Here is a 143,786-nt window from a genome sequence, read left to right on the forward strand (position 1 = left end):
CTCCAAAATCTGGACCAGGGCATCACTGAGCTCCTGCACTGTTTGAGGTACCACCTGGCAGCGTCGGATGGACTGAAGCATAATGTCCAAAGTTGTTATATTGGATTTAGTTCAGGTGAGCGTGGAGGCCGGTCAAGGGTATCAATTCCTTCATCCTTAAGGAACTGCCGCATGCGGCCAGGAAGAACTAAGGACCCACTGCACCAACGCAGGGCCTGATAATACGTTTAAGGATTTCATTCTGGTACCTAATAGAGGTCAAGGTGCCTCGCCAGACCATCACTGATCCACCACCAAACTGGTCACACTGAACAATGCTACAGGCAGTTCAATAAGAAGAGATTGTTAGAAGGAATTGAACATGGTTTACAGAATTCAGTTTGCGGTTAAAGTCCCAGAGCCCGTCACAGCAGAATGGGAGTTGTGACATTCCCACCAACAGAGTCTAGATGCTGGTGGAGATAAAGATGGAGACTTGAATTGAGCCTGAGTGACGGGAGAGGGGGTGATGTAGAGAAGATTGGTTTCATCAAGGCATCTGCAAGGAAGAATTACAGATGCACAGTGAGATTTAAAGTACACGGCATGAAGGCTGATTGGCCCGAAGGAGGCCACCAGAAAGCTGATTGGACTAGACCAGTGATGTCACAATCAGCTCGAAACGTGGGAAAGTGGAAGGGATGTAAAGCTTAGATTAGCCGCCAACACCTGGGAAACAGACAGATGTGTGACTACAGATCTTCCTTATTGAAGTTACGTATCATGGAGAAGATCACAATGTTCTCCACAGCTTCTTCGGACCCATTCACGTCTGTCACATGTGCTCAGGACGAACCTGCTCTCATCTGTGAAAAGAATAGGGTACCAGTGATGGACCTGCAAATTCTGGTAACCTCTGCTGCAAGCCCAAATAGACTCCGGGATACTGGGCAGCGTATAGGGCCCACAAGGTGATGTCAGGCGCTCAGGCCAACCTCGTGAAGTCAGTTTTTGATTGACCGGTCAGAGACATTCACACCAGTGCCCTGCTGAAGCTTGTTTTGCAGGGCTCTGGTGCTTCTGAAACAGATATTGATCCTGGTGAGGACCTTAAGGACCTTCTGCTGCTCTGCTAATTTTTTTATAGACACGTTCCCAGTATTGATACATTGCAAAGAAATATAAACCATACAGGTTAAAAAGCTTCATTTTTGTTCAAAGAGAAAATGTGTTTACAGTAAAAAATCGAATGCATAAAACAACCTGAACTATCTGAAAGAAAACTCTAAAGGCTATTCATTATACTGCACATCCTCAGCTTTTAGCAGCCTACCTTCAACATAACTATAGGGTACCTGATAATAAGGGTCTTCCACTGGTTGCTTTCATAAACTGTGGCACAAGGAAAAAAAGTGATGGCCATAACATAAAATGCAATTTTGGCTAATAGTTTTGTAAGTGGAATTTTCAACCCCAGGATATGGACCTGCATTAAACACACTTCAAAATTATACAGCTCAGCACTCTAATGGGTAAAGGAGGGCAGAAGGCTTCGCTAAGGGTGCTCATGACAGAGATAGATGCTTAAGCATTAAAATGTGTGCTTGCGTTTGCCTAAATGTGATTTGCAACATGATCTCATGTGCGTCGGCGAGTCAATCAAAACCCAAACCATGAAACATTGTGTCCACTCAGCTGTTTGTTTAGCAGCTACTGGACCAGTTTCAGATGATACAGAGAGCAGAAAGCTATAAAAGGGGGACCAAAGCACAGTGGCTCAGTCTTGCAACCCTCTTTTATATATTAGGGCTGCTGAAATTCCATTAAACTTTTATGGAACATAATAATTCAATCCGCACTGGCAGAAGAACGCCAAAGCTGGTGCGAATCCATTACTCTTCAGGTTGCGGCCTTGTCCTAGACAGAGTGCAATAATTTTGTCTTAGACAACCTTTAGGCATTGAGTTTTAAGAATCCATTTTTTTTCTAACAGAAACGCTTTCTTTGATCAAAAGCGAGGCTGTTTTCTAAAACTTTCAAATATATTATCAATCAGTAAATTGATCCCATTCAAGAAGTCCTTGTGTGAGATTGATTTGCCGTGTCTTTGTAAACATTTGTCTTGTCATTGAAGTTCTGTTCTGGCCATGTTTCCAAGTTTAATCAGGCTTGTGTTTTTGTTTATGCCTGCACAGTTTGGCAAACGTTTCTGGCTAATATGATGTAGTTCCAACTATTTAGAAATTATAAACATCTGAACCCACTACTCAGGGGATCCAGGGGCTTATTTATGCAGGAAGTATTTTACTGGGATGGTTTCAGTCCACATATCCAATTAGAAGTAAGGGTCACTACCTATCTGCACAAAATTGTTCTGAATAATCAGCTTTATTTCACAATGAGGCTCTTCTATACAGATAAGAGTGGTTTGTCTAACAATACCTGTCTATAGGGCACGAGAGATCACTGAATGATTTGAGGTTTATAAAATTATGTGAATCATGTGCTACAACCCTCACAAACAGTCACCAAATCTCAGCCTAAATTGACACCTATGGAAGGTTTTCTACTGAGGTGTTAGTCAACAAAACACAGACAGATCGGGGAGCAGGTGATAGCCCAGCACCTTACTAAGACACCTTATTTACTGTTGCTGTGAACAGTGAAGTTTCCATAATATAGTACATATTTCCCAAATATAGCACGATAACTCAGGCACGGTGGTTAGCACTGTTGCTGCACAGCAAGGAGCAAGAAGTGTCACGGCCTGCGGGATCGGCAAGGCACTGATCAGCATCTCTCTCCCCCTTCCCTGTTTTGCCGGGGCGAAACTCATGGCGGGTTCACGCCCTCGGTCCACGCCCTCCCGGATCATGCACACCTGGGCCTCATCAGACCAGCTGGTATATCAGAAGGAGGAGATCAGCTGTTCAACGCTGGATTGTTGTGAAGACTCCTGTCAGTACACGTCGAGCCCTAGTTTCCCACTCTTCCGTCTCAGAAAGTTAACATTTGTCTCTCTGTTCTAGATTCCCCGGACCCGTCCCCGTGTTTCCCCGTGTGGAGTGTGTAAGAGGTGACTGGTCACTAGCGGAGAGAGGTTGGCGTGAGCGCGTGTGTGATTCCCTTGTTTTCCCTGGAGCCCTGGAACCCCGCCTCTCACATCTTGTATATAGCACTGTCCTCGCACTGTCTGTAAATACACTCGGTGAAGATTTTGTGAATAAACCGTCTCTGTTAAAACACAACTCCGGAGTCCTGCGAGTGGATCCTCAGAGCAACCCGTGACAAGAAGGTCCTGAGTTCAATTCCACCATCAGGTCAGGGTCTTTCTGTGTGGAGTTTGCATGTTCTCCCAGTGTTTGCTTGGGTTCCCTCCAGGTACTCCGGCTTCCTCCCACCGGAGGACATGCAGTTAGTGGGGAGTGCAGTTGCCCATAGGAGTAAATGCGAACACAAATGGTTGTCTGTCCCTGTGTGTTAGCCCTGCAACAGACTGGCGACCTGTCCAGGGTTACAGTTCTGTATTTTAAAGAAAGAGTAATTCAAAGAAAGATAGGAGACCATGTTGCACACAGGGGACAGGAGCTGTGAGACATAAATTAAACTGTTTCATCCATCGATTTCCCATGCTGTATGAAACTAGTGTGTTGTGCCTCTAGTCATTGCTTTCTTTCTGTAGTCTATCATTATAATGAATCTTCCACCCACTCTAATGTTACAGAAAAGCGAATACATCACGAGTCAAGCACAGCAACAGTCTTACTCACTGGGTATTGTCATACTGCTGGAGTGCCCTTGAAACGAAGCAAATTCGAGAACCGCACAGTGAAAAAAGGTCCAATTAACCAGCTGTGGAAGATTTAAAATGTATCAAGCCATTTTTGTGACACGTGCAAGACTGGAGGAGAGTGTTTTTATTAGTAAATGTTCCTCCATGGTTTGCCAGCTGTTGTTAAGTGTCAACACATTAAACAAAGAAAAAAGAATATAAAATAACATACTATTAAAAACGACCGTTGCGATGGAAAAGAAGGGCATTATGCAGCTACGACCGTGTTTATTTATTTATTTCTTTTTCATTTCACATGGAGTAAAGATATTGAGCCACCACAATCGATCACATTCAGGGGTCCCCTGTAATTACAAGGGGAAGAAAAATTTTTTATGTGCCCAAACAAAGACCTCTCTTTGATATACAGCCTCAAGCTGTTAAGTGAAAGGCCCCCAGCACAGACACCAAACTGTGGAGTCTGATTTGGTGCATTTTAAGGGAAAATAGCAGACCCCTGAAGAGGAGACAAGTGAGAGGCACTGCCCAGCCTTCAAATCTTAGGAATGCACTAGTTGTATGCTATGCTATATAATACAACACAAACCAGCCACTTTGTTAGGTACACCAGCTCGCATGTATATGATATGAAGCTCCCATTTCACCACATCCCAGGTGCTCTGTTGTTTTAAGATCTCATGACTGTGGAGGTGCTTTTATAAGAGTGAAACATGATTTTTGATCTGTTATCCTGCTGGGAGCACATCAGAAGATGGGTACGGTGTGGCAAAAAAGAGGGATGGACATGGTGAGCAACAATACTCAGGTAGGCTGTGGTGTTTAAATATCATTTCCTTGGGGATTAATAAAGTATTTTGATTCTAATTCTGATTAAAGAAATTGGTACAAAGCACAAATCAAGACTCATCTGACCAGGCAGCGTTTTTTCCAATTTGCTATTGTCTAGTTTTAATGACTTCCCTCAGTTTCCTGTTCTTAGTTGAAAGCTGATATGGTCTGGTGGTGCTGCTATAGCTGCTTACTAGTTTGATATGTTGTGCATTCAGTAATGCTTTGCATACCTTGATTGTAACAAGTGGTTATTTGAGTTCCTCTTGCCTTCCACTCAGCTCAAAAAAGCCTGGCCTTTCTCTTCTGACTTCTGACATCAACAAGACATTTTCACCGAGAACGCTGCTGCTCGTTTTCTCTTTCTCAGACTATTCTCTGTAAATCTTAGAGGAAAATCCGAGTAAATCAAACCTTTTTTGAAAAACTCTGTTGCCATCAACAACCATGTGCATCCAAAGCCACTTAAATCCCCCTTTTTCTCCATTGTGATGCTCAGTTTGAACTTCACAGGTCGTCTTTCCGATGTTTACGTTCTAAATGCACTGAGCTGCACAGGTGTACCTGATAATGTGGCCGGGAAACCAGGCTGAAATCAATCATGCTGCAGATTCTGCTCATTTCCTCATATTTTTTATGCATTCTGTTTGCAGGTCAGCAAAGGGTCTGGCTGATTAATTCTCCAACACTTCTTTCTTCACATTTTGATTCACCTCATCTTTCTTCTCCATCTGCTGCGGCCGCAATTTAAATCCGTAACTTCCTTGGACACCTTAACCACATTGCATTGCTTCATTCTAATGCTGCCACTGAGGGTGGGTGTATGTAGCAGATGTCACAGGATTGAGTGGACTCATAAACTGAGGAGGGACTCAATCCCTGGAGGAATGTTTTCTCTTACCAGGGAACCACTTGAAAAGTTAATTAGACCTGTCCCTTGTTCAGTCAGCGCCAAAAGTAATAGGATAATTTTAGAAACTGAAAAAAACATGGATCTCATTTTCATTTGTTCCCTAGGAAAAAAAGAAAACGTCTTCTACTCAGGTAAGTGATAAAACTTGAGGGATTAGGATAAAGGCACATTGGCACAAAGAGAGTAAAAATGAAGAAAAAGATGAATTGCTACTACTGAAAAACTGGTTTGGGGACTCAAGTTGATGCAAACTATAGTCATAAAGACTGAGACTTTTTTCAATTTAATGCACTAAAAACTCCAGCAATAAAAATTACACAACACGAGGCAGACTTTAAAATTGTAGCCTTTCCCCAAAGATTCCTTGTTCCAGTATTTTGTCACTACATTTAAACTGCTCACTGCATTATAATGGCCAGTATGGGTATATCAGTTTACTGCGCTTGAAATAAAATTCTTATATACAAGCTCTGTGATGTGAGGATCTATTTTATTTCATGTAACACCCATTCTATTAAACCTGGGGGTGTATCTCTGTAACTGTAATTACTATCAACAGTAAAATCAAACAAATGTACTTTATCTTTGTGTATTTACTACATGCAACATACACATTTAAGTCACGAACAAAACTAAGCGTACCCCATGCTTCACTTGTAGACCCACTTTTAATAGCAAGAAATTAAAGTTATTGCTTTCTGCACAACTTTATCAGTGTCTCACATCACGGTGGAGGAATTTGGCCCACTCTTCTTTATGATGTTGCTTCAGAGGCTTATGAGGATTTGTTTATGCACAGCTCTCTTAAAGCCCCACCCCAGCATTTCACTTGGATTGAGGGCCTTGACTGGACCACTGCATTTCTGTAAATGCTGATCCTGATTGCAATAAAGCAGACTTGACTTTTGGGTAGGCCTAACTTTTGCCTTTCACCACATGTGGTGCTTTGCCTTATTTCGCAACATCTCCTTTTGTTGTTTGTTCAGATGCAACTTGTAGATGCAAATCTAAGATGTGCTGCTATGGTTTTTCTAAAGTAGAGGCTTTCTCCTGACAATTCTTCCAAATAATCCCTGTTCCTCTATTTGTACTGTCATGAATGCTAACATTTGACATGCTAACTGAGGCCTGTAGAGTATAAACATTTGCTGGGACATCCACTCCTGGGAAGACTGTGGCAGTGTATTAACACACATCTTAATGCACCAGTAAACCTCTGCTTTCATAAAGGTGCTCACACTTGATGAAAATCATCTTTTTCACATGACCGTATGTTTAGTGGATCTAGAAGAAGACGAATGTAAGACAAAATATTATAGTGAAAGATTAACCTTAATTACAGTGTTAATGTACAAAGTTAATAAGAGATGACTGAAATATTTAAGCAAGCATCATGCTGTGATTCATTTAAATAACAGCTCTGAACCTATTCCATATTTGTCATATAGTATACAGCCCTCAGTTCACATCATGTTAAATGACATGATAACAGTGGACAGCGTATATAATTGATTTAATAGCATTGTTTTCTTCAAATGCGTTGACAAGTCATCAAAGGCTGTATAAAAGATGGTTGAAAAGCTCTAAAGGAATCAGGCTTAAACGGTACATCAAGTCACGGTCCACCATCAGAGACCTGAATCTCATGTAATAAGACTGGCAGTTGTCTGATGAAGACTCTAAAAGTATGATTTCTACAATGAATACAATGATTGCAGTGAGTTGTAAGATGGCATCTGCCCGGTTAAAAAGCGGCTCAGTACCATCAGCCTCAACCCGAGAAAAATAGAGTTTAGAGGGAATAAGGAGAACATGGCACAAATGACTTTATTTTTCTTCAGCCTTTACCACTATCTCCCCAGCATTTCCCAACGTGCAGTATTTACTTCAGTGGACAAAGACAAATCGTTCCTGTCAAAGCCGAGTACAGTCTTATCTCCAGAGTGCAGCTTCCTTCAATGGAGCTGCCGTTCCACACTGCCAACAACAACAGTCCAATGGAGGCTAATAAGGTTAAATGAAGCCAACATATAATGCAAAATGGGCAAAAAGTAAATTGTCAGCAAGAGCCAGGCAGCATGTTCATGGCTGACTAGAAAATCATGCAGGGTAGCTGCAGCCACTGTAATGGCGCCATGCCTGCCAGAGACATGGTAACCCAATCAACTATGATGCATGCGGTCTTTAATTTGATTCTAGACACCACCTGATTCCTGACCACATTTTCTTTCACTGCTTATATAAATGTACAATGCTTTGGTCTGTGCAAGTAACTAAATAAATAAATAAATGAAATAAGCAAACACACAAACAGACACACACACCCACACCCACATATACACTGGAATAAGCAGCAATCACTCCAGTAGATGCTGTAATTAAATCCCACTGTGTGACAGAGAAAACTGTGCAAGGCAATCAAAAGGTTAGAGATAAAAGCAAATCTGAATAGAAGATTATAGCTTTTGGCCAGACTGAAAAAACAGAAAAGAGTTTTAGCAAAAATACAAGTCAATCATAAGAAAATCTATCCTTTGTCAAATGCACTAATCACCACATATTAACTCATTCACTGCCAGCCATTGGCAGTGAATGAGTTAAACCCATTGACTCATTCACTGCAATTGACGGCTATAGACGTCAATGGCAGTGAATGAGTTAATAATATTAATATCAATGAAATAATTTAGCAGCTCTAATTTCTGTAAACACAACAGTTATTCTCTCTGGAAATACAGCAAGGTAAAAATAAATAATAATAATAATAATAATAATAATGATGATGATGATGATAATAATAATAATAATAAAACAGGTGCATATATACTGTGAAACTGACAAACAGCGCATCTTGCACATCCTGTCCATGAGGTCCACCTTGGAGTGTTAAGGTCATCATTGCTTAAAGTCTCCACTTTGTTTGTGCTGTTCCACGTCTCTCTGCTGTATTTGTAGTACAGTTAAACCAGGGTGAAACTGAATTAAAGCAGCAAAGTCAAAGGTTGCGGAACCAAAACAATGAGCGGAAACAGGTTTAAATTCAGAGAACTGAGCTGAACTGATGAATGGAAAATACTTTTCTGCTGGTTTGTCGCCTTTTTTATTTTACTTTTATAGCAGCAATTCCCAACAGCAGTTACCTCGAGGTATTTTACATTGTAAAGTAAAGAAAATACAACATGAAAAGAAACACCAAGCAAGCACTCAGCAACAGTGGGAAGGAAAAACTCCTGTTAAACCGGAAGAAACTGCTGGGTGAACCAAGTTCTGTGAGGGGCATCAATTTGCTCCGACCATTTGATGGATTAAAAGAAAAGAGGAGATGAAAAAGTTTAGCACTAGGAAACCAGGACAAATCATACAATATAGGAAAGACGAGGTGCAGTTTAATAACATGACATAGTGGTGGATAAGCACAGAGGGGGTGGAGAAGAAGTGCTCAGTGCATCATGGGAAGCCAAACAGCAGCCTGAGCCTACTGCGCCATAACTAAGGAATGGGAGTATCATAATGCTTGGCCAACAAACTAATAATTAACAAATGTGTAGCTGTGTCCCCTTCAGAACGGAGGGGGCACATTAGACAATAACAATAATACCAATAATGAAAAAATAAATGTGTTTAAAAAAACTGATTGCTCATAAACACAGAAGCAAAAAAGCCCAATAGTAGTAATAGATGTGCTCTTGTTGCTTCAATGTGATGAGCACAAGTTTGCTCAAGCTTTATCACAAACTCATTATGCATGCACTAAGCCTGTAGGCGAGTAGTTAATCATCCAGATGGTCCCATAAACTGTCTGCAGCAGTCACACTGAGCCGGGTCGTAGAAGAGCATCCTTTTATACACTAGGTGTCAGCATTTCCCCATTCTCTGTGCTTGTTACAGTGTACAAACACTACCCACACAAAAGCAGAGTCAAACAGACCTTCAGTATACTCAAATTCAGCAGCAATACAGACTTTATTTATTTATTGCTTTACGTCAATGATTTTATTACATTTCTTATAATTTTGTGAAGTTGCATTATAAAAATTAAGTGTTTTTGCACTTTTCTTTCTTTGCGATGCTTTATGCGAAGTTTGTAATTTTGTCACATATCAATAAGCTCCTTCATACTTGGTGGGTGGATGTACCACATTCACACATGACCGCCTTCTTTTCATACTGAAAGCCTTAAGTCAAACTTTCCACGTGTTGCAATGTACTACAATGTACTGTTCTAGCATGGGCTGTACAAGCTGAAAGGGAATCTGTTACGAACTATTGTTTGCATGCATACCAATGACACAATTACTCCATGCTGGCATACGCTGTCACGCTTGTCATGTTATTCAAATAGCACCATGCTTCCAGTAAGGCCCAGCAGGGTGTGTGCCCTGGCAGTGTTTCCTGCTATTCTACTCCATTACAGTAAAACTTCTGTGCAGAGTCTGGTATCAGCACTTTGGAAAAAGCTTCCTCCACTGAAGTCTATGCAAACACTTCTTATCATTTTTAACCCGACTCCTTTGCATGAACAACTTCCTTGCATTTTGCATGCACATTCAGAAAAAAAACATCACCGTACTAGACCGATGAGTTCAGGTTCACCTGATCCAGCAGTGTAATGGCAGTAACAAGTGCAATAAATGTTTAGTGCACTCAAATGACCCTACATAAATTTTCTCTTCCTGCTTTTTTTGGAGAATTACAGGGAAATGGGTCTGTTTTGAATTGGAAACTGTTGGCTTCAAGGTTGGGGTTAATCCTGGTCTATTTTACCCGGGCTTCTTTGGAGGGGAAAAAATTGTACTGGGGGTTTTCATTTGGATGATGTTAATTCCTGTGTCTTGTAAGAGAAAATAAAATCCTTTGTTTAGTGTTTCATGGAATGTCTTTTTGACCCATTTTTAATCTCTTCGTGTTGTGGCTGAACAAAGGCTCACATTATGGTCTCTTTGCTGTGTGCAGAGAGAACAGCGTCTCCCTCTGCAAACTGCTCTGAGTCACTTACTTTATGATAAATAAACAAACAATGGTGCAGTGTTTCCAAGAACTTATTTCTGTCCACTCATGTATAACATCTGTCCACTTCTCTGTCTGCTGAGTTCACTGTGGCTCAGCTGAGATGTGTGTTTGTTCCCATAGAAATGCTTCAGCAATAACATTCTGAAAAACATGCCTTTCAATCTGCCTGTTCCTTTGACCAGACGGTCCCACTGTAATTCCACAAAAAAGCCATTACAGCTCTTGCTCAAGCTTGCTGTACTGTTTTCAAAGATGAAGCAAAAGGCTAGCCAAAATCGGATGGACCAACATGAGCTCACTGCTAGTGTGCTGCCAACCCTATAGCCCTCCATACACACCAGAGTTCTATGGAAACCTTTCGCTCTCCTCGTTTCCTCTGTCTCTGCCATTCATCTTTAAATGTAACACCACAACCTGGAATTTGGATGTGATCACAGTTTTTGTTCAAGGGCAGTAGCCAGGTGTTAAAGCAATCATTTTTCCACCAGCTCTTACTTCATGTGTGCTCTTTATTTCTCTCTACTGATATTACATTCTCTTTTCCACTCTCCCTCTCTCTTCACATAAATCTGACCTGAGCCGTATAATTTGCTTGTTTTTTTTGGAGGGCTTTGTTCTGTCTGTTCTTTTGAGCATTTGAATGATATAGCTATCGGCAATTATTTCAGAGTGTGGTGCAGTCTGTCTAACAACTCTCTAAAAGTCCAATAGGTAAAGGTCAGAGTTCGGAGAAATTCCACTCACTCTCAGATCGCAGTGATCCCACAGATATTTGTTTAAAGTTAATGATTAATCAGCTGGCTTTCTGTTAAATTCATTTTTGACACGGTGGTAACTTGTCATGCGCTTATACTGAAACACCAGACCTGTTCTTGTCTGGTTACTGGGAAAGAGGAAGCAGTTGAGCTAATCTTTAATATTGTGTCACAGACAAAATTCCATGTTAGTTGGTCTTGTAAAGCAGAAATTCAGAATAAAATATGTAAAGTACAGCTGAAACTGTGCAGGCTTGTTGATCTTGAAATAAGCAGAAATGTGGTTGATAAAATGTCCGTTTAATATCAGTTCCCGATCAAAGGAGTTTCTGAGGAAGTTTTCAGAAAAGAGCATTGTTTATTTCTGCTACATCAGCCCCTGTTGACCGCAAACAGTGTCCAATGTTTAACTTAATAACAGTGTCATACATTATGTATATACCCAATATTATTCACGTAGGAATTTTGCAGGACGGGGGGTTAAGCTTACATTGTGGTAAAGATGCTCCTGTACTTTTAGCTATGCAAAATTGTTATAAAGTAGCTATTTAAACAGCTTGTATAGTGGTTACCTCCATTTAATTTAACCCAGATGTATTTTATTTTATTACAACAGCTAGTTGATAAAAAAAAAATGATTAATGTAAAAAAGAAATTGTTAAATACAACAAATAAATAACAGTTATTTTGAATAATTAGCATGATATAAAAGCTAACACACTACAGAGGATGACCAGAACTGAAAACACTTAAAGACTACCACAGCAGACTGTGGTCTTACACTTAAAGATGTAAAATGTTGCTGCATTGTCCCTTTTTCTCCTTTTGTATAACCAAATCTACAGTTTTTAAATAAAAACTGAGTGGTATGAATGGTATGAATGATTCTATATATAGCATTTAGAGTAGAAAAAGTATTTAACACCCTCCTGTGAGTTGATTAAAAATGGAACTGTCTCCTGCTTGCTTGTCTGGCTGTTACCTGATCCACTCGTGCAGCCTGGTAGCTGCACACTCGATGGCATTACCTCAGACCAGAGGATCTTGGATTTCTCTAGGCAGAGCAAATGGACTCTTGCCCAGTCACTTTGCAACAGCAGAGCTTTCTATCAACTGCATCCCCACACAGTAATTTTAATAACCTTCTACTAAAGAATAGTATGTGGCACTAATGAGACAGTTTTGTTTTTTTTAACTACAGGGTGGGCCATTTATATGGATACACCGTAATAAAATGGTAATGGTTGGTGATATTAAAGTCCTGTTTGTGGCACATTAGTATATGTGAGGGGGCAAACTCCTCAAGATGGGTGGTGACCATGGTGGCCATTTAGAAGTCGGCCATCTTGGATGCAACTTTTGTGTTTTCAATAGGAAGAGGGACATGTGACACATCAAACATATACCACACCAAACCATCACTTTTGTTGTTCCAACAGTCTTGGAGGGATCCATCCAATGTGGGTTAGCGTCAGACCAGTGGCGGTGGTTTTGTATGTTAACTTCACCATTCACATAAAAGTTTGCCTCATCACTGAACAAAATCTTCTGCGTGAACTGAGGGTCCTGTTCCAATTTTTGTTTTGCCCATTCTGCAAATTCTGTCTGGGTCATTCTCGTTGAGATGCTGCAGTAGCTGGAGTTTGTAAGGGTGGCATTTGTGAGTAGCTAATATCCGCCGGAGGGATGTTCGACTAATGCCACTCTCCAGTGACATGCGGCTCTTGCTGAATGAAGCTAGGACAGCCACTGATGTTTCTTCATTAGTGACAGTTTTCTTGCATCCACATTTTGGCAAATCCAACACTGAATCAGTTTCACGAAACTTAGCAAGCAGTTTGCTAACTGTAGCATGGGAGATGGGTGGTCTCGTAGGGTGTCTTGCATTGAAATCTGCTGCAATGACCCGGTTATTGCGTTCACCAGATATCAACACAATTTCGATCCGCTCCTCACGTGTTAACCTCTTCGACATGTCAATGGCTGTGAACAAAGAGAAACTTGTGAATAACTCAAAGTTACGTTGAAACCAAGCACACCATTGTTTTTCTTGTGACATTACCAATAAGTTTGATGTGTCACATGACCCTCTTCCTATTGAAAACACAAAAGTTGTATCCAAGATGGCCGACTTCTAAATGGCCACCATGGTCACCACCACCACCATCTTGAGGAGTTTGCCCCCTCACATATACTAATGTGCCACAAACAGGACTTTAATATCACCAACCATTCCCATGTTATCCATATAAATGGCCCACCCTGTACATACTGAAAAGTAGTGGAAAATTCTGGATGAGTTTTCAGGCAACTATCCAACACTTTGGTATCACACTTTCTCTTTTGTTGCCAAAAGGTGAGCAGGAATAAATAAAATAAAATCCTCTCATCATCCGCTGTGGAATTTACCTATTGTCACTGACCTCAGCCAGCAAGTTTCTGCAGCTACATTCTTAGTCTGCATGAAAGTCAATAGAGGTTTGTTTTTACAAAATAAAAAACCAGCCTGACTTATTTTGCGGGAAGAGGAAGCTGTCATCTCAAACAAGTAAAACTAAATTTTCACAGCCTGTTGCAATATTGGTCTTTTGAGTGCAAAAAACAAAACTTGAATAATTTCTCAAATGAATAATACTGCCTGCTGACCCACATATTACTCTCTGCAAGCTAACTCTGGCACAGATCTTTACTTTCACTGCCGGATGCAAAACTACTCTTCACTTCCAAATGTATCTGTGTGCGTAACGGCTGGTGTGCAAGAGTTTGCGTTAGTATAAAAATATATAGAGAGACATTTATAATTTTGCTTATTTCACTGAAAATTCTTAAATTACTCAATCTGGTCTTTAAGTCATCTCTAGGCCATCTCTAGGCCCAAACTCCGCTGCAGGTCCCAAAGTCAAACTGCAGCATTAATTAGAGTTGTAAAACTGTCTAAATTCTTTCATCTGTAATAAAATGATCAGCGTTCTGCTCTACAAGGTGTAACAATTAAGTTTAACATCCACGCATCCATGAAAACAGAATTTATTAAATTTAACGGAGTTAGAAGTTAGCAGGGAGTTAGCTCGCTAGTTTCCATCTAAATATAATATACCATGTTCTGAAACATGTTCTGTTTCTAAAACTAATTAAGACGTACAGCTCTGCTATCACTTCCGACATAAATGAAGACAGGAAAGTAAACAGCAGTGACGTTTGTAGGGTTACTGAAGTTGGGCTAGCTGGTATATAATGATGTGCTACGTGATTGCTAGCGACACAGCTATGTTAGCATAATATAAACAGTGAAGCTGGAGGGCGAACGCTAACTTTTTTCCACTCGATAAAAGTTAACGTGAGGATTCTCAATAGTTAGGGGCAAATGCAGTCGCATGGTAGGATGCTGTAAACTGGCCAAACTTCAATCAAGAGAACAACTGAGATAATCCATCCACAATACGAGGTTACTCATTAATATACTGCTGCGCGGGCTGGGTTGTAGTTACATCATAAGGTTTTAAAAGCTGAGCTTTAAAATGAATAGCGGTAATAAAAACTGAAAGAGGCCGACAGTGATCACTGACTGTTTTTAGGGGCTTGTTGAGATTAAACAGAGCAAGATACAATTCATTAAAACATCTCTAATAAATGCAGGGTAGTTTGCACCCGAAAGCAGGATTCGTCATGCCATCACTTAAAAACCAGATAACGCTTTCTGGGTGAAAGACACTTTCAACCAGCCAAGTAAAGAATTGTCATCGCTCATCTGTTTTGGTCATGTTTAGGGAGCTGCAGTCTCTATACCCTGTCAGGCTGCCTGACCACTTTGGGCCTATTTGCTCAGCAGATAATCCGCATGCCATGTCACCTGGTTGCTATGGCAACGGTGTGGCCATTCTTTCCTGTAAAGAGCGAAACAGCAGATCCATATCCTGCATTAGAAAAAACAAAAAAAGCCCTAGAGGGTTTGGCTGAGAATAATCTCTTGATGTGCTTTGTCTTCTTTGTCTGTTTTCTCTCGCAGTCGCAGTTTGTCTACCTTGTGCTTCTATTCTCCACATCTATTCATCTATTTTACTTTTATTTCTATGCAGTAATTTGACTACAAGCTGTCCTAACAGACTGAAGTGACAGTTTGCCAGTTGATCTTTTTGGTAGGTCTACACATGTGACATCTGTTTCCTGATGATCTTTATACCTCACACTTCTGTGAGGCTTACGTGGAAAAAGAAGAAAGTGTACCTTTTATGGAACTTTGAGATGCGCTATAAAGCTTTCACTCGTCTGCCGATAAGTGAAATGTACTTTTTTGTCTCTCTTTTAGACACTAGCATACTGATCATTTACTTCCTTATCAGAAAACTCATAGCCACCCTGTTTTGCTGCCTTATCATTTACCATGAAGTAATACTTTGAGCTCGAGAAAATAAACTTCAAAGGAACTGATAACAACTACGACTTCTCAGTAATAAGAGGTTCCTCATAACAGACAATCTCAAGTAAACAGTACTGGCCACTACACTCTATGTTCCACAGAAGATGAGATTTATGATAATGAAGTGAAAGCCAGTGCACACATGTAATGTTTGCGTGCATGAGCTTTTATATCACGAATACTGGCCAAATAACTTCTGAGCTGGGCTGGGCTAGCTGTCCTTAATTAGATGAAATCCTTCTGAAAAAAAGATATGTATTTATCTAAATCCAACCGTGCTGCCAGAGAATGACATACTAGTGCTTGTAATAAATTAAAAGGCAAATAGTCAACACATCACTTAATGCAAAATAAAATCCTCATGATAGCTTTGTAATGCACTGGCAGCTGCTTTTATATATTCCGTGTTATCACCATGTGACGTCACACTTCAGGCTAATGGAAACTTGCTATGATATGCAAACAGCCAAAGATGCTTCAGCTGTTTTATCATCATTCATCATATATCCTTCTCCTTCCCTAAGTTTTTCAGTTCTCTAATTTTCAAGACATTCAGCAAATTTAATTCTTTTTAAAGAATGCTCATGCTGTGCAGGTTTTCTTACAACACGAGTCCAGTCGTCATCTTGTGAGGGAATTTTCTGGCGCTTCTCCATAATTCATTACTCTAAAACAGGCAACTTGGATCTGTTCTCAATCAAGAACATTCAGAGGTAAATTTCCAAACAAGCTACAGACACGTGCACACTATAAATTTAATCTGGCCTCCCCTCACATTCATAAATCAAAGAGACAAATTTGCGCACAGGGGTGCAGATGTCTTGCTGCTGTGCTTTTGCAGATGTGCATGGATGCGCTCTCTAGACGTTTAGAAATGTACGACTGGAATGTGTTTATGCAGATAAAAGCGAGAACTCGCTGACCCCTGTGCGTTACGTAGCATTGGATAGCACCATTCCCACCTACATGATGCATCCACGATTCATATTCTAATGTGGGCGACGAATTAATCCGATGTACGGAAAAAACATAATAATAAAATATCAAATTTTAATTTTTGAAAAGGATGATCGAGTGAGAGATAAGTCAGTGACGGACAAACTGATGACAGGAACTAGTGAATGCAAGTACGCTCGTATCATGTGCAGTGGAGTATAATGAGGCATTTCCCTGCGTCATATCTGAGTTACTGTAATAAATGGACATTTGAATGGCACCTGTGTCATTTGGCTTCCAAATAAGGCCATCCATTTGATTTCCAGGAAGGCCACACAAGGAACATAAAATGTGGCCTAAAGTAATTTTAGGCTATTCAAATACAACAAATTAATTAGTCTATTTCCAGCAAAAAGAAACCTTTCTCTACAACTATTTTTTTTAAATCTGTGCCTTGTTTTTTTCATGAAAGGTAAGTCGTTTTGTGACATTGCAAACCTGTTTATGGGAAGCTTGTACTTTCTGGTTATCTGATGTGTAAAAGAAGAAAAAAAAGTTTTAGTTTTTTGTGATCGGCTCTTCCAGGAAGCAGGGACAGGGCTTCTTTGACAAAGCTCACCTGAGTCAGATTAGCATAAAGCTATGAGGTTTACACCTTTGATGTCCAAAGCCTCAAATGTTTCACTCTCACCTCCCACAATTTGCAGTGCACGGCAGTTTATCTTGCTGTATCTCTCCTGGCGTCTCCTTTGTGGCGTTTCACTCTTCTGTGCCTCCCTTTACCAAACAGGCACGCAAACACACACACACACCGGATGAAGAAGAAACGCGCATGAGAAAAGAGCAAGTGCTGTCTTTCTTTAATTAAAAGCAACAACAACAAAAGAGATTTAAAAAGAAATTCTAAATCCAGTCAAGCATGGGTTTTGTTCCAATGCAGATCATTTTCCTTTTAGGGTTCACAACACATGCATTGATGTCTCTTCATTGTTTATGCGTGACAGAATCCTTAACTGTGTAATACAGAACATCAGATTAGACACGATCACAAGAAAAGATTACAAATAAGGTGATGAGAAATGAAGCAAAATGTAGTGCTTCCAAAAAGGTTACCAATGTGTTGTCAGTACATATGCTTTTCTATATTTAGTGATGTAGTTAGTCATGGAAAGACTCTGTATTTATAACAAAAAAATCCAAAATTAGTCAAACTGTATCTGAGGGGGCTTCTTTTAAGCTCAGTTCCTGTGTTCATTAAACACCACCGGACTCATATATTCAGTTTGCCCACCCAGAAACCAAAGCAATGGAATCATTCACTCTGACTGGATATCACATTTAACTTTATCTGACTAAACACGACACTCGCACATTTGTGATAAAAGACACAGAGTTTAGAGGAAACAAATCATCTGGGAGTGGGCTTCATGTGTTATCATCACCGCAGCTGAAGCACGGGGGTCCCAGCAGTATCACTTCCTATCACTGCTGTGGGTAAAAAACAAAAAAAGCGAGCGGGGGAGGGCTCTTGGCCTGATGTCACATACCATGAGAGAGTGGGAGCAAAGCAAGGGTTTCACAGCATTTCAACACTGCTGTTTTATTAGAAATAGCCACATGTGTTAGGAATAACATTTGCCTAATTTTCAGAAAAGGAAAAAAAAACATGTAAATGCTGTAAAAGTTTTCTGGTGGGATTTACACAGACAAATCTGTCTTTTTTCTTTGCTGTTGTTTCAACTAATGTGCAGCCGGTAACTCGGCCCGACTGCTCTGTTTGCCCCTGTTATGGGAAGTGGGGAAGTTAACTCATCTGATGTGGCATGTGAAGTTTTGCTTCTGTTTCTGTGTTGCCACTTCCAATCACAAACGTGTCGATAACCTGCTTGAGGTTTTAGAGTAAAACTGCAGCGGGGGAGACTGCGCGGGGGCAGAAAGTGGGGGCTGCCCTACCCACGCACCTGGCCTGTGTGAGTTTTGAGAATGTGAAAGAGTTTTTTTCTTCTTTTTAAAGAGAACGAGAGAGGGGTTAAAAGGAGTGTGATCGCTTTGCATAAAGTGTGGTCACATTTGCTTAAGGCACACAGCTTATGACCAACATCTGAAGGGTTTCCTGATACGCAACAGGGTGAGTCATACTTCTCAGAGGCCGCAATCAATTCCTTGAATTGTTACTAAGAGAGCAACCCCCCCCCCCCTTCATCTTCCCTCCCTTTTCTCCTCCTATTCATCTGTTCCAGTCATTTTCTCATTCACATGAAGTGAATTAGACTGTTCTGATAAGGACTGACCATTCAAGGAAGAAAGAAAGTTTTCACAGGTTTCTAGTCCTTTCTGATTCATTCCTGTATTTAATATAAAATGAGCTCCAACAAGTTGGAGTGTGATAACGGCCATTATACCCTCATGAACTATGGTGTAATGCTGTGAGATTATAGTTATATAGATGCCATCATTCAAAGAATCACAATTCTCTAGAACAACACTGAGAAACACACATTACTTCACAAGAAATCATCTGAGAACCACACCATTCACATTGCCAAAATCACTCCATTTCATCAGAGTGGAAATGATGCACTGTAAGTTCATCATAACACAATTTGTCCGTTTCCAGTGTATTACAGCCACACAAGGCAGCGGGTGACCATTGTGGAATATTTTTGCCTTCTTTCACCACATCAACTGGAAAACAGATCCACTTCCTCTGTTGGGTGTCGAAAAGTTTCAAAAATGCCAAGTAAACCTCGCGGCCACACACGCGCGTTCAAACGCACGTTTAGTGATAACGAAGTTCCCAGAAATTTAAAAAAAAGACAACAGGCCCTGCTGCAGCTGCATTTCTCAGTACAGTATGCCAACAGCTGTTGAGCTCTCAACGTCACGAGCATCCTTTTTTAACGTTTTAACTGTACAATCAGCCGCTCACACATTTTTCATACATAATAAAGACACCTATACTTCCTCGTATGTAAATTGAGCAAGTGTATTTCTGGTTACATGTATTTTGAAAGTGTGTGCTGCACGTCATGGCGTCTTTCTGACGGGATAACTACTGCGACTGTGTGAAGCAATGTCTTTTTTTCTTTTTTTTTCCTTTTTCTGGCCAGTGTTACAGTTATTACATTATTTCCTGCCCTTCTGGAGTTGCATTTAGAAATAGATGGTTCTTGTAGCCAAAAGGCCTTTCTTAGAAATGATAAGAGACCGCGGTCGCTAGAGAACCACGAAGTTGCATTTGTGCATAGAGACAAACTAATTTGAAGAATCCTTTTGAGATTAAACATTTTTCTGCCAGGATGTGTGCCTATGGGTGTGTGTGTGTGTGTGTGTGTGTAAATGATGGGAAGAGTGATCAGTCACTGTGTGTACTTTGTGACTCAACCTGCAGGAACAGACTAATAATCAGCCTTGTTCACTCAATGCTTTTATGAGATATCTCAGCGCTCTGCTTTAGACTTTTCTCACACTGTGGTAGAAAATCACTTGGGCCAGATATACCCACAGATCTATTAAGAACCTCGATAAGGCATTCTTGTATGTTTACTTACTTAGCATACTCTACGTTGATTCCCAAGCTGCTGAAAGGCAAAAAAGCGATTTTGTTCTTTATCTTTGTGACCTACTTGTGCTGCAGTTCAACTGGAACAATCAACAAAGATCAGAAATACAATAACAGTAATTATTTAATTAGAAAGTCGTGTCGTAACTGCAGATGATCCGTGCGCTGAAAATGATGGTTGGAAAAAAAGAAACGATCAAGTGAGATATAGGGGAGGGGTGACTCCAGCTTTCCACCTCTCATGTATTAAACACATGAGTCAGCCCAGCAAAAATGAGCCAGCCTGGATGTTTCCTGTCCTCTTCTGACCCATTAGCTCATTTTTTCAAAAGTTACTTACCATCACAGATGTGGAAAGACCATTTAGCAAAGTTTAAATATTTGAAACATATCACTGAAGCGCATCTCAGTTTGTTACTTAGCAACATTTTGTACTTTTGCAGGACCCTGCCGTTTCCAAACCCGTGAGTCACTTCAGTTTAACTATGAATGCTGCTGTTTTGCAAGACGAGTCGGAGGAGGAGCATCCGCATCTAGACGTCGTCTTTGCTTTGTGAATACACACGGCATCGCTTACTAGGATATGTAGCAACTCAGGTTTTAGTAATTAAATTACAGGCCCAGTTTTTGGGAAGCCTGCTTTGCCATTAAGAACGCAGTAAATTCCTGAGAGCTTACAATCGATGTGGCTCCAAAATAGTTTTGCAAAAGCTTGCTCATCCTCACTCACAAATTTCATTTGAATAGCTCAGTGAAGCTGCAAATTGCCTGTTTTCCACCTCAGCCACAAGGTCAGGGTTAGGCCAGTGGCGAAGTAATCTGTGGTGCCATGGCTGCCCATCTGTTCACCTAACTCAAACAACAGCAAAGCCTGTTGGCAGACTACTGTGGCATTATATCTAGCAACTGTTAGCTTCTTAGCTGACTTTCTCTTTCTTTTTTTCCGAAACCACTTTTTGGTCCCATGTGAATAGATTTTAATAGCACAACTGCACCTGATTCATAAGCCCCAATGTCCACCCAAAGACCTAAGTAGTGAAACTATCACCTCTGCTCACAGCAGTAGTGTTGATTGCATGAGTTCGTAAGGGCTTGGAAGGATATGGACAGAAATGAGTCAGCACTTTTTCACATATCTTATTTCAGTACCTTGGTGATGCTAAAACATGTCTCTAATAGTATTGTGGGTTTGGCACTTTAAAAAAAAACAAACCTTAAGTAAGTTAAGGAACCAATAAGCTGACTTGATACATTATATTTCTTAAAAATATTCCCTTGTCTGTCTTCACAAACATATGAACTCGAGTGACATCCCATTCTTAATCCATAGGGTTTAATATGAAGTCAACCCACCCTTTACAGCTATAACAGCTTCAACTCTTGGGAGAAGGCTTTCCACAAGGTTAGGGAGTTTGTTTGTGGGAATTTTGGACGATTTGTGAGGTCGGATACCAATTTAAACGAGAAAGCCTGGCTCAAAGTCTCCGCTCCAGTTCATCACAAAGGGGCTCTATTGGATTCAGGTCAGCCCGTTCTCCCTTGCCAAATCCATTCATCCTTATCTTAATGGACCTTGCTTTGTGTACTGGCATGCCGTCATGTCGGAACAGGAAGGGCCCATCCCCAAACTGTTCTCACGAAGTTGGGAGCATGAAATTGTCCAAAATATCTTGGTATGCTGAAACATTAAGAGTTTCTTTCACTGGAACTAAGGGGCAGAGTCCAGCTCCTGAAAAACATCCTCACACCATAGCCCCCCCTCCACCAAACCTGACACCTTCAACACACACTTGGCGCAGTGCAGTCAGAGAAGTAAGCGGCGGTGGGAAGGAAAAACTCCCTTTATACAGGAAGAAACGTCAGGGAGGGGCAGCCATCTGTGCAAACGGTTAGGGATAAAGGAAGGAAGATGATAAAAGATACAGTAAGGAAAAGGAAACCGTCACATGCCTGAATTGTGGGCTATTTTCTCAGGCATGATGTGGAAGGTTTGCATAAAGAGCTCAAAGCATCTGCCAGAACAGTCTCATGTGCTTCATGGTTTGGGTGAGAGGCAGACCTTCACATGCCACACCTCAAGACTGGGCCTTAAAAAAACAAAACAAAAATCATATCATTATTTTTTTTTAAGTGAGAGTTGCATCAAAAGGCTTGTTACATATGTGTCATCGACTTCTGCAGTCGTGGCTGCTTACAGTGGGGCAAAAAAGTATTTAGTCAGCCACCGATTGTGCAAGTTCCCCCACTTAAAATGATGACAGAGGTCAGTAATTTGCACCAGAGGTACACTTCAACTGTGAGAGACAGAATGTGAAAAAAAAAATCCATGAATCCACATGGTAGGATTTGTAAAGAATTTATTCGTAAATCAGGGTGGAAAATAAGTATTTGGTCAATAATAAAAATACAACTCAATACTTTGTAACATAACCTTTGTTGGCAATAACAGAGGTCAAACGTTTACTATAGGTCTTTACCAGGTTTGCACACACAGTAGCTGGTATTTTGGCCCATTCCTCCATGCAGATCTTCTCGAGAGCAGTGATGTTTTGGGGCTGTCGCCGAGCAACACGGACTTTCAACTCCCGCCACAGATTTTCTATGGGGTTGAGGTCTGGAGACTGGCTAGGCCACTCCAGGACTTTCAAATGCTTCTTTGTTGCCCGGGCGGTGTGTTTTGGATCATTGTCATGTTGGAAGACCCAGCCGCATTTCATCTTCAAAGTTCTCACTGATGGAAGGAGGTTTTGGCTCAAAATCTCACGATACATGGCCCCATTCATTCTGTCCTTAACACGGATCAGTCGTCCTGTCCCCTTGGCAGAAAAACAGCCCCATAGCATGATGTTTCCACCCCCATGCTTCACAGTAGGTATGGTGTTCTTGGGATGCAACTCAGTATTCTTCTTCCTCCAAACACGACGAGTTGAGTTTATACCAAAAAGTTCTACTTTGGTTTCATCTGACCACATGACATTCTCCCAATCCTCTGCTGTATCATCCATGTGCTCTCTGGCAAACTTCAGACGGGCCTGGACATGCACTGGCTTCAGCAGCGGAACACGTCTGGCACTGCGGGATTTGATTCCCTGCCGTTGTAGTGTGTTACTGATGGTGACCTTTGTTACTTTGGTCCCAGCTCTCTGCAGGTCATTCACCAGGTCCCCCCGTGTGGTTCTGGGATCTTTGCTCACCGTTCTCATGATCATTTTGACCCCACGGGATGAGATCTTGCGTGGAGCCCCAGATCGAGGGAGATTATCAGTGGTCTTGTATGTCTTCCATTTTCTGATGATTGCTCCCACAGTTGATTTTTTCACACCAAGCTGCTTGCCTATTGTAGATTCACTCTTCCCAGTCTGGTGCAGGTCTACAATACTTTTCCTGGTGTCCTTCGAAAGCTCTTTGGTCTTGGCCACGGCGGAGTTTGGAGTCTGACTGTTTGAGGCTGTGGACAGGTGTCTTTTATACAGATGATGAGTTCAAACAGGTGCCATTCATACAGGTAACGAGTGGGGGACAGAAAAGCTTCTTACAGAAGACGTTACAGGTCTGTGAGAGCCAGAGATTTTCCTTGTTTGAGGTGACCAAATACTTATCTTCCACCCTCATTTACGAATAAATTCTTTACAAATCCTACCATGTGGATTCATGGATTTTTTTTTCACATTCTGTCTCTCACAGTTGAAGTGTACCTCTGGTGCAAATTACTGACCTCTGTCATCATTTTAAGTGGGGGAACTTGCACAATCGGTGGCTGACTAAATACTTTTTTGCCCCACTGTAAGTAAATGGAGGCCAATGGTAAGAGTGAGTGGACACACCCAGTCTCTCCACACTTGTAGAAATCGCTTTCCTTTGCCAGAGTTTTGTGCAATTTCAAAGTCAACTGGCACAAAAAAGAAAAAAAATAACAGATTACTTTACGGGTGGTGACATTGTGGCTATTTGCTGTCACTGTTTAATTAATCACAGCCAAATCTGGGTCATTCATAATCATTCATTTTTCATTTTTTTCTATATAGTTGACAGCACAAAAACACTTTCTGAAGCATTTCCCCTGAAAACTGAACCTGACACCTGCCGAGACTTTTCCTAGTGTTTGTGTTTATATCAAAGTGAGCCGTTGCATGTTGCAACAGATGCTAAATTCTACATTGCTGATCAAGTGTAACCATTCCTTTCACTTTTTGTTCTTCGGGTTAACAGAATAAAAGAAAAAAAACTACCCTTTGACCAACATTTAAAGTTAAAGAAGATCTAACATAATCTTGTACACATTTCCTGTCTTGCCAAAGGGAGGTTGTTTTACAAAGCGCTTCTAGCACAAGGTTTAATTAACCCCTGTCACTGTACTGCGCAAAACTCACGTCAGACTTAAATGTTCAAAGAAGCTTAGATGCACAATTTACTCGTAAAACTTAACTAAAAGCTGATTCTTCTTGGCCCCTCAATGTCAAACACACTGAATTAAAGTCACCAACAGCAACTATGAAACTCAAAAGACTCTGAGCACATTTACCGTTGATTTTTCCCGTAACCAAAACTGTAGAACCTAAAACATGGCCTGAAAAATTAACAGGTCAGTGAGATTGTTAATAGTGACTGTTATTGCCGTGACGTCCAAGGTTGCGTGGGGAGAGCCAGTAAACAAAAAAAGCTTCCTTTGAAGTTTGTGTGTGGGCTTTGGGAGGCCTGTGGAAAAGCCTCAAACAGCACAGCGATTAATTCTTCTAGGCTTGTTTTTGCTACTGCCATTTTCATGGAACTGCTAAGAGCCGTTTCTGGAGAATTTTCTGAGCAGTGTGTTGTTCTCTGATATGAAAGGTCTGTCTCAAGTCTATATGTCCATGACTGTACAAGTAGAGTGAATGGGGTTCTGTCAACACCCTGCCCCCCTCTTCTGTTGGATCTTCCAATAGAATTAGAAATCTAACACCACTGTATTTTTTCCCTTTTCTCTTCTATGAAATGGGGTTTCATGTGCAGATGTCTCTGATGTGACTTTTGGCTCACTTGTAATCCTGTCTCATAGTACGATGACCTATGGTGCTACAGACATTTTTGTGACTCAAAACACAAAAGAGAGTTTTGATTTGTAGCGTCAATGCTTCTTCAGAGAACTCCAGAGTTGCACAGAGTTTTGAAGAAAATATACAAGTTAGGACCTGCCATTAAACACATGACAGGGGATTGAAAGCAAAATTCATAATCCACACCCTATAAAGCAGCAGTCTGAAAATAAACCACACTCAGGCTCACTCAGGATGCATTTGCACAAAATCCTTTCTTTGTTGTTGTTGTTTTCTGGGGCGGGGGTGTATTTTTTTATTTTGTTTTTGTGTGTTCTCTTAGGCTTACTACATTTCAGTGCCGTTTAAAAGCTAACCACAGGCTAAAGCAGGGAATGAATCAGTTCTAACTAATGTCCTCCATGACACAGGATATCCATTGTTCCTTTTAATGGAACATGCTTGTTTTTTGACAGAAACACAGCTGTGAGAGTGCCCCCAAAAATAAAAAGCTTAATTTCAATAAAGCTTACACACACACATATGGATAGGCATATACTCAACAAGCTGGCAGCAGTTTTTGATGAAAAATACAAGTAGAAGCACTGCCAGAGAGGAGATATGGAGTTGGGTGTTGTTTGTTTTTTATCCGGGTGCTCTGTAGTGATCAGCAGTAGGCAGATGGAAATCAAAATCAGCTTTCCATTATAGTTGGAGAGATCACCTGGCTGGTTCAGATAAGATTGTCTAGCTTGCATTTGCAAAAGTCCTCAGGAAAGAACAAACAGATATCAAAGAGGCCCAATCTGGTAGAGAACAGCAGAACTATCCAGCCTTTAAGTACCATGAACTTGATATAACAACAGGATACCCAAAACCATAGCTTTCTAGGATAATGGCAAGCCATAGACTGCCATAATATAATGTCAGTGGCATCATTTGAATTGGAGTGCTGCGTGATAGTTTAAAAGTTGCAGGCATAGACTGTAGGTGAACTAATTTGTGTCTAATTCAAGACTTAGACACAATTTAGTTCAAAGTAAGATACAAATAAATTACAATAACTGACTTAACCAAACGGGAGCACAAACCACTAGTCAATAAATTGTGCGGCACTGGAATTTATTTATCATTAAATTTCAATCTTAAACCTCCTAGGACCTGGTGTCCACATATGTGGACATCACATTTTGGGTTATTTAGACCAAAATACTAAATTTTGCTCTACAAGGGCCTGATATCCACTTACGAGGACATTATACTGCTACTGTTCTACTGAATTTTTAAACGAATATCCTCATATGTTGCTCTCATTTTTCTTAGAAACAAAAATTAGGTAAAAAATAAAATAAAATCTGATAATTCTTTATTTTTACATTCATCAGGTCCCAATCAGCCCAAATATCAAAGAGAAATTAAAAATGCATGCCGTGGAAGAGTTTGGGTCTTAAAAAAGACGAGAAAAAAAGAAAGAAAAGAAAAGGCACAGTGGAGAGGCCCGATCTGGTGACTTGAATTAGGTGATGTGAAATATAGCAGACAGCTTCTGTGTACAACCATCAGGTGTAAGTCAAAGTGGTTACAGTTCCTGCTCAGACCACCCCATTTCCTCTCAGTAGTAAACACTGACGTACTAGATGAGGCACCAGCAGTAGTGAGGGAAAAAATACTGAGAAAAAAAAATACTGAGAAAAAAGCAGTGTGAGTGGCCCCCGCGTCGGAGACAATAACTGTTGGCCTGTTTGTTGTTCTGAAGAAGTGTGGGGGAGGGGGTGTTAGACAAAACTGTTAAATATCTGCATAACTTCAAAATGCTAACAGTTTGACACATGGTCATGGTCTTGTACAAGTACACACACACACATACACACCACAGTTACTACTAAGGCAGTTACTCAATTCTGCATTAGATGGTGTCCTATAAATACCTTGTGCTGCTTTTCAGTTAACAATCTGACAGGTGACTGTGTTAATCGGGGTAGATATGTGTAACTGAGGTTTCACAAATGTCAATGACCTGGATAAAGGTCTCTTTAACCAGTACACACAGGAGTATGACATCGCATGCTATATATCTATTGTGCCCCAGTCGCCTTCTTCAGGGAACAGAAGTTACAGACATAACATTTATTTTCATTCACTAAGTTTGGAGCTACGGTACACAGACAGTAATTAACAGTGCAGGAAGGTGGTTAGCACTTTTACCTCACATCATTGGGTTATTTTCTTTTATATCCACCCAGGATGATGAACACATCACTGCCAGCATGTCCCGTGTATGTTACTTTCAAGCACATTTCTCCTTTGCTCTTATAGGATTTATTATTGGCCAGTGTCAGGTGTCACGTCTGATTGGTGTCTGCTGCTCTGAACTGATGTCTTAGCTTCACAAACTACAACGCTTAGCTAAGAGCTTTCAATGGAAAAAAACACACGCATGTGGTCCACAGTATGTTCATGGTTTACCATTGTTCAATTCGTGAGGTTCCTTTTAGTTACAGTGTGCTATTTTACGCTATCTGTTCGACTCATGCACCATGCCTCGGTGATGGAAAGCAGCACACACTTGTTTAAATACTGAATAATAATTCTGATGATGATATATTTATAAATCGAAGCTTTGCTGCTGCATTTAAAATTAGCTGGTCCAGCACTGTTTCCCAGCACTGTGTGGGGTCATGCAGGGTCATCACCATTCCCCTGATAACATCTGTTACAGGAAAAACCTGCTGATTCCACCTGACTGAGCATTAGTGTTGGTTGTTTTTGTTCTGTTTTTATAAAAATATTGCCCATGTGTGCAGATTCAGAGTAAATAGTAGAACTTCCAGCTAATTTTTAACATATAATTAGCTGCTTTCAAAAAACTTTTTTTTTTTGTTGTTTTTTTAATGTTAACCGCTATAAACCGGAACAGTTCTTGCTGCCAAGGGTGGCACAACCAGTTATTACGTTTAGGGGGCATAATCTGAAACATGAGTGTAACAGATGAGCAAAAAATAAGACGTGAATACTTTTTCACAGGACTGTATTTAATACAATAGAACTTTACACTTACATAGAACTGTTACCCATTGTGTGATATTTGGGCGTGCCGGACAAAACGCCCTACTTTGTCAAAACATCCTACCATGGCGTAAATTTATAGTCATGTCTATCAATCCGTGTTACCTTATCAGAATGTACTACCTTACGTGGTTTATGCCTCCATCGTACATATCTATAGGTAGGACGTTCTGATGGCCAAATCACACTATCAAAACATGCCTCCAGCACACATTGTTTTTACACATTAGGTAAGACGCAACGCACATACAGTAAATAAAACGACCAATGTCAAGGTTAAACAACGTTATCGCTCAGTATGTATACACAAGTATGTAGAGCAATATTACTGTCTTCGACATAACAACAGAGCGTGGTGTCCACTAACTGCAGGAGGACTAAAATTAATTGACAAGGTTTACGCTGAATGCCAGTTTACAGAAGTTTAGAAGTACTAAATCAAGACTTGAAATATGACTTCAATTGAGACTCCAAATTGGAGTATTTTTGCACATAAAACAAAACACACGTTAGCTTGAAAAGTTAACAAATTGACAACAGCTTAACAAAAACAATTGTCAACTATAATAAAGAAGTAAAACATATAATACTAACCTTTTTTCATCGGGGTAGGATCAAATAATATGTACTATTAACACCGAAACCATGGCCTTTTTGAGTTGTGCGCATGCGCAGTAACAATAAGTAGGTTAGCTTGATAGGTAGGGTGTTTTGTCAGAACACCGGCCCACTTTTTAATGGTTTCCAAAATAATAATTATGAATTTTATTGCCATTTCAACGTCATTCATCACTTTAGTTCACGTTTAGCTTATCTCTCTGAACAACACATAAAATAAAACAAATTTTCAGTGACTTCAGACTGTCCGTTCAGAATTTGACAATGAGTTGGAAGACAAGGATGAGACTGACCATCAATCAGCTACAATTTTCTTGTGTAATTAATGGCGATCAGGAGATGTTTCTAATCTAAATTCTGTTCTACATCCAATAGCAAACAGAGGAAGAGCTGTGTGTGTCCAAAATGATCTGGAAGACACACTATACCTGCCTCGAGCACAATACATAGGAAACACACACAGCAAAACTGCTGTATAGGGCTGTGCAAATAGGCTATTTGTTCAGTGGGGCGAAGTTGTGCAAACATGGTAAATATCTGCTATTAACTATATATGTTTTCTGCATGGCTTGGAATCAGGATAACGTAAACATCTGTTGCGCATTTTTACATTAACTGTTATGAGTGTATTGATTTAATAACCCAATAATTCAATTTGACTACCAGACCTGCCAACGCTGGCTTCCTGTAAGACCATTGTTGTGCCAAAAGTGAAAGGTTCACATAGTTTTTAATTGAATGCAGAACTTAATTTTTAATGCTTGTGGCTTTTTGACGTGCCATTTACAGGGATAGAGGTAATTGTGCTATGACCTGCCAAGGAGAACTCAAGTCTTCAGTCCAGCTGGCAGCCTGAAAGCCTGCAGGCATCTGCTACATGTCTTAACTAAGGATTCGGTGCTGTGGTGAGCGAGTATTCACAGCAGCGGTACAGTGTGAGCGAGATTGACTTAAAATGTCATGCAGTGGCCTTGGTTTTCATATAAAAGTTACATGCTGCTGCAATCTAATTAAGAGCACAACAATACATAATATAGAGCATACAAAGCATGCAAGCAAGTAATAAAAGTAGAGTGGGTGTGTGAATGTGTGTGTCTGTGTGCATAAAAATTTATCTGTGCATCTGTTACGTGCCTCTATAAAAAGTCAAGCTCATAGGAAATTACTGAGAAACGACAAGCCGGGCCGCATTTGTGTTGTGTGTCTGCCAGCTGTTATTTTCTGTTTGATATGGTACACCACAGACAGACAGACAACTGTAGGTGTGTTAGATTCTCCTTCGAGGTGTCATGTATGGTGTTGTCATTTAGAGAGCATTGTTGGTATTTGAGTTTGTGTGTTCACTACACAAGAACCATCAGAGGAAATCCCTGGGATAATAATAATGGAAGTACTGAGTACTTCTCTGGAAAAGGGCTTGGCAGCTCTTGCAAAACTATACAATTTCACTAGAAGAAGGAAGTTGCTGAGTGTTCTTCTCTATTTGGCATGTAAATCTGCTGACTTGGGTGGCAGAGTGGTATTTTGGGAGCACACAATGTTTTTATCAGTGCAATTATGAGAACTAAACCAAGACGTCACTTTTGTCTTTGAATATTAAAGAAGCGGCGCTGTCAGAGCCAGATGAGCGTGAGCAGCATGTGTACTCTGTTTTTACTTTTACAGAGTACAGACTGTACTGTACAGTGTAAGTGTTCATCTCTCATGCGATGACAGCTTGTGCTGCATTTACCAGCTATGTCTCAGTATGCGAACAAATTTCCTGACGCAACAAAGACACACCCAGTTTCAGTAAAAGGTGATATTATGTCATACAGCAAAAGTTGTCGTGCCATGTGTACATTATTTATAGAACAAATGACTATTGTTAAAGGGTTTCTCAGTAAGAAAAGACTAAAAGCTTAGAGTGTCGCGAGAGTAGTGTACAGTACCAAACTTTTAGGTGACCTCACCACATTTTTCCATCTTACACACTCCATTAGGTGTTATTTGATTGCAGTTTGTGATGCTGTGTAAGTGTGCCTTGTGTTTTTCCATTCTGTAACTAATAAAGACTGTGTTTGCACAGTGTATGGAAGTGTCTTGTAAAGCACTGATATTCAACTTTGAGAGACACATCAGGCTTGTCACAGGGTGCTGCCTGGCCTGTCAGCACCCTCACTCGTAAAATTAAGGGGAAGGCTTTGTCTGCTGTTGGAACTCTTTCAGATGTAACCAAATCATTTTTCTTTTTAACTTCGGCTACTGGATGCTATAAAATAGGTCTGGTGTTGAGTTGTTGCGTGGTAACCATGGACAAGAAATATGTCATTTCATTCAGAGCCAGCTTACTGCTACAACAGAGCACAGATCTTTTCGTAGCAATGACTCAGAGGGTGTTTCCCAGCAGTGCAGGAGGACGTTTAAGGGATTTCTCTTCAGCTGACATTGTTTACATTCTGCACTCGCATGACAACATCAGCTAACTGTAACTTGGTACCTGGAAATAGAGAAAAGAAAGAAAAAGTATCGGTGATTTACCTGAACTGGAGGTGTTTCTGTAATTGATTGTGATCATTATTAAATGAAAGCAAAACCTCTTTTTATTCACACAGCATTCTCTCGGTCTCTCTCTGATTAGTTTTTATCACCCATAGAGTATCACATGAATTATGACCGGTGTGATTTGTCGTCTTATTGCCCACCACTGACAGCTCCCTGTGCAGGTGTGTGGTAGCATGCACAGGCATGGCTTAATTCTGGCTGCTGTGTGACTCAAGTTGTCATTTTCACGACAAAAAAAGGACAAAGTCTGTGACTCGAATTAAATTACCAAGGAAATGTAAGAATTTCAGAGTGGCTTGTTGTACTTGTATGACTGGTTTCCAGTAAAACTGTAGACAGATTCTCACACTACCTGTGGAGCTATATTAGGAGTGACACGTTGTTGAGTCAAAGCGCTTCTCTATAACTCCATTTTAAGCATGACCACTACAATCGAAAGAACCACGTGTAGTGGTGGCTCCTCCCGGGAGGTGAACAAAAACAAAATCCCCCTAGACAACCACCTGAGCTTGACTTCATGCGTAAACTAACGCTAAGCTCAATCATCACCTTAAGTAAAATCACAAAATCTATTGGTTAAAACTGTGAAACCTGAAGTAAATCAATATAACTGCTTAGTCATGAATTTTGAATCTAAAAAGGCAATAATAAAGAGCCAGCAAGAGGTTACTGATGGCTATGAAAATGACGAACATGCCATCACTACATAACACTAGCAGAATAGCTTAATAAAGCTATAACTCAAAGGTTTATTACTGTAACTAAACCCTCGCTTATGTACTGATTACATAAAATCCAGGGCATGTGTTAAGAATGAAATGACTGCAGCCCTCAGAGAATGCTCGTATGCAAACCAACCAAAGTCAGTGAATGGTTTATAATCAAGGTCTAATTGTGAAGAATATTCTCGTGGGCTTCTTCAGAATTCCTTCCTAGAATCAAAGCAAAACAGGGAAACCTAAACCTTAACCTGCTGAAGCGACAGAGAGTTCCAGTTCTAGTAAAACCTGAATATACAAGTGCAGATTTACAGTATTTGGCAGTGCAGTAAAGCACATGAGAGTGGAGTGCTAACAGTAAGTCCAGAGGTTTGACGGAAGAAAAGAGCCAGCATGCCAGGAGAAGAGACTCAGTGGGAGGGATTTGCGGGCTGCGATGAGTCATAGCTTCTCCCCGGTTGGTTTTGATACCTGGCATCTGGAGATCATTGGCAACAGCTCCATAGAAACGAGCAGTTATGGAATTGTAAACAGACTGAGAGAGTGGAGAGATGAGCGGGAAGCTAACTTTCACTGTTTCTCCACAGAGGCCTCCAGAGCTCAAGCTGAGCAGTCAGCTCGCTGTGTGTATGCGTGCTAAGGCCATGCAGGGAGGCAAAATGACAGCACAGATGCAGAATATAGTATTGAACCTCGAGCTGCACTCAGCAATCAGTGGGGGTATTGTTTTTATTTATTTGTTTCCTTTGTTTGTTTGTTTGTTTTTCATTTTTCTGCAAAATGTTCATTATTTTCTATTCTGTGTCAGCGAGACTGTGAAATCTGAACCTTTTTCTAGGTCTGCCTTGCTCAAGAGCAGAAGATAACTTTATCACAGGAAATGTACATTGTGTACTTTTTGATAGCAGTCTGAGTAGAACTCAGTGGCTTAACTTCTATAAACTCTCATTTGTTGCACAATCTGTACTTAGACAACTAGAGAACAATTCCCTGGGGAATAAGGTTTTTTTTATCACATTTATTTTCTTCCCCATGGGAACCCATAAATTATTTCAGTTCATGTCTCAACATCGCTTTGCTGGTCTCGAGTTCAGTGTGGATGTGTAAAAGCACATGAAGTCATTTTTGCTTCAGGAAAACATTAAGCTCCACTACATGTCTGCTTGATGGTTCATCACTTCACTAGTTAGTTGGTTGAATAATATGAGACCATAATACTCTTAATAAAAATGTGTACGTTTAGCCAGTTGGGTTTCAGGGTCCAAGTATGCGTCCTGCTGTCCTGCTGCTTTGTTGTATCTAATTGGCGACAGTCATGCTTTTCCTGCCATGACGAATCAAACCGTGTGAGGAGAAAAGGGACTGCTAAGTTAAATAGCTTAGCAGCTGTGCAACGCACTGAATATTTCAACCCCCCCCCCCCCCCCACTCATCTCAGTGAGGGGAAACACAGGTGTTGTTACTTATTTTGGCTGATTTGACTTCTTCTTAGAACCAGATGAATAGGCTGGGTGTGATTAGCATATATTTAACTGCAACGTTCATTTTGGACATCTTTATATTTGTTAGTATGTGAGGTTTGGTGACACAGATGGTTGACATTGCCTTACATTGCATTTCAAGTATTAAATTAAAGAATTAAAGCCAGAATATGTGTGCAGGGCCTGTGCTACAAAGAGTATAACCCTAACCTACTAGCTACCCATTTTGATCATTTTTATCACACTGAGGAAATGATTATATCAGATTAAAGCTATTTTTTTAGCATCTCAGCTTTAAAATGTGACAATATTTGGAATTCTATTAAGTAACAATAAAGTGTAAAGTAAGTTCAAAGTAAGCTTAATTTTCCATCCATTCACTTCTGCTTAAGATCTGTCATCCTTCTGTAGTATGGGATTAAAAAACCACAGCGCATGTATTCTGATTTATGCCATAAATGGCATTTTATATGTAACTATACACTACAACACAAATTTCAGTGAACACCAGGGGAATTTATTTAATTGATGTGGAAGTGTACACGTCACCTATAGCCCCCAGCTGAAGTACATACCTTCTTCAGACGATATGACATGTTGTCCCAGACAGTCCACAGTCGCTGATTTTTATCACTGGTTTAACAACAGAACACGTCATTCCTCTGTGATAACTCAGTCAGCATCAACATTGTGGACATTGTGTTCAGTGGAGTAGTTTTCTCAGGAACTAGTCTCATTTACCAGTGTACTACTTCAAATTAACATACTGTAAAGGTGGTGGCTGTGGCTCAGGAAACAGAACAGGTTTTCTACTAATTGGAAGGATGGTGGTTCGATCACTGGTTGTTCCAGTCTGTGTACCAAAGTATCCATGGACCTGATACTGAAACTCAAGTATTCACTGGAGTAGTGAATGGGAAAGCACTTCCACATAGCAAAAAAGTGCTTAGTTGACATGGTGTATAAGCGTTATATAAGAACCAGTCCATTTCCCACAATAGGGTAATACTAAAAAAGAATAATAAATAAGAACTATTTCCTGTTCAGTCGGATTATATTGTAATACATTTTATAAAAAGAGGATAAAACAGCTTGTTTAAGCAACACTAATGATGAATATGTTTCATTACATTATTTGTTAGTTTTAAGTTCCTCTTTATTGCACAAGATTTTTTTTTTTTTTTAAAGAAATGTTGTCTTCCCACTATCTGTTTTTCTAGCGTTTTGTGTCAACTGTATAACAGGTTTGAATACAACTACAGACGACATACGGGTACTTCCTGTGAAAAAAAAAAGTTAATGTGGGAGCTGTAATGGTTTCAGATTGGTGCTTCAGACACAGCAGTTGCCTGGGGGTGTTGCCACTATGACAAATTTACGACTGTGTAAGAGCTTCAGAGCTCGTTCTCTAGAATCACATGACCATCACTACCAGAGAATTTCTCCCGAGCAGCACGCCAAGCCAGCGTGCTTTTAATAGGACTCTACAGAAGGTCAGGCTGGTTTCAGCTGCCATTCAAGACTGAAATATGCCACGGTCTTTTTAGACAGAAATACATTTTAATGTGTTAACTGCAGTTGTAATTATCAGACAATCAATGGCACATACCAACATGGACCACGGGTTTACTTTGGAAATTATTGTCTCATTTGTTTGTTGCTAAATATATTCGTGGTGATGGCAAAGGTTATGTTCCACACTCTGTATTAACTGTGCTAAAATGAATAAAACCAGAAAATTCAAATATAACATCTACAAACATTCCTTTTGACTGTTTTTGAATATTTGAAGGATTAAAGCCGGTTTCTGAATATTTTACACTTTCCCAGTCTAGTCATGCAGTTTTCTCCGAGATATTAAATTGCATTTCTAAGCAGTGGATGAACAGTGACATGATATCACATCAGTATTATTATTAAAAGTAGTAGTAGTATTAAGAGAAAAACTAAAACAGGGTTCTGTACATATACCACAGAGCACACATCACCTCAGTCACCCTTCATCTCTCTGACATCTCTGCACTCAGCTCCAGAGGCAGCGAGAAAACAGCAAAGTGCTGTTGAAGCAAGCAAAGTAGGAGCTGTAATTATGCTGCACATTGAGGTTATTGCACATTCCTGGTCATTTATCAAGTAGCTGGCTGCAATTGTGTATGTGTTCCTTGCTGTAGTCGCTCTTGATATTATGTAGCAGTATACACTGTAAGAGATGGTGTGGCCGTTTTTTCGTGTGGGTGGAAAAAAGCATCTTTTATCTTGCAATACATTCAAATATTTTTTTCATAAACATTTATCCAAGCGGGGATGCGATGGGCCTCAACCCTATCCTGGCTGCAAGGTTCCCCGGTGCAGGACCCGGGTCACAAAGAGAACACAAAGAGAGGGGTAGACGACAACTGATGAATCCGAATCATCTGATGGGGATATATTTAAGTCTCACTTCCTCAATGTTGATGTTCCTACTGACTTTGTATGTGTGTTTTTTCCCCCCTTCTGATCTGATTAACTATGCATTAAAAAAATAGAGGTAGCAAAATACAGAACTGATCATAAATCATTGTTAATAATGCCAGGAAGGAAATAGATATGACTGTTGGTTACATAACAGCAATGCTTGTGTTTAGGCCCATTTAAATCCTTTGTCAGCCGAGACAGCCTTCCTTTCCAAAGGAAAGATGGCTCCGGAGCTCAGGATGTGTTGCGCTCGTAAATAACCAGCGCAAACAGAACTGCACAAGAAAGTCGATCTAATCTCTCGTGTTTGGGAGAATGGCTCACATCTTTCCTGTTTTGTTTTCAATCCTGCAGCCCTGTAGTACAGCTTGCTGACGCAAAACTGTTGTCTTAGAGCAGAAACGTTTCAGACACGCCGTGGTAAAACTTAAGAACTGACTGTTCTTAAGCGGGCTAGCGGCTTTCCACATTATTTCACGACTGACATCATATGAAACAGTGAATACGTCACCTCTCTGAATTTCTCTGTACTAAACTAAACCTCGCGTGTTGACTTATTTATACATTTGTGCGCAGGGTGTTGAGCATTTCTGAGAACCAGACAGAGAACACGAACACTCATCAGATCCATTCGTGTTATAAGCAGACTGCGGCATCATTATGTCTGTGCATGTGCGAGCGTGTTAAGTCACACCAACACCTACAAAGAATCCAGTGAGTCACGCAAGAATAAAGGACGCAGTCTGTACTTCTCTAGAAGACTAGATTGTTATACAGTTCTGGAGTATTTTGTGTGTGGCAGCTTCTCAGTTAGAGGAAGAAATACTCTTAGGAAATAACACTCAGAAATAACTTTTTTGTTTGAAGTTCAAACCAAGCATGCTGTCTTCTGGGGAAGCTAATCTTTTAAAAGAGAAAGTATAACGCCTTTTATATCTTTGTGTTTAATACATCAAAAAAGAAAAGAAAAAAATAGCGTCAGATATAGAGCTGTGGTTTCCCATCTCGGTTAAAGGTGGCGCTTGGTAAACTCTAAGTGGAAATCATGAGTAGAAATCTTGTGACCTGAATTATGTGGCAAGAAAACTAAACTACATGTGTATGTAACCCTAAGTTAAAGATCCAGGCGTGTCATGTCAGCTTTGTGTCCACCACAACTCCCCATCCACACACAGGCAAAGTAAAATAAAACAATGAGATGTCAGTTTTTAGAAAAAATATCACTCTTTATTATAAATTAGTGAAACGTTTGTACACATATAAATAAGTGCAAAGTTGTATCAGTCTGCTTGCTTCGTCAAACTTCTCAATTATCTTCAAGCATCCCCAGCAAGTGGTTGGGCTGGCAAAAATACATCTTTATGAAAGACGGCGCATACAAGCGCACACACACAAAAAAGATCAACCATTTCATTTTAGCTCATGGTTTTAAGGAAAATGATGTTGACATTCATTTGAATGCAGTAATGATCCTGCCTGTGCCACAAATACTAAGACACCGTTCAGCCAATAAAAGGGTGTCTTTGTATTTGCTTAACTTGGCAGTGGTGCTCCTTTCTCAAGTAAAATCTCTGAGGATTCAGTCTTGTTGACCTTCCAACAAACTGTGGTCTTGTTCTGGCAAAATTTGGCGTAAACATGTTCTATAAATCAAAAATATAAATGTCCACATTTTCCATTCTTTATACATCCCACACAAGCTGTTGCACAAATAAACCCAGAAAACCAATCAGTGTCCATTTATTTGTACTCTGGCTTTTTCCATTTATCGTCTGTGGATTTCCAGCGAACACTAGACCAGAAATCCCAGGATGCTAACACATCCAAGATTCTCATCCAGTAACAAAGCCAGTCCAGCTGTAATTGGTGGATCATTTTCCAAGGCTGATGTGTGAGCTAAACAGCCTCACAGTACACTGGTTAGCAGCAGCAGCGGTGGCAGAGGGAACCTATGTGTCACTGCACTGTAGACAGCTGGCTGTGAACCTCACTTCGGTTTTTACTAAGTTTCACGTCATCGGTGAGGCAGACGAAGATAGTGCCACCAGATCACAGCAGTGCTCTCGTTCTCTTGGCCCTCTTTGTGGATTGGTCCTCAATCCAGTGTCTTTTTAAATGTCTTTTTTGAGAACAACACACATCTTGTCAGTACACATGTGGTCCCCCTTCACAAGCTCAGTCCTGGGCTCGATTCTGTCGACTCTACTGCTTCATTACTCCTCAAATGCAGCTCCCGACTGTGTATAGGTGCTCTGAAACCAACCAGGTTTTTTCCATTACACTCTTAACACAGGGATCAGTCAAATGCCACTAGATAGGAGCGTCATACTCCTGGAGGAAGTCCTTCAAATTATGAGGAAGTTGGTCTCTTTTGGAAGAAATGTTCAAATGTCCATTGACGGTTTTCCTGCACAGGTGCTGCAAAGTGGACATGCAGCAGGAGAGAGGTCGGATGAGCTCCAGAGGGATCTTCTGCCCACTGCAGTAAATGTAGTAGATATTCCCACTTTGAATGTTCCCTTTATTCTGAGCCATGTAGAAATGAACCAGCTTGAGAACGCAGTCAAAGTGGGGAACAGACTGAACGTTCTTAGGGTCAGTTTGCAGGTAAAAAGAGTTTGAATCATATTGGATGCGAAGGTTCTTGGTGCCTGAGGCCGTTTTGACACTGAGGGTGAAAAGGTGTCGGTGGTCAGCGCTGTCACGGATCAGAAACGTGCCCACTTTCTCGGAGGCCAGCATGGCATTGGCCTCCTTGCCGGTGATGGTGCTCCAGTAGAAGCCACTCTCCTGGAGCTTTTGAAAAGTGGACAGGACCATCTGATACTGAGTTTTCGAGGTGAAAGTTTTGTAATGGTAAGACAGCCGCATTTTGGAGTCCAAGGGGCTGCTACTCATCGCGGAGTCAAACTTGCTGTGAGTTACCATGGCGCTATGCCCGCTTTCTTGGCAGCTTGAGGAGCACCGGGTGCCGCACAGACGAAAGAAGAGGTGAGGTGGAGAGGGTTGTTTGAGTAGGCAAGAAGCGGTCTGTTTTCAGCCTTTGCCTGAATGAAACACCTGAAGTAAAGAAAGAAGAGGCTTGGGTTAAAACTCAGTTTTGATCACACAGACATTAAAATTCTGATTTAAACTTTAACTACAAATTCAACTTGAATACTCTTAAAACTCCCAGAGGCACTACTGGAAACTTTTTTTTCCTTCCATAACTGTATGTCATGTTTAAAACTTTGGGGCTACCCAGCCTTACTCTGCTCTCCCTGTTTGACTAATATCCTTCAGCTAACTTCCAGCCGTTTCGGGGAAACTTTGTGTATGAGTGTGTATGTGCGTATGTGTGTGTGTAATCTGCCCTCGGGATTGAGGCACCACGGTCAGTTCCAGTAAAGACAGCATAATATTCATTGCGCAATTTACATGCCACGGTCGGCTTCTCTAAACTGTTTGCCTCAGTTAGTTAAACACCCTTGACATGAATTATACATTCTGGTTATATAATAAGGATTTTATGCTACAGAGAGAGAGTGCAAAAATGAGAAAAGAGACTGGTCCGTACCTGTGATGTTTCTCCAAAGTCGCTCTTTTAAGTTAAATCCAAAAGCTTGCTCAGATAGTGAGTTGTCCTGCCTCCTTTTGGGTGCTTGAGAAAAAACTTCAAAGTTTTTTTTTGTCTTGCCTTTTCTTTTTGGCAGGTTAGTAAAGAGCCTTCTCTGTGCGTAACAAGCTGAGTGCGCCTCTCAGAGAGCGGTGAACCTTTTTATACAGACGAGGCTGAGTCTTCAGACCCCGCCCCCTCACTTCCAGTAAAGCTGCTCTCCTGGCAGATTGACAGGAAGCGTGTGTTTATTTTTTTTAAAGGATTCCTGCTATGAGAAGCGCACTGCCCCCCTCCCCCCGCTGCTGTTCCTCCAAATGAAGTTAGTGAGGAGTTCCAAGCAGTCCTCCTGCACCTTTGTGTTTTTGTTCACACAAAACTTTTAACTTCATTGTAGATTTCGAGCCTCGATGCTTATTGACGCCGACCATAAATCTATATTTGGCTATGTAGTCATTTTTTTCCTATTAAAAGTTCCTCTTTTAGTGATTAGCGTGAGGTAATGATTCAGCTGCGACGCTTTGTGCAATCGGTTTCTGAGAAATTCATAGTAACAGAGGGTTGAATGCTCATCGCTGCCTTCCCATAGAGGGCGACAGATTTTGGCAAACTTGATTTTATTTCTCAACCGGCAACAGCTGGTTTCCAAGGGCAGCGGATTATTGTTTACTTCTTGTCGTCAGATGGTTTAACAGTTTTCCCGTTTGCGTTTGTGCACTTTTAATGAGCGCCCTGAGATATTTGAGCGCTCTCTTATAAACCTTGATATGCTTTAATGTGACGCGGTGATCATTTGTAAGGTATTTATTATGTCTTGAAGCTACACCTGCATAGTTTGTATAATATTGGACATCAAATAGAGCAGTTTAAGTCCTATGTTAAGCTCTTTATACACGTATTAATACCAGTTTCCATTTTGCTTCTCTACAGAGACTGTGCTGCTGTTTTTCAGGTGAAAAAGTGCCTTTGCAATTGTTTATTTGCCCCCTTTTTGGTGGGTACACATGAATAAAAACGGGTGTAAAGGCAGATTATAAAATAAATGTTTAAAATATGTTTTTAGAGACACTTTGAATGGGTGTTATAAGCCAGTTTGTAGAACTGTTAAACAAGGACTTTTTAAAAAAATTCATCAGAAGTCAGTTGTTCAGTTGTGGAAATGCCTATCTTTGGTAAATTGTGACTGATAGAGTGCTCACACTGTCCACCTCATCTTGTTCCCTGTTGACTCAGCTATGACCATCAGCTTCAGCTGGTTGTTCTGCTGTAGATTAACCCCAGGCTGTTTTTTCATGTCAGGATCTGTATACAGCTTACTCATTAATGCTGAGATCTATTAGGCAGGGCCATGGAATCGTACAGGAATTTGACATTTCTCAACACAAACTGGAATCCATAGAAATAAAGAGAGAAAAACCCAATTTTTTTTCTGTTTTTTTTAACAAACTTCAGGACAAGAGGGGGAGCTTGAGGGAAATAGAGTGACGCCAGAGTGCCTGATGGCCTTTGTTAAAGACCAGCTGTGTCCACAGAGGTGAGTCAGGTGCTGTCTAATACAGGCAAGCAGGATGGGAGAGGATCACTAGGATAGCCCTGTAACAGCGTGCTTGTTTCCAGAAAAACTATGGTGTCATCAATGTAAAGTATTAATTTGGTATTCAAAGGCTCCCCAGGGTCCATACTAGGAATGACTGGAACAAAAATGAACTAGTAAGCTGACTGAAGCTGGGAAAAAGAACCTGCCTTCCCAGTGCTCAACAGGAACAATTATGCACACTATTATGGGATGCTGACTTGGCTGTTTAATGTGTGTACTGTAATTTTACAGGTCGATTACAATAAACTGAGGCTGTGCATACATTTGTCAGTCAAGGTGGCAGGCGAACCAAGTGACCTGTAGCTGAGGCAGCTTTCTTCCCTGTTGCTGTAGCACACTGTGGGACTCCGGTTAAACATCTGTGGCTGGAAGGTTTGGCAATGACACATTTGGTTTTTTAGGCTAAGTGTGTGTGTGCATGTGTGTGTGCCATTCCCTGGCGTATATTTATAGTAGTCTTAGCGAATGAAAATACTACACCAAAAATGAGCATTTGTTCATATTTAAAGGTTCGAATGCATGAGCTACTGACAAACAAATACATCGACAACAACCAAATTTTCTGTGTAGTTCTTCTTAGAATTAGTTCTAAGTGGATTAGACAAGGCATCACATGGCAGCGGATGCTAGCTTTTAGCTATAAACCACTGGTTAGGGAGAAAAAAAGAGACAGCTGTTTAGGTTTTCCCAGACTGACTCGGAAATTTACCCTAGCTCGTGGTTCCCGTAAACCCACTGGGTATGAGGGCAAAATAGCAGACCTATCAACTGGAAAGGGCGGCGAAAAGCAAAAAAATATTATTCAACAAAATATTTTGGAGCTGCTTTTCTTTTTTTCTTTTTGTGTTTGCACAGCTGAATGCACTGATCCTGAATTCCAGTTGAGTCAACAATACTGGTAACAGCGTTTTTCTTTTGTTTTTTCCTTTTAAAATCCTATTATGCACAGAAGAGCCAGAATAAAATCGTTATTTCCTAATGCGCTAACTTACACAGACATTGTATTTCACGAAAGGAAGGACTGTAAAAGGAAATCTCAAAAGTTCCCGTAGAACTGCTAGACACTGATGAACTAAGGTAATCTGGTAGATTCCTGGTATGCCTGTCAGTCTAAAATGTGCTAGTCTTTATAATGAATGAACAATGGCACTTTGTGTCTCTACCTGCCTATTTCCCCTGTTTCTATTTGTCCACTTACCGCCATTTGGAACTAAATTACTGTAAAACTTCCTTTTTTTGATTGGGCAGGGCAACTTCTGTGTTATTACCAATCATTCAGTAATGATTTCCTGGTAACTTTTTCAGTGTCTTTCTTACAGTGTCGCTATCAATGTCGGTCTTTGTGCTTCTGTAAATTATGGGAAGTCTTATGCATGACCACCGCAGCTGAGAATGCCACAAAAACCCAGATGGCAACACTGTTTTTCACAAGCTACTCTTCTGCTTCTTCTTCTTCTTCTTCTTCTTCAAATTTATATGTCCTTGTATATGTTGATGAAAACATATCCATGTATTTTGTGTTTACTGTAACCATTGTGGAGTTGTCTTTCACGACATACGAGGTTAGTCCGGGAAACACTTGGGAATATTCTGTTCATGCGCACTACGAATACCATTCATCACTCTGATTGCGCAACTCTTCTGTTGCAGATGTGTTCCTGTATTTTGACAGAGACGAGTGCTTTCTTATTAATATTTACTCTTTCCTATTAATGAGAACTGACGACACTACATGAGAAGTAAAACGGTTTTTTTCAGGAAAAAGAAAGAAATTCAAAATAAAATTCCAAAACCGAAAACACACCCTCCATTCAAAGCTCACAGACAATCAGACTGTGCAGATTTTTTTCTCTTTTATTGAATATGCATACTGCCACATAGTTGACTGTATTTCTCTGTGCACGGGTGATTAAACGTGCAGGTTTTTTTTTTTTTATAAATGGTTGATTCCCACTTGATGATCTGTAAAGTTGTGAAAGCTGGCACTGACATTGGGTGTCACGTTTTGGCACAGGCAGCATTCCTCGCTTAGTATCACATGGTGTCTATTTATGAATGTCATAGCTGCCTTCTGGGAAGGGCTAAAAGCAGAACGTAGCGCTATTAATTTACTCTTCACACTAAAACTATCATTGCAATGTTTGACAGCACTACCATGGGAGATAAACACAACTCTTTAATCATGTTATGCACCCAGTGCATAGATTATTATCTCTGGACAAAGTGTTAATGTTAGGCTTATTAAATTGCTGGGAAAGCTTCATGAATAAATTATTTTCGATTAACGACTGCAAGCAAACGACCAGCAAACTTATCCAGTCCAAGCAGTGTTGCAATATTTACATTACAACACACTATGGTCCATTTCTGTATAAATGCCAATTATTCTTCTTCCTTCTAGATGAGGAAGTGGAAGTGGAATATACTTGCATTTGCATGTTCACTGTTGGCCTTGAGATCATTTTTCCAGACGCGGGTTTGTTTTCATATTTGCCATCATCATGAGACAAAGGGAGGAGTGCTGTTTTGATCAGTTCAATCTGAAATATGCAAATAGTCATTTTAGAAAATTTCCAGTAAGGATGGAGCTCCTACAAGATTCCTGACATCTTTAAATCATATAAGTCATACAAATCTTAGACCCCCTGGGATTAGTGGCTTTTTCTGACACTGACGTGCATAATAAGCGAAAATTGATTCAGGAAGAGTTGGCTCTGCGATTGTGTGATTCATTCACTCTGATTACTGTCAAAATTAAGGAGGAAAGGGAAAGAAAAGGAACAAATGGCATCAAGAGTTGTTGCCTAGATCCACATAATTTTCCACAGAAAGTGGCTTCGGGTTGGATGTTTTTTGTAGGTACAAGTGAAGCTTTCTCACAACTGATCCATACCAGTACATCCCATTCTTCACTTCAAACAATAACAGGCCAAACATGCCGAATCTAATGCAACTAAAATGCATTTATTGTTAAAGAATAGTTTCAATATTTTGGGAAATATCCTTATTTATTTCTGGCCAGGACTTAGTTTGCGTAGCAGGCCCTGAATATGCGGCTACATAATGAAATTCCTGGCTCTGTCCAAAAGTAACAAACTCTGTGTACCAATGCCTGTAAAGTTCACTAATGAACCCATTCTATTTTGTTTGCTTAATCCATCTAAAAACCAGAGTGTAACAAGAGCACTTTTCTTTTTAGTGGCCTAAAAGTCTGGCACACAACCACACCATGAAATGAAAAATTTGGGTTTTTAGATATCAGTTTTTGTCATTATGTTAAGTCAGGCGGTGGCAACATATTGAGTCGTATAAATCATCCAGCTCTCAGCTGCGGGAGAATATCTGTGTTTTCCACTGATTTCATTCAGATAACTTAATGCATGAGTGATGCACAGCTAATACACAACCTGAAAACAAAACAAAACAAAAACATCACATTGGGTTTCACAATCTGCACCTCCTTGATCACTGCATAAGTATGTTAGGGCATACAACCGTGCACAGACCATGAGCTGTCTCTGAAGAATGCACACGTGGCGCGTTCCTTGAAATGGCCGGTGTCCAGATGTGATGGGTTGCCTCAAAACATTCAGATCGGTGCAGATAATATGATTGATGTGACGCTGTCCGCCTATCTTGGCTCATCTGCCTCTGCCGCCACCATTCTTTTATCAGTATCGAATGCTTGGGGACAGAGGGAGCTAATGACATAATCGGGATCTTCAAAATGGACTTTGATTCCCACAAATCCCAGAAATAGCTGGCTGATGTCATTCAGGCAGCTGGTAATAAATCTGTCTGCGCCATAATAGCAGGTTTGCTGAGGGATACTGTTAACCGAGAACACCTTGTTTAAATGCACTCAACTGAGGGGACGTGCTGCCAAAACACGCATGATCGCCCTTGTGTTGCGAGGAACACACACACACGTGCATGCAGACATTTATTATATGCAGATGCTAGAATGATGTAGGGCTCATCCAAATGCACCAACATGCAAACACAGAAACGCAAACTTCCTCTATAACGCAGTAGTAGTAATTTGATCCCATGCTTTGCCAGTAAGCGCGATATTTCCGGAAGGATTTATTGTGTATATGTGCAACGCTCACACACAGGTTTTGCGGTTACTGTTGAGATAAAAGTGCTGATGGAGCCTTGTGATACGGACTAGGGACAGGACAGGGACATTTCAGTGGATCAGAGGGGGTTAACCTGGAAGATATTCTCAAACTGTAGATCAACCTCATCTCAAATGAGGATTTTGCATTTACTGACATCATTCTGGACAATCTAAAAGATCCGACTCAGATATGTGAGAATACGTCTCGGGATATATCAGTCACACGCGGGAAAGCTTTGATCGCAACTATTCTCTGTATCTGTAAACATTTCCGTATGTCTGTGAGACCTCATTGACCTTGCACGTGATCTCCGCGGATACAATGAAGTCATATCATGAGACTATAAATGGACTAAATGTCATTCGCTGGATTGAATGGAGCCTATTGTTCCTAGCGCAGGTGTGTTTCTGTCTGACTCTCTTTTAGTGTTAGAGGAACGTTCTTTCATCTTTTCCATCATCATCTGCTAGTGTTTGTTTCCTTGTGTGTCATAAATCAACAGCTCAGGACAGATGCATTTCTTCTCCTTTTGCAGTTCTGTTTTCTCGATAATCCTGTATTTTGCTGCCCTGCATCAGAGAAATGCAACTCCTACACTTTGAGGTTTGCGGCCTCCGAAAACAGCAGCTCAGTGTTTCCAAGAGGCCCTAACAGAGGGAGGCCCTGTCTGCATGGCCTTTCCTGCGTATTTCAGATATGTTTTGTGATTAATTATTTTACAAAGAAGGACTTTTTACGCTGGCTCCGTGCCTAAAATACAGCAACATTTGACTCATTAGCAAAGACATTAATCACAAAAAAGAACAAGTGTTAACCGGCCCTGAGTTAGAGTTCAGAAAAGTGCTTTGCAACTGCCAGACCTTTCCCGTTCTCTTTCTGCAAGGCATTTCCTTTTGTCCTCTTCTAGTCGGGCACTCCCTATAGACAGGAAATTCTTCTGGACTTGTTCCAAACCACCGCCTCCTTTCCCCTCATTTTCCTGTTCTTAACTAAAAATCTTGGAAGGAAGGTACAGCCTGTTCCAAAACATACGCTTGCATGTAAACAAACAATCTGGCGGTTCCAGAAATTACTCCAGCTTATCCCAGTTTCCTGAAGTTCTAATCTCAGGTTCTTCGAAGTCCTGTGGCTGCAAATTATACAATACGCTTCAATCGACATGAGGTAATCTACAGGACATTTCATTTGGACGTGAGATTAAACCACGCGAAACTCGTAGGGAAGAAAAACAATGTGCTTCTCTTTCTCGGTGCACGCACATACTTACTCACACAAATATTCAGTTTCCCAGAATTAGATCCACCCACAGCTCAACGAATGTGCAGAAAAATTCATAAATTCCTGTTTTCCCACTGAAACAAACAACCTTCTGTCTTTTTTTCCTCCTCTCCATTACTCCATTGCTGTGTGTTAGCAAGTTCTACTCCTACTCAGCTGAGCACTCAAAGCACCACTCTTAGCACTGGTTAACATTTGCACTCTGATATATGCACCGGGGTCAACTCATAGTTCTGTGCGTCGCCCAAGGATACTCCAGAATGAGAGCCTCTGAGCGTCAGCATGTTAGATGCCCTGCTCTATGGGTACAGTCCAAATACATGCATGTTAGGTTAACTGGCGATTCTAAACTGGCTGCTGATGTGAATGTTTCCAGGTGGGTAACAAACTGCTTGGTGCATGGATAATAATAATAACAGCAATCCAATTTCAACCATGAGCCCATGCCACCATTGTTAACTCATACTGAGTAAAACTTTATGCAGAGAGTTGCTAACGCTGCTTTGCTGCTCTCCTCTGCTCTCTGTTTTGCTCTGGAAGCATATATGAAAGTTTGCACTCAAAAAAGTCAATCACAAAATTAAAACCGACCCCTCCGTCACACAAGAATCGTTAGCCCACGCTAAGCCCACTGTCGTGTTGAGTCTCTGATGCGGCTTTGCTGCTCACCTCTGCTTTCTGTTTCAGTTTATGTGAAAATATGAAAGCTTTCAAGAAAAAAAAAAGAAACGAAACAGTCACAACCATTAGTCCGTGCTTGAACACTAAAGGATGCTGAATGGCTGTGATACGCTGCAGAAAGCCCACTGATGCAAAGGCCAAGCCCTTTGACAAGAGTCTGCTCTATAAACCGTCAGGCGAGGAGAGCAGCAAACCCCAGCGCAGAGCTGAAATGGAAAAAAATGGCCCCAGCGCAGGTTTTGCGTTCACTTTAACGCTCTGTATAATTATATCCAGAGCTACCAGTTACAAAGGAAAGAATTCACATGTAGATGAACTCGTTACCAAAACAGAAGTCAGAGAAGTTTTTGTTATGACACGAACAGAAGGAGTGTAACCTCAATTACTCCACTATATCACAACTGTGTGTACAGACAAGTGGCTGTCTCATTTCTCAGCTACAATGCCGGTAACTGCAATCAGCATACTTCCCTTACAGGTACTAATCAGTTACGCATCCTTTAGTGATCTTTACAACTAAATCATAAATCTACCAGTAGACATTGTCACCTTGTTGATTGTTAAGAGGAACCTGTTTGTGAGCACTTTTTATTTCCTCCAAGCTCTCACAACTGGGTCACTATGTCAGCGATAAAGAGGACGTCCTCAAAATGTATGGGAAAAACTATATTGTTCAGGGAAAGTAAGCAACTGTTAGGAAAGAAGAGGGTTTTTAAGCGAACATGTCTGCTGTTTTGATTTTATCAGAAAGGTTTTTTGTCACGTATCTTAAATAAAAGCTGGAACACAGATCTCCTTCAGTTGGTGTTAATTAGACGTTTTCTGAGATTTTTTGTGCAGGAAACTTTTCAAACGTACACAATTGCATGCTTGAGATAAAAAACACACGCACAAACACTTTGAAAGGAGATGAAGTGAACTTTTTGTTCCATGCAAGCTATGTTTTCCTGCTGTTGACCATCACAGTTTTAAACAGGGCTCCCAACAGCTAGCTTATGCACAACTCACTGCACAGTAAATATGCTGTTTGTATAGTTATAGGGGTATGTCAGGCAGAGTGAGATGTAAGGGGAGAGACAGTTGAGGGTGTGTGTGTGTGTGGGGGGGGGGGGGGGGGTTGTGTGGGGGGGGGGAGTCTTGTCTTTGTTGTCTCTTCCTTTTAACTCCCTTTCTCAGAAATCCTGCCCTGAGGTTATATTCATTGTCCTTTACCAGAGAGATTGCTAAAGTGATCTGAGCGGGATCTTTTCTTCCAGTAAACCACCGACACATGTGTCAGCACAGCACCTAAAGTGTACATGCACCTTGAACGCTGCACAATCCTGCATTTGAAAACATGCTTAATTGCCACCTGCAAAAGGCTCCAGCCTGTCTGTGTGTCGTGCTTTGTCTCTGTGTGTATTTGTGTTTGCTCAAGCATGATTCTTTTTTTTCTTTTTAGCCATTTGAGATCAGGTTCTTCCCATTGTAGAAGAGCAATGCTGCTTAACATGAATGATGACTTTTAGACTTACTAGATCAGCTTAAAAAATCCCAGACAAACAACACACTCCTGTTTTGGGTTGACTTGGTAATTTTATGCAAAACCGAGGCCCAAGAGAGCAGTCAGAGCAAACGCTGTGCAGCTGTGGATGGGTTTGGGTGAAAACATCCACAATGCTGTGTTGCATCTCTCTTTGCATGTCACAGTGTTTGTATGCGCATGCCTTTCTATGTGTAACATTCTTTGCTTGCATGAACCACTACGAGAGAAGGCCCATTTCATGCCAGCTGAGGTCAGGTCTGGACACCGTGGGGTGCACCCTTCTCCCACAGAGGTGGGCTGAGAGGCAGGGGGAGGATTCCAGTGCTTCTGGGAAATAGTCTGGGCCTAATTGGAGCCTTACTGGTCTCACATGTCTCCACTTACTTGAGAAGACGGAGGATCCTTCTCCCTGGCCTATAAGAGCTGCAGTAGGCCCAGACCTTCCCCCTCCTTCCTCAGCTTAACCACAGAGAAGTGAATCCACCAAGCAAGCCTAAAGTGACAGCACAGCCGAGTGGTGTGTGTTTCAGCGCACAAAGGTCGGCTATGTCATACTGAGCCATGCCATTTATACCGTGCCTTTGTTTTTTTTTTTAAGAATATTTGGCTTTGAATAATATTTGTGAATACAGTTTGTTCCCGGGATCTTCTTTCAGTACAGCCCGTCCACTCCTTTCTCCACTCCTAATGAAGAAAATATCACCTTTCCCTTTGTCACGCACACTCCAACGTCGAGTGAGACATGCGAGAAGCGAAGAAGAGTGCAGAAATGTAAAAAAAACAAAAAAACAAAGACTTCCCTGCTTCTGCCGCCGCTTCGCAACCACCACACGTTCAGTTTTTCACTTTTTTTTGTTCTTTCAGTGGCAGCGTGCCTCTCATTTCCCATCAGTCACGATCACCTCCTCGCTCTTGCTCTGCAATTCTCAAAAATCACCCTGTTTCACAGCACGGGTGCAAAATATTACTTGAATGCGGCTATGCAAAGATGATCAGGGGCCATTTACCAACCACTTTGATTATACAGTAATGCACTTAATAACAGAATGCATTGATGCAACGCAGGAATTCAGGGCTACAAATCTCTTGTCTTTGTCTTCAGTGCACATCTGGAACAAATTGTTGCATAATTTGTACCCATGTTTTCACAAAACACTGCAGGCAATGGCCCAGAGGAAAATATCAAACAAATAAGCAGAGTTTTATTTAGCCTTGATTTTAGACATCGCTTGTTTGAAAGGAAAAAAAAGCAACAAGGTTTTAATCTTCCACAGATCACAGAACTTCTGTTTTTTGAGGGTTTTTTGTGTTTTCAGTTCAGATAAACACGTTTCAACTTTAAAACATTTCGACTATCTACATTAATTAAAGCCCGAGAAGAAACAATATGTAACTTTATCAATCCATGTACTCAGAAACAGCTCGTATGCGCGAGGACAATTTAGCATTTCCTGCAAATATTTAGATGGGATTGATTTGTTTAACTTGTGTTTTTGCAGCTGAAATGTTTACCCAAACTACTTTGAAGGGTCTTGTGTGAAATTACACATGGACTGCTGAACATGATGGAAAGAATAGGGAAGAAATATGCAGACCATTCATCAAAGATGGTGTTTTTTCCCCCCACAGAAGCAGCAGGATTGTGACTTTTTTTTGCTTCCTATCATTTACTGCTTTACAAAGTCATTAATAATAAGAAACAATCACTTTTCAGCCAGTTCTTTCCCATGACACTATGACACACGGCATCAAAATGGAACACAAATCCAGCTGCATCTTAGCCTTTGTGACCCCAGATGTTCTCCCTTTGCACTGCATCCCAACAGTTACATCCTGCTGGTTCCTGCATGCCTGCTCCATTGAGAAAGTCATTTCTATTGATTTGCCTTTCCAGGCATCATTTAATATGATACATATTCACTTGTGAATATCGACCTTTCCCTGCTGTCCTGACATTTCTGCCATAAATACTTTGAAATCAAGCCCGTGAAAAGATATGAAATGTTATAAGGGTAAATAAGGCCTGGTTTTAAACAGTAACAGAAGGGGAGGGTGGATTTTATAAGGGCAAATGTTCTTTGGGACTTGTGTGTTCGTTCAGGACACAGAGGGCATGATTCAAATTCAAGGCTGCCCTCAAGTGGAAGTTATAGTCACAGCCATATATGTGGCTGACTGGCAACATTTAAACCATAATTTGATTTAGCCATCGATTTGGGGAAAGTGCATTAATTAGCAGCATAAAAGTGCACAATAAACCATTTGCAACGGAAAAAATAGCGCGCCTGTCTTTGCAGCACAATGGCCAGTGATCCTTATCACATACTGCCACCTGGTGGTGTCATGTTAAAACTATGATATGCTTCAGTGCTCTATTTAAACGAAACAGAATACAACAGTCAGCATTGTGACAATTCGGTCTTTATTACAGCTTGGTTAAATGGCATTGATAGAAACCTTAACTCAGTCATTCTAACAGAGTGCCAAAGGAAAATGGCAAAACAAATAAACAAAATTAGAAACACAATACCCACTATACATTTAAATATGTACAACTTTGATAAATAAACCAATACTGTCTAGAATTATGATTGTTTTGCATTTTTGCTTAATCCTCTAGGAGTAGTGCGCTGGGAAGAGCAGAGAGGAGAGGAGGAGACCAGGAAACAGGACGGCTGGGGGTGGGATTAGGGACAGCAGGCACAGATGAGATGAGAGACAACTGTGGAGCAGTCGAGACGATGGCTTGGTGTACAAATCAGACCCTATTTGTTTAACTGTACCCTCAAAACTAGTTTTTGCTTTTTTGGTGCCTCGCTAATCAGCCATTCTGCCCTCTCTCTCTCCATATATATATATATATTTTGGTTCACCACAGTACATTCTTCAGTATTGTTTCACCTGGCACACTGGATCCTGAGACAGGGACTAAGACAAGGATCGGACTGTTTCTATAATACAAACTTTTATTTCTGCTCCTTTAAAGCAATATTCATAAACTACAGTGTGTCTTAAACATAACGATGAATGAGGCTGTGCTGAAAATGTTGTTTAATTATAACAGTAAAAGCAAACCTCTAAAGAAGCGTGACAGGTGGGATGAGTGGAACAAAGGAAGAAAAATATATATCTAAATTACTTTTGCTAACCAGCAGCATTTCTCATCACATTTCATCTAGGGCACCAGGCACTGTGCAGCAGTAAAGTAAGTTTTCTGACATTTCAATGACTTTTGCATGATACAGGAATATAATGATTTGGTTTTAGAGTCGAAATGAGACAACGAGGGGGGAAAAAAATGGGCCGACTTTTTGCTTCTCCCCCCCCCCCCCCAAATCCTCAGACCTCAAAAGCCCAAAGCGATAGACAGGCCCATAATCCCTGGGATGCATCCCCTCCCAGACAAGCAGACGCCTTCTCTGCAGTTTCACATACAAACACAGCTCAGCCCGGGCCTCCGTCGTGCCTTTGAATGCATCTCTTGAGTTGTTTACATGATCCAAGTCAACCCACCCTGTAAAGTCTCTGAACATGGTAGCAATCTCCTGAGTGGCAACTTTTTTTTCTCCTTTTAAAAAAAAAAAAAAAAAAAAAGTTTGTTTTCTTTTTTCTATTAAAAAAAGAAAAAAAAAATCACTAACAGTTGGCAAATTATAACCCTCCCTCCCTCTCATAGCAGCCCCTTTACAGCTTCTATCTGAACATTTTATTCTACAAAAGCAAACAACAAAAGGCTCGAGAGGACTTGACAGTAAAAGCTGTAAAAATAGACACGTATTACCAAAACATATTAAAGCACGTCAGAAAAGATCTTTGCTTTTCTTCCACACAGTGAGGAATATTCTGGTTGGGGTGCCACACTCGGTCAGACCTGCTGAGTTAAAACAATGTGTGCGACGGGGGAGGACTCCATGAAAGTATGCTTGTTGTGATGTTGCGTATGTATGCAGTGTATATGAGAACTGTGTTGTTTTAACGTGTCTTCAAAAGGGACTCTGAGTTGCACAGTAACACTCCCTTCCGGTCTCATAGACAGAGCACATATAAAAGCTGAGAGAGAAAGCAACACATTCAGACAGGAGGTTAGAGGAGGCGCTCAGCCCAGACTCTTATCTAAAAACCCAGCATGCTTTCCTGTTTTTTGTTTTCTGGCCTGCAGAGTCCAAAAGTCAGACCTGTTGTGTATCCTAGAGAAAAGCCTTGGGGAGGTCAGAGGCAGACCTTGGTCATGACCTCTGCAATGGCCCAGGAAGGGCAAACAGACCCCGCGCCCCTTATTCTGTCAAATGCAACGTCCGGAGAGCCGAGTGCCCCTAATGTCTCTTCATGGATGACACCTTCTTCTTCCTGGCTGCCAGCATCTCGTAAAAGGGGTCCCTGCTGATGGCAGCTCTGTGGGTGCAGAAGCAGAGAAAAATGTCAGCAAAATTTCATAAAATGTGCAAACTGACGCACTCATAAAACACTAATGTTAGACACGGCTCAGCTGTGCAAGAAGGTCAAATTTTTCTCTTTTTTGTCTGGAAAAAAAACATTCTTAGGATGAGTCTAATTAAAGTCATTTGGAAGGCAAAATTCTTCTTCTGTTTAATTCATTCATTTAGGAGCTAGTCAGCATAATCAGACTCAATATACTGTTCTGTACTTTTGAAAGAGCGAGGACAAGAAATCAAAATCTGTTTAGAAAAATATGTGCCTCTGAAAACAAAATATTTTGGGAGAATTAAAAGAAACGTGAAAAACGGACAAAGATTTTACACAAATATGTTCAGATTTAGCAGCTTTAAAAGTCGTTTCATTGCTTTGCATGGCTTTCACAGATATCAGCAGAAAATAATCCACCCAGTAGCGGTTTTTGATATGGGCGACACGGGCGGTTGCCCGGGGCGGCATCACGGGCATCGGAAAAAATTTTTTTTTTAAATTTGCAAAATTAAAACCAAGAGGAGGAGAAACGAAAGATACAGGTAAGCAGATGTGTCATTGGATAATGGCGGGTTATGTATCCTGAAACAATCAGAATAATACTTTTTTAATCCCTAAGGAAATAATGTGGGTTACAGGTGCTCCAAGAAGAATTGGTAAAAATAGTAACAAACAATACATTATGTTACAGATTTTAATTACAGCCAAACAGGCTAGGACCGCCACTGAATCCACCAATAGTGTTTTTGTACATTTCAGGGCACCTTACAACTGAAAGGTAAAAACTGATTTGTTCTCACTCTGTGGTTGGGTCACTCTTCCACTCTTTAACACCTCTGGGTGTTAAACCCTTATTTCTATTTTCTGAAGAGAGCAGTTTCTGTCACATTTAAGGACTGCAGACTCCAGAACAAATGAGTTTCAATCAGAAGTTAGTGAGGGTGTTTTCTGCCTATACAGCTTACTAGGACTACTCTTGGAAAAACCCTAAACCTTTATTTATATAAACTGAGCTGTCAAAATGTATCATTCAGGAGATCAAATGTTGACTTTAATGGGAGAAAGAGTCAAAAACTCATGTTTTGACATGTGGTGACATTCACTGCCATCACTGAAATTAAGCTACCTCAAAAGAGGTAAAGTAATTAAAAACATATAAATTACTTGATGCTTTTCATCCAATCTTCTTTCTCCTCAGCTGTGGGGGCTGAGATGCGGTAGAAGGTGTGGTTGCCCTCCACGACCCGTCCGTCAGCCTCAGTTTTGCATGCCTTTATCACCTGGTCCTTGCTGTCAGGTATGAAAAGCTCAAAGCAGTTCTACAGAAGTGATGATGATTTAAGTTAGAAATGACAATGCCACAAAAATAACTATTTTAAAAATAACTGTTGATTAAAAATGCTATTTTGAGTCTCTAACTGTGGGTAATCCACAGATGAACCACTAGAGGGAGCTGTACGTACAGGCTTCTTGTCCTCCACCTCCTTGATACTCAGGTTCTCCAGTGGGATGATTCCTCTTGGCTCTTTGTCCTGCACAAATATAAAATGAGAGCACTGCACGAAGGAGCAACAACAGCAAAGGAGGGTACTCTAACAGAAAAACAACTGTACTCACTGTGGTGTACTCGAAGTAGTACAGACAGTTGTCTGTGAGAATGAACCACCTCCTCTTCCAAGTTTTAACTCGTCCCCCTGTTGAGCACACAGCAAGCATCAGAAATGCTCAGCAAGAGAAAGCGATATGGAAAGAGAAACGAGCACCAAAGCACCGTATCAAGCAGCAGACAGGCAGACAGATGTATGAGCAGACAGACAGATGACGGCTCCAGAGGACTCCCTTTACCTAAGGAACCCCACAATCCACGTCCATGCCATGTGCTCCCCATCACCACACCACTTGTAGCTATAATAACTATTTTATCATTTTGCTTGTATTTGTTGATTTATGGGCCTGATTGCTATTTTCCAGTCTGATATACTGTTCATATGATAAAGAAACTCCTTATAGGTGATAAATGCATATAAAAACTACCCAGAGTTTACATCTGGGGATTGAGTTGAAAGCTGTTTGCTACTTTTCAATCATATTTTGACATGACTGAAAAAAACTGGCATCTCCTCTCTTGGCTCAACACCATTTTACTCAGAGGGCTAGAGAGCCAGAATCAATAGGGAGCATACAGATCTATATGCTCTGCATTCACTAAGCTTGATGAACCACGTATGTTACTGGGCAACAGTTAAAAAGCTGCAAAATCCATATATAAGGGCTGAACATAGAAAGTGAGGAGGGACTGTGGATTAAGTTCTCTTCTTCATTTTAAAGTGCAGCAGGGGCTCATTACTTGACTCTGCTCTTGTTGATCTCTAGCTGAACTCTTACCCCCTTTGTCACCCTGCTTCCTGTGAGGGGAAACATGATCACAGTACCAGATGGCAGCCACACTCTGGGAGGATAGGATGCCAACGAAGAGAGAGGCAGGAAGCTCAGTGCCTGAAGTTATGCTTAGTCTCTCCACAGGCATTTCAATCTTAAATATCCTGTTTGGGCTTAGTTAAGCAATTTTGCATCTATATAGAAACAGTATTTAGTTATTGGGGAGGGGTCCTTCTAACGATGACAGTCATAAGCCTACTAAGCCAAGTCTAGACTAGGTTTTCCCACCACCAATGTTAGTAAAAAGCTGCATTTTGAAACCCATTTACCAAAAGCAAGGGTTTGAAGATGTTTCTATTGACATGTAGAACACACTTGTATTATCATATAGCAGCAGACACGCTGTATATGATATCCCATCATATTACAGACATCATGACAGGCACAACACTTCAGTCTACGTTTAGTAGCTACAGAAACTGTCGACACGCCTGAACTGGCACACGGAAATGGAGATATAGGGCTCTTCGCCGCACCTTGACTCGTCAGCATGTTGCAACAGCAAAAAAAAAAAAAAGAAAAAAAGACAAAAGCAGACCGACAGAGACCACAGACGCGATGGCAGAATCACACAGCTGACGGGCTTAAAAGTTGATTGGGTTGGCTAAAAGTAGCGATTGGTCTGATGGCCGTGTCAGTTCCTGTCACTCTGAGAAAAATAAAGAGTTCACTGCCTCCTGTGCAAGAATGTCTGGGACGAGGCGGGACGTCCCAGCAGATTGTTGCAGAGAGGTGTGTGGACGGTGCAAGGCCCGAGTGGGGCTGAGTGGAGTGAGTCACCCATGCAAGATGGGACTGTGAGAGGCTGGACGAGAGGAGGTTAAGAGGTGGTTGTTTATTTGAGGATGATTTTTCTCATTCTGGTCAATTAGCAATTGATGATTAACAAACCCCGAGTTGAATTTAGTTACCCCCTTTTTTGTAATTTAAAGAAAACATGCACCACTAACACCAATATATAAATTTATCATTAAAACAACGTCTGGCTCCTTTCAGCACACTCCTCTGTCCATGCCATCTTCCCACAGCTTGGTCCAGGCCAGGCCAGCACCACACCAACCTGAGCCACAACGTTAACCTTCAGATCCACGTGTAGGAATTATACAAGGAGATAAGGAAAGCTGCATTGATGAAAAGGTGCAGTATTCCCTTTCCATTCAATCAGAGAGCAAACAACAGCTTCCAATGTGTACACTGGTTCATGATCAATTTTTCAAAGCTAAGTCCTTTGTTGCGCTCGCTGTATGGAAAAAAGGTATAATGCAGCTTCCAAAAAACGGGAGATCAAAGAGAGTGACCACCACAGTGCAAAGAGAGAAAAAAAAAAGGCCAAATTGCTCAGTAGTGTGGTCACAAAGCAGTAGCTCCCCGAGTCGAGTCCACAGGGTGACAAATGCACCTGGCGACTGCCCGACAAAGATAAAAGAGCATGGACAAAACCACCAGCTCCATGAGAGACTGAACAGACAAACAAACATCTGAAGTTCAAATGAGTCAATGGGGAGACAAAAAAAAAAAAAAAAAATCTACACACAAAATAACTCTGTATGAATGTAATAAACGAGGAAGAGAACGAAAGCATGGCAGGCCACCGAAAGCACCTGAGAGCTGAGAGACGGACTAGCGTTGGGGAAGAGCAGGTGTACATACCTCCTGAGGAAAGACAACAGCCAAAATCATGGGAACAAACAAACAAACGAAGAGGAAAAGAAAACAAAAATAATCAAATTAAATGATAAAGAAATATACCACCACAGTCCTTTTAATCTGGTCGCAGTGAGGCTTCAATGCACTGCTTCACAGCTTTCGCCATCAGCAAACTTTCCCATCTGCTGATATCAAGCCAATCCACAAGAGGGCGATCTAGTCTATGTGGACTTAAGAAAGCTACTGTGAAGCACTACATGAAATATATCCCTCACTGGGTTCTCACCTTATTATATCAGGTAATTTTTTGACCTTCCACCCTGATTATTTTACTCAAATCTGCCATTTAGGAGTAATTGGAAAGAGATGATTTCTGACTCCCTTAGTACAGTCTGTTGTAAAGATTCACAGTGACTGAAGGTCTTCACTCTATACATTCATGCATTCTTTTGTGAATTTATACAACAGAGAGAGATATGTCAGAGGAAACAGAAGATGAAGAATTGGCATCCAGGAGTGATTTGAATGTGACCACTGAAAGGTTCGTTACCATCCTGTAAACATTTCTAATGATACAGGTTATGCCTTTGCTTATGTCAAACTATACAGTTGATTTACACATGAGGGACAAAAAGGCCATAGAAATGTCACTAACATTTTCAGATTGTCCCAATCTACACATCTCAAATATCAAATTCAGTTATAAAATGCACAGAAAATGAGAACAGCTTCCTGAAAATGTCTGAACTTCAGAGTGTGTTTTGTGTGTGTGTGTGTGTGTGTGTGTGTGTGTGTGTGTGTGTGTGTGTGTGTGTGTGTGTGTTGACTTGATTTACAAGTTTTGAAACGCAGTATTTGTGTGCATGTCAGGCGTGTCCATATGCATCATCGTAAATAATTCAAAGATCTCCACATGTGGTGGTCTGATCTCAAGACCACATTTATAATACATTAAAGCGGGGAGACGTGTCTCTAGCCATTCGCGTGTGTTCACAGTAACCTTTAACACACACCCACACGCACGCACTCAGAGGCGATTTACCTCGGGGGAGACACTGGTTATCGGGTTATGCAAAAATATGTGCAGCTTTAATGACACAACAAAGTCATCTATGGGAGCAGTCATGAGGGTGAAAATAGCCTCTCTATGTTCTCGTGTAGCTGTGTACACACTCACCCAGTTTTAGCAGCCAGCCCTCTCTGTCCGGGTTGAAGAAAGTGTGTGTGAGGTCATTGCCGTCGTCTTCTGGTATTTTGAAAGGCTCGTTCTTGATGCTCTCATACAAATTCTAAAACAAAGAGTAAAGAATGTGTGAGATTAAGGAAAGAAGGGTGATTTCAGGGAACAAAGTTTGGGAAGGGCTACCCACCCTGAGCAGATCTTCAGGCAAGTCACCTCCATCGTTTATGCCTCTGTTCATGGAGATAAACCGTTCCACGGTCGGCTTGTCCTTTACATTTGGATTGTGGAGGCTGGTGTTTAGCATGATGATGGCGAATGACAGAATGTAGCATGTGTCTGTAAGAAAAAAAACCCAAACAAAACAAAAGTGGGATCGCACTATGAGAGGGGGTGAGGTTCGAAAGGCAGTGAAAGGTTGCCGTTTACCATAAAAATGGTGTGGGTGTTTAATGTTGCGTTTAAATATGAATGTAAATTAGTCGAGCTGAAAGGACTGCACTTAGGGGACTGCAGTCAAACTGGGAGGAAAAAGGCAGATGTAGCTTCATTAGGGCGCAGAGTGGGCAGGAGAGGAGGACTGCATGTGGGCAACCAAGTATGCATGTGCTGTCTAATGTATGAGTGTGTATACATGCATAAGCTAAAAGACATTGAGGCGAAGCACATGGCTGAAACAGCAGCACTTTATAAAAACCTGTTAAGGCAGTCCCGTGCATTATTTACATCCACCAGCATCCATACTGGATGGAGTTGTCTGTCTGCTAGTGTCATTATTTCCCAAAAGCCAGACACTTCCTGACACAGTTCACCACAACAGACTTTGTGTCTGCTAAATGATCCAGCTTTTACATGACTTCCATTGACCTGTCACTGGATTGCAGCTCAACATGAAAAGGTATGAGTTTAAAGAGATACTACTGATTAATTGGGGTTGCTGTGGCTCAGGAGTAGTGCAAATCGTCTACTTATTGAAAGATGGATGGTTGGATCCCAGGCTGCTCTAGTCCACACGTCAAAGCATCCTTGTGCATGATGCTGAACCTCAAATTGCTCCTGTTTATCATACTGTGAATGTTAAATAGAAAGCCCTTATATGCAGAAATAAGTGAAAGTATGAATGAATGAGACACATTGCATAAAGTGCTTTGAGTGCTCAAGAAGAGTAGAAAGGTACTACATAAGAGCCAGTCCATTTAATCAGGGTAACATAGAAGACATTTGAGGAAATTTACATTCACCAACTCCGTTGGCAGATAATGATCTATTCAACAGGCCAAGTTTAACATCTAAATCTGTATTAAGATATTTTATTAGGAGAAAGTATGAAGTGAAGTCATTTTGTTCTGTTTCACTGCTCTAACATTTATGGTTATTTCTGTTTTTATGACAGCACTAAAAGCTGGGCTAGAAGACACGACGGCTATACCTGTAGACTGGAAAACACCAGGGTTGCAATGGCAGTAGCGCTGAGCAAAGGTTTCCATCATGCGGTCGATCTTCTGGGCTTCTCCCGGCAACCGAAAGCTCCATAGGAACTGTCTGTCAAGGGACACAACTCTGCAGTGAGCAACAGACTTCCTTCAAGTGTCAAAGAATTTATTTATTTATTTCCTTTTCTTTTCCTCCTCGAGACTGAAACTGGCAGCTGCATCCTTACAAACTGCAAATGAGGCTGTTCGTGAAAACTGATGTTAGTGCAGGTGATTTACATAAACCTGCAAGGAAGCAACAGTATGAGGAGTCAGCCGGGTGGCTAACAGATGTTAGGAGGATATCTTACCTTAACGCCTGAACCAGGTTGAGGTCTGTGAACTCATGAAGCTCCACAAAGGCTTGGAGTACTTTGATATTGAAATCATCTCTAAGGTAGATAAAAAAGGGTAAATTGTCCTGTCAGTGAAAATGTCCATATTATATTCTGCTAATAAGTCTTAAAATAATAAAATGGTAGTATGCGTTTGATAAAATTTAGCACTAAATGGGGGGGGGGGGGGGGGGGGGGGGTGTTAATCTGATAAGCAAGAGGTTGTGACGATACAATGGATGCTCCCAGCAAACCCCACATAACGGACCACACACACTTCCCAGCCCTCTTCACTTATCTAAACTAGAGCATGACATCATCCCCGACCTTTATGCCCTTCACAGAAAACAATCTGCCCTCTGGGATCACAGCAAGGCTTTAAAGAGCTCAGAGTCATATCCACTCAACACCATCTCAAGTGGACAAATGACCAATCGTGTCTTAAGACTAGCATGCTGCCACAGCCCCTCCTTACAGAACCAGATAGCTTGATAACAACCAAAAAGCATACGTCAACAGCACTCCAGTCCCTGCTATGGCCTTACAGACCACACCCTGCCTGTAACACTGCCATCCCTACAGTCCCCGAGCAGTGCATACCGTACATTAAGCCCATCAATATTTCCTGTATTATGTGTTCACTCTAACACGGATGATCTCTTCACTCGAGTGAAATCTTTAATTGCTTTCAAACACACACATTCCAAAATTGTGAGTCTATTGACCAAGTTACTTGTGAGTAAGATAATCAAGCACAGATGTTGGCTTTAGAGTAACGATCATTGTCTTGAGAGGAAGGTCTAAATGTGGAACCAATAACCTGTGTTTGGGAAAGGATGGGCGTGAGCTTGACCAAGAGGAAATACAGCAATAAGGAAACTATGTGTTCTCTATTTGATACTTTTATCAACCACGTGTATGGTTGCTGACTAATGGGCCAGCATGAATGGAAGACAGTTAGAGAGAGAGTGGATAAAATCTTCTTTCTGACCTCTCTCCGAGATAATCTCCGATGGCTGTTTTGTTGAGGCCCTCTCCTTTGTAGAGGAACTGAGCAATGTCGTCGCTGGTATTCTTCAGTAAGTCATTCTCAATCAGAAACTGGATCCCCTGAGAAAGAAAGTGAACCCCAGGTTATATCCTGATTACGAAAACCACAACAAACAAATCATATTTCTAATTGAGCCACGGTATCTTTTTTACCTACCTTTTTGGGGTCCATGTTAAACTTCTTACGGCCCATGGCCACCTGTTTATTCCTCTGCATATTTTTCCTTTAAAAGAGAGAGTTTGTGTTGTTATTTATACTAACATGAACATAATGCAGAATAGTTATACTATGATAACCTGGTGACACAATGACAATGATGGACATAACAGATATTACTTCATTATCAGTTATTTGGTAATTATTTACTGATCAATCAACAGTCTTGTATGCAAAAACAACAATCAACTGATCTGAGGAGAATCAGGCAGAGCTTAAATGAGTAAATCATGACTACAAAATAAATTAGATTTAAATTGCATTGTAATATGTTAATAAGGACCCAGAGCTGCACATATCAAATGTTAAGGAAATCTCTACGTTTTGTATGTTTGAAAGAATAAAATACATATATTGAATTTATACATCAGTTAATATCAGTATCTGTCAGGCTCTATCACCTATATTAGAAAATGGTGAAAAATGCTTGATCAATAAATAATAATCAACTAAAGCAGTATTTTTCAGATCTAGTATATATGAAGCAGTGACAAGAATTTGAAGCTCAGAGTTTTAGATAAACTGAAACACACTCAATTTACTGCTCAATTCACCTATCTCAGTGTCTGTCTCTTTTTAAAAAGGTCTGTCAGGAGCTTTCCCATACTCCGTCTCAACTGTGATGACAAGGTGTTGGTCAGACACAGTTGTTAAAGGTTAGCATGGATATGGGAATGTGTGGTTTCTCAGGCTTTGAGTAATTTCAGGGTCAAAGTGCAATCCTAGAGTCCGCAGTCACCATGGTTACATTTCCATCTCTCCCCACCGATTCAGTCACACTAGCATTCCTTTGGCTTTTGTCAGCAAAAGTCCAGCACTCATGTGAAGAGCAATAACACACACTAACTACTATGTACCATCTCCAATCAATGGATCACAGAAATATCTGATCATAAGCACCCCTAATGGGGTTTTAGGTACCACTGAGAGCGTTTCAGAGATTTCCAGCAGCTGATGGAATCCCTATCCACTAGAGTAGACCAAACCCAAGCACTCCCTCCCCTGAGACCACCTATTGTCTGCTTCTGCCCGAACACCCACTGCATTATTCAATGAGGCCTCCCATCATGAGGGTGTGCCTGATGAAACATTTAAACGGCTTTAAAAGCATAGCCAATTTGGTGAGATGGGAGGCCCAACTTAGCCATCAAACATGAATAATTGACAGCTTCATTTGCTAAGTTAATAGAAAGCAAGCAACTTAGACACAACAGAGAAAGAAATGTGTTTGCAGGGGAGGAAAGTCACTCCAGTTCTCTTACCTCTCCTCAGTGGAACCCAGGTTCTCAATTTCACTAGTAACTTCTGCTATCTCATTCTTCAGCCGCTGCAAAGGAAAAATATATATATATTAGCCTTGTTGGGAGTCAGGAATAGGTTAAACATATGTCCATCAACTTCCCTCGAAGAGGCGTGGAAAGGGATAACCGATGCAAATAACATGCAAAGCATTTGTATTTACAACCCCCCCCCCCCTGTCTGTAAGTCAGGTGGCCTTTTGTTGCATAAATACTTACATCAGAGCAAACAGTTTAACAAAGAGAGAAAAGTCACTTTTTGGCCTCTTCAGATAATGCTGCACATGCAACACTGTGTATGCTCCTTAAACTATAAAGTGATAGCAGCTCCTATTTCACAGAAAGTCTGCTAGGATGTGTCTGAGCCAAACAATCCTCTCAATCTGAATTTCACTGGGCGGAAAACATTAGGGGATAACCTCAATACAAATGGAGTAAGTAAGCATGGAAAAGGATTATATTTTGTGTGGTATTTTACCGATTAATGGTCTCAGAGGCAGATTTAGTTGCCAGACCTGCTGGTGCCAGACTGGCACAGTAAAGGCAGAGGATGCAGAGGATGAGATCAGCTTGATCAAAGCATGGGAGAACAGACAGTAGCATAAGAGAAGTCAAATATAGATCTCGTTTGCCTACTAACAGTAATCATCAAGCCTCTTCCTTTACCATGCGTGACAATGCAATATTTCTTGTACACAATGCCAACTTACCAACTGTGAAACCACAAAGACAACATCTGTCCATTCAAGGCCTGCGCAATCACAACGCATTCCTCAGATGCTTATCTGCACAAACAAAGGCTGTGCTCATACAGAAAGTAGAGTGGGTGTGGTGCTGAGGCCTTCACATGCGGGGCCAGCAGAGGAGAGTGTGGGAGCCAGTGAGGAGGAGAGGGGTCAGTGTGCAGAGCACCGAGAAAGAGACGAGGACAGGATAGAGGCAGCGGCGGCAGCCATAGAGGGGGAAGGGCAGTGATGGTGGCCTAAGCTCATAAAAGAAAGGGTGACAGATCACACCTCAAACATCCACTGGGGTCAGCAGAAGCCAATTTGCCCACTGGGAATTCAGGACACCATCATAATTCATTTCAGGGCATGACAGTCTCTCACCTTTGTTGCGAGCTATTTGCTTATTATCGCTGCTTACTGAGTGAGAGGACTGACCTACAGATAGAGCTAGACTCACGAGCTATGCCCTGGTCTCAAGTTTGAAGCCAACAAACATCATCGTGGGCCATGGACAGGAATCAAATAAACCACTTTATGGAAATTCAGCAGAGCTGCTTTGAATCCTGGCTCTGCTTGTAAATCAGGAGGGATATGCTACTAGCTTCCTGCAAACGTGCAGTCATAAGAACATAATCACCTTTTATCTGTGTGTGGAGCCGTTTTTGTCAGATTGAGATTAAGATAACTTTATTTATCCCCAAGAAGGGAAGCTTACCCACTCAACCTAGTCACACAACATACAGTCTTTAAGCTGTGGTCACAAACACTGTTGCACTGTTAGCACAGATCAACAAACAATCAGGATAAAAATAAATAAATAAAAAGAATAAAAAGGACAAGTCTAAAAACGAACAACGCCAGAAAATAATGAAACTAAAATAAACCCTGTTCAGGTTTGATGATCTAATAACTGAGGGAATGAAGGATCCATTTGTTCTACACTCGGGGTATAAGGTAGTGACGAGCAGAAAACAACTTCCTGAACTCAGATGACAGCACATGGTCAGGATGGTTGATGTTTTTTGCCTTCCTTGTCACCTGATTTCCCCAGAGTGAACGCAAATCTCTCTGTTTGAATACCAAGGTTTTCAAGCATGAGTTAAGAATGCTGCTGAAGGAGTTTCTATCCTTGAAAGATAAAACACTAAACTGGCAGATAAAAGAAAATGTTAAAATGTTAACACTTTCAATAAATGAACAATAAAAACGACATCCAATTTCCTTACTAACATTAAAAGAGTCTCTTTTGACGCTGCCTACATATCCTCCTCTAGGATTACCTGAATGTCCTCCAGCAGTTCTTGCTTACGCCGGCGGATATTCTCCAGCTCCTGCTGCTCCTCTGGAGTGAGGTCGTCCGGCACTAGAGACACAAGAGAAAGAAGATGAAGGGTTAGAATAACCAGTGAAATACTGTCCCAGTGTGTGAGGGCTGGTAATGATCCACTAGGGTTAAAGTAACAGCAAAGTCATGATCCAAGTGTGTACATAAGGCTGTACGCAGACAGAGGCATACCATGCAGACGTGCCTGCACAGACACAATACAAGTGCCCTGAATGTGCATCAGTCCTCCACAAGGAAAAGAAACAATACAATAATGGCAAGTTGTCAGCATGCATAGATGACCATGTGCACGTCCACTATGTAGCACAATCCCTGCCATTTTCTATAAATAAATGTCCCTGAAGCATTTCTTCAACATTCCAAAAAGTGATTACACACATAGCAAGGAATGTGGAAGATGGTACGAGGAACAATGAAAACCAGCGGTGATTTATGAGAAGACATTTTCAACTGCAGGGGCTACCGTAAGTCGTAAGACAATACAGTGAAAGTCCTTCTTTGTTAAAGTGTTAGTGATGGCTCAAATAAGCCTTTGCATTACAAACACTAAAGAGTTCAAAACGCCTACACCAACAGAGTGACCTAATCAGCAGCGGTCACATGCGGATCAAACAGGAAATCAGCTATTGTGGAACTACAATTTTTTAAAAAAAATGTCTGGTCAGCCAATCAGCACTGAGCATCAGTGCATAAGAAGCACAAATGTGACAGGTATCAAAGTGCTGACAGTCCTCCTGTCACTCACACCTTAGTTATTATTAGCCTGTTTGATGGACAACGTGCCTGCTTGTCCACTTGAGCGAAAACTAGATGCGTGGACACAGAGCACTGTAAGCACAGCAGCACTCCAAACAGTGCGTTTCATTTGCTTTACATTTGAACAAGAAAGTTTACATTTTCTCTTTAAAAAACAGTGACAGTTTCTTAATAAAGCAATCAGGCTATTCTGTCAGCAGCCCTATTAAGACCAAGCATAACTTTAAAAATATGCTAATAATGACTTAGCTGCATCTTGTGTGTTTGTGTAATTTATATATTTAACATAGTCAATTTCTAAAAACAAGTATTGATTAACTGGTTTACTTGATAAACAAAATGTATGCTATACCATGTAAAATAACAAAAACTAATGGTATGGAGTAAGGGAAGTAGTCACAAAGTGTAGTAGTAGTAGTAAATGTCATTAATCTGCATTGTTCGTAAGGTGGATTCCCGATGGGAAACAACACATAATGACATTTCAATATAAAACAAATAAGACATTGATGTTGACGTTGCTATTCAAATTGTTTCAGTGGCTTCTCTAATAATTAAAATTTTTTCCAAGAAAAAGGTGTGTGCCCAAAACTGTCTGCTCTGCTGTAAAGTGTTGCTTGATAATCAGCTGCCTTTAAATACTTGCATTAAAAAGACAGAAGATACATTATTTGGCATGCGAGGCCATTTCTCCAGTTCCTGCAGTGGCTCAGCACAAGATCTGTTCTGTAACCTCCTCGTTTCATTTCCTCAGCAGAGTTTAAAGGTTAAAGGGGGTCAAAGGTTGGATGACTCTATGGATCTCAGTGAGTCTTCAGCAGTTAACAAAGTAACAGATATAAAGAGACGAAAGCTGAGGACAGAGGACTCAACATAACTGTAGAGGTAAAATTCTTGATTCAATGGGACTGGGTAACACACAGTGTACCACATGTAGAGCTGGGCGATATGAGATTTTTTCATATCACGATATGTTTTTTTCATTTCAGGCGATAACGATATCTATCATGATATAAGCCAAATAACTATATTTGTAAGATTTAAATGTGCCGTTGCTCATAAGTAAAATGTGAAATAATCAGCAGCTTGTTTTTATTTAAATATTTATTTCCCATAATAAGTTCAACAGGGTAGATGTACTTAAGGAACATGAGACTTTTTCAGATAAATAAAGGCAAATATTGCAAACTACACAAAAGGCAGCCGCTAAAGCGTTTAAGTTTCAAAATAGAACAAACAAAACAGACTAAATTGTCAATTCCACTTAGAAACAAAATATTAATTCTAAAAATAAATCTTAGTTTGTTTTACAGAAGAACAGACAAAACTGACTAACTTTTGTCAATATCAAATAAACTGAGAACTAAAAGGAAATTCTCAATCTCTCCTTGTTGTATAGCTGAGCTTTTCAAACAGTTTTAACAGTTACTTTAGTCTGACAAAAGCCGAATGACGAATTAGCGCTTCCAGTCAGAGACTGAGGCTACGTCCACACGTACACGGGTATTTTTGAAAACGGAGATTTTCCGTTTTCGTTTTAAAAAATAATCCCGTCCACACATAAAGGCAGAAATGAAGGAAAACGCTGCTATGAACATGCCAAAGCAGCAGGTGGTGCTAGATTCCTAACCGTGCAGAAATGTTGGCCAATCAGAAGTCTAGAAGCCTCGGTGGGGAAAAAGTAAACAAAGCTGGGGCATAGAAGCAGAACAGCGTCGTAAGTGTGGAGGGACAGTAACTGTGTGTATATGTAAGCATTTAAACACTGCAGAGAGTAGAATTAACAGTAACAGTATTGTAGAAATTCATTTCACCGAAACAATAACGTGGCGCACAGTGTGACGCATGCACCAGTTTATTGTATTTCCAGACTTGCTTTCGGCACAATTTACAGTGCACGCTACTCTGTTTTTTGTCAGACTTGAAATAGCCGAAATACCTTCACCCTACGGAACTTCTATGGCTCTTCCGTTTGACAATCTCTCCGGCATTGGAACCATCATCTGTTTTCTCTTCGGTCACGCTCGGTTGATTTTTCTAGTCGGCACACTCATGTCCTCCATTACCCGCTGGCTGCTTCCCAAACAAACACACGTGCGGCTTGGCACTTGTGCTGTACCTAACAAGTCACGCGACGTGACGCTGCGGCTGTGATTGGTTCGGCTCTGCGCTACTTAATTTGGATTGGCTGACCTTTTTTTTTTGAGGACAAGAGCGGCGAGGTCTATCGCGATAGCTTAATTTCTCTATCGAGTAAAAGTTATATCGCGATACATATCGTTATCGTTCTATCGCCCAGCTCTAACCACATGTAAAAGTGTTAGTGGAATGATGATGGTTTTATATTTATAAAAAAAAAAAAAAAAAAAAAAAAGAGAAGCAAGCAATCGAAGGATACAACTGACATTCAGAAATTATCCTAAGCACGTCACTCATAAATGACGAGACAAACATACAAAAAGCAAAAAAAGAAGAAAAAAAAAATCCAACTTTAAATATATAACCAGCAGAAAGAAATCTGTATAACTGAGGATGCTTATTTTAATAAAAGAAGCAAGTAAACCTAAAGACATTGGGGTAAATAACTATGGCATTTCCCAGAATTTCTGATAATATTTAACACAGGGATGATAGACGATGAAAGTTAAAAAACAGGGACTGCTTTAGAGCAGACTGAAGGAGCACCAAAACAATGCCATGCTGTCTTCCTGTTTTGCTTTCAGACAGCTGGGGGAGAATGGGAGTCCACATGAAGCTGACCTTTCACACATCAAACCTCGACACCTTAAGTAATTCTGGCATACCGGACATATACATACCGAGCATTCTGCTATTTAAAGTCACAGTGGGGTCTGAATAAATTTTGTTTATAAGCGGGAGCTGACAGGATGATACTGAGCAAAGACAAACCCAAATATATATGTGCATTTTTTTAAAAATCTGGTCACAATTCCTCCTCGCAGATGCACAAGAAGGCACCACCTAACACACAAACAAAGTGGTGATAGGTCTGAGAATATATGGCCCTCCTTGCATTTAATGACCTTATCTCCTGATTGCCTGGATGAGTTAGTGTCACAATGATGAAATCCAGAGCAGGGGCTTGTGTTCAACAGCCTAAAAAAATAACAACAGGGAGGATGATCTCAAAGACGAAAATTCAATTGTCTTTCTAGAAACACGATGTCAAGTAGGGGGCCTGGCAGACCCTAAAAAAAATGAACAGGACACAGCACAGGACAGCAGGTCCCAATATGAAACAGCCACATTGCTCCAGGCCTTAGAGGAGGACTGACATTAGAGAAGAGCTGCATACAGGACTGTAATTTCACTCCAAGGAGAAAACTGAAAAAATTAGCAAACTAATAATTTTAAGGAAGGAAACTGTTTATACACTTTCCTCTTTTGAGAGCACATAAAAATAGTTTGTGCAAAATCCATATGACAGATGCACGATGGCACCCAGATCCTGCAATCAAAACGTACACTGCATCCCGACATGTCATCTGAATCCGCATAATCACGGAGCAACGTGGTTGAAACCATCGATGCTTTCCTTGCTCCACCCAAAATAACCATAACCACAGCACAGCAGGGAAAGGCCCTAAACATGCTTGCTTCAGAGGTGGGCACCAAGTGGGTGTAATTTCCCAGAAACCAGCAGATGAAGAGGGAGTTCATCAACGTAAGAAAATGCTTGGAGCACTGCTTGGCTCGCATTCAGCAAACCTCTGCACTGACACAGCCGATGAAATGTGGCTGTCATCAGAAATAGGCAGGACGTTAAAAAGAGAGTCAGAGAGGGTAGAGGAAGAATGAAGGGACTATTTGTTTTTGGAACAATGAAAATAAATGGTCTTATTAAAAGATACTTTGTGATAACCACCTACTATCCATATTTTATTGTTGGCATTACAATATTATAGAAAAGGGATAAATTAGGCATTTCCTTCCACGCACACCACGCCTCCTCATCTGTCTGAATTCTTACTCTCTCACATGCAAAAAGGGCAGGGTCGAACCTGTGATGACCACAGGCTCCACAGACTGTTTCACAAGTAAAACACATGACGCCCACATCTCACTGCTTTCGGAATTGCAATGCGTGAAAAATAAGTCATCTAGGGGAATTACATGCAAACGCACATGGGGGCGTGTTTGCACATAGTGCCGTCATGCAGAGAGACCAGGGACAAGTAACATGGACTTGCACACCCACATATAAACTAATGATCAGCACTCTTGCAACTTGCTTTTTGTTTCATTTTACAGCACTAACACCATCTGACTGTCATTTCCAGCACATCATTACGAAACTGTCACTCCCAAAGTGTGTTCACCTCTATTCAGAGGTCAGTATTACAAAGTACTAAATTTATTTTTATTTTAAACCAAAGATAATGCGTTCCATTTATATACCTTGCTGAAAAAGATGACAGTGTGAAGCAATTGGTTAATGGTACTGACATAAGTGCTCTTTTGCTAAATCTGGCATATTACAATCAGAGCTCTGTCCTGCAGTGGCCTGGCCCTCATTACTCCTGGGTGCAGTTCAACCCAAATGCATGACTTGAAACACTCAATGCACTCTGCAAGAATAATCATGGCACTTACTCCTGAACTGGTACATCCCACTTCTTGTCAAATACATTCTGTACTTTAGGTAAAGTGCTTAAGAAGTTTTTTTTTTAGTTTCCCCAAAGCTTCATTTGAGCCCTAAATCAGGTATAAGAATAATACCTTGTCTCGGTGCACCCTTACTTTTTTAATCTAAGAGTGCAGACTTCCTAGATGGGTGAAGCATTTTTTTTTAGTGAAGGCTGGGTCAGCAGAGCGCACCAGGGAGGTGGCATCAAGAGAGATACCAATTATAGATCACTCTCCCAGGGCAGCAGAAGCCACTAATACTCATCCTGATTGCCATCCTGGCAAAAGAAGCAGACGTCTCATTTCCACCCAGATCACTGAAGAACTCTCCTTGGAAAATACGGAAATTAGAATTCCGAGTGCTCGTAAGATCTTTTAGCTCCCCCTCCCTGCTGATGTGACCCAATTTAGGGAGCTCCTCCAAGCACACAAGGACCAAGAGAAAAAAATTATTAACTAGGTAATTTCCTTACTCAGGCTGCTCCAGCAACACAGATACTAGACATACGTACGTATTGCATGTAAGGAAGAAACTAATGCTGAGCGATCTTTATAGTAAAATGACAGTTTAGTAGACAGATGTGTATTGGTGTTTTACAGCAGCAGATGAAGACGTCAGGAATATATTTACACCTACAATTTGCTGAGTGAGGGAATATGCGAAGACACACAGATCACTGTTTTTATTTTGATGAAGTGCACACAGTGATGGAGGTAAACAAATGACACTGTCAGCAGCAATCATTCTTTGCACAAGGTTTTGTTGTTGTTTGTGTCTGCAGGTTTTCTCCTTCATGCACCATCCTTCTGGTCTGACCAACTCCTATCTAGGCTTTGCACTCCCTTCTTATTCCAGCCGATCTCATTTGAACTGAGAACATCAGTTTTCTCGAGTCAACATCTACCTGCTCCTCTCCCCCCATTCCATCAGGTTTCTGTTGCTGCTGTTCAACATTTGACCTTATATTTACACTGACATTCCTCCCTTTAAAACCTGGCCACTGGCCTCAAGAGCCACGTAGGCTCCAATCAATTGACCCCTAGCCAATACCAATAAGACCAATGGTCAAAAGAAGCAGTCCACTTCTTGATAAGGTTTAATTAATTCAGCACAGGACACACACAATCGATTATGGTGCTGATTTTCAGTCTAATAAATAACTCTAAGCTTTCTGATTCTTGCTGTGGTCTGCTTAAACAGAAAGTGATTTAAAATGTGACTATCTCATCCACATATCTCAGACTGAATCTCATTACTTTAGCAAATCCCACGGGTACCCTCTCTCATTTATATCTAAAAGCGCACACACACACACACACACACACACACACACACACACACACGAATAGACATTCTATAACAAAGCAGATCAAAGGCAACAAAGCTAAGGCTGTTTTGAATGTGGTCACCAAAAGGAGAAAAAAAATCATTCATCTCTGACCTCCTCCTCTAGAGCACACAAAGAAACAGAATCCACACACCGGACTGAAAAGGACCACCAGTTATGGATTAATAAGAAGAAAAAGGCCCAAATCCATTCATTCTGACCTGTTGGTATGAAATGTGAAGGGGGACTGGCAGAGGAGAGACAACAGGAGAAGAAGCCCTGTGTTTAGCCAGGGAAGCGTGGGACAGCAAATGGCAGAAGAACACAGAAACTGTGAGAAGAGAGGTGGGATGATCACAGCTCTCTCTTTGTGTCGACAAGTAGCTTCATTCCTTAACAAGGCCCAAACACATGGGCTGATGATAAGGAATCGCCTTTACTTTTACCAGCTTGATCCTTGTCAATTTTGTTGAATGGACCTATCCCATGTGCGCCATACAGACCCCTGATGATGTGGTGTTTAAGTCCAACTTCTACATACATCCGTCATCAAAAGGGCTTCATTCATACCAACAAACTCACCACTGCTGACATCACTCTGTTACCCAGTTTTGGGGCTCCAGCTCTGGTATACAGTCAACACAACAGGCCAGCCAGGAGATTTAAAACACATAAATATTCATATATATGAATCATCTCCCAGCAGTTTATTTATAAAGCATGCATTTTTTCCAGCTTCATTGATTTTACCCTCAAAACTGTCAAAGGGCAACTGCAGGCACAGACTCAATGAAACCTGACCAAAGTCCCACATGACAGCAACATGACAGCAAGCAACAGAAAACAGCCTTGCAATTAATTAATCAGCTAAACACAGAAGCATCATCAAGATTTGGTGCTAACCTGAACAAGAAAATCTCCCAAGTGTTACTTTTCTGGGTTTCTGAAGAACTCCACTTCTTCACTCCACCTTGTTGTACACAAACAGGCTCACCAGCCCTGGCTCCTGTCAGATTCTACCGCTTAATTCTGGCGATTCAAAACATCCACACGTCAAGTAACAGAAGGAAGAGTCCTGCTCCTCCTGACAGGGAGAGAGACACTGCCTGATTTCCTCAGCACAACTATCAGCTGCCAGCCGGCTCAAGGCACACAGCCACTGATACAGTCCATTTGGGAAGGAGCCTTACTCACTAGCTCACCACCTCCTCGCCCTCCCTCTTTCTCTCTCTCTCTCTCTCTCTCCACATGCTTTCCTGTCTCCACGACAAACATGGTGGCTCCACCCGGTGGTCATTCCTTTAGCTGCTGCCCCTTCTCCCAAAAATATGCTGCATACACACCTGTAGGCATACGTTCAACCCATGCTTATAACTCAACATGCTGAGTCCTAGTTAGAGGATGAAATACTTTTCAGGTAGTAATCCAATTACTCCCCCCCCCTCCATTTCAGATTTTTTAAGTGTGGAAATTTGCCCTATTTGTATCAGGAATAATGAAATTAAAAAGCCCAGAACCATAAGACTGAAAAAAAAAAAAAAAATCCAGCCTCTCTTATGTTCGTAATGATGATTAATAGTTAAATTACCAAATAACTACATGATGATTGGTTCCTCCTCTGCCGTCATCTCCCACAGAGACAGCGATGATATATTCTACTATGAGCTGGTGTTGTGAGTAAGCAATTCAAGCCAGTTCTTCATTCTCCTGACCAGTCATGCAGCCAAAATTACCACCTCCAAACTCCACTTTAACAACGGACTCTGTGCTGGAGGCGAGTATGTGTTTATTGTTAAGTCTAGGCCATGAGTATTATCCTGAGTCTAATGATCTTTTAAGAGAATGGTTCTCAGCACTGCTCCTCACTGTGTGTGTTTTTACAGTATGAGTGTACACTTGCCCCGGGTACGTCTGCAGCACAGAGCAGACATGAGCGCTTGTCTGGTGTCTGTATAAAGACGAATGAGTCATCCTGGAGCCCTCTGCCGTGCTGAGTGCACTCTGCAGCCTCGAAGTGACTGAGCTTCTTCTGATAGCTGTCAGGATGGGATCCATGTGCTGGTGAAGTTACACCCATTTTTCACATAATCCCATCTTAGACAAGAATGGAATAGCAACAGTAAATTCACTTGTAGCATGCCTCAGGATTACAATGATCTATGTTGGAGAGTCAAAGGTGTTATTCTCCTAATGAATGTTCCAATAAAACATAATGCAATACAAATGTAAAGTGATTTGAGAAAGCAATAAGACTGACAGATCCCTTTCTTCTGCTTGTGCCATCAGTGCCAATCTCATTATTATTATTATTAAATTCCTAAAAACATCAGTATTGATTTTAAATAAAATTCTAAATTTGAGGGGCTTCAGATGTCACCTACTGGTCACTGAAGTCCTGTGGTGAAGCCAATGGAAACTTGACAAAAGTCTGCCCTGAAGCATATGCTGCTTTATCAACATTCTTGACATTAATGGGGAAATAATTTAATACATACACACCATATTGTACTAATATACTTGAAAATAGTGACTGTGCCCATAAATACACGAGGAAAGGGCTTAATTAGGTCACAGACAGTGATCTGAGGAAACATCATCTCATGGACTTCTCTGCATCTGGGGTTTGTTTTGCAATCAGAGGACACCCTGACGTTTATTAGAAGGAATGCCACTTTAAGGAGGAGCACTAGTTTCACTTTTCAGTGGATTTTTCCCCTCTCATGTAGTCCAACTTGGTTGTCTTCCAGAGCTCTCAACAGGTGAAAGTGCAAAGCATTTTGTGTTTGTGTGAGTTTTTGTGTTAAGAGAAGATGTTTTACACCCTTTAAAAAGGCACATTAAAAAGTCAATGCCATCGCAAAAGAAGACTGGTCAAACAGAAACGACCCCGTCACTCCCCTGACAGCCCAGACATAGTTCACAGTGGGTTGGCTAGCTTTGTTGACGCTGCTGTGCAGGAATGTAGAGACCCAAGGATGTGAGGGGGTGGGAACTGAGCCTGAAGAATGTATAGGAAGGCCTGCCACCCTACACACTGTGTCAGCGTCAGATTCAGTGTAAAGCAAACATGCAGAGTGCCCAACAGCAGCATAGCAGCTGCATGCACATACATAGACATAATCCACGGTAGCAAACACAAAAGATGAGCTTTTTTTTTTACATAATCCCTGCTCTGTTTTATTGACATTAACTTGTTTTTAGAAGCAACCGAGGAGGCAACTCTGTGTTTTCCCTCAAAAGCGGAAGTGCTATTTCTTCCCACAATACATGCCTTTGTCCTCTGATGCCGTTAGCCTTGATTCTAATCAGGGCTTTCCCACTAACAACATCCTGCCTTCCCAGTATAACACACACGTTCTGAAAAACATGTGGTGGAAAAGCTGGAAGAGCCAAAAATCTTTATCTTTTAGCACCTTTATTTTTGCCTCAGTGTTGCTTTTTCTGCTGTAGAAGAGTGAAAAAATGGACCCATCACACAAATTGTAGGATGCCTCTTCCTGCCAAGCATATCATCAAACCCTTAGTTTCCTGTTTGGGAGCTGCTCTAACAGATCGGCGGAGGAGTGAAAACTGCGGCGAAACCCTCCCATCCTGTTGGGAAGGGAATAAAATAGGCATTGGTTCATTGTGCTCTGAACAGTGGAGAAACACCAGGAGTAGACCAAGTATGCACAGCTCAAATCCTGAGCTGCTGCACAGCTGCTTGATTGGCAAATCAGCATACTCCTTTAAAAAGGCATCTATCAAGAAGTTCCTCCCAGCCGCCATTTTGGATTCTTTCACATTACCAGCAGAAGTCAGACTTTTTTTTCCTCCCCTTCCCGTAATAAGACAGCAACTCCAGGCATGTCTCTACCTGTTGCAGACGAAGCTGAGTGTCACTAAAAGTCAGTAACTTTGAGAGAGGTGAGGAATAACAAACTGCTAAGCTTTGAGATTGCAGTGTGATTTCCACTCCTAGAGAAAGAAGAAAGGAAAAAAAAAAAGAGAACTTGACACATTTCTTTCTGAGAAACCGAGAAGGAAGTGAAAACAGCAGTTCAAGTCTTGCTACACCCTTATCTGCACTCTCAGCAGATAAAGGTTTCGTGACAAGATGTCACGAAATGTGGACAAGAACACAATACTTTTCTTGATTAATCTGCGAAATTTTTAAAAGGAGCTCAATTTATGATTAATAAATGTAAACTACGATAGCTGAAATGCTTGGCCAGAAAGACTTGGACTTCATTTATCTGGGATTATAATAATGACCTGACCGCAAGACATGACAGACTTCCCCAACTAATCATAGCTCGCCATCGTGACGTTACGAAATCATGATGTGCGTCACATGATGTCACATGAAGACCAAGCCCAGTACCAAATAGAAAGTCAGTTGTAGTTGACCATAATAACAATGCAGGTAAATGACAATCCAAAACAAACTCCCCCCCCCTTGCCTTGACTAATTAGAAAGAAAAAAAAATGTTTGTTCAGCACAGACTCTCATGAAACCATTGCAATATTAATGTGACAGGTCATAGTTTTAAATCTGCACACCCTTCATTTTCTCTCCTCTTTCAGTTGCGAGATCACTATCAACATCAGCGAAAACAGCCAACCAAGTGCTGCTGAGCTACCAAACAGACTTTCAACAACACCTCACTAGTGCTCTCTGCTCTAAACACATTTTCCATTTCAGCACCAACAACGCAGAGTGAACGATGGTCTGAGTGGAAAGGAGCGCTGCAACTGATGCAGAAAGAGAGCTAAAATATGATTATGGCGAGATGATGACGATTATCAAACCACGGGGGCATTAGTGCCAGGGAGGGTACACTGTACCAGAGGCCCCATTAGAGCTCTCAGCGCCACTCATTAGGGAACCATTAGTGACAACTACTTTAATTTCCCAGACCACCCACCGCTAAGTGGCAGAGACAAATGGACTCAAAAGGAATCGAATGGACCTCTCGCTCACCTCGCTGCCTCCAAAAAACAATGCAGCTGTGTGTGCCAGCCAGGTTCAGCCAAGGCTATGGAAGGAAAAGAGAGAGGGGGGCAAAGTGTGCAAGTTCCCAAGAACAATAAAGGAGCAGCAGCATATAACAGGATCAGCCACTGTTCTCTAACAGGATTATTAGTGACGCAAGGCAAAGTTCCTGATTAATGCTGCCAGGCTAACCAAGTCAAAGAGAAAAGATGAAAGAATGATGCTCAGCAACAAAGGCTTTCTGTCTCACACCAAAGGCTGCACACTGGCTCATTATGACTGCACATCATCAAACTGATGTAAAGGAATTACAGCCACAAATGTAATTTGCAACAGTTAGCAAGGCTTCTCTGGCATAATTTCAACTAAAGGTGGCCCATCCAAAGGCTGGAATGATGAAGTATGACTCATGTAAAGCTTGCTGGAGGAGTGCGCGGTCTGCTCTCACACCTGTTGCTGAGTATTCAGTGAAAAATGACACCGACGATATTTACTCTGACCGTGTTAGAGTCTGCATTAAGTCTACAGAGTGTTACTACTAAAGTGCTTGATAATGTTGACACCAGCACTGCTCAAAACTAAATGTGAAAATACAGCCAGCTCTTTGATTTAGTGTACAAATATGTGGTAATGTGCTGAATTTTGTAGACAAGGATCAGTCAATATGATATGGATAAACAAAAATAGACTTTAAAAAAAACCCAAATGATTGTGTATACATATTTTTTATTTGCTATATAAGGCTCAGAAAAGTGCCGCGCTTACACAAGCAGCAAAGCAACAATAGGAGAATAAACAATGTCGCCAAGGACAGTTACAGTCCACTGAGATTTTCCATTTTCATACCGTCAAGTTATTATCTCTGATATATATATGTATATTTTAAAGGCCATGTGGTGCCATTTAAATTACTTTCACACGAAGTAAAACGTCTCTCCCTGAGTAGCTCACTCACCTACGCCGTCTTCCGACTTTAACACCATGATGTCTGTGCCTCAAGGTTTCGAGTCCGAAAAGTTTCTAGAAGATTTCCGAGAGTCAAACCTTTCGCCGAATACAATTAACGACAGCTTTATTGGCTTTTCAACTCTCAATTGGCGAGTTAAAAGTTACTCCGAGGATTGACTTCTAGCCTAAAACAAGACTGTTTCGGTCCACGACTCAAGGGAGTGGTTTGAAGTGACGGACTTTGACCAACCAGCTTTTGCTCCTGAGAGCGAGAAAGTAGCAAGAGGAGCAGGCTTGGCACAGAGGAGCGCTTCCGGTTGTGCCTTTCAAATTAAAACACGTTTTAAAGAATGTTTACAAAAAACTTTATTTGGATTACACAGTTACAAATTTTTGTTGTTTCGACTCTTTCTGTGATTTGGTATTCATAAAGGCACCATTAGCCAAACCAGTTATCTTCAGGACAGTACAAAAATTAATATAAATTCAAGAAAACACTACTCTTAAATTACAAGAACTTTATATTGATTTGAATATTGAGGTGTATAATGAGACTGACTCAAGACATTGTGGCACCCAAACAAGCATTCAACTGGCTAAATCCCCGTCATCCTCACATCCAAATAATTTCAAAGAATAACTGTCAGTTATTAGTTTGGAATTGCCCTGCAGCATTGCCACATAAACTTGGAGAGGTATACCAATTTACAGAGCTCAAAACTCCTGTTTGCATATGTGTTGGTGCTGGTATAATCAGACCATAACTTTCAGCACATAACTTTCTTCTTTTTTTTTTTTCAAATTAGGCTTATCCTGCAGGATCCTACAGGTTTATGTTTTATACAACAGTTTTGATTTGTGTCTTTACGATGCCAGTGAGTAGATGAGAAAAAATAAACAAATATATAAATATATACATGTGCATATAAATATATAATGTACATATTACATTTTTAAATGATTCAGTTCTTCAGCATAAACGACTTCCCGTTTGGATTACTGCATTGGTCTTTTTACTTGTTTTAACAAATTAGCTTTGCATAGTCTTCAGACTTAGTTTTAACCTTTAGGGCCCTACATGGTCAAGCTCCCCAGTATATATCTGACCTGCTGAAACCACATTCATCTTTCCAAGCTCTAAGGTCATCAGCTCAGAGACTGCTGGTGGCCCCACGCGCTGGATTTAAAACTCATGGAGATCGGGCCTTTCTAACCCTGAAGACTAGATTTCAACTAATTTATTGTTTTATGTTGTATTTTACTGTTTTACATTGTTATTTGCTGTATTTCCATTCTTTTTCATTTTCTTTCTCTTTATTGTGAAGCACTGTGTGATTTTTATGTGTGAAAAGTGCTATATAAATAAATTTTACTTACTTACAAAAAGTAAGGTAGGTGTCAGTAGTTCATATACTGGACTTTGTAATTGTAAGTGAGACTCTTATTTTGAAAGGAATTCGTTGCCTATCTCCGTCTCCTGATTATGCAAACTGATTAGAGCGCAGCGAACGTGCCCTATGACGCGTCTGCCCCACTGTGTTGCCACCCTGTTGCCTTCGGCTCTCTCCCACACACGCACACACACACATGTGTTGGGGTTTGAGTGGGGGCAGGGAGTGAGTTAGACTCACCGAGGCAGAGCAGTTTACTGCTGCTGATCTTGCTCTTTTTAAGGCTTTTGATTCACCACATCCGCCGAGAGTAGACGTGTGTGTGCAGTCAAACGTTTACCTCAGAAACAAATGTTAAACCGTTCTTTTAAAAAATAGCAACAACACCTGCACAGACAAACACTTGTGAACACCTGTTGGATATTCAAACTCGCTGCACAGCCTATTCTCACATGATATTATTGCAATAAATAAACAAATAAATCAAAATGTTTCAGTCTAGTGCTTTAATGGCTCTGGATTTATTTCCCACATTATCCTGTATAATCTTTTGTTGTTGTTGTTGTTGTTGGGGATGATTGAGTGATTCTGAAAAACAGCTGATTTTCATTGCACTCTTATGATTACACCACAACAATGCAGGGGCCTACCAGTAACGATGAAACAGGTTTGGCTACATCTTGGTGATACTCACCAGAATGTTTGTGCCTAATGCAGCTTTACAGTTTTGATGTCATGACCTTCACCTTTTCCCCCCGTGATCAAAGGCTGATCAAAGGTTTGTTGAAAGGTCGTTTTTTCCTAGTAGAGAGATATTTCTTGGCGGCATTTTTTAAGGAAACTATGAGGGATTTACAGCCCCCTGTTGAAAGTGAGTAAATTAGTCTTCTGTTTGTGTAACACCTGCACAGCCATACTGCTGTCAGATAGCAGAGGATTGAGCCTGTCCTTGCCTGTTGATGAATACCTGAGAGCCAAGAGGAATGCTCCACTCACAGCCAATGACAGAGGCCAGGTAAGGGGAGAAAACAGCTCATCTGTTTTGTTTATCTGACGTACGGTAGAAAAATGTGTATGAGCTGTCCAGCTGCATTTTAAAAAGATTCTGAGCACCGACCCAGGAATCAGGACACAGCTACTAAGAAGACTACGGTAAAGTGCTACAGTCTGCACTGAATCTTCATTTAGGGGGGATCTCAACTTCATTCTGTGACCCATGAATGCTTCAGCTGTGTCGCGCAAACTCAACAGCTGACAATGCAGCCTGTGTGTAGCGACCCCCGTACACACAAAGTTTCAACTCATTGTTAGAAGTGCATCCATTCCCCCAAGCAATGCTGTAAATCTGTGCTCAAGGACCCAGAACAAGAGCACACAGGCAGCTGCCTGACCTTTAAATGAAAAGATTATGAGATGACATAGACACATGAAGATTACAGTTATCCACAGCTTCCTGAACGAGCTAAAGTAGAACGGATCAGCAGATAAATGGAGGATTTATGCAAACTTTAAATCAAGACCAAAAAAAGAATAAAGACTGTGCTAAAAGGTGCAGCAGATTTTGAGTTTCAAAGGAAAAGAGAAATTCCTCAAATAGACAAAGGTCTGCTCGTCTTAGAATCTGTAGGACGTTAGTTCTTTTTTTCAGTTTTAAAATTAAAATACCATTACCGCAAAACCTTTAACTATGACCTATAAAAGTCTCAACTATGAGGTCAGCCACAACCAAATGGGGAAACTAGGTTTACCTGTGTAACGCAATATTATTTTCCAGTAAATGCAATAAGATTTATATGAATTGGTGTTGATGATATGACACATTTACTGAGGATATCTTTTTATTACAATTTTATTCATATATTATTTAGAGCATGTATGTATGAAGACCACAAGACAATATTAATTTGTCTTCATGTCAGTAAGTTTGTGTGAAGTTGTTGGCTTTGTCCAAGAAACTGCATGGTGTCTGTAACAGTGCTGCTACAGCAAAGGTAAACATTTACTTTAACACTGCTTAATTATTTATAACTTCTAGATATCCCACGCATGCGTTATTGCTGCAGGCATAAGATTACATTTTATGCAGCATTTTGCAAGATGTACATGCAGGACACATTATATATAAATCAGGCTGTGTTGGATTTGTAGCAAAGCTTTTTCTGACAGCTTTCTGGTATCACCCTCTAAGTCTACATAAGGTGACTGTAGCTCTCTAGCCTCTAGGAATGTTCTGACCTCACACAAGTCTGGCTCGTATTGTGAAATAGCTGTTGTTCAGTCTTACGGTGCTATGCTAAGAATGTGGATTTCAGGTGTGATTGCAAGTGCGAGTCTCAAAAAAGCTTGTGGTTTTAAAAGGTGCCCTCAGCTGAGTGTAATGAACACATGATTGAATGTTTTGACTTCGATCATTAGCACTCATTACTGATGTGCAGGTCACTACCAGGTTTTTAGTATTCAGCGACACCATATAAAGTTTCGTAAGTAGTGATTTCAAAATATGAATCAAGGTTGCAGGATGTGAAAGAAAACGATTGTCAAGATAATTCCAACAGAGGGGCGAATTTTATTTTATGTCTGACCGAGCTCCAAAACACTCCACTTCACAAAAACTACAATTTGCGACTCCCTGGAAGAGGCCCAAAACCAAAGTCCTAGTTTATAAGGCAGGCTTGCCATAAAAATATAGCCTCCTAATCCAAGAAACACTGATGCAATACGTTTTCAAACATCAAAAAAAGTCTTCAAAAACACAGAAGTTGGAAAGCAAAATAATGTTTTGCTTTTTGTGTTTCTGTGTGTGTATATATGTGTAAAATCGGTTGTGGGTGTGCCGGGGCTATTATAAGTGAAACCACAGAGTCAAAACAATATCCTGGCAGCTCCTGAACTAAAAATACATCTTTATTTTAGGCTTTAAATTGCCTGAATTAGATGGAAAATTGCTGCGTGAGAGAAAATAATCCCCATCATTAAGACAAAAGGTACCAAGAGTGACTCCTGCTGATCATTTGTATTAATTACAGCTGCAGGAGGGGAGAAAGAAACCCACAAAGGAAAATTTTAGAGAAATTTATCTTTACTATCAAACAGCAATGATTTCAACCAAAAGCATTTCAAAATTAACAACACTGCATCATACTGAAGTTGGGTCACTGTACAGAGTCATGTTGCTTTTTTCTAACTTACAAAACATGTAAACAGGAGGTTTATTGAGAAACAGGAGGTTAATATCCACAGACGAGCTCGAAACAAGGCATGAAAAATGGTTCTGCCACCACGACAATTACAAACCTGCACGGCAAATATTCTTTGGCATTAGACATGGCTCTGCTGATCTGCTGCTCGACGCATGAGTCACTGCACAAGTTGACTTTGAAACCACTGCTTTCCTTTTACAGGTGCAATCACAGGTAATGAGACCTTTGGTTCTATGCACTCTGTAATTTTCTGGGTTAGACGGAATTCAGGACTGAACGATTAATTACTGACATGAGTCATGTGCAAAAAAAAAAAAAAAAAAAAAGCAGAATACATCTAACTCTGGTGCTATTTTTCTGATGTTTGCATGTCAGAAAGAACTCTGTGGGCGGCCAATCAATTTGCAATTAAAATAGAGAACTCTACACAGCTTACAGCAGGACCCACCTACACGCAGTAATACTGCTGCCAGAAACTGTTTCAGGAGGAGCATGCAAAATTTCCAGAGCTTCTGATAAAACATGACAGTTGAGAACCTGTTTGCATAAGAAAACGTACTCATCTCATGCTAGTCGTGCAGCGTTCTGCACCGCACAAAGTTTTGACATTTACATGGTGACCCCAACAAGAGATGGCACACGGTGACAAAGCGACTGCTTATCTTTGCTGAAAAATTCATGAGTTTGACTAATAAGCACTCCAGAGAAATAACTAAATATACATTTTGCTCTTTATAAACAGGATTCTATCTGAGTCATAAAAACTAAAAGATCGAGGGCAGCAGGTGCATGCTGCTAAGCAGTTAGCGTTAAAGGTGAAAACTGACGGTCATGTCAGATATAGCCAAAATAGCACAATTATGAACATCAATTCTTTACTGTCCTATCCGTTGCTTGTTCTTTCCTAGAGCATTTATCAAGACATAAAAAATATCTTGAGACATATCCTCCCATAACACCAAAAGGAACCCACTTAGTTAGGTTTTGTGAGTCTCTCTATGTTTTCATACACTCTTCCCTGAAGGAACTTCCTGTCAGACTTCTCACTGTCAAACTCATTCAGCATAAACACTCACAGGACACTTTATTGGGTACTCTGTGCAACCCATGCTTTTGCTTCCAGAAATGCCTTATTTCTTTTTCACACAGATTTAACAAACACTGGAAACACTCCTCACAGATATTAATCCATATAGATATGATAGCATCACGCGGTTGCTGCACATTTGTCGGCTGAGAATATCCTGTCCACCACATCCTCCGGGTGCTCTATTAGACTGAGATCTGGTGACTGTGGATGCCATTTGAGTGCAGTGAACTGTACATGATGTGAATTTTGTGACATTGCGCGTTATCCTATTGGAAGCAGCCATCAGAAGGTGGGTACACTGGGGTCATAAAGGGATGGACATGGATGGACAGCATTACTTGTGTTTCTAGGCTGTGGTATTTAAAAGATGCTCAACTGGTACTAAGTCCTCCAACGCGTACCAAGAACATTTTGCACCATTACACTGCTGCCTGCCTGAAACAGGGCCTATATGCACCGAGTGGCTGCCATGTGATTGGCTGATTAGATATTTGTGTTAACAAACAGCTGAATAGGTGTACCTAATGAAGTGGCTGATGACAGCATTTATAGCTCTAGCTCAAAAAGAGCTCAACCTGTAGTGGTTCTGGATGTTGTTCATTGTACCTTTTTTTTCCGTCAAAAAAACTATTGATTTTATCTGACTTGTGAAATATCTCATTATTTTAATAATCAATAATAAACTGATATAAAAGCTGTTAAAATAGATAACAGTACAGTGTAAGGCTCCCAAACCAAAAAAGGCTGGTAACTGCTGCCATCACTACAGTCTCATATATAACAAGCTGATAGGGCAAATATTCTCAAACACACGCTGTTGCTGACGGCCTTGTTGTGCTTTCGCACAGATCAGTGTGTCCTCAGCTGTCCCTGGAGCCCACGAGAGTAATTTCCGCGTCAGAGAGCCTCGGCAAATCCGGGGCACACCTGGCTCTCTGCACAGATGACTGATGGAGCTGTGCTGATATCACTCGGAGAAAATTTCTATCATGTCTTCTATAAACAACACAGTACTTGGGATCGCTGTCATTCTGTGGGCTATGATGATTATTTAAGCATGCCGACTCACAGTGACTGTCACTGTGAGCGTTTGGTTAACAATAACAATTACATTGTGAAAGGTGCAAAACAGTGTGCGTGTGACTCAGTAATTTAGATGCAAAAGGGAACTGAAGAAAATAAATGATAAAATAAAAGTCTGTATTTACTTTGGAGTCTGATGTTACTACATGAGAACAGACTAAGAAGGAAGTAATTTCTTTTTACTTCTTCAAAAGACAAGACTAGTTTAATTTCAATATACATTCTCCTCTTAAATAAAAGCATTAAGTATTATTAACATGTCTTATTAGAAAAATCTGATGTAAACAGTTATTGTGGGCAGAATACACTCATTAACCACTTTCTTAGATACACCTGTTAGATACACAGCCATTTGTCGAGTGGCAGTTCTCTGGGTCAAAATGCCTTGCTGATGTCAGAGGTCAGAGGAGAATGGACTGATTCAAGCCACAACAACAGAAGACCACACCAGGTGATATTCCTTTCAGTTAAAAAAAAAGAAAACTGTGGCTACAATTTGCATGGGCAGCATGTTTGGAAAACAGAAGACTGGAAAAATGTTGCTTGGTCTAATGAGTCTCCATTTTCACTGCAACCTTTGAATGGTGCGGTCAGGAGTTAGAGTAAACAACATGAAAACATGGATCCATCCTGCCTTCTTTCAGGCAGGTAGTAGTAGCTCCATCAACCGGGGTTTAATGGTCCGGGAAATATTTTCTTGGCACACTTTGGACCACTTGGTACCAACAAAGCATCATCTAAACACCATCTACCTGAGTGTTGTTGCTGCTGACCGTGTCCATCCCTTTATGACCGCAGTGTACCATTTTCTGATGGCGGCTTCGTGTCACAAAACTCAAATCATCTTAAACATGACATTGAGTTCACTGTATTCAAATGAACTCCACAATCACCAGATCTCATTCCAATACAGCACCTTTGGGATGCAGTGGAATGGCAGATGCGCATCATGGATGTGCAGCTGATAAATCTACATCAACTTTGTGATGCCGTGATTTCAATGTGGACCAAAACTCTGAGGAATGTTCCAAGCAACTTGTTGAACTGTGAAGGTAAAAGGAGTGTAACCCAGTACTAGAAAGGTTTAACTGACAATGTGACCAGTGAGTCAGTAGATAAATTATAGTTTCCGTCAAGCAGTTTTTAAGAGCTTTATATGTTGTGTGTGCAAGAGAGTAAAGCCACCAGATAAAAGTACACCATTTCCTACTGAGATGTCATAACAGCGAAATGTGATGCAATTTGTACGCAAGTACAGAAATCAAATAATTCCCCAACTTATTTCAGGAGTGGTTTACAGTGATAGCTTAGATGACACAACGTGAACTTGCCTAACAACAGTTGGATGAGCCACACATGAGTCATTCGTGATTCACCATTAAAAGCAGAAATACCAACACTAACAGTATCAGCCAATGTCATTACATCACAAGTGGCCCAAACTCTTAACGGTTGCCATCACAACACAAACTTCGTTTTATTGCCGTTTAATCAAAAAACGTGACACAAGGCAGGCAGTTGGCAGCTTTGGTAATACGCTGCCCACAAATTGCAGGGAAGGCTGAATGTACAAATGCAAGCCAGTGTTTTATCTAAGTGACTAGAAACACCCAACATGCCATTCAGTTCTGTTGGCCTGACAAAAAATAAAATAAAATGAGCAAAAGTCTGCTGTCATCACATTTAGTACCAGAACAATCCAGATTACTTCCTCGTTGAATATCCAAATCGACAGGCAGAGCCCTGGTGCTGATGTGGATATTTTGAAATGACTGAGGCAGCAACGCTTCCACATGCTTCGCACAAAGTCAGCTGATTCACTGCCACCCAACAAAGCTTTTTAAGTCATGTCAACAGCAGTTTAAACACCCCCAATGGGAACCTGCACACCATCCTGCAGTGCAATGTCATCGCGGCGCTTAGCAACCAATCCAAAACAACAAACACGCACACATCAGCTCCATCGCTGTCCAGATGGTGAGTAGCAAACTTCTAAAGAAACCAACATCTTAATCTGTGTCTCTCTGTGTGTAATTAAACCGAGAAACACAGAAAATTCATTTTACCCAGCTTTAGGAGGCGATCACCAGTAAGCACAACACTGCCAGTCCTCTTTGTTAAAGGACGGAAACACAAGTCTTTGGCAGAGCTGAGAAAGTCTGGCTCGCAAGCTGAGATTTCACATGTTGTCGGCCAACATAAGGATTTTATGTACATGTGTGAAAAAGGAATGTGAAGTCATCAAGAAGGAGGCAGCCCTGCTGCAGATTCGATCAGCTGAGTGAGTAATAACATTAGCTCACGCTCTATTAGAGTGCGTGCACGCACAGGGCAGAGGTTTAAGCTGTGCTAAATGAGAGCCTCCCTGAGCCTCGAGAAGCTCCTTCTATTTCTGTCCGACTGTTTGTTTTCATCTCTGGTTTAGTCATGTGTTCGTGCCAGTGGTCACAGAAGCACACATGACCACGCTCACAGGTTGAAAACACATTCAAAAAACAAATGCTCGTGATAGTTTCAACACTGTAGGTTTATAGTAATGATGCCAAAAGCCAGCAAAATGAAAAATGATCTTCCTGAAAACAACTTTTACTTTACCTGGAGCTTCCTCGAGTGGCTTCACAGCAGGGCACAAGAAGGTCTGAAAACTGGACACACATAGTTCACCGACTGTCCCCATAGCTCCGGCGTGTTAATCTCCGTATCTGAGTGTATGTCTCAGACTGCAGCTGTGTATCGTCCTGAGTTCCTCTCTCCTTATGACTGTGATGTGAAAGAAAAGTTGTGAAGATCCCAGTCTCCCCAGTGCACCTGTCACTCCTTGCTCCCAGCTGTTCCCTCCATGGAAGGATTCCAACTGTAAGATCCTGCACTGTGTCACTTTGCTTCACCTAATCCCCCCCCACCCCAAGTTGGATGACGCTCCTCGGCCAATGTCTTACACTAACCTACTTTCTCTTCCCCTTTGTTGAGAATGTGCAACTTGCTATCGGATGCTAAAATCACTTCTGCTTTCTCCCCCGTTCCCCTTTTCCGTTGGTATCTGAGCCTCGCTCTTATCCTCCTCTGCTCCCTCTCTCTCCCTTTCTCTTTCTCTCCCACTAGCTACCTCACATACTAATTCTTGACAGGCTGCACACAAAATATATTAACGTATCTGCGACTGCTGCAGCAACCGCGTACGACTGGTCCAATCTGAAAAGTCGCTTGAAGAAGGGATGGAGTTCTGTTGTTTTCATGGAAATTATGGCAAAAATAAATAAATAGATGAAAGTCAGCAGTATGCTTTTTTTTTGTCCACTCCAGATTTTTATTTCCATCTCCACCCTCTGCTGCTTTTAGCTTTTAGTCACTCTTGGTTTTTGGCTTGAAAAGCATTTAAAAAAGAGACAAGATTTCATTGTTGCTTGGCAACAGGATAGAAGAAATAACTAGCTCCTGGGCCAAACACTGTGAGCCATTTGTTTTGATTAGATTATTCTCACACTCGGTGAGGGTTATTCGCAGTGACACGATCGCATTTTGGGGCTGTATAACGCACATGGGTTTCACAACAACAACAACAGCAACGAAAATGTGCTCGTCAACGATCTGTTTCAGATTCTCGCTTCCTCTCGTGGAACAAAATGCAAACGATTAGCTTCCCTCTTAAACTCGTGTCACCTGCCACTCTGCATTACCCCACTTGTCAGTCACTCCTTAATTACTCCTTCTCTGCGAGTCATTCATTAATCCTTCAACTCCGCCCTCTCTGTCAATCATGTTTCCATTGAAAAGCAATATAGGGGTGACTCGATAAGGAATGCAATAAAGTAAGACGTGCTTCGTGGTTATGGAAATCATTATGATCTAACAAGCACTGCCTAGTTCATTATCTGAGGGCACAGTGCTTCAACTTGACCTCTGTATGAACTGCAAAGTCAGTTCTGGGTACTTTAAATGCTGCAGCTGCACATCACCTAGACAGAACAGCTCTGTCACCAGAGGAACGGCACACAGTGAAGTCAGCACAAATCTTCCGCCTCTTTTTTTTTTTTTTCTAAATGCATATTCCTCCCCCCTCGCTCGACAGCACAACACAAACACACTGAAAATGTTTAAATCTGTGTATTCCACTGAACTTTTATGGAGCTATTCTAGTCCACAGAGCAAACTTTAAGTGCTCTAATGAAACTCATAAAAGCCAATTAGCCAAATCGACAACAGTTCATTTGAATTAATTATTTTTGCACTGCAGTTTATTATGGACTAACGAGGACGTCAAGTGCAACACGCAATTAAGCTGCAAATGCAGTCATTCAAAGAGAGATCCCCAAGATGCCCAAACTGTCACAGTTTAAATGCTAATACTGATTTGTTATATAACACACTTTAGATTGCTTTAGTCAAAAAGGCACATGGTAAGTCACTGATTGATTCCTCATGAACCCCAAATGGGAGAAAACATCTAATGACCCTCAAATATGTGAGTAAACTAAAAATCTACAGCAATGCATTGATTACAAAGTAAACTGCACTTTTTCTGCAATATGTAGGATGGCATCGCAAAAGAATTCCCTAAACAAATCAAAAGAGTTTAAATTATACAAATAATTTAATGCATCCATTCCTAAGTGATTAAACCACTAGGAGGCTAACGACTATACTCTGTCACACCCGATCCAACCCCTACTTGTCTTATAGTGACGGTGCAAGAGTCTGGGTGTTGTCAAGGCTTAATTGCTTATTGTGTTCATCCAACAAAGTATGGATGCCACTTCTTGGCCTCATGCTCTCTGGGCTGTCATTTTTAGCTGAAGTCAATCAAAATAATACCAAATAAAACCAGATCTGGTGTCAGTCTCCACTTTATGTTGTGCTATTGAGCCAGTTCGTAACAGCTGAAGCAGTTTGCTTTGATATGTAAGTCTTGCCACGTACAGCATGAAGGCCTTTTGCGTTTAACTGGCCCCAGATGAACCACTTCCTTGAGCATGGCATGCCATCATGTGGACACTGCATGCAACAACAACTCTTATTTTCACCTCCCCAAGCAGGCTACAAGTCTTCTGGAGTTAGCAGACCCAGATTTAATCTAACTATGAAATCTATGTGGGCTGAGTGCAACAGTCATGAGTAAAAATTGCAATAAGAAAACCGATAACTTCCCCAGAAGATTACACGATTCTGATGTGAATCAGTCATCAGTAAACGAGTAGACAGCTACGGAGGTGAACGTGTTTTCTTTTTCGATACAATCATTTCCCAGGTGGAAGATAAAATCTACAGGAAGCTTCCTGATCTGTGTTGGTGGAACTCCTACATGGCAGCCTAATGATAGCATCACCTCTGGTGACTAACAACTGGCTGAGTGGGGGCAGAGCCAGTGTCTCTGCTGATACAACCAGAGTGAATATGAAGGCTAGAGCTTCTACACCTGAACAGGCTGAATGAGCTTCACAATATCTCCACAATAGCAACATGCAGCACTCGTTGCTCAGCTTTGAGCACTTCTCTTCATCTGCGTCTCTTTTTGATCGGTGCAAATGTAATCCCATTAAACAAACCATTAAATTCATTTCGCTTCTTATTTCTGGAGTTATTACACGATCAAGAAAGTAGAACAGCTGTAGCATCTTTGGTGTGATTTTTATGTAACTACTTATTTCTTGTTATTAAGAACAAGTTGTGTCTGCATAAGCCCGCTGAGAGTTTGCTGCTTCCGTGACAGTGTCAGTATGCTTTGAACATGAGAGGAGCTTAGAGCTGGAGTAAATGTGTCACATGGCTGAAGAGTGACAGTTTAAGGGAAAAAAACTACAAAGAGAAAACAAGAAAAAATACACACACACACGCAGCATTAAGACCAGCAGAAGCATCTCTATTTCTCAGACGAAATCACTCAGATAAAGAGGAGAGGTCAAACTGACAGAGAGAAAGATGACACCCATAACCACAGAAACCACATATACCTGTCACCCTAGAGCACCAGCGCACCACACCTATGAGCAGTTGCACTGTTTCCTTTGTGCACATTTTATTATGCAAAGAGAAACCGAACTGCGCTGACAGGTGCAAGTAGATGGGAGGGGGTGCACACAAAAGAAAAAAAACATTTTGACACCCTGCAGCTCAAAGCCTTTTAAGTAAGTCTTGAAACCCAGCCACGCCTCGTGAATCCCCAGGTAGTTGATTTAGGGCGCCAGCACCTAGCAACATCACTGGAACACAGTTCAGAAACCTGTTTCAATGATAATCCTGCTGTAAATGTAAGAAGGCAGCTACGCAGGTGAAGCCACGACGCAATAAATTATACAAATTACATTAGAAATATAGGCAGCCTCCAGACGAATGTTGTGTTTTGTTATATAAGTCCAGACTAATAATAAACTGCAGTGGGGGGAAAAAAATTGTGCCAAAATAAAACGACATCTCCACTTTTACTTCCATCTGCTTCCCGTCTTCTTGCTCACAGAGGAGATGATATGCTTTGCACTTCTTCATTCAGATTCTCAAGCTGTCGATTTGACTAAGAAGGTGTCGGGGACAGCGAGAGTGTTATCTGAATGCGCTGGGTGCTTCAGCGTGTCTCTTTTCTTATGCCTCACACTTCAGCAGATAATTACATAATCACCAACTGATTCTTTCAGCTCCTTTGCAAATAGGAAGTCGCTGACGGCATATCATTATCCTGTTCTGGGGCTGACAGGAAAACACCCTGCACGGGCTACCCAAAGTCACCACCTATGGACTCTTTATAGCAATTGCTCCTTTGTTAGGAGCTGTGATACTTCCATTAGACTAAAACTTCCCCTCATTTTTGGAAAAGAGATGAGAAGCATCATCCCCCTCCTTCTCCCTTCAGCAGAGCATCAGTAGAATTTTTTGCAATGAGGCCATTGCTGGAGGTTCTATTTTGAGATGCATTAAGCTCACTAAAAAAAAAAAAAAAAAACTAAACTACTAAATAATTGAGACGAAGGCTCTATCATATTCTAAGCTGAGCCACCAGCTAGCTCATCCCGGTCTGACATCATCAGGGATGTCACCATACACTTGATGACATGATGCTGAATTTCCAGTAAATATGGCTCACATTTTTTTCAACACAAGTAGTTGTATAAGAAGGCATTCTGTAAAAAAAAGAAAAAAGAAAAGAAAAACTATGTCAGCCTCAAAATAGATCCCAGCCTGATATCCTATAAATAAATCAGTCCGGATCATGTAAACTCCCAAAAGAGCAGGAACTTTTCTGTTTCTCCCTGCTGTTGTTTTTGAGTGTAAAAATCCGATTTATTATTATTATTATTGTTTTCACAGCTGTCACCCTGCTGTCATAGCTGCAGTGAGATGCTAAATCATTAATTGCGTCGACCTTTTTATATGTGTGCATACCACAGAGACCACCTGTTTTAAAGCTGGCTTTAGATTGCATCCTTCTTCCTGTTCCTGTGTATGCGCTTAGACTACATAAACACGGGCAAGTGTAGGATGAAAACAACACGGCATACAGGCCTGCTGCGGACTAGGACTTACTTTGAAGTGTGACACGTTGTCATTTTTTAACACTTTCACCAAACAGACAGACAGTAGTGTGGACATAGCTCAGTGGGCTGCATTTTTTTTTTTAAATCTCTTGGCACAGCAGGAACACGGACACGCTACGGCAGTGCTGAAAAGCATGCGCTCATGCAGTGTCAGGCTTTGGATCAAAGCGTCTGCTACATGCGTGAAACAGTGCGATGAGGACAAACCGTAATTCTCCCCCTCCATCCCGGTGGTGCTGATGCTGCTGCTGCTTCTGCGGCTGATGAAGGCGTCTCTGTCCGGGGATGTCTCTCTCGAAGCGCCCGCAGCAACTCCGTTACCTGCCGCCCTCCTTCCCTCCCTTTCTCGTCTCTTCTCTGGCTTCGCCTCACCTCCCAGCTCTCAACTTGAAAGCAGGCGTAAGCTTACTTTTTTTTTGTTTTCTTAGCTTGTTGCTTTTCTGTTTGTCCCTTTCTTTTTGCCGTTTCAGAGGTGTGTGCTGCCGATGCCTGGCTGCTCCGCTGTTATGTAGCTCTCCAGAAAAGCCGGTGCACATGCTGGCCCCTCCCATCCCAGATGTGATGTCACGCTCTAACTTAGCTTCAAGTTTACTAAATGTCCTGCTGCTAGGTTTTATAACTTGCTGCTTATTTGACGGGCCCTGTAACGTGTGCATACAACTATTCATATAATCCATTAAATACAACATCCAGTGAAAATATGAGAAAATTACTAAATGTAATGCGAGAAGCAAAACAGATTTAGGTGATCCTCTGTTTATTGGAGCGTTATTCAGTCTCTTTTAGCTCCCAGACGTAAATAAATCTTCCTTTTGAGCTAATGAATAGACTTCAGTTGCTCACCAGAGCAACTTCATCCCTGTTTTCCAAGAGAAAAACACAGATGGAGTAGAACAAACTCAGTGGCCGCTGCTAACGATAGTCCTTTGTGGCATAAAGTGAACACGGTGCAGAAGTGGCACCTGGTGTGGTCTTCTGCTGCTGTAGTCCATCTGCTAACATGCTCTACATGTTGCGCAATTAAAGATGCTCCTCTGGAGCTAATGAGTGGTTATTTGAATTACTGTTGCCTTCCTATCAGCTTGAAGCAGTCCTTTTCCTCTTACTTCTTCCACTCATAAATATTTGCTGTTTTTCTGACCGTTCTCTGTGAACCTTGGACCCCTGGTCTGACCCCAACATGCCATGTTCGAAATGACTTAAATCACATTTCAATAAGGAGAGAGCTAAACATGATTTACTGAGATAAAGAAATTAGCGTATTGGGCGATTAGACACCAAATGACCCATCATGGCAGAACAGAATCCCAGCAGTGATAGGATTTAAGACAGGACCTCCACAAATGGTGGTAAAGATGAAGACTGAGGCTTGAATAGAGCTGTGGCTGAGGTAACTGAAGTGGAGATGGGGAGGAGGTGGGTTGCATGAAAGAGAATCTGAAAGGGAGAATGGCAGGGAGCACAGATTTAAACCATGCAAAGCCGAGGCTTTTGGCTCAAAGAAGGCAGGCGAGAATTGATTGGACTAGAGTAATGATGTCAGAAATGAGATTGACAGCATGGGAAAGCAGTAGTCCTGTAAACAACAGAAAAGCAGCTGAATACACAGGAAAACAGACAGATGAGTGACTACAGATACCTCCTTATTGAACTTACACTTAAGCTTAATTTCTGCCTCATTCTGATGCTTACCTTGTTTCTCAGCAGGTGATCTTGACCATCTCTACATGGCTAAATGCATTGGGTTACTGCTATGTGATTATATGATGTTGGCATTAAGAAGCTGCTGAACCACTCAAAACACTCTATACTGCAGCAACATTACCTTTGCCACACATATTCACACAGCACTTTATTCTGTACTTGCATGCTTCATCTACCTTGCATTTACACCTGCAGCCAACTGAGAATCACCAGTTGACATATTTTTGTAATTCAGGAGGAAACCAGAGTAATTGGACAAATCCCACCCAAGCACAGGAAGAGTATGCAAAGTCTGCTCAGGAAGCCCTAGAAATCTGGAAGGGATTGGGCATCCATAAATCCAACTGGTATCTCTCATACATCATAGCCACAGACTGGAGGTAAAAGATGGGTTGGTCTGAAATGTCAAATAAAAAAAACAAACCAAAAACTCCCCAACTTAGTTGGTCAGCAGCATCTCCCCCTATTACAAAAATAAGTGATTATACAAAAGTGAATGAGAGACTTGATCTATCACCCACAGTAAACGTCCTGCTAATGAGATCTGGTTTCCATCTGTAGTTTTAGGACTTGTTAGGTTGTTCATCCTGTAGATTAGAGTCCTTTTCAGACAGAAAAAAGACAAGAAAGCAGTGTATACTTTAGAGCTTTGCCTGTGGGTTACAAGTTTTTGGTTTCCCAGTCAGAGCTCACCCTAATTCGTCAGATCTGTTTAAATCAAAATTTGAACATCATGCACAATTTCTTGCAATTGCATTGAGCACCATGTTTCCTTGAAATGGTACACAAATGGTTTTGAGGTCCATTTTAAATGTAACCCAACCAGCAGCATGCTGTATTAACAAGAAAGTGCAGTAAGTGGTTCAGCTTCCATAGATAAAGGCAATACAACATACATGCACCTCTTTTGGTAAGTCAGACTTTCTTAAAGAAAGAACCCTTCTTAAACAGTGATGCTGACCCTATTTGTGCTGTTTACCCACATACCATTTGTATATTTGGAAAAAGCAGAGGAAGACAAAGAGAAAAAAAAACCCCACAATCAGCTCACAAAAGTCACAACTTTATTGCACCTTTTCAGTTAGCTATTACGAGGTAAGAGCTACTTTCATTATGAAAGCTCTCTTCTCTGGTCAGAAAAGGTGGTGCAAAATATGGAACCATCAATGCAAACATGTGGACTGTCCATTCACGCCAGTAAATGTTCATCTGCCAGTCCACTTCACAGCTATCCTTTGGAAATGACACTGCCCCTCTTGTACTGTACACATTACAGTGACATAAGGAAGGACTTGCATGAAAAACAAATGTCTCTCTTACACACAACTGAACAAACACACTTGTAGATAAATTCTCAACACCCACCGACTACTCTGAGTATTTAGTAGCACAGTAAAGATCTTCTTTAAATTACATATTTATAACATTAAAACCTATGCTTTTTATAGCCAATTCAAGGCAACATCTCTAGAATGAAAAGAAATGCGTGGGTAAATCTTTACAGCGTTGTCGGGGTGGGGGAAACACTGGTAGCACAAGATGGACTGTACAATCTACACTGGCAAAGCATTTGTTTATTTAACTTTAGTTTCTCTACACATCTGTGCCCAAACTGGTGCAAGATGATTAGATGGATTCCACACCTGATATATTTTGTATAAAACAGTTGTTTATAGGATGTACAGGATGCAACGAGGCGGCTTAGGTCCAGGGATGACTCCTACATGAAATGGGGTCTGATCAAGGGTGGAGATGGGAATACAGGAGGTTCTGGGTTCCTGAGTCTCAGCCCAGTTTCTAGACGGCGAGCATGACTGTCAGAAAAATTGCATAGAGGTATAAGATACAAGGGGACAAGAAGATCTCATCATGTAGTTATCGCATCATAACACAGTGCCAGAAGTATAAAATGTAACCCTTTAATTGCAGTATAGTGGTGAAGGAGTTTTTTTCCTTCTTTACAGAAAACAAAAACATGTTTCCAAACTGAGCTTCTCTAAATGAAGAACTGATGAGATGAGCTACATAGTTGGATAGCTGCACAGTAGAAAATTAACTGCGCCAACGAGAGTTCCTCCAGAAACGCCGGCCTCTACGACGCACACAACAATTGCACCGAGCTGTAAGAAAACAATAACTCATGAATAAAAAATAAAACTAACAGCATCCGATGCGTTTCCTCCATATCGATGACACCGAGCATTCCTTTGTATTATTAATGTATTAACATTAAAGCTGAACTTGGTAAGGAAGGGAAAAATCACGTGTGTAACAAGAACTGCGCAACTACAAACGACCCTTCATTTAAAATGGGTTTTGAACCAGTTTAGGCATGCGTAATGAGGAAACAGTGGCTATTTTAAACCTCAATTTTACCAACAATATGCAGGCAAAACTCGGTCCTTAAAAAGAAGCAGTGTGGTACAGACACTAGAGTACAAAATAAAATCCCAACTTATGAGAAAAAAATAATAATAACATAAAAATATTTAAGAAATCTAAAACAAGAATAATGAATGAGTCCAGCTTTGTTATTTGACATAGAATAATTTCATTTTTTGTTAAAAAAGTCACTTTTTTTGCTCAGATTGCGTTTTCAGCGCAGTTTTCAGCGAGGCCAATGAGTCACAGCCTACCTTTCACAATTACGGTAAAGCTTTTTGTATTTCAAGGTAGCACATTTTCAGGGAAATAATCGGGGCTCAAAGGACACAAATCTAGCGCGATATTGACGTGATGTTCGTGATGTAAGGATTTTCAATTAAATACTGAATGCATAGAAAACTTTAAGCTGCTCATGGCGGCATCTAAAGGGGAGATAGTGAAATTCAGCTGTCTGCTGAAAACAATATTTCACATTGATTAGTTTAAAAGTTGTGTTGGCAGACTGCTGATACAGTAATGTGTACTGCTTTTGGCACATATCTTATTCTTGAATATGGGGGATTAAACAAACAAAAGACAAAAGAAAAAAGAGAGAGAGAGAGAGGGAGAGAGAGAGGGAGAGAGAGAGATTGGGTAAATGAGTTTGGTAAGAAAAGTATTTTCTGTCTCAATTTCAAGTCAGCAAGACTTCAGCAGCAATCTGGACTCTCAGCGTCGGACTCCAAAAACTCTCTTCCCTCCGGGTGTTACAGACCACTTGTTCCGCCTGTCCTGAATCTTCTGGAACATGCTGCTGGCCCCTCTCCACTTCTCTCTTTTATACTGCTTTACTTTCTTCACCTGTTAATAAGAGGAAAAGGGGACAAAATTAAAATTAAATAATTGCATATCGTCTCGGAGAAGTATTTTAGTTGTTAATAATCAAAATACTAAACAGGAAAGCAGGGTAAAAACTGGCCATCATAGAGAGAAATAGGGGCGCTGTGTTGTTTAATAACAGAGATTACAACAACACATTTTTAGACAATCTTTCCAGGGATCGTACTTGATTGCACAATATACATGCAAAGTGTCACAAGTAACTGTTTAGGTCCCAAGAGCAACAACGTGTCTGAATCAGAATCAGAATACTTTATTGATCCCTGGGGGAAATTATTTTTTGTTACAGTGCTCCATTTTAAACCAACATTAAGACAAGACAGACAATACGCTAACTAAGAATAGTACAATAAAAAGTCTGGTTAGTGGCACTAAATTTGCCTGTGAAATGACAAATGTAACTTTGACCTCATGCACATTTTGAGTAAAGACCCATTAGGTGATCACTGTGTGCAAGTTTCACTGAAATCTAACTAATTCTAATGCAGCAGTACAGATTCTTGTGAACTGAACAGACAGACAATGACTTTTTTCATGTTGCATTTCACCCCTCACCTTTCCCCTGTCGAAGTCTTCATCCCACTCGTCGATCACAGTGTCACACCTGGCATCGCGGGCATCTTCAATGGCATCTCTGCTGACAGCAGAGACCTCACCATCCCAACTGAGGACTAGTGAAGACAAGACACTGACACCCTTTAGGGTCTTTAAAAACACATTTTCTTTAAAATTGCATTTAAAAACACAAATATGACTCTGCATCTCACCATTGGCTCCGTAGGCTTTATCCGACGCGTTCCTGAGCAGCTCTTCTACCACACTACTCGTCTTTTTCCCATCCCAAGCTACGGGTGCGGCGCGGGTCGAGCCATCCGATGTACTTCCATCAGCCGCTGGTGCCACGCTGCGCTTGTAGCCGTCCTTCACTTGGCTGTCCCACACTACCACTGTGGCTGGGAATTGAGAAAAAACAAAACAAAATCACAGAACTGTGATTAAATCTGACATTCTCAAAATGCAATGAGTCACACTCTGCACAAAAGTAGAATGACTGGTCACTCCACAGAAAGGCTGAAAGGCTGCAGAGGTGCAAAGTGATTTTGTCAAATGGCTCCAATCAAAATTTTACATTGACACTCCACAGGTAATCGATGTAATGTTAAGTTCTCGCTCACACACCTGTGCTTTCTTTGTTTATTCTGTCCTTCTCCATCGTTTTCTTTTTGTACGGGGGCTCCGATGCTTCAGTCTCAGCATCAGGACAATGCTTGCTCTCCTCCCACTGCTGCATCTCTTCTTTTAGCCTCTTCTTCACTTTTAATTTCTTTTTTACTTTTAATAAATCTCCTGTATCTTTCTGGCTCCCTGTGGGCTTCATCTCAGAACTGCTTCTGGGGAAAAAGCAGATGAGAGATCGAGGTAATGAAAGGCATATAGCAGAAGCAACTACTTTGTCTCACTCTTAACCCTTAAGGGTGAGAAGATCAAATATTTAATGAAAAAGAATCTTATTTCAAGTCCTTTATGAGAGTTATGAATAATGATAACACATTTAGAGAAGTTCTTGATTCCTAGAGTCAAGCCAGTAATGTAGACTTTCTGAGAGCTTTACACACGAACTCAACTTCAGGTGAAGAACAAACATAACCAGACTCGAACCAACCTTTCTGTTGTAGAGCGTGCAGACACTGTATCCTGCAGAGCGTCTCCTGACTGACCCACATTGTCTTTCTTTTTCTTCTTTTTCTTCTTCTTCAACACACAATCCGTTTCCTGCTTTTTCCGGTTTGACTCACACTGCGATGGAGTTGTAGCGGATAACTGAGGCTTTTTCTTAGACTCTTCTGCACTGGACTGAGGGGTCAGGCTCCACATGCCACTCTGACACCAGTCCTCCTCCTGGCTTGACGTGTCCAAATGAGACGAGACACACGCCCGCTCCTTCGCCTTCTCTCCGTCTTCGTCCAGCCGCTTTCGCTTCTTCTTTTTCCTCTTGCACCTCTTCTCGCCATCGGACTCTGCTGCAGTGCACTGTGTCTGTGGAGCTGGGGATGTGACTGGCTCTGGGACGCTCTCCACCTCAGAATGCCGCCGCTTCTTCTTCTTCTTTTTGTGTTTGACATTTTGAGCGGGAGGGTCGTCAAGGTCTGGTTCTTGAACCACTGAGTTGAGCTTGTTGGAAGACTTGGGACTCTTTGGGCCTGGACAGTGAAGACCGTTTGTTTTAGGAGGAAGGCTCACGCTTGGCTTTTGCAGTGTGGAGAAAAGGGACTGTTTCTGAGGACTCTGCAGTTTGAAGGATCCAGTTGAATGGGCTAAAGGTGATGATTGGACTTTACATGAATGGAATGGATCAGCTCTGGAAAAGAAATAAGGATCGTCTTTGTTTTTGGGTGTCAAAATTTGAATGGATACACTCACATTAAGAGTATACTGACCCCCTAAGTGGCAGAGGACTGTACAACTCAACCATGCCTAGTGTGAGTATTCGCAATACGAAACAGGTTTCCATATACATACCTGTGAGTGGGAGTGGGTGAGGCAAGGGTGAGGGAGTTAAGTTGATTTTGATGCATGGGGTCACTGGACGGCAAACGGGGCAGAACATCAATGCTGTTCGGACTCCGGCTGCGAGCCTGCAGTTATCGACATAAATAAAAACTTGGTGGTCTAAAGAAAATAGCCATGAGTGTGACAAAAATAAGGAAGAGAGTAAATAAAGGAAAAAAACAGGGTGATTAAAAGGATGATTGGGGGGGGGTGGAGAGAGGAAAACAAAGTAGAAAGGGTATGGCAGAGAAGAATTAGAAATGATTAGGAAAAAAGAACAAACTAAAGGAAAAGAAGACAAACTTTAAACAAGTGCTAACATGTGGTTGATTAGACGGTACACTGGAGAAATAAGACATTACATAAAAGGCATAAAACGTAACACAACACCACTCTTTAACTTGCCTGAATAAAAAAGACTAATTGAAATCAACGGTGCAATTTGTGACAGCAGGTGTGGCGTTACACGACAGGAAGCAGAATTATTATGAGTTTGTAGTAAGACAGGAAGTGAGGCAACTGCTGTGGATGGGGATGACGTTCACCTTCTTGGCCGACAGGGCAAGCTTCTTGGCAGGTGGAGGTGACATGGTGCTGGTGGCTTCAGATGTGATGTTGCCGAGAGCCGGGGGTTTAATTTTTGCCGTCTTCTGCTCCTCTGTGCTCTGAGAGCGCTCCACGCTCCTTGCTGGAGACGCCAGGCCGCTGGAGCCTTTCCGAGGAGTGGAGGGAGTCTCTCCTACTGGTGCACTTTTGGGACCAACGGAGTCCTGGTCCAGAGAGAGAAAACCACAGGTGGCGGTTATGCTTTTGTGAAGCTGCAGATCTGATCTTTTACATCAAACATGGCTTCTGAAATGTGAGAGAATCCTTGTTTTCATGCTACTGTAGACTGAATCTCTGTAGGAAAGCATGTTTCCCTAAAGAAATGCCACTGCTTTTCACAGCACTCAAATATTTTGAGTATTTTTTATTACCTGATGATCAAAATTAAAAATCCCTGTCAAGATTTCACCCTTAATGTAACATTTGTATTCATGCTTGTTGACTTTATACCGTACCTTTGACTCAGTGGTGTCAGCAGAGGAGGAGTCAGACAAAGACTTAAATGAGGTAGACGCTGCCATGCCTCTGCCTTCTCCACCTTGTTTTTTATCTCCCTCCGTTCTGCTGACCCCGTTGTTGGAAGGGGTCGGAGTGCTGCTGCGGGATGGCAGCTGGCTCTGCGAAGAGGGCTTCTTCACCTTCTTGAAAGGTTCCTCTATAACTGCGGGTCCACCCGGCAGCTTTGGCAGACCGTTGGAAGAGGATGTCCAGTTGGACAGTCGGGGCTGTGGCTGAGTGCTCACACCGTTCCTGGAAATGGGCAAACCCAAACCACCGTCCATCGACTGGATCTTGCGCAGCTGGGCTGGCTCAAGTTTCTATCAAGAAAACGAGGACTTTTCTTACATTTTTTATCCAGAATGTTAAAAGCTAGAAAGTTTAACACATACATTTACTATTTTACAAAAAGCCAAATATTTCTTATACCTTTTTCACCTGTGGGGAAGAGAGAGGCCCGTTCAAGTTGGACCTCTTTATCTGTTCCGATGGTGCCGTATTCTTCCCGGAATACAACATCCCCTGCTTGGTGGTCTGCCCATCTGCATTTTTCTTGGTTTCAGGTATCCTTTAACACACAAACACAGACCCTAGTTTGTTGGACTGCACATCCAGGAGGTACAGACATCTTTTTTGATCTCTTGCATCATTCGCTACCGTCTCACCTCAAGTAGAAAAGCACATAAGCCTGCTGGTTCAAGACCACTTTGATGTTACTTGAGTGCACCATTGAATCATTCATTTGGTACCATTGTCCATTGCTTGCCTGTGAGGATAAAAGAGGGAAGAAACATAAAATAAAGCCATTTTCCCTGTAAAGATAACTAAAGCTCTCAAATCTTAATCACTAGTTTAGCTGTGAAAGGGATTTGTTAACTTTTAGCTTTTAAAAAGGAACTGAGAGAAACCAATGTGACCCTGACTTTTGGTGAAGATCGATATTTGGCAAAAACTGGCAGCTATCTGTGTAAATGTGTTGTACTGGTATATTCGATGGATACAGCTTGTTATCCAGGTCTGCTATGGTAAGCTATTAACAATCCACTCTCTTGTCCACATATAGTCACTTCTGACTCCACAAAACTGACGTATTAATGGGAAAGTTTCACAACAAGCTTTCACAAACAGTGTAGAAAAGGAACTTTAAATTCAGATCGCTGACACCTAATTTGTCACCTTTCCCGATCGGAATCCACAAGACGGAGTGGAAGGATTTTTAAAGCCAATTTTCCTTCACGTTCCTGTCACACGCACACTAAAAAGATTGTTTATCTATACCGTCTTACCTTCACATAGCAGTAGTAGTGTCCAGCATGACAACTGTAGCCTGAATGCACCAGAACAGCATAGAGGCCGTACATGACAGGATCGCCTGAGCTCTGAGACATGTAAGGGCGGATGTTTAGAAATTCTGGGTAACCAACATCCTGAAAAAGAAGAAGAAAATGACAGAAAGGTGTGAGATATATAGAGGAATGAGGCAGTTTTGCTAAAAATCAGTCCGTGTCGTGAAAATTCTTTAACCTTTGTTATTTTTCCACCGCTGAAGTTTGCAAACCTCTTCAGTGAAAGGGTGAGTACGTTGGATGTTCGATGCACTGTGAAGCGCTTGGTGGCCGGCACTTTCTTTTTGCACCTGAAGAGGACGAAAAATAAAAATTATGACGACACTCTTTAATCTTTTTTTAATTTTAAGACCTTTTCCCCAAAAATTTTAAGATTTACACTCACCACTGACTTTGTTAGATACACTTGTTCAACTGCTTAATGTAAACATCTAGTCAGCCATTCACATGGTAACGACTAAATGCATTTAGGTACGTACACATGGTCACAACGACCTGCTGAAGTTGAAACTGTGCATCAGAATGGAGAAGAAAGGTGATTTAAATTACTTTGAACGTGGTTTGGCCCGTCTGCCATCAACAACCAGTCTATTTCGGAAACTACTGAGCTACTGCAGTTATACTGATCTGCATCACGGATGTGCTACCAACAAATCTGCAGCTGTGTGATGCCATCATGTCAATATGGCCCAAGAGGCACCTTGCTGAATACGTGCCACAAAGAATCAAAGCAGCTCTGAAGCCAAAATGGGGTCCAACCCAGTACTAACAAGGTGTACCTAATGAAGTGTCTGGTGAAAGTATTTTGAATCATTTCTGACTACATGAGAGGGGAACTTACTTGGCACACATGTAGGCATTCTCTCCACTTAAAACATCTGGTTTAACAAACAGTTCCAAGGCTCGCACTATGTTTGCTGCTTGCTAAAACAACACAACAGAAATTACGTTACCAAACTTTCCAAAGACAGAAACATGAACATTTCCATGAAAATAAACGTTATACAATAAGGAGATATCGTGCAACATACCCGAATCTCAACGGCGATATCCAGGTAAGGATCGTACGTATCTGAGACACTTTTACAAATAGAGCATTTTACTGAAAGGCAAAAAAAAACAAGTCTCACTCTTCTGACAGTACTTGTAAGTAAAATCTGTTGAAGCTGCAGCAACCTCAGTTCAATTTCCTGTAAACATGAAACTGTCAGGCACCTCAAACAACCTCATCTGACTATTAGAGCAAACTTTAAGGGGAAATTCCTTTTACATTTTAACTCGTTTCTATTTTTCCATTATAGAACAAGCGAAACTCTGTTCCTTAACCTCTCACTTTCAATATGAAAGTTAATCATAATGAATGTCTCTTTTAATAAGATTTAAATTCAATTTAAATTAGAATATTTGAGCAGTGGGTTCTTAAGTAAAACACAGAGATTGAATAGTTAAATAAATTTTGACAATGTAGTGTCTTTTTCTAAAAAAATAAATAAAATAATTACACAGGATACCTGCATCTTAAGCCAAGGTAAGATACACACATATGACACCTCTCTGTTTTCCATGCATGACTAAAAAGATTATATTAGCCTAATTTAGTATATTGAGTATTAACCTGCATCAAACCATTAAGACTTAATCTGAGCTGTGTGTTTATTCATCAGTCAATACCTCTTGACCTGAGGTAACCTCCAAAGATCTGGTGAACCAGTGTTGTGGCCTGGGTCTGCCTGTCAAGCCTAAAAACACAAAGACAAAAGTTATTCATGTAATGACTAATGACTAAACAAATATCATAAGAAGCATAAATCCTTACTTCGGATAGCCATTGAGACAGGCTTTCTGCATGGCATCGATGGTGTACCGCAAAAATTCATGGGCGTCCTCTTGACTACCAAAGCGAAAATGTCTTGCAATTTCTGTGGACGACAAAGAGCCTGTCAGATTTCATGCTTTACCAGAGTTACATTTTTCCTCTAGCCTCGCACTTACTGAGACAGGGAGGCTCAGAGAAAGGCGTCTCTCACTTTCCAACTTGTCAATAATGTTCCTTGTATTTGATAAAATGTTGATGAACTGCAATGACCCACAGGCTCATTAAAGAAATAGATCAACCACTGACTACCCAGATTATCTGACTGAGGTCACAGACATTTGTTACATATCGTGATTTCTGACAATAAGTGAAAGCAAAGCAAGAAACTGTAGAGGTTCATTAAAAATAAAAAAACCTAACAAAAAATTCATTTCTTATTTATAGCATGACAGCTTATCACTTATGGCCTGATAGACACCAAAGTAAACCATTAAAGGTCACAAATTGAAGTAATATTTTCATTATTAAATAACAGAAAAGTTATTGTTTTCCATAATTTTCTACAGAAATGTTTTTATTTATACACAAACAAAATGTAAAAACTGAATTTTGCTGTTAATTCAAAGATTTTTTTCTATTATTTTTTTATTTTTGTTGTTGTTTTAATTACACGTCAAAGATCAGGGGCCCGTTCTTCGTACCTCGCTAAGCAAGTTAGCCGGATTTGACTGTTGACGATTTCGCGTGATCTTGGATCGTTCGGTTCTTCGAAGCCCATCCGGGACTTGCTGTCATAGCAACAGAGCCGTAAGCGTAAACCTGCTCGGGAGCAGGTTTACTTTATGTAAACAGGATTAGATCGCGGCCACTCAGGTATTTCCGCTTCATGTATACGAAAGCAACAGCGATATTTTACCACTGTTGTACCATAAATAAATAACATCAATGTAACTAAAGATAATGCAGCACTTGATCCTTTTATTGATGTCACACAGATACATACAGGTCATTTCCTAAAAAAGGGAAATGTACTATTAACATTCTATTACATGTATGTGATTATTACAGATGTAATTCAGATTTCAGAGTAGTAATTGCAATTTACTTCGTGTAATCAAGATGGGAGACCACGGCTATAAAAGCGAAGGTGGATTTGGGAAGCCTGTTGCAGCCATGTCCTGTCCGTATACGCGAGCCACCCATTGCAGAAGGTGCAAGATTGATAAGGAGAGTTTTCAGAATTCAGCGTATATTGCGGGACAGACAGGATCCTTTAGCTCAGCGCGACAGTGTGCTCATAGAGAGATATCGATTTTCCCGTGAGGGTATTATTTACTTAACCAACTTGTTGACGAGGGGGTGCAGGACCACCACCTGTCTTTTTTTGCGCTGCCCCTTTTCTTGGTTGCTGTTATAAACAAACAAACAGATTATTTCAGGGTCTCTTTCCAAGAGACGAAAAGCAATATAAGTGATAAATATTACCATTCTGTAGAATATTCTTATATTTCCCTTTTACTTGTTCCCATGTTCTAGTGGGTCCTGTTGTGGCGCTAATGTGAAAGGGGATATAATATAACATAATGTAATATAATATAATGTAATATAATATTGGATAATATAGTGTGATATGATAAATCTACCCTACCACCTACTGGTGTTGGCCAGAGGGGCCGATGGCGCGATATGGCAGCCTGGCTTCTGTCCCAGGGCAGCTGTGACAGCTACCAGTGTGTGAATGTGAGAGTGACTGAATAGTGGCATTGTAAAACGCTTTGGGTGCCTTGAAGAGCGCTATATAGATCCACTCCATTATTATTGTTATTATTAAATTACTTACGAGTTTGATTTGTCAGCAACTTTCTGCCAGCCCTCTCTCCTTGCTTTTGCAGCCTTTGCAGTGTTCCCTTGCGTTTTAATTAGACTCTGAAACTCCTAAAATCCCTCACTCAAGAGTTCTTGCTCTGCTGCCGAAGAATACCGAGCGCGCTCCTTCGACATTTTCGCCGACCAATCAAAGGGTTGCCGATCAATGTTTCTACTATCGATGCGTAGCCCCTGTTGGGCCACCCAGTGATCTCACATTACTTCATCCAGCTATACTAATCGTCAACAACAGGTGTGTTCGGGGAACCGGAATAGCGAGCTCAGAGTTAGCGCGATGATTTGATCTTGGATGTGTCATTTGATCTTGGATGTAGTAAGCGACGTACGAAGAACGGGCCCCAGGAAGGAGTTACAAGTGCTTTTAATGTTTACAACTTTATTTCTTATAGACAAAGTCTAACAGCAATGCTTTTTACTTTCATTTACTACAGCAGCATTTCTTTACAATGCAGAAACATGAAGACTTAAGGAGAACACATCAGGTTTTTTTAAATGGTCATTAGGTGATTAACCGATTTGTCTGACCCACTGAGATTTAACTGAACTGGCCCACAACGTAAAATTAGGTTCTCTCTATAGTCTTCATAACAAGAATAACTGATTATAGTCATTTAACTATTAAAATATGACACGGCACATGTGCACACTTATAAAGTGAATGGCTAATACAGATAGTAGTGATGTACAACAATCAGTGAGCCGATTCATCGGCTCTCTCTCGGCACTCAAAGGAAATACATGCATGTCGAGGTAATATGATAAATACCACTCCTTTTATAGGCTGGCACTATACTCTTCCTACACTGGCAAACTGGACAGTACAAAACTCTAGCAGTCCTTTGTTTCTTCCTTTAGAAACTAGCACCTCCTGTCCTTTGTGTCCAGTCTCTTTAGCTACACTCCAGCCATCCAAGTTGTCATTTTCCCCAGGTTAACAGTCACACTTTTTTGTAACTATTATAGAAACAGGTTAGGTCAGCACATTCATTTCAAACAGTGGGCTGGCTGTTTCACTGTAACTACATAAAGGTCCTTTATCAGGAAATACAGTACACCCTGCAGCCAATCAAACTAGAGCTTTCACCCAGACCATGGCATAATGACCCAATAAACATGTTATGGTTACAGAGCGGCGTCTAATCTGCAGTAAGAGTCTCATAGTAGAGATAATGTACCCTACTGTTATTTCCTAATGGAAAACTGGATGAGCTATTAGAATGTGGTCATCAACATATTCCCAGCATAGCACCCCTGCACATTCACAACAATGAGTCACCCGAGAGTGGGGAAAAAGGAATATAATACATCAAGCACTAATGATCTATTCCAGGCACTTCCAGGAGAGGAGAGAGGCAACATCTTGAAGACATTAAAGCTGTGGGCATTAATACTGGTGTGTCGTGTTTTTATTTTGTTTGTGAAACCTCAGCTGTGAGATCTGGTGGCAGTTCAGGAATCGGCAGCAGTAAGCTCTTTTGTTTTTGTGCAGTGATATGGCACTGTATTAATGGGCTTTAGAGTTGGACTAGAAATACCGAGGTTGATATTTCAATGTGTGCATTTAAACTGTTCCAGCATTAGCGGCACATTTTAAGCTACAGAGGAGGCCACTAGCTAAATCAATGTATAAAAAACCTGAACACACATACAGCGCATCCTGAGCTCTGATGGGGGGGAGAAAGCAGGTGGCCTGTACATTTTTGTGCTAAAGCCCGCAGTCACAAGGAGACAGAAAGGGCATTGGGAAAGGAGGGAGGCAGAGAAAATGAGGCACAGGAGGTGGAGACATGATTGCAGCATCACATAAGGAGGAAGCAGCCAGGTAGGGAGGGGACTAGGGTGCAATGAAACTACAGCACAGTAACTCGCCGTGTCAGGGCACTACTCACACCTCATCGCTACTGTCTACGTGGGATTCATTCACTAACTGCAGTCTCACTGCTCCACTTCTATACTGCAGTTACTGCCCATTGTTGTCATACGGGACACTGTTGCAACACATTACCCTTGAGAGTAGCCAACCAATAAATGTGACGTCTGAGATAAACCTAGAAGGCATAAACTGCTCAGGCACTGTTAAAGGAGGGCGATCTTACTTTTTAAGTCTCTGATGAAGGAGACGGGCTTAATGGCGTTGCCTGTGTTGGCGAAGGCTTGGATGATATGGTTCTGCATTACACAGATCATACAGAAGCCTGACTGGTGACCTGAACAACAAAGAGGAAGAGGAGTTACAAATAACATAAAAGTATAAGCAGGTGTTAGCATTAAATACAAAAACAATACCTTTAACTCAAATTTAAGGGGTTAAAAGGCATTCCACAAACCAGCTGCTGATATTACAATATGTTAATCTTTTATATAGAGTCTGTTTGAATGAGATGATCAAAACGAGTAAAAAAAAAACAAAAAAAAAAAAAACGCTCCAAATAATAAATGTCTTGATGCATGCACAATCATCCAGGTAAGGAAATCCCTGGATGATTGGGAGCTCAAAATAAACTAGCTGAACCAAATGAAGCTACACTTCTTGTTTTTCCTTCTTCAGGCACACACAGGGATATAGGCCAGGTAAAAGTAATTCCCCAAACTGTGTGAGAAACTGTTAGTGTTTAAAATAAAAAAAAAAAGTAAATAGGATAGTAAATCTACTCACAGACACGGCTGTGCTCCTTTGAGAGTAAGTAGTTGGCAAGTGGCGGCGTGTAGGTGAGACACTGCACTGTGGAATTGAGGAAGCAGGTGTTTCCAAGGTTATGGAGGCCGGCTCCCACCCTGTACACACGCTCCCACTTAAGGGTGATCTTGTTCCCCGGAAAGAGCATCTTCTGCGGAGCAGGGATCCCATCGCTCTGGCCCCCGACCACATTCTCTAAGACTAAAGAAGGGGTACAGGCAATTTTGTGACATTAGCCGAGGACAGAACGCCAGAACTGAGCTTTCAGGGTAAGCATCAAAGAACAAAAGGTCAAACATGGAAAATGTCAGGCCATCAAATTCTGCTCAATTTTCAGTTCATTTTGAGAGCTTACCTTGCCTCTTAATTTGAGCAGGCTCTGCAGCTTTCTGTGCTGTAGCACCCTCAGTCCTAGGATTGAGGATCACATACTTGTTCTTTAGGCTGTCGAGCTGATAGGAGAACCCCTTGGTGGCAGGCTCAAACTCTATTTTCTGCAAAAGGACCTTCTTGGCAGAAGAGGCCAATAGCTTGTTGAGGTCACCCTCATCGCCTGTGTCCTTTCGGCCAGGTTTTAAAGCCTCCTTGAGTTTATCCACTATCGGCATTGTTGGAACATCACTGTGGGGACAAACAGATTGAGTGTCAGCATCACTTCTCAAGACTGCACAAAAAAATAAAAATAAAAATGTACCATTTCAATGATATCAATGACATGCCATCCTTTTTTTTTTTTATATCTGCAAAAAATGCTCACACAAAATTACTTTGTTTCAGAGTTAAACATGAGCAAAATTAAACCTGCAAATACAAGTTAAATTGCTCTCATAGCTAATAAATTAAGCCCGTTTGTTTGCCCTCCAGTGGGCACCTCTCTAGGCACATTTTCTGACATCACCTTACAAGAGAGATAAGGACTGAGTGCTTCCAGCTGGGTCTTGGCAGCTGTCCCTGCAGTTATGCAAGGCATCAGATGTAACATAGGGTGGGGGAGTGTATGGGATAGGAGAGGGAGAGCATTTATGCTTACACATAAGGTGTGAGCAGCTGTAGTTAACTGCCAAATTACATTTATACAAGTCACATTTTGACCTAATCAAATTTTTTGTCATCCTCTCGACTCCAGTGAGTGCATAATCAGCAAAGCTGTAGCTCCTTAAATTTTGTCACAACAGTTAGAGATCTACAGTAACAAGTAATAACAGTAAACCTAAAAGTGTTTTCCATGTACTGTTTCTACACATAAAAAGCAGCTTAATGTACACAAAGACCATTTTAGTGTTGAGAACTGCTGCTTTACACCAGGCAGCTGTAAAGGAGCTCTGATTCAGGCTGCTAAACTAAACAGCTGATGAAGGGTGTTAGTCGATCAAGTTGACTGGCCGGCTGACTGCAGCGGGAAGAAATGAGGAGATCAAAGTCCAAAGGAAAGAGTGACACATTGTTTACACAGCTGATCATTGCAGTTAACAGAGAGCAACTCCAAACTACGGGAGCATTAGAGGGTCGGAGAGTAGGTGACCTGCAATCCCTCGAGTAACACATTCAACTATCAATCGCTGAACCTGTGACTTACTTTTTAAACTTACGAGTAAGCTATTATTACACAGCATAGCAACGCCATATTTTGATGGTGAGTGTGTAAAACATTCAATCTTCTCTCAGTTTACCCATACAAATGATACCGTCCCCCCCAGATAAAGACAACAAAACATCTAAGGAAAAAAAAACAAACAAACAGAAGCGAAGGCTACATCATAGAGACAATACAGCACTACGACTTACTCATCAGAGTAGGCAGTGACGTCATGAAGAGGGAAGGAGGGCCGAACATGCATTGTATGCACAAGGGCATGCTGACCTTCACGTGCTGCTGATACTGATACAACTAAGAAGCACAGAGCCCACAGGGAGAGGGAGCTAACTGCAGTGATGCAACCGTCCAAACAGGCAGCTCTGCTGATGCGCTGACCAAAACACGGATGTTTAATCCGATTGTGTCACATTACTGATAACACAGAAACTTTCTGACTGCTGTTTGGGATATGCTGGTTGCATAACTAACAAATGATGCTATTTAAGACACGGGTCATTTTAAGGTGAGTGAAGGTTTTCACAAACAGTGATAATCTGGGAATAATTACTTACACCGATGCTTAATTTGAGAAAAAAAAGAAAATCGATTAAATCCAAAAATAAAACAAATACAATTCCTCGTCTTGTCAACTCAAGCTTACATCAAGCATAAAATTACACTGGTAAAGCTTTTTAATGTTAAGAGTACTTCAGATATCTTAAAGCCAACTTTAATAAGTTTTCACTTTATGTGGTAATTTATGTTAGCATGGCTTTGTTTTCTGTTCCACTTTCCATCAATGCCCTTTGCCTTTTTCGTTGTACATGTACCATGACAATAAAGGGCTATTCCATTCAATGAAGGAAGGGATGTACACAGGCAGACAGTCATTAAGCGTAAGGTCTTGTTAAGCCATTTTGCCTATGTAATCAATATGTAGTGCAATGTCAAACTAAACAATACGACTTAAAGCCTATTTACAGGGGTTTAAAAACTTATAACCTGGTTGTTTCCGATTTTAAAAGGTAATCCTCACACTGATATGAAAATATTTCATTCAATTTGTAGGAACACAACTGATATTGAACTTAAATTTAGATGTTTAGAAAACTGACTCGTAAAGGATAGATTGACTCCATATTGCACAGTGAAAGTTCGGAGAACCTCAGTTTGATCCTGAGAGTTCCTTCTGGGATTGCATCACGAAGGGCATCCTGTGTAAACATGCGGCGCGATCCTTTCCGAATAAGTGAGCAACCAAAACTAGCTTTTACTTTTGTAGGATAGATTGCAGCTGAATTAGTTTATTAAGTGCTTTTATGGACAGTCAATAGCAAATTATGTTAGCTACTAATATTTAAACAAAGAATAAAAAAAATAAAAAAAATGTAGAGACAGTGGGATTACTTTCAAGTACCCTCCAGTGAATACTTGCATTACCCAATACTGACTCTTTATTTGCATTTCGTAAACTATGCATACATAGATCGTGCACATATCCTGCCTAAACTACTGCTGGATGCAGGTGACTTCAAGGGCTACCAAAAATGTTGAATTATGACACAAAACAAACTATGAGAACATTTTAAAAAAATGATTCTTTTTGAATATATAGGAGGCATATATATATATATATATATATATATATATATATATATATATATATATATATATATATATATATATATATATATGAGGCAATATATCATTAAAAAAGGGCATTTATTTACAAGGGGTCACCACAGCGGGTAGCTTTACATGTTTTATTTATTTATTGTCTTGTTGAGCCACAGAAGCTTTGGATAATTAACATTACTTACTCAGCATAATTTATCCCTGAAATAATTCATTCTCAACTACTACTCAAACGACAGAGGAAAAAAAAATCCATAAACTATTAAAACAAAACACCAGAATATGAAAACATGCATTCAGCCCTCACCTTCTCCCATATCTAAGTCACCCACCACCACTAGAGGAGCATTGGGCCATCCTATATGTTTTTAAAACTGAGGGTTCAGATCACTCTTAAAGAACTTGCTGCAAAGGTTTGTCTAATGACACCAAAAAAAACCCCAAAACTGGACTACTCCAGGTTTAATATATAGATCTACAAAAAGCTACTCACTCGCTTCAACACACTCCCACAAGCACACTCAAAGTGTAGAGATTTCACTTCTTAAATCCCACAGCTTATTGTTTTGACCTGCTTATAAATCTACCTGGACGCATAATTTAAGCTAGTTTGAGGTCTTGTTTTTTCTAAAGGTCGTTAAGAGCTCCATGAAGTAGCCGGTGTAGCTGCTCACCTACTGGTCCCACCACTATGGGCCAATCACCAAAGCTTGAATGCTAGTTTGCTTATCTACAGCCGCAGCTAATCTCGCCCTGAACCGTTTAAAATTTATACAGGAAGCGTCGCTAAATATCGCAACTGCTCGATATTTAATCGTTTATCTGTCCCTGCTGTCGACTGATTCGTGTTCTGCTATTCAATCGTTTAACAGTGGAGCAACGCGGTTAGCAGCCAAGCTAGCTTAACGTGGCGAAAGCCAGCCAGCCTCCCTCAGTGCTGCAATGTGGTTAGCATCCCAGCACCCAGGTAGCTAACAAACCTCCCTAACCGCCACATCTCGCCTCTTAGCCCAACGACAGCACCACGTAAACAAGCAGCGAACAGATATTACACGAATACGCCTTTCCGTTCACTTACCTTTCACTCAACGGGACAAAATAATTTAAACTAGAAGCCTCTGCTTCCTCAGATGAAGCTCTTCAATCTAGTATTTTCGCCCATGCTGCATTATGAGAGGGCGATAGAAAAAAAAAATGACTGACAGGAATCACGGACCAATCAGAGCACAGGTCACGCTGTAGCCGAAAGGTTCAGCCAATCGGCGCTTAACGTGACGTCGATCTGTCGGGAGAGGGCTACACGTGACTTCCAGCCAACGCTGTTTACCATTGATGCGCGATACCTGATTATGTTTTTATATAACAACAAAAACGCGCGGAAACATGGCAGGGCCTGAATCACACCGCTACTCATGCTCATGAAAATTCCCAGAGGAGGGCAACCCCCCCCCCCCCCATTTTACATTTTTAATGATGCTTTTTCATTTGCTTTTCTTTCTAAGATTGCATTTCATTCGATTGTCATTGCAAAGACCAGCAGTGTTATCCTAAGAGTAGGACATTTTAATGTTAGAATAGTAACGCATTTAAAATCTACAGTGAAAAAGGATTGCATGCTGTGAAATGCTGAATGGACTCATGTTTGCTTGATCTGGGCACATGGATTGGCTCGTGAATGTCACGTTGCTGTTGTCTCCAGTAGGCGGCAGTAGATTGCCTCAAACGAGTCTCTAAATTACAGATTTAGTAAGCTAAAATGATGCATGATGATCTGCACTAAATGCACATTCCTAGGCATTTAGATTTAGCAGCAAAGTGTGCTTGCTGCATGTACTGGTATGAAAATACTGAGCACACCGAAAGAGGTTTATGAATTTAATTGTAAGGGTCAAATGTACAGTAATGTTTCAGATGGCTATGCATACAAAAGTCATCTTATCTTTAAAAAAAAGTCCCATGTGAAACCAGCACATCATACTTGACTACAGTTTCAAATGACGAATCTTTTTACACTCTCATATTAATTATTCATGTCACATTTGCGCCACACTGACGGCAACCTTAGTACCGTCAGTGCGAGAAAAATGATTGGTTACAATCTGTTATTCCCAACAAAAATGTATTTTACTAATGTTAAGAAAATATATAGTGTTCTTTATTTAAATATACTGCAACAAAAATTAAGGGAACAATTCAAAGATCTTGTTGTTTTCCACTGACCAAGCCGATGGGGCCATTAAATTTTTTTCCCACAGTATATACATACACTTACATTTACATATTTTATTTATCAAAAAAAGAGAATTTAGGTGTTTTCCCAATAATTATTATATGTAGTACCTTAAATAAAATATGTGCTCACACGTACTAAAGTATAACAGTGCCTAGAGCTGTGATCTATATATGCAGAAACAAAACAAACAAAACAACAAACCATGGAGGATTTGATCCTCTTTTAATTCCACCATGTTTTTTTCATTACAGACAATATGAATGTTGCGATATAATTATGTTCAAAGTGCCTTCTTGTCTATTCAGGATTATAGTATAAGAAAAGCAGCGACTGTGGTTAAAGAGTCGTGCTTTAACACAAATCAGTTGCCACACATTTAAAAAGCATGCTCCTGTTCCCTGTGATAGCTCTGCCAGGATGATTGTTTCCTGGTGTTATTTATCAAAGCAGATTCACAGAACTTTGATCAGTAGGTACATGTTATTTTAATTATAGAACCCTTTAAAACTTGAATAAAGAATTACAGATTAATAGCTCAGGAAGAAATTGTATCATTGAATTATGGTGTTTTCCCCCCTTTGTTCCAGCTGGAGGAGAAGTGGTTTATGAGGATGTGCTTCAGATTCAGGGGCCGGTGTGGCAAAAAGCGCTGAGCTCATAGGAATGATAAGTGAAAACATGAGATCTGCAATTAAAACCTTTTTTTTTTCCTTTTTTAAAAATCCACTCTACAGCTTTTTTGATAATTAAAAGAAGGGGAATTTGATGAGTTTTTTATTTTTGTTTTTGATATTTCTATGGTGGCATATTTAAACTGCAGACATGTGCACAGTGGTAAAGTTAAGGGTCTTCGATGTCCATGAAATCCTTTTTGGGCGCTGCAGAGCCTTTGTACCAGGCACAAGAGTTATCACTCCTCTTGATGCATGCATAGTGTTTAGCTTGTCTTCCATTTTCAGTCTTCTCCATCAACCAGTCCAACCAAAGGCACTCGGATGGGCTGTTGATCATGCAGGGGATGGAGCTGCAGGAGGTGATCTGAGGATCAGAAAAAGCACAGTGATCGTTACAACATCGTGCATCTAGCGGTGATTTGTTTTATGCAACTGGGAAGTGATCATCTGGTAAATGTAAACTTTAACTACTCCCTTAGACTTTTAATCATCAATTTTCCATACCCTGCATTCGCAGCCCATTTGATAGCGCTCAGTCAGACCCATCTTCTGAGTGGTAGTCAGGTTGTCCCAGGGTTCAAATAAGCCACACAGAGTGACGTGCATTGTCCCATCAGCCTCCAGCATTCCTACAGTGGAAGGAGAGCAAAGTGTAAATCTAGAGGATATATAAGAATCTATATGAAGCCACATTAAAGAACATGTTTGTTATATTACACAACATGTGCCTTACACTGCACTGAAAGTCATACCTGTGATTAGATACTCTTTCCTGCCGTCAGTCTCCAGAGACACTCCACACATCGCAGAAGAGCGAGCTGTGTAGAAGGCATCGATAGCGTTGCTGGGACCTTTGAACATCTGGGAATTCAAGCAAAAACATTTAGATTCCACTGAAGTTTTTACACATGGAAGAAAAATGATAAATGCAATAGCTTTGTCCTAAATACCTTGATCTGTTTAATGTCGTACTTAAGCCGTTTGATGGAATCCCCATAGACGTCATTGCCAACATCCACCTCTTGCTTTCCGACTACCTTTGCCCTGATAACTGGATAAAGACAAGAAAAAAAGAGAAAAAACAAATTGCATTAACATTCATTTTGTGTGAATGCCAGCTTTGTAACTGGAACGCTGCTTTGTTATGTTAAAACTGAAATGAATCCGCATCTATCTGTATCTGATCTGAGCCCTGCCCAGGTTTGGCATGCTGGAGTTGGCCGCAGCACATTGCTGTGGCTTGAATCTGAGAAGTTTGCATGTGCCAGGTCCTGGGAAGACAGAGGCGCATGAGTGTTTCATCAGCTGCAATCAGAGGGAGGAATGCATGCTGCCTGTTCCCAGGTTCCTGGGCCGACACAGGAGGAAGCCAGTCAGCAGTCTTTGAAAAAGCTGAACTAGAGTGCCCCCCGCCCCCAGGCCTCTCAGCCAGCCTGCCTTTCTGTCTGGAGAGAGGTGCTGACATGCAAATCAACCTCCTCCTTTCACATGTAGCCTCCTCCTTTTCTCTCTTGCACTCTGAAGCTGGAAGAAAAGAGCTCATGTGGAAAAAAAACAGGCTTTAATGGAAAATTACTATTAGAGCCATACAAATGAGCCGTTGAGCTAAAATCCCGAGTAGTCAAAAAACAAAAACAAAAAAAACCCAAATCAACTTGTGTTTTTCAAAGTTGCTGCTCTTTCCATGTGTGTTCAAAATGTGGAAGTGCAGTACAGTATGATCACATGTCAGCTGCAACCAGACACCCGGCAGTTACTGTATATTCACAGGACTGCAAGGAAGCAAGCGACAGAGCTAACACTAACCAGATGTTCTCTCTCAAGTTCCACTTCAGTCCTTGCTTTCCCAAGGTGGCAGCTACTGACTGTCTCTGATCGCTCCTTGCCAAATAATATCAAGCCCTTTCATTTGCCTTTTTTATATGAAGCTATGAAGATGTGAGCCATATGTGCCCTCATTCATGAGGCTTAGAGAACATCTCCTTTTAAGGGTCTAAAGCATCAATCCCAGACAAAAGGAAGCAAGAGAAAAAAGGAGAATGTGCGCACACATGGAGTGATGGAGTGATGGGTCCTGAAGCAAGCACGGGAAGGCAGTCACATTGCTGAAGTATTCTTAGTGTAACAATGTGCTGTGTATACAAGGAGAAGACGGCCCTTTAAAGTCAAGAGGGATACAAAAGAAAAGCTGTGTTAGGGATAATCTACACCAGTCACCGGATTTCTCTTTTTCTTTTTCGTTGTTTACATATCACAAACTCCCTCCCTCCCTCCCTCCCTCGCTTTGATGCAGAGTGAGGTAGCCGTGCCGAGAAACTCTCCAACTTCTCAGCAGAGTGTATTAGCGGTAATCCCCCTTTGCTCCAATGTGTCGAATCAAACAGAGACCTCTTCTTCTACGCCTAAAAGCAGGAATTAGAGCAGGTGGGAATAACCACAGGATGTTAAAGAGGCATAAAGTGAAAAATACTGAAAATGGGGTCTTATGTGCATACTGATATATAATCTTAGCATGTTTTAGAATTAGGTGTAGCTCTTGAGTTACATGTACATGAGAAAATAAGGCAAGTTATCGGGGAAAAAAGGATCTTTAAGCTAATTAATGTGATATTCCTTTGACATGCCACCTATTTGATTTGATGGATTTTTCCTCCACAAACTGTTCGAGCGGTTTAGAAGTACAACTTTATTCTCTGTGCTGGTATATAGTGTGTACGCAAGTTCTTGCCAGAGCCTGGATGTTTACTGGAACAGGCTGACAAAGCCCTTTAAAAATCATAAGTTTCACAGAACTGGAAACCGAAGGAACCATCTAATTTTCTAGTTACTCAAACAATAAACACAATATTTTGCATGCAGTATTGTGGTCATGGGAGGGTTTTAAAAACAAAGAACAAAAAAGCAAATGCATGTCATGTAATTGAAGAGCATGTGCCCTCGTCTTCCTCTCCGAGGAGCCACAAAGCGGTCAGAGTGCGAAAAAGTCAAGTACAAATTCAAACTGACTATCCTGCTGATCCTGTGCAAAGAGATACAGACTAATCTGAGGTAATCCTTTGTTTTCCTTTTAAAAACGGACAATTGTAGAGTTTAAATACTCATCATCTCATTGGTGTGCGTGTGGTAAGCAAAAGGTCCCCGGTACGATTCCAGCCAGGGATACAAATCGCCTTCAGGGAAGAGCATCCGATGTAAAATGCAAACACATGAAGCTATGGACGAAGATAACTTTAAAATCTCATCATCTACATTAGCCGTTAGTTTTGTTATGCCTTGCATAAAAAAATGTAGCGTTTTTAGCGTTTTCTCCTGTTTTTTTTTACAGTCTGCATGTGACTGAGGCCATGGACATAACGTTCACATGCAGTTTCCTAAAGGGGAGTTGCAAGTGTCGCACTGCACGGATCAATCCAGCGCGCTATTGCAAGTGGTGCTGGAGCTTAAGGCAGCTGCTGTGGTTATTTGCACAAATTCTGTCCAGCTCAAAGGACGGAAATCTGGTTTTAATATCAGCTGTGTTTGCACAGCTTGCAATTTATGGGCTGCTTTTGTCCCAGAAGTCGTACCCACTACTTTCTGTTCAGGAACCAATATGACTCATTTTCTTTCTTCACAAAAAGCAGCACAGATAGTTTTTAAATTTAAAAAGAAAAAGAAAAGTAAAGAATAATGAGTGTGGTTTATGAATACCCAACATTCCTCTGCCTCCGCCAAGGAACCAGAAGATAGATTTCCATTTATGAGGAAAGATTGCTCTGACTGTTTTGACAGTGGAACTGTTTACAACAAAACTTGATCCTAGGCGTGCACTACAAACCAGGCTCTACAAAGCCAGACTTACTTTGCTGGATAAAACCATATACACCAATCAGTGGCAGTTACCTTTTTCTCCTAATCACATTTTCTCTATCAGCCTCTGTGCTGACTCCCAGTTAAGGGGGGTTCTGACAAGACATTAGACTCTTCTTCTGCACAAAGTTGACCAACAGCTGACTTCAGTAAATAGGAACATAATGGCAGATGGCTGCCCCTCCCTGGTTCTGGTTTTGCCCGAGGTTTCCTACTGTTGTGATTTGGTCCTGTAGACATAAAACTGAATTGAATTGAAAATCATTGTTGTTCCAGATACAAGGATAAAAGAAGTCTCTGATTTTATGTGTGTGTGTGCTTTTTTTGTTCCTGTAGCACCCAGGAGTTGCAATAGATACTAAAAGGTGCTACTTATCCTTAACTATCACTGCTCACTGACATCAAACCAACCCATCTCCATGTTTATCCAAATCTCTGAAAATAAGCTGGTTAAGTCTGCACCATAAGTTACCATGGCGATCAACTGAGGTTAAAAAAAAAGAGAACGACTGTTATGAGATTAAAAACTCTGGCTCAAGGCTTAAGCCTCCATTAATCTTAGTATCAAACTTGCATCTGGAATTTTCATTTTATATCGACTTTCAGGTTATACGAAGGCCCACCTTTAAAAATGACATCACAAGTGGTGTAATGATCTTCCTGCACTGTGGAAATGAACTGCTCTTCAGTAAGTATCTGTAATCTCCAAAAACCAAAACCAGCACTAGCTATGTGAAACTTTAGCAATACTTCCAAGTCAGTTAGCTGTCTGGCACTTATTAAGATAGTATCTTGACTTATTTTAATCTACATAGGAATGCTGTATTTAATACACACACATCATTTATTATAACACAAGTGGCCCATGGTTCAAAGAAAAACATGATTCACCTTCATTTTAAGCCCAAGAAGAATAAGAATTTTGAATGAGCTTGCTTAATGCAAAATTTCATCAACCCACTGAGGTAGCAGTCAGTTCATGGGCTGGTGAAGTGGAATGCCAACGATTTCGTAAATTCCCGAAACTTCTCTCTGACGTTTAAATAAGTTGTGCAAGTGTGCAACAGTTGACTGCCCTCTCTGTGACCCAGCAACTTGGTGAAGTTTTGCTGGCGCTTTTCTTCTCCAACTAGCTTGAGCCCACTCTTAAACTTTGCCTAAACCCCCGAAGACACGAACTCAAGAATATTTGGTCAAGAAACAGATTCCCCGAGACTCTATGGTGGTTTATGTTTATGTGAGGGTCTATCCATGGTGCTGAAGCAGGAGCGGAGGGTCAAGGTCATGTTAGAAACTGACTTAAGAGATGGAAATGAGGTGAATCAGCTGTGAGGCTGAGATGACTGCCAGCATCTTCGTTTTTCTAGAGTTCTGCACAATCTGCCTAATCAAAAAACAGAACTTATTTTAATAGGTTCACTTTGTAAAGCCTAAAGCACCAAAATAGGGTAAAAAGAAAGAAAAATTGTCTTCCCTTTTAGTGCGGTATCTGACTTTCCATTTGTGTACATTCTCAGGTAGCATAATAAAGTTTATTCATCCTCTTGAGCAATGGAATCCAGTGAGTAAAAATCTTTGAATAAGTCACCTTCTGTCCACATGCCACACACTCAGCCATCTCAGAAGCAAGAAAAAAGACCCGGAGCTGGACAGGCTGGTCACTGTTAACAGTCCTGTTAGCTTAAGGTCTGTGTTGAAGGCAGCAACAAGTACTTTTTTGTAACAGGCGAAATTAAAGGGAAATTATCCTCAGGAGCGTTTGAGTAGGATTAAATGAATTTGCCTTTCAGTAAACTATATGATCACTGAGGTGATACTGGTGAAAGAAAATGAAGTTATATTCATGTTGTCATAAACAAGCACAAACACAAATGATTTTGTTTAAAGTCTCCTTAGCAACAACAAGGAATAATGTGGTTTACTGTAGATTTAAAAAAAGCCTAAAATGGTATTGAAGAAGACAAAACTCCAGACAGTATATTGATGTGTCTATGAAAGAGCATTGAAGCTATCAACAGAAGATTAGAGAAAAAGAGGAGGGCAGTGGAAAGAAAGACTGGGGGACAGAAAATTCCATCCTCCTCCCACTGCAACTGTAAACACGGGAGCTGGGCAGTCTCCCTCTCAGAATACGATGGTTTCCTTGTGGGGGGGAAACCCAAACCAATTTATCCTAGACATTGCTAACTAATACATTAATGGCAAAAACACAACTTGATGTGTTGATTGTTAGTCTAAAAATCAACTTACCGACGTCTGAGTTGCAGAACACCTGCTGGGGATGCCTCGGGGAGCAGCTGCAGGCTTCTGCCAGTTGTTGCACTCGCCAAAGACACAGGATGGCCAGAGTGACAAAACATCTCTTCATCGTCCAGGTCATCTCTGAAAACTACGCTTTCTAACTGAAACTGGAAAAGTGAGTGAGGGTATAGATATAGACCTGCCTGTCGGGTTTAAAGGAAACGAGTCGCTGTCCTTGGCTAGAAGTCGACGCACGACGGTGCTGTGCATAAAATGATGCACAGGGCACGAGAGAAAGTGTAATCCTGCTAAAGACTGCACACCAAGTCTGTTTTCCACTACCCTCAGCAGCAGCAGCCACGTTTTATTAGCAGGCAGCAGCAGCAAACTCCTCCCCCCCCTCCGGTGGCCAGAGAGCGCAAGAGCGCGACAGAGGTCAGGAGCTGCCGACTTTACACACGCACCCCTTAAACTACGTAAATCTCAGGCTGATGCATGAGGAGGCGGATAATTGTTTTTAGGAAACGACGGTGATAACAAACAGCATCACCCTGTGACACACGTATTTTGGGACTTGTGACTTTTCCCCCTTTTTTTTTTCGTAAGTTTTACGCGAAGTGTTTCCTCACTCTTGCACGCCACTCCATAAAAGTACAAGTCTTGCAGTGAGAGTATGTAGGTATTACCATGAAATAAACAATTTCTCAGTGGATTATATATAAATGCCTACAAAAGGCATCAAAGAGCTTGGAACCTGAACATCTGGATTCAACTCCAGAGGTAAGAAAGCGTCAGACTAAATCTTACTGACGTTTACAACTATGCTACTAACTTAAAATACAACTTTGGAATGAAAAGCCTTTCTAGATGGACGTGTGTGTGTGTGTGTGTGTGTGTGTGTGTGTGTGTGTGTGTGTGTGTGTGTGTGTGTGTGTGTGTGTGTGTGTGTGTGTTGCTCATTTAAATTGTTAGATAAGGACAGGAGCTTTGTTTGTTTTAATGATAATAAATATGACGTATTACAATGCATTACTATTGTTAATACATGATATTCATTATAGTCTCTGTACTGGACACCATGAGGCAATGGCTCAGCACACCAGAATAGTCTTGTGACTACATTTCTCCACTAACAGGAGACCAAAAGGAGCAAATACTGTGGAAGTTTTAAAAAAGTCTGTATAGTCTCATTAAATGAAGTGGTTCAATTATCACATCCTGAGAGAAATCCCCAGTACAGCAACAACTATATAAGCCATTTGTTGCCGTACCTTTTAAAAACACATTCAGCAATCATGGAGCAACACTGATATTTAGTGTCTTTTAGCCCAGTTTTTTGCATTAACAAACTCCTGGAGGAAATCTCTGTCTTGGCATAAATAATTCTTCTATCATGCTAAAAAACTATCCTATAAAATCAATGAGACTCCTGTGAGGGCAAAACCATTTGGCAAAGCTGTGGCTTGGACAGACAAACAATTTACTAAAAATTGCTATAAATCTCACTTAAGCTGTGGGTAGCGGGAAATTCAGGCCACAGTCCCCTGCAGGTTCATCGCTCAACTCCTTTCCCGTTGCCAGGTCTTGTCACGGCAACATTTGATTCACTGTCACAAAAATATTGATTTTAGATGCTTTAAACATTTGCACACATGATAATTCGCCTATGAGTAAATCCTAACGTGGGTCAGGCTGAGTAATCCGTAGCCCACGCTGCGCAGTTATCTGAGGTTGGAATTTAGCGAGAGTGTTTATGTATCTTATAGTCACTTTCAGGAACTCCTAAAACACTGTCTGACAGAAGGAGGTGTGGCACGGTGGAGAGAAGTGACATCATGCCCTTAAAGTTAATGAGCTCAGTCTGGCAGCAATTCAGCAGCTCCCACCCCCAGCCTGCCGAGAAAGAAACATTATGCTATAGTCGAATTCCTGAGTCGTTCCTCATCCCGTATTCATGTACAGAAATAAATGGAAAGTTTACCGCTGCTTCTGGAAACTGAGGATCTTAAGAGTTTTAGGGTTGCGGCCTCTTGTGTTGATTCTGGCACAGGAGGGCGAGATCACAGCGAGGACATGATGTACAGTATTCAGCGATTAGAGCTGATGATGAATGAAGAAGAATGCCAGAGAGGGGACTGGATCTGCTGTGGCTGCCTCGCTCCCTGACATCATATTTGGCCACTGACTGTGAGTCCTCTGGCCACTCCGGCAAATATTTCCACTGTTTTTCATGGCTGAACAATTTTTGCATGTTTTTCTTTTCCACAGGTCTTTTACTTGATGTCTGTGTTAAAGAAAATTTTTTTAAAAAACACAGGCGGGAGAGGAAGAAAGCAAAATGGTACAACCAAATTGGTGTCATCTGCGTAACTCATTGCCTTTGTTAAATTCAGACATTTATTTTACCGTTGTATTTACATGTACCTTTGGAGTGAGATCACCACCAATGAGATAAGAAAAATTCCCAAACTGTTTGAACTCTGGTAAGTCGTTATGACTCGTAAACAGAGTGCAGTTTACCAGAAACAATAGAGCTTAGAGGGACAATACCACAGAAGATGGGTGTGAGAAAAATCAAGACAAACATACAAAAGGAAGTGACACATCTGAGACAGAGTTGCCAGAAATATGCTTCTGTTTAATACAACTTTACCAGGGGCACTGGGGGAACACCAGATGCCTTCTTTAAGGCAAGGCCTGCTGCCTCCTGTCCAAACAGTCTGCTTCCTTTACACTCATATGCTGACTGATGTGATGGGCTCTGCTCACATATCACACCCTTGTCCTGAGCTCCTGGGTATATTCTGAGCGATTTCCCGCACTACGACTCTCTCTTTAGAACAGAGTTTTATCCACCAGTCGAGATCTGGATGATTGTATCAACATTTGGTTTTAATTCGTTGAAAGAGGGCGGATTTGTCAAAGAAGTGCAATGTAAGCAGCCCCCTCTGTGTACATTACCAGCTACAAATGCCAAAAGGGGCTTAAAAATGGCCTGAACCTCCATTCCCTAAATTACAGACTTGCAAGGCCAGGAATACTCTCAAAAGGAAGTGCCCAGTAAGGCATAAAAAAGAGGTTTTCATTGTGGGTACTGGTGGGTGCTGTGGCACTGACCCACATCCTCTGACTCCCAAACAGACCCCTCGCCTGTTATCTGCACACATTGCACATGACCTGACCGCCACGCAAATTTCCAACTGTCCAGCCCCTCTTTGCACCCCCAGCCACAACCCACGGGGTATTTCCAATAACTTTCCATCCATCATTGCAGCTATTCGCAATTCACCGGTGACAATGGAAGACAGTGAATCAGCATTAGGAAACTGCTTCAGGGACACCGATGTGGAAGAAAACATCTGTTTGAAGTTCCACGCACTCTGAGGTCAAATGTCCACATCCACAGATGTTAGCAACTGAGATGTTAGTCACCGTGAGTCTGCTGATAATATCCAAAAAGCTTTCTTAGTCTCTTCAGTGCATTTTAATAAGTGGTGCCTCTCTGGGTAACTACGGTGAGTGTGTTTACAGGAACTTTCACTTTTACCTAACAGGCACAGACTTGTAAAATATCAAGTTTGTACAAAATGTACAGTCATTTCCTCTGCAGACAATAGCACTACCATTTCGTGACTTTGGTACTGTGAGCAGCTCCTTAAATGATGAGCAACTTAAAGAGGGGAATAGATGTTGTGCAATTTGTTTATCCTGCTAATTCCCACAGAAATCCAAATCCACTAGAAAGCTGTTTCCTCTTACACATGGGAATTGGGACATGGGACTGGTTTGAATATAGTGACTACACCTTTCTATCTAACATTCAAACACATTCATACTGTGAGGAACACATCAGAGACTGGAGCAGCCAAGTATCAAACTACCAACCTTCTCATTAGTAAATGAGCTGCTATGTTCTGAGCTACATCCAACAGACTCAGAGGAAATCAGAAATGTGTTTTCAGTATTCCAGTAGTTGTTAGCATAGTTCTTTTTTTTCTTAAAAAGTCACGTGAAACATCTAAAACGCTAAGAACACCTTCACTGCTACCCTTTATTCCATAGAAATGAAAAGGGTCAGTAGCAGTCAGGTGCTGCTAATAAAATATACTCGATTAACTGAGCATCAGCTAAGTGTGAGCACTCCTTGAAAAGCAGAAGATTTTGAACTTTGTTGGTCTGGGGCATTTAGCTATGTGTTAATATAATGTCGCAATCTTCCAGGAAATTCACCCTAAGGTCAGACTATCCTCGGACAAATTGTGTAAAACCCGAGAGCTACACCTTAGGATCTACAGGCCTCGGTTAGCAGGTTAAATTTTAAAGTTCGTGACAGAACAATTAGAAAAAGACTGAAGAAATGTTGGTTGTGAGGGTTGCCAGGAGAAAGTGTCTTCTTTCACGCAGCTTGCGTTTGTAAAGTTGCATCTGAACAAACCACGAGACTTCTGGAACAAAGTGGAGATGTTTGGCCACATTTGGTGAAATCAAACAGCGTATTAGCACAAATACCTCAAACCAGCTTGAGCTCCTCTGTATACCTCTGTGCCTCCATGTGCCACCTCTGTGCCTTTGTCCTATCATCTCTTTTAGCTCTGTCACCTTGTGTTTGCCACTTCCCTGCTCCCGTTCTGTGACATTTTGAACTTCCTGTATTTCTGTTAGCATTAACGCCGTTTTGATCTCCTCACTCCTGCATTTGGATGCGCAATCTTCTACACAGCTGAACCTTCACATTTGCAAAGAAAAGTGGGGCAAAAACCCTCCGCGATGCTGTGAGACTGAGACCCTTTGCTGCGGAACATTTCAGTATTAATGTGATGCTTAATTCTCGGCATGTTTGCAACTTGGTTTGTTATGTTGTTGTGCACTTTTGCCATAACGACACACTTAGTTGCATCTGACATCGGTGGAAATTGGGAAATTCTGGAGGATGTTCAGATGATGAAGATTACATAGTAAGAAGAACATTGTTCATAAAAGCCATGTGGAATTTCAAAATTCTGGGGCTGACCAAACAAACAGAATATGTCATGACATGCGGGGTTAATTTTTTGGTGGGTTAAGTGACACAATAATGAAAAAGCTGCCAGATATTACTCACAAAGCAAGTCTGCCCTTATGATGAAATAGGCAAACCTTTCCTTCTTGTAAATATATATTAGAGTACATTAAACAATCGCCTTAGGATGGGGCTACTTGTGAATTGATCTATTTTCTATCAACCAAACGGTTGTTCTGAGTTTATACTAGACTAAAGATTAAGTATTTGGTAATCTTTAAATCTAAAGCCCACGCAGATTGCGTAGTTTGATCGACTGGTTCGGTACAGCTCTAGTTGTTTTTCCCACCTGCCCGGGCATGTAGAGGCGCTGCTGTCATGAATGACTCTCAGTTGTGTGAAGATGAAATGCAGGAAGACTTGAAGACAGTCTGGAGGGTGGTAAAAACAATCACCTGGGAAAATTTCATGATTCATGACGTGAGACTGCAATAACCTTTAATCAAAGCCCTGTAAACAGTTTTGTATTCGGTGTCCTACCGGGAGATAAATCTGACAGGCTTAAAATCTGTTGTTTTTATTCATTTTAACTTTTAAGACCTTTAAGTGTGACCTTTGACCTTTTTCACGCGGAGGGTGCTTGTATCATCTTACTTGCCGTTATCTGTGCAGGTACATTGGCTCAAGCACACCCCCTGTGAAGAGCAGTTAAAAATATTGTCAGTTTTTGAGAAATGTGCCAAAAGTCTGTTGTGGAGTGCAGAACTGCATTCACATGTCATCTGTATGAACAAATACATCTTCAGATATTTGTAAAAAATGATGACAAAGTCATTCCTGAGCCTTTTCAAACTAGCTTCTAGTATAAATCACTCATGTACTTATATAAGAGTATACATCATATACTTTACAGCTTTACAATTTACAACCAGCTTGCAGGGAGGCGAGGCTTCAGTGAGACAAATGACACAAAATTGCTGATTAGTTTTGGAAAGAACAACTGGAGTATCTGCAGTATCTGCCGTAAAGACATTTTATTACTCATATCAGTGTCATACTTCCTTCTCCTTCTGGACTGTAACAAACTGTCTGACAGCAGATGCCATTTAAGCAGGGTTCATGTCTGGATCTGTAATGTATTTGCTAGAATTTGGCTAAAACCTGTGGAAGAAACAACTTATAATATTAATAAATCGGAATGCATTATGTCTGGTGGAATGAATGTATGAATCAATTTGGTGATTAATGTAACATTTATACTTGTCTTGTGTTTCATATCAGGCTAAACTGCCTATTACATTCCACATTATGATTTATTTGTTCTTGTAAGGAACAAATCTTTCAAAATAAGACGAATGCACAAAAAATAATGCGGAAATCACTGTTTATTTGCCAGAAAAATATTTGTCAATAATAAAAAAGAAAAAGAAAATTCACATGGATTGTAATGAAAGCATCTTATTGCAACACACTAAATAATAAGGAAACAAAGTCACCAGGATTTTCTTTTAATCAGGAACAAATCATTCAAAAGAAGATGACTCATACAATTTTCACAGAAACCCCTTTTCAACTTTTTTAATAAATGATGCTATGATTCTTATATGTGAAGAAGATATGTTTCATATATATGTCAGAAATATCAGTAATCAAAACAATTGGGACTCGCATGGATAATAATGAAGCCAATTGATTTCACTCCATGAAATAATAAGGAAACAAAGATCCTGGACCTGATGGTGCATCACACGTACTCTGGTGTCACTACAATCTGGTAGGTGAACTGGTCACCAGCACAGGGATAAGGAAGGACCTGAGTAGCATTCGCAGAGACGGAAGCCATATTGCTTTTGAAGTCCTGGATTTGACAAACATACTGGCCCTGGCAGACCAGCAAGATCCGGTTACGAAAGAGGATTTCACTTTGGCTGATGTAGCTTTGGGGTGTCAGCCTTGCCACAGGAAAAGACTCACATCTCACACCATAGTTTGAACATTCATACCTGTATATGAATATATTTGCTTGCCAACTCATCACGATGTCCTTGAAGATCAGACTGTTGTGGACAGGTGTGGTAAATGACTTGGATCTGGTTTGACTGTAAGGATTATAGCCATAGTTGTTATAGTGGTTGTTGTACTGTCCGGACTGGGTTTCAGAGGATGAAACCTCTAAAACGATGCTCCAGGGCTCAGCAGTGTAAATCCTGGGCTGGTAATCATTATTTTCTTTGCCGAACTTTTGCTTTGTCAGATTACTGAAGAGGAGCACGTTAAACTGAAAAGCTTTCAACATATTATCACGATACACGGTCTTATGAGTGCTGTAGAGTGGAGAGCTGGACTCGATCACATACAGCTTCTCAGCAGGAATCATAGGAAAACGAATGCGTCCCAACAGATCAGCCTGCGTTTCCAAATCGATGGAGTTGCCTTTCTCACTGATCCATCTCTCTACAGACTGCAGCACAAAATATTCATCTGGCGCCACCAAATCTGAGCGAGTAAGAAGAGCCCTGTGGCGGAGGCGTGGCCCCGGGCGCAGCTGCAGGGGAGGAGTGCAGCAGAAGGCTCAACAGGGCGGCGCTGCGAGGCCGGTAAGAACAGCTGATGGTGTTTATGTACTGATGATGGTTTCCCTCCGCTGTTTTTATAGTGAGACGGGGAGGGGCGGCCAGAGGAGAGATCAGCTGGGCTCGTGAGCTGTCAGACTGTACGACTGAGTCAGCTGTCAAAACTCAAAACTCAAAGCTTCAATAAATGTGGAAGTTGGCAGTACATACCTGTGTGTGCGTGTGTCTGTGCCTGGTGTATTCCACAAGTGGTGCCGAAACCCAGGAAAGTGCCGGTGGGGGAATGTCCGACCCACAGGCCGCGCCACCCGCCCAGCCTCTGCAATTCTTGGCGCAGATGCTAGCGGAGATGGCGACGATGAGCCGGGATCAGGCGGCCGACCAGCGTGCCCACCTGGCCGCGCTGCAGGAGCAGACGGACCGACAGACGCAAATTCTGGAACGGCTGGTCGGGGCCGCTGCCACGCCGAAGCCCTCGCCACTGTCGGTGGCGGTGCCCCGGATGGGGGACGGGGACGACCCACAAATTTTTTTGGAGACCTTCCGTGCCACGGCGGAGGCTTGCCAATGGCCGCGGGAGGAGTGGGCTCCGCGGCTGCTCCCCCTGCTGTCTGGGGAGGCACAAACAGCGGCCCTGAGTCTGCCTCCGGCGTCGAGGAGCAGCTTCCCGGACGTGAGCCGGGCGGTGGTGGACAGGCTGGGGCTCACCGCCGAAGACCATCGCCGGCGGTTCCGGGCCTGTCGGCTGGCTACAACGGACCGACCATTCGCCTGGGCCCGGCAGCTGCGCGACGCGGCGGTGCGCTGGCTGCAACCGGGGGCATCGGAGGGCGAGACGAAGCTGGTGGACAAGGTGGTGCTGGAGCAGTTCACGGAGGGGTTGCCAGCGGAGACGGCGAGATGGGTCCGGTGCCACCGGCCCGCCAGCTTGGAGGTAGCAGTGACGCTGGCGGAGGACCACCTTGCCGCTGGAGCAGGGGAACCCGGGGACGCCGGACGGAGGCCGAACAAACAGGCCCCAGTGCCGGCCCCGAGGCGCCGTGTGCCGGCACCAGGGCAGGCCGAGCGGCTGCCGGCGCTGAGCCCCACTAACCCTTTCGCGGCGTTGATGCCGTCCAGGGGAGCCGAGCCAAGTGGAGCCGCCCCCGAGCCACGGAGAGCAGCACAGACGCCGGGGCCGGAGTGTTGGAAGTGCGGGCAGCCGGGGCACCTGAGGAGGGATTGTCCGCTTATGGAAGTGGGGCAGGTGTTCCGCGTTGCTGGCGCCCCAGCACCCTCCCCCGGTCCAGGAGGGACATACAGTATTCCGGTAAGGACTCGAGGGGGTATACGCCAGGCGTTGGTGGACACGGGCTGCACGCAGACCCTCGTACACCAAAGCTTGGTTCGCCCCGGGGCATTGCTGGAGGCAGAATGGGTGGAGGTGAGGTGTGTGCATGGTGACGTTCACAGGTATCCCATAGTGCCGCTGTTATTAAAGTATAAGGGCAACATGCATAGAGTAACGGCGGCGGTTAGCCCGCGCCTGTCGCACCCCCTGATTCTGGGTACCAATTGGCCGGGGTTTCATCAGCTATTGGGGCAGTACGCGGGGGTGCGATCACGACCGGAAGCGGGGTGTAGCGTGTGCGCGGCATTCAGCGGTGACGCGGGGTCGTCCGACACCGACTCCGGGGGGGAGGAGCCGGCGGGTCCCTCACGGGACGTCCCGCCGGCCCCGGAAGTGTCCCCCATGGGTGATTTCCCACTGGAGCAGTCTCGTGACGGCACCCTACGCTCAGCCTTTGACCAAGTGATGGCTATTGATGGTCACGTGGTGCGCCCTGAGGCCGCGCAGACCTACCCGCGTTTCGTCTTATTAAACGACCGGTTATATCGAGTGAGTCGTGACACTCAGACCGAGGAAACACACACCCAGTTGTTGGTGCCGCAGGGCCGCCGGGAAACGCTTTTCCAGGCGGCCCACTATAACCCCATGGCAGGGCATATGGGCTACGAGAAAACTCTGGAGCGAATAACGGCCCGATTTTATTGGCCGGGCATCCGAGCGGATGTGCGCCGCTGGTGCGCGTCCTGCCCGGACTGCCAACTTGTTAACCAGCCGGCCATACCGAAGGCGCCGCTGCGCCCTCTCCCCCTCATTGAGGTCCCGTTTGAGCGCATCGGCATGGACCTCATCGGGCCGTTTCACCGGAGTGCACGCGGCTACCGCTTTGTGTTAGTCCTGGTGGATTACGCAACGCGGTACCCGGAAGCAGTTCCGCTGCGCACCATCTCTGCAAAGAGTGTGGCGCAGGCACTGTTTCAGGTCATCTCCCGAGTCGGAATCCCGAAAGAGATACTGACTGACCAGGGCACGTCGTTTATGTCTCGTACACTGCGGGAACTGTACGAATTACTGGGCATTAAATCTATTCGGACCAGCGTCTACCACCCTCAGACTGACGGGCTGGTGGAGCGGCTGAATAAGACTTTAAAGTCCATGATTCGGAAGTTCATTAACGAGGATGAACGCAATTGGGATCACTGGCTAGACCCTCTGTTATTCGCAGTGCGGGAGGTGCCCCAGGCCTCCACGGGATTTTCTCCCTTTGAACTGCTGTTCGGCAGGAGGCCACGTGGGGTGCTCGACCTGATTAAAGAAAGCTGGGAGGACGGTCCGAGCCCCGCCAAAAATGAGATTCAGTACGTGTTGGACCTGAGAGCAAAACTCCACACTTTGGGGAGGTTGTCACGGGAGAATTTGCTCCAGGCTCAGCAGCGTCAGCAACGCCTGTATGACAGAGGGGCTAGACTCAGGCAATTCTCACCGGGAGATAAAGTGCTTGTGTTACTCCCTACTTCCAGCTCGAAGTTGCTCGCCAAGTGGCAAGGACCCTTTGTGGTCACACGGCGAGTCGGGGACGTGGACTATGAGGTCGCTCGGTCGGACAGGGGAGGAGCCACGCAGATTTATCACCTCAATCTCCTCAAACAGTGGAGAGAGGCTGAAACCGCTTCTCTGGTGAGCCTGGTGAAGGAGAGAGATGAGTTGGGGCCTGAGGTGCCAAATTCTATCATTCCCGCCTCCCTCCCTTGTGATGACCATCTCACACAGGCCCAGAGAGCGGATGTTGTCGCGTTGCAACAGCGTTTTGCGGACGTGTTCTCCCCCCTGCCCGGCCGGACGTCCCTCATCGAGCACCATTTCGTGACGCAGCCTGGCGTGACGGTGCGTTCACGGCCCTACAGGCTCCCGGAGCACAAGCGAAAAATCGTGCAGAGGGAATTGGCGGAAATGCTGAGGATGGGAGTAATAGAAGAGTCGCACAGCGCCTGGTGTAGCCCCATCGTTCTGGTGGCGAAGAAGGATGGGTCTATACGGTTCTGTGTCGACTATCGCAGGGTGAACGAAGTGTCACGCTTTGATGCCTACCCCATGCCTCGGGTCGACGAGCTCCTGGACCGGTTAGGCACGGCCCGCTTTTTCACGACACTGGACTTAACCAAGGGCTATTGGCAGATTCCCTTGTCTGCCGAGGCCAGGGAGAAAACGGCCTTCTCCACTCCGTACGGTTTGTACCAGTTCGTGACACTTCCGTTCGGCCTGTTCGGGGCCCCGGCCACTTTCCAGCGTCTCATGGACCGGGTACTGCGTCCGCACGCAGCGTATGCTGCCGCCTACCTGGATGACGTGATCATCCACAGCGACACCTGGGCGGAGCATGTGCTGCGGGTGGCCGCGGTCCTGGAGTCCCTGAGGGGGGCGGGGCTCACGGCCAATCCGAAGAAGTGCGCGGTTGGACGGAGGGAGGTGCAGTATCTGGGGTACCACCTGGGGGGCGGGCAGGTGCGTCCACAGGTGGAGAAGACGGCGGCTATCGCATCCTGCCCGCGCCCCAGGACGAAAAAGGAGGTGAGACGGTTCTTGGGGTTGGCGGGTTACTATCGTCGCTTTGTGCCGGGGTTTGCGCAGCTAACCAGCCCCCTGACCGATCTCACTCGAAAGGGTGCCCCGGATCTGGTCCAGTGGACGGGGCCGTGCCAGGCGGCGTTTGTGCAGGTGAAAAAGGCTCTCTGTGGGGAGCCGCTGCTTCACACTCCTAACTTTTCCCTCCCTTTTGTTCTGCAGACTGACGCCTCGGGCAGAGGGCTGGGAGCCGTTTTGTCCCAGCAGGTGAGGGGGGCTGACCGCCCTGTCCTGTACATCAGCCGGAAGCTAGCGGAGCGCGAGCGCCGGTACAGCACCGTGGAGAAGGAGTGCCTGGCCATCCGGTGGGCGGTCGGCTCCCTGCGCTATTACCTCCTGGGACGCTCATTCACCCTCTGTTCGGACCACGCCCCGCTGCAGTGGCTCCACCGCATGAAGGATGCCAACGCCCGGATCACCCGGTGGTATCTGGCGTTGCAGCCCTTTAAGTTCAAGGTGATCCATAGGCCGGGGGCGCAGATGGCGGTGGCCGATTTTCTCTCTCGCTCGCGGGGGGGAGTTGGCTCGGCCGGACGGCTCCCCGGCCTCGAACGGGCGGTGGGGGTGTGTGGCGGAGGCGTGGCCCCGGGCGCAGCTGCAGGGGAGGAGTGCAGCAGAAGGCTCAACAGGGCGGCGCTGCGAGGCCGGTAAGAACAGCTGATGGTGTTTATGTACTGATGATGGTTTCCCTCCGCTGTTTTTATAGTGAGACGGGGAGGGGCGGCCAGAGGAGAGATCAGCTGGGCTCGTGAGCTGTCAGACTGTACGACTGAGTCAGCTGTCAAAACTCAAAACTCAAAGCTTCAATAAATGTGGAAGTTGGCAGTACATACCTGTGTGTGCGTGTGTCTGTGCCTGGTGTATTCCACAAGCCCCAAGAAGCCCCACTGAGAGGCCGGACCAAGCTGGAGACCTGGTCAGGTTTTGGTAGTTCCAGGCCATGTACTGGACACAGTTCTCCTCAAGCACTAAGTCCTTGGTCTCCACTGCATACTTGTAAAAAGACACCTGGTTGTGAAAGGTGGAGTCTTCTGGGAGGATTTTAGAAAACAGTCGGCCAATGTCCTCCATCAGCTGCTTTAACCCAAAATTAGAAGCCATTTGGTGGAGACACAGTGCAGAGGAGAGGGTCACATCTATCTTACGGGTGTAAATGTACCTAATGAAGATCAGATTATCGAATATTAGAATTTGTACACATTTGTAGATGATTGCAAAACATTTAGATGTTTTAAAGAATAAGTCATCTACTGCAAATGCAGCAAAACATTACGTTCATTATACCTGATGAAGGAGGTGAAATGTGGCTGGCAGGGCAAGCTGAGGTTGACTGTGATGTTAGTAATCCCCACTGAAGCATTAAAGAATGGGATTTGTGACAGGATCATTTTGTGAGCACAGATGGTTTTCTCACTTATCTCTGGGGTCCCATCTTCCTGTTTGTTCCCAGTAGGACTCTGCACTACGATCAGGAAGTCACAGCCATTTCCATCATCAAAGATTTGGCCGAGAAAGTCAGACAGACCGATACTGTGGTCCAGTGAGTGAGTAGAATCATTGATGTCCACATTAATGCCTGAAAAAGAATAATTAATGTAATGAACAAAGGGGGAATGAGCGGTGATCAAGCCATATTCAGCATCAATGCTTCTATGGGTTCTACAAAACGTTTGTTTTTTAAGAGTTTTGATACCTACTTCCTGTTTCACAAACTACTCCAACATCCTCTTTGTGCGTGCAGTCAGTTTCTCCCCAGCCTTTGAATTCACAGGTGAAGAGATGTGTTTCTGTGCCTTTACAATTGATGTCATCCAGCCAAATAGGTCCAGGCGCTACAATGGAAATTTAAAGGGAAGGGAATTTGTTTACATTTCTAGCTATGACAGAGTTGTGATTTGTAGTGGTTGTTATGTTGAGCCTAATCTCAACTATTTTCTGTACAGTCATTGCACTGCCCTCTGCTGGAGGATCATTTATATAAATGAAATAAAAGCCACCTTGTCCGTAGTCCTTCCCAGTCACAATAGATTTGGCACCAGGGAAGTTGAGCTGGCGACACAACACCCGGGCATCAGCCATGTCCCAGTTGTCGTCACACACTGTTCCCCATTTCCCATCATGGTAGATTTCCACACGGCCCTCTGACACGTTCTTAGAGCCAAACAGTCTCACATCACCTTCCTGCGGTTCGTGGTGTGTTTCTATTGAAATATATATAAAAATAGGTTATGTGAGCAAAGACCATGATGATGGAAACCACATATTCTAGCCCTTCATTCCAAGTTAATTGGTCACTCTCAAAATCTATTTGTAATTCACTTTCATACTCACATAGTCATATCTACTGCATAGCAGCTATAGGATTTATTTGAACTGCTTCGTATGCAAACTGGTGATTACTCACTTAAGATGTCAAATTTGTAAGCCCTTGCAGACATGTGCAGAAGCAGAAGAATCCAAAGAGTGCGTAGATTTTGATGCGTGAGCATTTTCGACTTCCGGTGTAGGACTGACACAGTGATTAACAAGAAAGAAATAATGTGAGAAATCTGCTCCATCAGCTACTCAAATTAAATGTCTCGACCAAATTTGTGCATGAAAAAAAAGTCAAAGTCAAATCTAAAAACCTTACAAAAAATAAAGCCACATTACCCTTTTTGTGTTATCGAGCTGCGCTGTCCGCAAATGTGCTCCTGAGTGTGTCTTGCCCAAGGTTCACTCCTTTTAAAGTCGCGTGACAAAGGAAAGAGGAGAAGAGGGGAAGAGGGGGCTAAATGAACGTGCGCTCCTCCAGATTCTGTGAGCTTCACTTCACATTAAACTCCTCTTTTCCAAGCACCTTTCCTAAGTTTCATTTCTCATTAAAGCAGAAGACCACACTGGTTGCATAACTTTTTGTGGGTAAGTCGAAACTTGTCGGATCACAATGTCTGCACTTTACTTGAACTCGTGATTGGATAAAGATCCCTATGTCAGCAGAAAAGCAGAAAGAACAGACAAGTAATGGAAAAGAAACAACCACTGACTTTGAGATTGTAAAGCCCCAAAAGTTAGTTAGAGGAAATAATTATAATCTGAAAAATCATTCATCTGTATAAGAAAGGAAACACTAATGTTTAATTTTCACCAGTTAACCTGTGAAGAAAGTGATCCATCGCAATACAGCCCTGCATTCTCCGATTTGACATGTATTTTCAAGTGAAGAATAAAATGGGACTACACTTCTGTAACTGTTAGAGTCATGTGTTTTACAGTTTTCAAGAGTAAACGGGTAAACAAACCGGGGTGCGTAGATTAAAAAAAGAAAAACAATAATAATAATACAAAAAAAATCACCACCATGCAAATAGGTAAGAGTGCTTCATTGGAGACTTACTGTAGTGATAAATGTTTGAGGTTATTTAAATGGAACTGATGGAGTGAGTAGCTGCTCATTTCTCAAACAACCATGCAAAAACACATCTTTCTGTTTTAGAAGGGTCGAAATATTAGCGTGCATTAAATAAAGAGAACAACTAAAGAGACTGCTGAAACTACAAAAACTGACAGTGGTGAAACTTTGTCTTCCAGAAAGAAATGTGGCTGCGTCTTTGATGGTCGTGTTTGGAAATGAGTTTTGGTCAAATCAAATTAAACAGCAGAACTCAAGGCTAGGCTTTGGGGATCAGGACTAAACAGCTGCCATAAGAAAATCACTTGCCAGAGAGCATTTTTTTTTTTTAAAAGGCTTCAGTTTGCAACACAGTGTACAGATAGGGCTCTGGAGTTATGGAAAAAAGGACATCTAATCCAAATTTACCCTGTTCCACAGTAAATTTGTCTTCCTACTTGTCAGAAAGACAAGCAGATGAAATGATGCACCCATCGTGTCTGGGGTCTACAAGAACAACCCGGGTTGGTGGCTTTGGGGTGCTTTAGTATGTGAGGTTCAGATTATCGGAGAGTGGTTCAGTGTGCATAAGATATCATTTCCACGCATGGACTGGCTAACACAGAGACCAGACCCAAAACCTATTGAGAATCTCTGGGATGAGAAGACTTTATGGAGCAGTACGACTCTGTCAATATTAACAGAAGAGCTCACCAAATAATTAACTGTGGATGGAAATAAATGTTATTGCATTAGCTTAAAAAGATGCCAAAGCAAATGCATACCAATTCAATTCAATTCAATTCAATAAAACTTTATTGATCCTGAAGATTGACCCCGAAGGAAACTGGGTTAAGGCTGCCGACCTTTGCCAGCGCCATCTTACCCTTCCGACCGTACATACATTACACAAACATCACATGGGGTAGACAGGTCAGAGAGGTATAACAATGGAAAATACACAACATGAGGAGAGACGAGGAGAAAAAAAGATCTCCCCCCAGACTGAGCTCCAACGGGGAGATCAGTTTGAGAACAGAAAAAAACACCTCAGCACATAGCACATGAATCATCGCATCTCACAACAAAGAAGACATAAGCTTCGAAGGTGTTTGGAGGGAGTGGGGGGTGAGTGTAGGTCTGTGTCAGTGTACATGCGTGTGTGTTCCGTGTTCAGCCGAGAGAAAGTGTCCCTTCACCCGGTTAAGCAAAAGTCAACAATCTTCGGTCGACTCGGGTGGCCTTGAAGGAGGGGGAAGAGAGTCACAACACAGTCTTGTTATCTAAAGGAGAGAATTGTTATTCCTGTCAGCTTTTGCCTTGAGCATCCAGCCGGCACCAGGGGGGTCGTATGAGATGAAGATGATAGCTGTTTTGGTTAGTGCGAACAAACTGCTTCCAATTTTACAGTTGGTCTAATGTCCGTCACTGGTCACCAGGTCTCTCAATTCCTGTTGTTCTTCTTCAAGATGTTGTCCATATTGCAGAGCCATGAGCTTCTCCAAGATCTTATCCATATTGTGTTCCAAAAAACACAGTCTGAGTACTCACAGCCCTGCCCATCGTCTATCATGTTGGCCAGCCTTGTGGGATTTTGAGCAGCTGTAGCCGCTTCTTGTTCTTCGATAAGCCAGGTCTGAGCCAGCTCCAATCAGCCAGAACTCTCTTATCATGGTTCCGAATTGGTAGATGTCATTCAAAGTCCACCATCGAGAGTGTTTCCAGACACACGACACAACCGACCATCGAGTATCTGGCAGCAAACGTCTCTGCAGGACAATCAGGCTCTCCCAAGCCCAGGAGTTGTCAATTTCGTTAAGGGACCAGTTGATCAAATCCATAATTCTTCTTTAGGTTTTTAGAGAACAAGTCTGGGAGACTCTCTTAGGGTTAGAGAATAAGCAAGACTATACAAAGACATGAGAAGCCAACCAGGAAAGATAAGGGAGAGGGGAGAGGGAGAAGGAGAACGTGTAATAGAGCAAAAAGTAATAGAGCATGTTGGTTTATTGGTTTGTTTTTTATTCAGTAGCAGTCAAGAGGCAACTTAGCCGGCCTCTTTTGACGATCGTCAAGGCCTTTAGTGGGCTAGTAGCTAAACTGTCCAGCAAGATTATAATATTTAAAGAAAACTAACAAAATAATGAAAATTAGAAGTAAAAAGTCCAAATCCAGAGTCCAATTTGAGATTACTCTGACTATGACTGTGTTTTAGATTAAAGCAAGAATGTTGTAGTGAAATGAGATAAAATATTTATAAAGGGGGAAAATCCCACAAACCTCAAAGTGCACTTGAAAAGCTTGCAGAAGAAGGCTAACCTAGCTTAGGTAAGAGAGCACGCCCAACCCCCATCCCCAGAAGCAGAAGCTAACCCCAGGAAAGGCAACGTGACAGGCAAGGCAATGTCATCTGGACCAGCTGTCTTCCCACTCTTTATAGCAGCCCTCACTTCCTCCTTAGTAATCCTTTGTCTTTCCTTTAAAGGTGGAAGTACTCCTTCCACTTTTAAAGGACACTCTTCACTTCTCCTTGATCACCCTAACCTGTTGCACAACTCTTCTCTGTCTTTGCTTAGCCAGTTGATAAAAGTCCTTTTTTCCTTCCTTAGTGTCTAGCCTCACGTACAATATCAGTTGGCCGTCTTGTCCTTAAGAATCGGATTATTGTGCTGAATTGGATGATTTGACTGTAATGACATCTGTGTGATGGGCCACCACATAAGCGCCCAGACTTAACAGTGTAAATCCTGGCCTGGTGATTTTTATGACAAATGTTGAATTTATAAGACAAACACAAAAATGGTATCGAACTCGCATTTTATCTGTCAATAAACTATGCTAGGATGGTTATATGAGGCAAAAGATATTTTTTCACATATTTGTCAGAAATACTTGTCAGTAGTCAAAACAATTATGACTCACATGGATAATATTGGTTGTTTCTTTATTACTTCATGGGCTACAGAGTGATTTGGTCAATTATTGAGAATACAAAATGATGAACGCATTGATCCTGAAGCTGACGCTGCATCACACGTACTCTGGTGTCACTACAATCTGGTAGGTGAACTGGTCACCAGCACAGGGATAAGGAAGGACCTGAGTAGCATTCGCAGAGACGGAAGCCATATTGCTTTTGAAGTCCTGGATTTGACAAACATACTGGCCCTGGCAGACCAGCAAGACCCGGTTACGAAAGAGGATTTCACTTTGGCTGATGTAGCTTTGGGGTGTCAGCTTTGCCACAGGAAAAGACTCACATCTCACACCATGGTTTGAACATTCCTGCCTGTTCATGAGAATATTTGCTTGAAGATGAGGCTGTTGTGAACAGGTGTGCTGAATGACTTGGATCTGGTTTGACTGTAGGAAGACGTTTCATAGCCATAGCCGTGGATATAGCGGTTATTGTAGCGCTGCCGTTTGTCAATCGGTCTTGAGTGGGTTTGAGAGGATGATGTTCTGATTGAAACCTCTAAAACGATGCTCCAGGGCTCAGCAGTGTAAATCCTGGGCTGGTAATCATTATTTTCTTTGCCGAACTTTTGCTTTGTCAGATTACTGAAGAGGAGCACGTTAAACTGAAAAGCTTTCAACATATTATCACGATACACGGTCTTATGAGTGCTGTAGAGTGGAGAGCTGGACTCGATCACATACAGCTTCTCAGCAGGAATCATAGGAAAACGAATGCGTCCCAACAGATCAGCCTGCGTTTCTAAATCGATGGAGTCGCCTTTCTCACTGATCCATCTCTCTACAGACTGCAGAACAAAATATTCATCTGGTGCCACCAAATCTGAGCGAGTGAGAAGAGCCCTAAGAAGCCCCACTGAGAGGCTGGACCAAGCTGGAGACCTGGTCAGGTTTTGGTAGTTCCAGGCCATGTACTGGACACAGTTCTCCTCAAGCACTAAGTCCTTGGTCTCCACTGCATACTTGTAAAAAGACACCTGGTTGTGAAAGGTGGAGTCTTCTGGGAGGATTTTAGAAAACAGTCGGCCAATGTCCTCCATCAGCTGCTTTAACCCAAAATCAGAAGCCATTTGGTGGAGACACAGTGCAGAGGAGAGGGTCACATCTATCTTACGGGTGTAAATGTACCTAATGAAGATCAGATTATCGAATATTAGAATTTGTACACATTTGTAGATGATTGCAAAACATTTAGATGTTTTAAAGAATAAGTCATCTACTGCAAATGCAGCAAAACATTACGTTCATTATACCTGATGAAGGAGGTGAAATGTGGCTGGCAGGGCAAGCTGAGGTTGACTGTGATGTTAGTAATCCCCACTGAAGCATTAAAGAATGGGATTTGTGACAGGATCATTTTGTGAGCACAGATGGTTTTCTCACTTATCTCTGGGGTCCCATCCTCCTGTTTGTTCCCAGTAGGACTCTGCACTACGATCAGGAAGTCACAGCCATTTCCATCATCAAAGATTTGGCCGAGAAAGTCAGACAGACCGATACTGTGGTCCAGTGATTGTGTAGAATCATTAATGTCCACATTAATGCCTGAAAAAGAATAATTAATTAAGCATTGATGCCACATACCACATCAGTGCTACTATGGGTTCTACATAAAGTTTTTTTGTAAGAGTTTTGATACCTACTTCCTGTTTCACAAACTACTCCAACATCCTCTTTGTGCGTGCAGTCAGTTTCTCCCCAGCCTTTGAATTCACAGGTGAAGAGATGTGTTTCTGTGCCTTTACAATTGATGTCATCCAGCCAAATAGGTCCAGGCGCTACAATGGAAATGGACACAACACTCAAAAAAACTGAATCATCTTGCCATAACATATTAGACAGCACTCATTCACTCACCTACCCTTTTGTTAGGTACACCTTGCTGAAACTGGGTTGTACCTCTGGGTTGTTTACACCAAATTCTAACATTACCATCCACATTGTGTAGCAGAAATCAAAACTCAGCACACCAGGAAACAGTTTTTTCAATATCCTATTGTCCAATTTGGGCAAGCCCATGCAAACTGTAGGCAGGGTGACTCAGTTTGTGCAATCTGAGCCTGCAAATTGCAGACAGGGTGAAACAGGGTGACACACACTAAGTGACACTCTCTGTGTCACTGGCCATTTACCTCTGACCTCTGGCATCAACAAGGTATTTTTGCCCAGACATCCGATACTCACCGGATACTCTTTCTTTTTCAGACTGTTCTACAGGTGCTTGTGCAGTGAAATCCAAATAGATCAGCAGTTTGTGAAACACTCACACCGGCCATCTAGCACCAACATCCATGCAACATTCAAAGTCACTGAGATCACCTTTCTTCCTTATTCTGTTGCTCAGTTTGAACTTCAGTGACTCCAACCATGCCTAATTTCCTAAATACACCGAGTTGTGATTGGTTGCTTAGAAATCTGCGTAAATAAGTGTACCTAAAAGTGGTTGGTGAGCGTACACATACATGTAGAGTTGCTTTGTTTAAACTGAAATCACAAACTACAATTTCAATCATTTCACTGCCCTCTGGTGGTGGATCAGTGGAAATAAAAGCCACCTTGTCCGTAGTCCTTCCCAGTCACAATAGATTTGGCTCCAAGGAAGTTGAGCTGGCGACACAACACCTGGGCGTCAGCCATGTCCCAGTTGTCGTCACATACTGTTCCCCATTTCCCATCATGGTAGATTTCCACACGGCCCTCTGACACGTTCTTAGAGCCAAACAGCCTCACATCACCTTCCCGTGGCTCATGATTTCTGTCTATTCAACATAATAATGTATTCTTTTTTTAAAAAGCCAGAGTAAATACATACATTTTTATTTCATATTGAACAATATTAATATTGTTAGCTCATTTTGCATCCTGTAAAAGATCAATTAAAGCAAAATAAAACAAAAAACTATTTTTATGACACTCTATTCCAACCCTGAATTTTCTATTTTGCTTTTTGGCTTTTGTTGCTCTCTGAACCTTTGAATTAATTAAACACACTTTTATTTATATTTTGCCAAGAAACTACAACAATGAAATGACCGTCTATGAGTAAGCACTTGGTGACAGTGGGGAGGAAAAACTCCCTTCTAGCAGGAAGAAACCTCTAGCAGAACCAGGGCGGGGCAGCCATCTGCCACAGCAGCAAGACATTAATAATAACTGACAATAACTAATGATTAAATACATATTGGATAAACAGAGTGAAAACACTATTTCTCCTGTATCTTGATTGAGATAAAACAAACAAAAAAGTAAACAGGCCTTTAATTCTAAAATCTAGTTAATGATTAAATCTGCCTCCCTTTTTAGGAGACACAACCTCGTGAGCTATTTGTTCTGAAAACACTGAGAAAGCAATCAATCGCTGCTGTATCCCACAAATGACTTCATTCTGTGTATAAAAGGTGCCTGATATGAAGTACATCAGTTAGAAACTATTCCAAATCAGCCAGTACATTTATCAAAGATAGTCAAACAAGACTGCATGTAAAGAGAGCACAGTCAGAGCTTCAGGTCTCCAAAGCCCGAGAGCCGTTATGTAACCAACTAAATGATCATAGTCATTACATAACTTTGATAACGTATATTATTTACACTTTTTTATTATTATGTGTAATTATAAAACTAGGAATATACTTAAAAGTATTTGTGGTTTGGATTACTCACTCAAAATGTCAAATTTGTATGCCCTTCCAGAGACGTACAGAAGTAGGAGAAGACAAAGACTATTTCGAGGTGGGAGCATTTCCAACAGCTAGTGCACGACTCTAACACAAAGACAAAAAAATAAGAAGCGACAAATGACACATGCTCCATCTGCTTTACTTTACGTCCTAAAATTATCCTCCAAAGAATAAATAATCAACCTGCTCAGTACTTCCAAAGAGTTACTATATATTTCCATGAGATAGAGAGGAAGATCTATTCAAATTCAAACTGATAGCACAAAAAATTAAAAGCTGAAACTTTAAATACAAACTTACCTAAATCCTTACGTGCAATAAAAACGCATTACCTTCTTTCCTGTGGTTACGAAGTTGTGTTTGAGGTCTGTGAGCACATACCTGATTGCACAACTGCTCTTGGTTTAACAGGAACTTGTTTGAGGACAATGTCTAACTTTGGCAGATTGTGTTTTGAACATGTAAAAAGATATGACAGGACTCAGAAAATAGGAATTAAGATTTTACTCAGTCACCTCCCTCCACACACACACACGCACACACACACACACACACACACACACACACACGCACAAAAAACCAAACAAAACTACATAGGATAAAATCACCAAAACAGTCTTCAAACAATATACAGGATTAAAAACAAGGCTTTTGCTATCCCACTGACAATACTCGTGTGGACAGAGTGATACTGTAGAAAATGGAGCAAAGGGGAAAAAACCTTAGACTTTCTGAGTGTGTATAGTGTGTGCATAAAGATGAATTTTTCAGGGGAAAAAAACCAAAGCAAATCACAGTCTGATAAATTAGCTTTTGTACATTCATTATAAGAAAGGCTACAGTACTTTTTAAGCCCACATTTGGCCTAGGAAGAACGCAGTCCACCACAACCCGATCCGCACATTCTTGAAACTTTACTCTTTCAGCCATTAGTTCTTTTATTTGTATTGACGATGTCACTTCAACGGTTGGAGTTATGTGTTTTAGACTCAATGAGGAAGCAGCGAGTGCAAAAAGTTCAACAGTGACTGTAAACAAACTAGAACCACAGTGAAGTGGCCTCAAGTGTGAGTGTCTCTGTGTGTGAGCCCTCTATATAAACTCCAAGCCCTCATATTTTACATCCCCGATCTTAGTTTCAGGCAAAAGGATGCGCCCATCAAGTGTGAAGGCCATAATGTACGTGGCAATCTTCCCAGCGTCCTCTTCAGACTTGAGCGCCAGGATGATCTGGTCATCAGTGTTGGGGACAAACTTGAAGGAGGAGAAACCGTGGGTAGGATTAAGTACACCCACTCGGCTGACTTTGATGTCGTTGAAATCTGGCGAGCAGCTAAGGACGAGGTTCGTGCCGCGTCTCTCGTCCGCCGTCTCTTCGTAGCGCTCGCTGCTCGCGCGGCGAGGAAGGAAAAACCAGCGCTGTAGGGTGTCGCTCCATGCTGCAGACTCGTGAATCAAATAGCCTGAGGAGATTCGGGGAAATACGGTAATGAGTAAAGCACGGAGATGGAAACGGAGGCGGCTGTTAGCAAGATCAGATCTGCGTCTTTACCTGGTTGCTCTATCCCTGCGGCGGATTTCAGGGATTTGTACTTGGGAACCCAGTTCTTGTGCTGTACGTCGCCTCTGAAGCCCACAACTTTCACCCATTCTGGATTGTTGTTGACAAATTCGCCTTCAGTGGTGGTCCACTCTTTCCCGAGACCGCCAACATACAGGTGC

At 41.8% G+C, this 143,786-nt stretch overlaps 6 protein-coding genes, 2 long non-coding RNA genes and 1 pseudogene across 18 annotated transcripts in view; 2 read left to right on the plus strand and 7 right to left on the minus strand.

Moving 5' to 3' along the window:
* Nucleotides 1-37,292: 37,292 nt before the first annotated feature.
* LOC113020692 (suppressor of cytokine signaling 3-like) lies at nucleotides 37,293-39,837 on the minus strand. Its single transcript, XM_026164873.2, has 2 exons — nucleotides 39,644-39,837; nucleotides 37,293-39,147 (listed from the first exon to the last, which is right to left on the minus strand). Exon 2 carries the CDS (start codon nucleotides 39,013-39,015, stop codon nucleotides 38,398-38,400), a length of 618 nt encoding a protein of 205 aa, XP_026020658.1. The 5' UTR covers nucleotides 39,016-39,147; nucleotides 39,644-39,837; the 3' UTR covers nucleotides 37,293-38,397.
* Nucleotides 39,838-39,934: 97 nt separating this feature from the next.
* Nucleotides 39,935-42,576, plus strand: LOC113020094 (uncharacterized). The gene is made up of 3 exons (XR_003272155.2): nucleotides 39,935-40,482; nucleotides 41,135-41,216; nucleotides 41,511-42,576. It is a non-coding gene; the product is annotated as an uncharacterized LOC113020094 (long non-coding RNA).
* Nucleotides 42,577-52,465: 9,889 nt separating this feature from the next.
* Nucleotides 52,466-92,331, minus strand: cyth1a (cytohesin 1a). Of its 4 annotated transcripts, none has more exons than XM_080300874.1 (13): nucleotides 92,172-92,331; nucleotides 64,959-65,041; nucleotides 62,915-62,979; nucleotides 61,593-61,659; nucleotides 61,377-61,495; nucleotides 60,362-60,442; nucleotides 60,008-60,120; nucleotides 58,769-58,917; nucleotides 58,575-58,687; nucleotides 54,930-55,008; nucleotides 54,776-54,844; nucleotides 54,477-54,631; nucleotides 52,466-53,279 (listed from the first exon to the last, which is right to left on the minus strand). In XM_080300874.1, the coding sequence occupies exons 1-13, from the start codon at nucleotides 92,188-92,190 to the stop codon at nucleotides 53,201-53,203; spliced, it is 1,191 nt and encodes a 396-aa protein (XP_080157000.1). In that variant the 5' UTR covers nucleotides 92,191-92,331; the 3' UTR covers nucleotides 52,466-53,200. The 4 variants fall into 4 exon arrangements, with proteins under 4 accessions (XP_080157000.1, XP_026020663.1, XP_080156997.1 ...); XM_026164878.2 differs by lacking the exon at nucleotides 92,172-92,331 and adding an exon at nucleotides 87,037-87,378 and having other exon boundaries at nucleotides 54,930-55,006; nucleotides 58,576-58,687; XM_080300871.1 differs by lacking the exon at nucleotides 92,172-92,331 and adding an exon at nucleotides 77,685-77,986 and having other exon boundaries at nucleotides 54,930-55,006; nucleotides 58,576-58,687.
* On the plus strand, nucleotides 86,298-87,715 carry LOC113020694 (uncharacterized). Its single transcript, XR_003272216.2, has 3 exons — nucleotides 86,298-86,418; nucleotides 86,512-86,722; nucleotides 87,544-87,715. It is a non-coding gene; the product is annotated as an uncharacterized LOC113020694 (long non-coding RNA).
* Nucleotides 92,332-95,573: 3,242 nt separating the features above from the next.
* On the minus strand, nucleotides 95,574-112,744 carry usp36 (ubiquitin specific peptidase 36). Of its 3 annotated transcripts, none has more exons than XR_013908832.1 (20): nucleotides 112,602-112,744; nucleotides 108,668-108,933; nucleotides 108,292-108,513; nucleotides 107,732-107,842; nucleotides 103,749-103,851; nucleotides 103,604-103,671; nucleotides 102,964-103,034; nucleotides 102,774-102,856; nucleotides 102,111-102,222; nucleotides 101,873-102,013; nucleotides 101,252-101,352; nucleotides 101,016-101,154; nucleotides 100,544-100,906; nucleotides 100,028-100,252; nucleotides 99,453-99,568; nucleotides 98,596-99,291; nucleotides 98,112-98,323; nucleotides 97,700-97,885; nucleotides 97,488-97,628; nucleotides 95,574-96,893 (listed from the first exon to the last, which is right to left on the minus strand). XR_013908832.1 is itself a non-coding variant. In XM_026164881.2 (20 exons), exons 2-20 carry the CDS (start codon nucleotides 108,918-108,920, stop codon nucleotides 96,762-96,764), a joined length of 3,447 nt encoding a protein of 1,148 aa, XP_026020666.1. In that variant the 5' UTR covers nucleotides 108,921-108,933; nucleotides 112,602-112,744; the 3' UTR covers nucleotides 95,574-96,761. The 3 variants fall into 3 exon arrangements, 2 of the variants coding, with proteins under 2 accessions (XP_026020666.1, XP_026020665.1); XM_026164881.2 differs by having other exon boundaries at nucleotides 97,488-97,603; nucleotides 98,112-98,320; XM_026164880.2 differs by having other exon boundaries at nucleotides 97,488-97,603.
* Nucleotides 112,745-113,385: 641 nt separating this feature from the next.
* timp2b (TIMP metallopeptidase inhibitor 2b) lies at nucleotides 113,386-120,996 on the minus strand. Its single transcript, XM_026164882.2, has 5 exons — nucleotides 120,530-120,996; nucleotides 115,381-115,481; nucleotides 115,183-115,291; nucleotides 114,935-115,059; nucleotides 113,386-114,794 (listed from the first exon to the last, which is right to left on the minus strand). The coding sequence occupies exons 1-5, from the start codon at nucleotides 120,657-120,659 to the stop codon at nucleotides 114,597-114,599; spliced, it is 663 nt and encodes a 220-aa protein (XP_026020667.1). The 5' UTR covers nucleotides 120,660-120,996; the 3' UTR covers nucleotides 113,386-114,596.
* A 5,890-nt stretch (nucleotides 120,997-126,886) lies between these two features.
* Nucleotides 126,887-134,863, minus strand: LOC113020697 (galectin-3-binding protein A-like). Its single transcript, XM_080300878.1, has 7 exons — nucleotides 134,694-134,863; nucleotides 134,446-134,550; nucleotides 134,039-134,242; nucleotides 133,739-133,873; nucleotides 133,326-133,617; nucleotides 132,917-133,200; nucleotides 126,887-128,036 (listed from the first exon to the last, which is right to left on the minus strand). Exons 2-7 carry the CDS (start codon nucleotides 134,528-134,530, stop codon nucleotides 127,264-127,266), a joined length of 1,773 nt encoding a protein of 590 aa, XP_080157004.1. The 5' UTR covers nucleotides 134,531-134,550; nucleotides 134,694-134,863; the 3' UTR covers nucleotides 126,887-127,263.
* Nucleotides 134,864-138,338: 3,475 nt separating this feature from the next.
* Nucleotides 138,339-142,421, minus strand: LOC113021531 (galectin-3-binding protein A-like; annotated as a pseudogene). The gene is made up of 6 exons (XR_013908833.1): nucleotides 142,397-142,421; nucleotides 142,048-142,148; nucleotides 140,943-141,146; nucleotides 140,031-140,165; nucleotides 139,641-139,932; nucleotides 138,339-139,515 (listed from the first exon to the last, which is right to left on the minus strand). The product of XR_013908833.1 is annotated as a galectin-3-binding protein A-like (transcript).
* A 132-nt stretch (nucleotides 142,422-142,553) lies between these two features.
* Nucleotides 142,554-143,786, minus strand: part of cant1a (calcium activated nucleotidase 1a) — a 5,549-nt gene continuing 4,316 nt past the window's right edge. For all 5 annotated transcript variants that reach the window (XM_026164887.2, XM_080300876.1, XM_080300877.1 and 2 more), the window contains 2 exons: nucleotides 143,617-143,786; nucleotides 142,554-143,527 (listed from right to left, as the gene is read on the minus strand). The exon at nucleotides 143,617-143,786 is cut by the window's right edge and continues 34 nt beyond it. In XM_026164887.2, coding sequence (XP_026020672.1) covers nucleotides 143,157-143,527; nucleotides 143,617-143,786 — 541 coding nt within the window. In that variant the 3' untranslated portion in view covers nucleotides 142,554-143,156. The remainder of the gene's footprint in view (nucleotides 143,528-143,616) is intronic.

The sequence above is a fragment of the Astatotilapia calliptera genome, chromosome 4 (genome assembly GCF_964374335.1).
Source record: "Astatotilapia calliptera chromosome 4, fAstCal68.1, whole genome shotgun sequence".
Taxonomy (NCBI): Eukaryota; Metazoa; Chordata; class Actinopteri; order Cichliformes; family Cichlidae; genus Astatotilapia; species Astatotilapia calliptera.

Coding starts and splice junctions, on each gene's coding strand:
- LOC113020692 (XM_026164873.2), bottom strand. CDS start 39,015: ATGGTAACTCACAGCAAGTTTGACTCCGCGATGAGTAGCAGCCCCTTG.
- cyth1a (XM_026164878.2), bottom strand. CDS start 87,118: ATGGGGACAGTCGGTGAACTATGTGTGTCCAGTTTTCAGACCTTCTTG. Junction 54,845..54,929: donor ACTACTTCGAGTACACCACA/GTGAGTACAGTT, acceptor ATATTTGTGCAG/GACAAAGAGCCAAGAGGAAT. Junction 53,280..54,476: donor GATTGGATGAAAAGCATCAA/GTAATTTATATG, acceptor CTGCACCCACAG/AGCTGCCATCAGCAGGGACC.
- usp36 (XM_026164880.2), bottom strand. CDS start 108,920: ATGCCGATAGTGGATAAACTCAAGGAGGCTTTAAAACCTGGCCGAAAG. Junction 102,014..102,110: donor GCGGTGGAAAAATAACAAAG/GTTAAAGAATTT, acceptor CTTCTTTTTCAG/GATGTTGGTTACCCAGAATT. Junction 96,894..97,487: donor AAGACTTCGACAGGGGAAAG/GTGAGGGGTGAA, acceptor TCTTATTAACAG/GTGAAGAAAGTAAAGCAGTA.
- timp2b (XM_026164882.2), bottom strand. CDS start 120,659: ATGACCTGGACGATGAAGAGATGTTTTGTCACTCTGGCCATCCTGTGT. Junction 115,060..115,182: donor GAAAGAGTATCTAATCACAG/GTATGACTTTCA, acceptor CTTCCACTGTAG/GAATGCTGGAGGCTGATGGG. Junction 114,795..114,934: donor AAATGGGCTGCGAATGCAGG/GTATGGAAAATT, acceptor TCTGATCCTCAG/ATCACCTCCTGCAGCTCCAT.
- LOC113020697 (XM_080300878.1), bottom strand. CDS start 134,530: ATGCTCACGCATCAAAATCTACGCACTCTTTGGATTCTTCTGCTTCTG. Junction 133,618..133,738: donor AGTAGTTTGTGAAACAGGAA/GTAGGTATCAAA, acceptor ATTCTTTTTCAG/GCATTAATGTGGACATCAAT. Junction 133,201..133,325: donor CATTTCACCTCCTTCATCAG/GTATAATGAACG, acceptor GATCTTCATTAG/GTACATTTACACCCGTAAGA.